The sequence below is a fragment of the Vicia villosa genome, linkage group LG3, assembly GCF_029867415.1.
Source record: "Vicia villosa cultivar HV-30 ecotype Madison, WI linkage group LG3, Vvil1.0, whole genome shotgun sequence".
NCBI lineage: Eukaryota > Viridiplantae > Streptophyta > Magnoliopsida > Fabales > Fabaceae > Vicia > Vicia villosa.
The window spans coordinates 33,007,742-33,134,265 of record NC_081182.1 but is presented as its reverse complement, the minus strand read 5'-3'; the positions used below and the strand labels follow the sequence as shown (position 1 = coordinate 33,134,265).

Below are 126,524 nucleotides of genomic sequence, written 5' to 3'. Positions count from 1 at the left end.
TTCATTAAACTTAAGCGCTAAATGCTTGAAACATAAAAACATAAAAACTAAAATTCATAAAAAAAGGAAACATGACTAAAATTAGCTAGTTGTCTAAATTTATGACATGAGTTATCGTATCCCCAAACATAGAGTAAGGACATGATCCACTCTGTCATCTGGCGAGTTATGGCATGCCATGACTTAGACACTACATGAAATAATAGAAGATGATGAGTAGGAAATACAAGTTAGGCCTTAAGTCTATTATTCTTCCTAGTAGCATTTTTTTTCTACTATTTTTCTTTTCTTTGCATCCTTTTCTCCTCGATGATCTTTTCTGGAACGTTAAGAGGACTTGATTCTTTGAACTTCATTGTGATCTTTTTATTTTCTGTACTCTTCACTTTTGTAGGAATTTTCATTTGAATTGGGATGTGAGGTTTTTCTAGGGTCTTGGCGTTTTTTGTTTTGTTGACTTTGGCAAGGTTGATAGCCATTTCTAGCTCGACATATTCTTCTTGGGGTTCTTTGTTGGGGTTGTTGTATTCTGGCGTGTCGAAGTCTTTCACAACTTCCTTTGGATCCTTGCCTTTAGTAGGCTCATCCTTTTTAGACTATGTTTCTGATTCTTCTCCTGAATCCTCTAGATCAACTTCTTCTTTTCCATTCTCCTCATACTTCTCAATTTCCTCTTCTTCCTCTTCCTGTTCTTTGTCTTCCACATGTTTTTCTTCTTCATGCTCTCTTTCAACTTGCGTTATATTAGTTTCTATATATTCATCTTCCTTAGCCCTTTCTTCCTCAACAGATTAAATCTTACTCCTATCTTCTCAATCCTTAGTCACCTTTTTGATCAATTCATTAATGGTCCTGCCACCGTCATGTTGCTCTTCCTCAACGGGTTCATTTATGTTGAATTCCTTCATTGGACTCACTTCCTCAATAGCTTTATTAACATGACTCTATACCTTCTTGAACTTCTTAAAATTCTTCTTCTTTGTATGGGTGTCATATTTAATCACGCCATAAATCTTCTCTGTCTATATCTTAAAGGACACATTTTTCTTGCTTTTCATATTGTTCTTTTTCACCCAATTTTCTTTTGATCTTTCGTTCCTTTCGGAATGGTTCTCTTGGTTGTCTTCATCTCCTTTGATCAATAATTCCCATAATATATGCTCAAGGAACACTAGTGGCCTATTTATCACACGATCCTTATGAAGGGAGTACATTATATTATACCATGTATGTTGGTCTCTCACAAAACGGAAGACTCTCGTCGGTCCTTTTGTATTTGTAACAAAATTCCCCACAAGAGTTCTTCGTTGTTAAATAAAGAACTAACTTGCGACATCCTCTGGCGTGCCTCCTGCCGTTTCTTCTCACCCTTTGGCCTCAACAAAGTCATGATTGCTTCCTTGTCTAACCCAGCTTGTGGATGACTGATCTCATTTGTGAAATTCTTAGAAACTCCTTGTCTCTTGCACAAGTAATGAGACAAGGGAAGTAGATCATGTCATCTTTTCTCTTGGAACAAAATTGAATTTCTTGGACAATGATTTTGGATATGTTTCCCAGATTAAAAGTTGAAATGCAGTGCAGTATGACCACGGTTCCCTTGGGTGAAATCGTCTCTTTCAAGAAGGGAGAAAACCTACCTAATATGCACACTTTTAATGTTGAGCCTTTCACCTTTAAGCTTTGAACACGACTCATAACATAAATTGATGAATATGAATGCAAGAAATTTTTAGAGGCTTAAGGAAAAGTGTTATTCCCTGATCCCTCTGTCCCAAAATAAATGCCGCATTTGTAAAAATTATTTGTCCGAATTCCAATCTTAAGACTTTTCTAAATGGACATCCGAATATTAATATCTGTATATGTATTTGAATAATCGATATTTAAACATGCCTATTTACATATTATATGGCGAGTATGCATTTTAAATTTGATAAAGAGAGGAGGATATGGGGAAAGTGGGGGGAACTTTCAAAATGATGGTATTGAATGTATCGTGATTTACTAATTATTAATAAAATATAATTTTTTTATATAATAATAATTATTATTTTCGTAATAATATTTATTAAATAAATAACAAAATAAAATAATATGAGTATAAAATAATATTTACTAAATAAAATAATATAAAAATTACAATTTATTTATAATAAAAATTTAAACGTAAAAAAAGAATTTTTAAAATTTTTAAAAATCAATAATATATTGAAAAGAGAAGTTACATTTGACTAATTCTATTGAATTTAAAATGGAAAGTTATTTTGACAATAGTTTTTATTTAATATTTCATCAATTAAAAAAACCATTTAAAAGGTAAAACTATTCAAATACGTGGGATTACAAATTTTTTATTAAATAAATAAATAACGAATTTTAAACGTGGATTAGGATTTTAAAAAATTAGATTACAATTATAAAAAGAGAATAACTATAATTTTAAATAAATTAATAAAGAAATAAATACAAAATTAATCTCAATTTTAGCTTCAAAATTATGAATATAGTTTTTTTTTAAACAAAAAAGGATTTCATTAAAAGAGAAAAATTACAGGATTCAAGGACAAAAGACAAACACAAGGGCCATTAAGTACAAAGCCTAAATCTAGGGAAGCCTTGTTTGTCAAGCAAAAAGTCCTTGGAAAGATCATGACGAAGACTATCAAACCAAGTGAATTTCTTGGTGTTGTATCCTATGTTAGCTAATAAGTCAGCACAAAAGTTTGCTTCGCGAAAGGTATGCGAAACAACAAAATCAATTTGAAGAGTGTAAGCACAGCAAAAACTCCAACGAGCCTTTAAATGCCAAGGAACCATATCCACCTTTGAAAAAGCCTTGACCACAAAGATGCAATCAGTTTCAAGCCACAATTTGTTCCAACCATTATCCCTAGCGTTCTCAATTGCCATGATTGCTGCAAGCAGCTCAGCAGAAACAACATTCCCAGCATGGAGGTAAGCGCAAAAACTCCCCAAATGCCTAGCTTTATCATCTCTAAATATGCCACCACAGGAACTTGTCATAGGGGATCCTTTAGCAAGGCCATCCACATTACACTTAATCCATCCAACCGGGGGAGGGGACCAAAACACATCCAAACATCTCCTAGGCAGCCTCGGGTTCACATCAATGCCAAAGGCTTTAATGACACAAAAGCTCCTCATATCAGAGTTTGATCTTTTCAATTTAGAGCTTCCTATGATTTTGACCTGGGACAACACACAAGGTTTAAGGCTATCCCAATAAATAGTCTTGTCCTCAAAAAGAGCAAGGTTTCTAGATTTCCAGATGTGGTAAAACAGAGAAGTGAAGCAGGCAGAGATGATGAGCATAGCTTGAGGAGACCAAGAATCCTTAAGGACTGCCAAACAATCCTCTATGCTGAGCAAAGCCCGGATGCCAATCAAAGAAGAGATCCAATTCTAGAGATGAAGAGAGAAATCGCAATCAAAGAAGACATGCTGAGAATTTTCGAAATCCTTCTTGCATAAAGAACACATGGAGGGGAGGGAGCAGCCACAAGAAATCAAGTTGTCATCAGTGGGGATTTTTTTGTGAAGATACCTCCAAACTAAAATGGAATGAGAGGGAGGAATGACATTGTCCCAAGGATTAAAAAAAGTGGATTAAAAAATGACATTGTCCCAAGATACCTCAAAATTATGAATAGATTTAACAACTTTAATAATTTTATTAAATAAATAAAGAATTTTATATATGGGTTAGGATTTTAAAAAAGTGGGTTAGGATTAAAAAAAGAAAAAAAATAGCTATAAATTAAAATTATAAAATTACAAAATTAACCTCAATTTTGATTCGAAAATTATGAAGAGAGTTAACCACTCTAATTAATAAGATATTTAACAAATTAGTAGAATTTGAAAAAGAAAATATTATTTAATGAGAGAAACACTAAAGTGCAGAATACAATATTATATTTCAAACTTAATCTGTAAGCATTGAGAGGACGCGTTTTTTTGTTCGAAAAGCCAAACACCTATAGCGACACGGTTGCACTTGCACAGTCTGAAACTACTACTATAAGTAGTGGCATCCAAGTTCAAATTAAAAATCACCTCCTTTGATTCTGAGGAATTGTGTTCGAAAACGGGACTACAGAGAATGGATCTCCGTGAATCAATTACCAACCAAACCAACGTTTCATTCACCATCGCCAACCATTTGTTTTCAAATGTATCTCACAGTGATATGAACATCGTCTTCTCGCCATTGTTGCTCCATCTTGTGCTTAGCATCATCGCTGCTGGCTCCGACGGTCCCGTACAACAACAGCTTCTCTCATTCCTCCAATCCAAATCCACCGATCATCTCATCTCCTTCGCCTCTCAGCTTGTTTCCGTCGTCCTCACCGATGCTTCTCCAGCTGGCGGACCTCTCCTCTCTTTTGTCGATGGTGTCTGGATTGAACAAACACTATCTCTTCAACCTTCATTTAAACATATCGTGTCTACCGATTTCAAAGCCAATTTGTCTTCCGTTGATTTCCAGAACAAGGTACGTATCATGTATATCTAATATCCGGTTTTTATTTTCAAATAATTTAGTGTTAGGGTTTCATAGTTCAGGACTCTTTACTAAATTTTTAATTGATTAAAGCAATTCAAATGATCTGTTTATAGTTATACGATTGAGTTTTAAATTTGATATGGTTTTGAAGGCTGTTGAAGTGAGCAATGAAGTGAATTTATGGGCTGAAAAAGAGACTAATGGACTCATTAAAGAACTTGTTCCTCAAGGATCAATCGACAGCAACACCAGGCTCGTCTTTGCTAATGCATTATACTTTAAAGGAATATGGAATGACAAGTTTGATGTTAGGTTAACAAAAGATAAAGATTTTCACCTTTTGAATGGTAACTCTACCAAGGTTCCCTTCATGAGGAGCTATGAGAAGCAATTTATTCAAGCTTATGATAGTTTTAAAATTCTCCGTCTTCCTTATGCACAAGGCGAAGATAAGCGCGAATTCTCCATGTATATTTTTCTTCCAAATGAAAAAGATGGATTGTCAGCTTTGGTTGAGAAAGTGGCTTCCGAATCTGAGTTACTTGATCACATACTTCCTTATAAAAAAGTAGAAGTAGGTGACTTTAAGATTCCAAGATTCAAAATTTCATTTGGGCTTGAAACTTCTGATGTACTGAAAGAATTAGGAGTGGTTCTACCTTTCTCTACCGGAGGTTTGACGAAAATGGTAGATTCTCTTGAGGGTCAAAACCTTTGTGTGTCTAATATATTTCATAAGTCTTTCGTTGAAGTGAACGAAGAAGGCACAGAAGCTGCTGCGGCCACAGCAGCAATTGCAGTAAATAGCGCGAGGATGAATGATCCAACTCCAGTAGACTTTGTAGCTGACCATCCTTTCTTATTTGTGATTAGAGAAGACTTCAATGGAACAATCCTCTTTGTCGGTCAGGTGCTTAATCCTCTTGCTGAACGATCTTAGCCATTCACCCTCTATTAGATTTCCGACAGATGAATAAAGAACTTGTTTTCTCATTTTATTCAGTTCAAGTGGTGTTGTCTCTTTCATTTTATTTGAGCTCTAACTGTTTTGTAACTTATGCTGTAAATTCTGGTTTCTAACTTATGCTATAGTTTTGGTAGCACATTATTAACATACTTGTATGCAAAGTTTTGCTGTTAAGAGGATTTTTGTTTAAAATCAAATATGAACTCAGGTTTCATAAAATATACCAAATATCTTGGGTTTTAATTCTAACATCTATGACTAAATATTTATCACTCATCTTTTCTGCTACACAAATTATCAAATGGTTTCTCTAACATCAATTGTTAATATAGTGAAGTGGTCACACAGTATCAATTTGAAGGATTTATTTGAATAGGCTATTCAGACTTATTGGATGAAAGGACTTTGGTCTCACTTCTTTTATCTGCATCTTTTCAATTTGTGTTGCTTCTTAGTTTCATAGAAAGCTTGGACTAATTTTTGATGAAGCAATAACCAATTGTTTTGTAGGCACCTATTACCTTACAATCTTATAGTTGACAACAAATCAACATGTAACTTTGCAGTAAGTAATAGATGGATTTGATCAGCCAAACACTGATTTAAATAGAGAGAATAAAAGAAATTTAAATAGAATTAGGGAGGAGATTAATGCTGTTCATGCAAATGATGACATAATCGCTACTGTGAGCGAAATTATGGCAATCAAGGGCAAAGTACAAGGTTGGTGGTACGATACATGTGCTACGGTGCATGTCTCCTATGACAGGGCTGCATTCAAAACCTATTCTGAGACAAATGATGGACAAGATGTACAAATGGGAAATGAAGTACGATCTAAAGTTGTTGGAACTGGATCGGTCGAACTCAACTTTACTTCCGGAAAGAAAATTACTCTTGTCAATGTGCTTCATGTCCCCGACATGAATAGGAATCTTGTTAGTGGGGATTTATTGGGAAAACCTGGTATTAAATCTGTTTATGAATCAGGCAAATTTATATTGACCCGTAATGGTGTATTTGTTGGAAAAGGATATTCCGCTGAGAGAATGATCAAACTATGTATTACCGACAATATGATTAATGAAATTTCTAATTCTGCTTACATGCTTGATTCAGTTTCTTTATGGCACAATAGATTAGTACATACTGGTATTAGTTCAATGAAGAGACTAACTTGCTATGATCCGACATTATGTTGTTTGGCCGATTGTGATATCCCGGAATAGTTTACTCTTGTATGGTTAATAAACAAGTGCGAAAGATGTTAGAGAAAATAATTTTTTTCTCGCTTGAAAATGTTTGGTAGAAAAACCCTATCACCTGGTGTCTGAACCAATATTGGTCTGAGTGTTTTCTATTTTTGAACTAATTCCTGTGGTAGTGTTCTTGGTCCATATTCTAGTGGTCTATGGTTCTGCTGCTAGTGGTTCATATGGGTTGAGCTCTAATCTTCTATATGTGATAGGGGAATTTTTTTAAACACTTTGTACGTGGTGAAAAAAATCTCTGAAAACTACAAAATATTTTTTGAAGATGCATCTCTAAGCGCACTCTAAATAAAATTTTAAGGTGTTTAACACCCTATTTACACATGAACATTAAATTTAAACATTTATTGATATTTTCAAAGATGCATCTCCGAAAAATATTTTTTTTATACCACCTTGCTGCATGAACTATTTTATTCACCTCATTTCAACTTTTTTCCAAAATCCTTCAAAAAACTTCATCCATTCTCATTCGATTTTCTGTCTTCAAACCAAGTTTCAAGTGTTTTCTCATGTCAAAAAGAGCATAAAAAACTACAGTTTAAGATAAACTTTCCTCATTTCATCTCTCATTCCATAGCATTGAAGCTGATATTTGGAAGAAACACTGCGTTTGTTTGAAAATGCATTTCTGAAACCCACCTAAATTATTTCATAAGTTTATTTCCGAGTTGTCTGTTACAGAAACATAATTCTTAGCAGATTTTTTTTCCGTTTTAGATATGCTATACCCCGACATGTTTCCCAAAGCGGTTTCGGTCAAGATGAATGATGATGCTAAGCCGAATGAGGTGAATGACGATGTTAAAACACATGTTGTCAAGATAGATGTTCGACAATAATTTATAAATGATCAAGTTTTCAATGATCAAGATTTCATTGCTAAGTAACTTCATGGTGAATTCTAAGCAGTGACATTTTGTTCGGTATATTATAGAATGTAATCAAACCATTTTTTGGATGTATTGTCGTCCACAATGTAAATTCTATACGATTCAATACATATATAATATATCTATTCAACATTTTACCGATGTTTACTTTTACCGATTTAATAGTTTTTGTGTTTCTATGGTAATGATTCTGTCTAAATAAATTTTGTTTTCTATATATTTCGAAAATACACTTCCGAAATGTAAAAAAAACCATCAAGGCATATTTCAAATATCCATATCTGAAAAACTCATGTTTTCGTTTAAAAAAAGGGGTGTATTCGCAAATGTATATCCGAAACATGCTCTGACACATGATAAAAATTCATGGGATCAAATTGCTCCAAATCTTCTATAAATAGGGTCTCTAAACCATTTCTTCAACACACCACAATCAGAGATGATACAGACATACCACACCTTGCTTTTGTTTACTTCAACGATGCGAAGCCACCACTTCATTTTAGGTTCTCCGAGGACACGCCTCTCGCCGAGATGATTACCATACTTAATTCTCTCCTGCAATATCCAAAAAATCGGAAGGTAGTCAAGCTTGAGTATCATTCACCATCACCCAAAACTGAAGAAAAGGTACATATCACCCAGATTGCACTGAAAACAGATGACGATTTAATGGTTATGTGGAGTACTTTTCGTCGACACTTTAAAAAGGGTCTGATTGAAATGGATGCAAAGATTCAGGGTTCGAGAGAAGATGTTATCAAAATGTTGCAACGTCCTTAATTACCCGTTTATAACAGCATGTAATGTTAAATTTTTGTTTCAATATGTATGTTAAATTTCTGTTTCAATATGTATGTTAAATTTCGCACAAGTAATTTCGACTAGCTATGTTAAATTTATGTTAAATCTCTGATTCAATATCTCTGGTTTTTAGGTTCTGTTAAAATCTGATTCAGTGTTTATTTCGACCATTAATGGGTGACTTCGAAAATACATTTCTTAAAGTACTCCTAAAAAAATAAAATATGGTGCGTTTGGAGATGTATCTCCGAATTGAGAGGGTAAGACTAGAATTTCATCAGAGGTCCATACGAAGGTTAAATTGTGTACAAAGAATTTCTCATGTGATAGTTTTTAGAGTGAAGACCCATTTTGGTCCTCACAAATATTACACAAGCCAAATTAGTCGCTTACAAAAAAATAGACCCGACTTAATTCCTTACAAAATTTAATCGGATCATATTAGTCCTTCTGCTAATATTTTTTTCAAACTGATATTTTTTTTTTTACTTTTAAACCAATTTTTTTATACTTCTAAACCACGACTGGACTGCCACGTTGGATTTTATTTTTTATTTTTCATTTTTTAAAATACTAAATTGATTTTTCTTTTTAATTTCATTTTTAAACAATTATGAATTAATAATATCAAAACAGTCAAAATTATTTCTTATAAGAAATCAAACTCAAGGTATTTAAAAGACATTTCTGTGTCTTTATCACTAAGCCAATGTACATTCATGACAAGTAATTCTCATGATTTCTACTAATATTAACAAATTCTGTACATAAATTTGTATGAATGAGGTTTCAAACCCAACTCCCTCCCGGTTAAATGATATTCACTTTAAAACTAGACAAATCAATTTAAATAAAGTGACTATCATTTACAACTAGAAAAATCAATTTCTATTGTTAGTAAAGTAACTACTATTTACAACAAGACAAATCAATTTCTATTGTTAATAAAGTGATTATCATTTACAACTAGACAAATCAATTTCCATTGTTAGTAAATTGACAATCATTTACAAATGGACAAATCAATTTCTATGATTAGTAAAGTGACTATCAATAACAGCTATACAAGTCAATTTCTATTGTTAGTAAAGTGACTATCATTTACAAATAGACAAATCAATTTCTATTGTAGTAAATTGACTGTCATTTAATCTGAAGGGACTTGGGTTCGAGACCCTATTGATACAAATTTTGTATTTTTTGTCTAGTGATAAAGATGTAAGATGTGATTTAAAGGCCTGAGTTTAACTCATAAAAAAACAATTTTGACTTTTTTATATTATTAATTCATAATTGTTTAAAAATGAAATTAAAAAGAAAAACGAATTTATTATTTTAAAAATAAAAAATAAATAAAATCCAACGGGAGTCCAATCACTAGAACTAGGAAAAAACCTGTTTGAAAAAATATTAACAGAAGGAATAATATGATCCGGTTAAATTTATTGCAAATGACTAATTTGTGTTGTGTTATTTGTGTGAGAGACCAAAATAAGAGTAGTTTTCGCCGATACTCTAAAAAGGTTCCAATTGAAATGGATGTGAAGATTCAAAGGTTGAGAGAAGATGTTATCAAAATGTTGCAACATCCTCAGTTAACCATTTATAACAACATATAATGTTAAATTTCTGTTTCAATATGTATGTTAAATTTTTGTTTCAATATGTATGCTAAATTTCGAACAAGTAATTTCGACTAGTTGTTAAATTTATGTTAAATCTCTGGTTCAATATCTCCAGTTTTTAGCTTCGGTTAAAATCGATTTAGTGTTTATTTCAATCATTAATGAGTGACTTTAGAAATATATCTCCAAAAACACTCCTAAGATAATGAAATGTGGTGCATTTAGATATGTATCTCCGAATTAAGAGGGTAAAACTAAATTTCATCAGAGGTCTCTAAAAAGAAAGAAATTCTCATGTGATAGTTATGACTGGTTTTGGGTTGTTATCATTTCATCCATTTCTTATTAATGTTATCAATCCACTCCTTGTGATATGTGATAAGACAACATTTTATAGTTAGGTGGGCGGATTCTTCCTTATAAAAACAACATAAAGTAGTAAGACAAAATAATGTACTGCCTTCAAAAGTTACAAAACAGCTTATCATAAAACAATCTCATTTTGCCTCAAGTGAAACAAATCCAGGTTAACATGAAATGGGCATATCATAGAAGTTTAGAACAAACAAAAAAAAAACTAGTTTTGTAACAAAAGCATTTAATCTGTATACATAAAACATAATAATATATGATTTCAGCTTGTTTTGAAAATAAGCATAAAATATAGTTATCTCATTCATAAATTTGAGAACTCAAACTCGAAAACAGTACCGAAACTCAGTGATCTCATATATTCATATGATCTTTTAACCGCATGTGAATCCAAATTCATTTGTTCTATCTTTTCACTTGAGAACGAATTTGAATTACCTGCATTTGAACCAGAAAGAAAATCAAAGAAATACATAAGCTTTTCAAATGCATATCTATTAGAAATCAGGTTTCTTATTTAGCTATCGTCAAGATCACTCAGCAAGAGGATTGAGTACTTGTCCAACAAAGATGACTGTTCCGGTTAAATCTTCTCTAATCAGATATAAGAAAGGGTGGTTAGCTACAAAGTTTATTGGAGGTGAAATACCCATTGCCATTCGTGCAAAAGTGGCAGCAGCAGCTTCAGTGCCTTCTTCATTCACTTCAATGAAAGACTTGTGAAATATGTTTGTAACAGAAAGGTTTTCACAAGAGTCTACCATTTTGTTAAAACCTCCAGGACAGAAAGGTAGAACCAATCCCAATTCCTTCAAAATTTTACCAGCTTCAAGCTCAAATGAAATTTTGAATCTTGGAATCCTGAAGTAACCTACCTTCACCACTACCCCATATTTTAAATCTCGGAGCTTGTCATCAAGTAACTCAGATTCGGAAGCCAACTTCTCAACCAAAGCTGACAATCCATCTTTTGCATCTGGAAGAAAAATATACATGGAGAATTCGCGCTTATCTTCGCCTTGTGCATAAGGAAGACGGAGAATTTTAAAACTGTCATAAGCTTGAATAAATTGCTTCTTATAGCTCCTCATGAAGGGAACCTTGACTGTGCTATCATTCAAAAGGTGAAAATCGTCATCTTTCGTTAACGAAGCATCAAACTTGTCACTCCATGCTCCTTTAAAGTATAATGCATTAGCAAAGACGAGCCTGGTTGAGCTGTTGACTGATCCTGTAGGAAGAAGCTCTTTGATGAGGCCATTAGTCTCTTTTTCAGCCCATAAATTCAATTCATTGGTCACTTCAGCATCCTTCAAAACAAGTCATACAAATACATCATCAGATAAATTCTTGGATAAATTTTTTCATCAAATAATGAAGGTTTATTGATAAACATACCTTTGAGAAATCAACTGAGGCAATATTGGCTTTAAAACAAGTGGCCGCTACTTTTTTGAAGGAACGTCGAAAAGAAAGTGATTGTTGAACCCACACACCATTGACGAAAGACACTCGAGGTCCACCGGCGGGAGAAGCATCGGAGAGCACAGAGTTAACGAGTTGAGAGGATAAGGATTTGAGTTGTTTTCTGGACTCGGATTGGAGGAATTCGAGAAGCTGATGCTTAGTGGAACCCTTGGAACCAGCAGCGATCATGCTGAGCACCGCGTGGATCATTAGAAATAAGGTGCAGCCCAAATGGATGCAGGATTTTGTACCCAAGTGAATATTTCTCTCTATTATTCTATTATGTTATTTTATCAATTTTCCTTCAAGTTGGGTTAGGCCCATTAGTGACCCAACATCATATGTATTTAAACCTCTTTTGTTTTGTGAAGAGGGCAGAAAATTAATGAAAAGTTTCTATCATTTTGTTCTTCTTAGTTTTGTGTTTATCCTTTAGAAAAAAACCCTAGATCTAGAAAATTCATAGTTGCAAATCTCTCTTTATCAATTTGGTGCTTTCATTTTGATCTCAATGGCTCCTCCTAAACCACCTACCCTAAAGAGATTGTGGATGAAGCTGTCCAAACAGCCCACCTCCATCTCAACAATGCTATGCAAGAAACTCAAAACCAAATGGATGAGAGATTCCTCAAAACCCAATCTGATATGGATCAGCTTCATACTAGAATGGACAATGAAAAGCTAGTTTCAGATTCTAGATATGACAATATCATGAGTTTGCTCACAAAATTAGCTACACAAGCTGAAAAACAACCTTCTAGTGCTGTTTCCGCTGTTACTGTTCACGGAAACACTATTCACGGCAGCGGTACTGTTCACGGCAGCGGAACTGTTCACGGCAGCGGAACTGTTCACGGCAGAACTGTTCATTCACCTACTATTTCTTCCGCTGGTACTGTTCATAGCGGAGCTGTTCACTCCGCCAGCTCATCAGGTACTACCCTTACCCCTCATTCATCCCCTAATTTCACAAGAACAGCTACAGCCCCCTCTTTCCATACTACCAACATTACAACTAGTTTACCACCTAATTACTCTACCCCTTTCCATTCAAGTTTTTCCCCATATAATAGGCTGTTTCCCACCCAACCATTTTTAGATCCACCTTATTATACTGCCCCACCTGTTTTCACAACCAGCCCACCCTTCTCCATGCCACTATTCACCCAAATACCATATTCCCAACAACCACAAAACCCTCACACTTCTATTCCCTCCTTTCGAACACCTAAACTAGAACTTGCAATGTTTGATGGATCAGATCCCTTGGAATGGTTATTCCAGGCTGATCAATTTTTTACATTCTATAATGTACCGGCTGAAAATCGTTTAGCAATGATGTCTTTCTATATGAAAGGGGAAGCATTGGGTTGGTTCAAATGGATGCACCATAATCGTGAGTTAGTGGATTGGGCATCTTTTACAAAAGCTTTGGAGCTCAGGTTTGGACCATCTACCTATGAGAATCACCAAGCTGAGTTGTTTAAACTCAAACAAACCCATTATGTTGTGGAATACCAAGCCCAATTTGAGAAATTGGGAAATCAAGTCATAGGATTGTCGAGAGATGCTATCCTAAATTGTTTCATTTCTGGTTTGATTCCTGAAATCCAAAATGAACTAGCCATTCATAAACCAACCTCCATTTCTCAAGCAATTGGTCTTGCTAAGCTGATTGAGTCCAAGTTACGTGAGTCAAAACCTAAATTTCAAAGAACTTTTCCATCTCAACCCAACAAACCCATCCTAACCACACCCCCCACAAGTAATTCCACCCCTGCCACAAAACCATTGCCAGCCCTACCACCCAAATTGCCCATACGACGCTTATCCAATGTTCAAATTCAAGAGCGTCGCGCCCAAGGATTGTGCTTCAATTGCGACGAAAAGTTTATTCCGGGCCATAAATGTACTACAGGAAAATTCCTCTTATTGGTTGAGGATGATGATGTTCAAACTGAAAAAGTGGAAATTCAAGAAGACCCTATCCTACAAAGAGAACAAGAGGATACCTACTTCCAACTTTCACCCCAAGCAGCCAATGGCCAATTCTGCCCCAAAACATTAAAATTTAATGGTTACATAAATGGACTTCCAGTCACAGTTTTAATTGACACCGGCAGCACCCATAATATTCTGCAGCCAAGGATTGCCACACATCTTAAGTTACCAACTCAACCAATTCCAAATTTTTCTGTTATGGTGGGAAATGGTTCTAAACTATCCTGTTCGGGTATTTGCCAACAAGTTCCAATCACAATTCAGAATCATTCCTTTTCAATCCCTTTTCACTTGCTGCCGATTGAAGGAGCAGACGTTGTGCTCGGAATGGAATGGTTACGCACTCTTGGTACATTAATGGCTGATTTTTCAATTCCAAAGATTTCTTTCTCTCATAACAACACTGAAATTACTATAACAGGAGAGACAAAGACCCACATTTCCTCATCTTCCTACAACCAATTCTGCCACTTGATCCATACCAACTCCATTGCATCAATTCACCTTCTTCTTTACCAGCCCACCTCTGAACCAGAAAACACAACCTATAATTCCCAAACAGACTCCCTCACTTCCTTACCTACAACAATTCCCAGCCAAATCACTACTCTTATTCACTCATTCGCCAAAGTCTTTGAAAAACCACATGGACTGCCACACCCAAGACCCCATGACCATAAAATACCCATTACCCTAAACACACCCCCCATCAACGTTAAACCTTACCGATACCCCCACTCCCAAAAGGATGCCATGACTACCATTATACAAGATATGTTACAAGAAGGAACTATCAAACCCAGCAACAGCCCATACTCATCCCCCGTGCTATTAGTTCGAAAAAAAGATGGCACTTGGCGTTTTTGCGTAGACTACCGAGCACTTAATGCTGTTACTATCCGTGACCGATTTCCTATCCCTACAATTGATGAGCTCTTTGATGAATTGGGATCTGCAACTATATTTTCTAAGATCGATTTAAGATCTGGTTATCACCAAATCAGGGTTATTCCTGAGGACACTCACAAAACTGCTTTTAGAACATTTGATGGACACTATGAATTTTTAGTGATGCCTTTCGGCTTAACTAACGCTCCTAGCTCTTTTCAATCTGCAATGAACGACTTACTTCGACCCTATCTTAGACGGTTTGTTTTAGTTTTCTTTGATGACATTCTTATTTATAGTTCTAACCTTTCAGATCATGTCAAGCATTTAAAGTTGATTTTAGAGTTGCTTGTTTCAAATCAGTTTTATGCCAAATTATCAAAGTGTGTGTTTGCTGTTCCTAGTGTTTCTTATTTAGGTCATATTATATCAAGTGATGGTGTAACCCCAGATCCAGAAAAGATTAAAGCTATACTAGATTGGCCAAGGCCACGATCACTCTCGACACTCAGGGGTTTTTTAGGACTTACCGGCTTTTACAGACGTTTTGTACGTCACTACGCCTCTCTCGCCGCTCCACTCACCGATTTATTACAGTCCACAAAGTTACATTGGAGTCCCATAGCAGAGACAGCTTTTACCACTTTACAAAAGAAAATGACAGAAACGCCGGTCTTGTGCCTTCCAGATTTCTCCCAAACCTTCGTGCTGGAAACTGATGCGTCTGCAGTGGCAATTGGTGCAGTTCTCTCTCAACAAGGGCATCCTATCGCATTTTTCAGCAAGAAAATGTGCAACCGTCTTCAGGCCTCTTCTGTGTATGTGCGCGAGATGTATGCTATTACAGAATCTGTCAAAAAGTGGAGACAATACTTAATAGGCAGACACTTTCATATATACACGGATCAGAAGAGTTTAAAGAATCTCCTAGTTCAAACTATTCAAACGCCCGAACAGCAAAAGTGGGCAGCTAAGCTACAAGGATTCCAGTTTGACATTCATTACAAACCTGGCAAAGTGAATCAAGTTGCAGATGCTTTGAGCAGACGACACACAGAAGACGAGGCCATTCTCTTATCCATCTCATCTCCCATACCACAGCTTCTTTTAGACTTGAAACAATACTACAAAACAGACACAGCAGGACAGTCCCTTATCAGTAAGGTGAAAACGGATGTTTCGCTACAGAATGTTTTTCAGGTAAAAGATGAGATACTGTATTTTAAAGATCGAGTGTACATACCTCAGATCCAGGAACTACGAACAGCCATCCTCACAGAATACCATGCAACACCGGTAGCAGGTCATTCTAGTCTTCAGCCTACCTTAGCTCGGATTTCATCATCATTCCTTTGGCCAGGTATATACAAAGATACAAAAGCATTCGTTAAAGCTTGCACAGTTTGTCAAAAAAATAAGTACATGACAACCAAGAAGCAAGGGCTCCTTCAACCATTAACTGTACCAGCACTAGTATGGGATGAACTAAGTATGGACTTTATAACTCACTTACCAGTTTCTCAAGGGCACACTGCTATTTGGGTCATCTGCGACAGACTGACTAAGTTCTCTCATTTCATTGCTTTGCCCACCAAATACTCTGCTAAGGATCTGGCGAATCGTTTCTCTGCAGAAATCTGTCGTCTACACGGTGTTCCAAAGTCCATTGTTTCAGATCGGGATCCCATTTTTCTCAGTACTTTTTGGAAGGAACTTTTTCGTGCGCAAGGAACAACTTTGAAGTACAGCTCGGCATATCACCCTGAAACTGATGGACAGACAGAAGTTACAAATCGTTGTTTAGAAGCTTACCTCAGATGTTTTACAAGTGATAATCCAAAACAATGGTTCAAATACTTGTACCTTGCTGAATACTGGCACAACACAGCATATCACTCGTCCATAAAGATGTCACCGTTTGAAGCACTCTACGGCCGACCACCTCCCTCTTTTCCCAACCACAAACATGGCATCACTTCTGTTCCCGAGTTAGAAGTTACCTTGCAACAACAACAAGAAATCCTTAATACTCTGAAACAAAACTTGGAAAGAAACAGACTCAAAATGATGAACCAAAGTAACAAAAAACGTACCGAACGTCACTTTCAGGTTGGAGATTTCGTACTTCTCAGACTACAGCCGTACCGGCAACTTTCGGTCAACCACCGCGTGTCTCAGAAGCTGTCACCCAGATATTTTGGCCCTTTCAAGATCCGCCGCCGCATCGGAGCTGTCGCATATGATCTGGAGCTTCCATCATCTTCACGGATCCATTCGGTGATCCATGTCTCCCAATTGAAACCCTACCACGGCGACAACCCCACCGGCCATTTTCGTCCCCTTCCTTCGGACGTACCTGATGCAAATGACAACACAAACAACAAATCAACAACTATTGAATCATTAAACCCTTCAGTTTCAGAACTTGTTAATACTCAGGATCCACCACTCACCCACATCGCAAGGCTACCGGACTTGAACAATCGTGACTCTGTTTCACAACAACAAGATTCTGATAATGTTGATGGAGATTTGGGAGAGGAAAGGGTAGCTGAATCGAAGTTGGAATTTCACAAAGAGGAGAGAAGAGTTTCTTTGCAAGAGAAAGAGAAAAGAAATTCTGAAAGGGAGAGAAGTAGTGATCCGCAAAAGAGAGTTCACACTTGTGACTCTTCTATGTCTCTGCCCAATGACTTTCAACGTACTTGCCATCCCCACTTCCCTAGGCTTATCTCCAACGGATCTCTCGTTGCACAATCCGCACCGTCGGTTAGCATACCTAACCTTCTTACTCAATCTACACCATTGGCTGTGTCTGACAACCCACGTGAATTGAAGGAGTCAAACAAGCTACCGCCCACGCTTCCATGCCAGCCTGTTTCCCACTCACACACTTCCCCAGGCACGTGCGCTACAGCTGTTCCCCAACACAACACTTCTCAGCTTCTGGATGCTTCACCGATGACGCAATGGGCCAAGGGATTTACCCACAACAAACTTGTCAAGCCCAACCTTGAGGACAAGGATGTTTTTGGGCCCCATAGTAGTGTTAGCAGGCCCATTAGAAATAAGGTGCAGCCCAAATGGATGCAGGATTTTGTACCCAAGTGAATATTTCTCTCTATTATTCTATTATGTTATTTTATCAATTTTCCTTCAAGTTGGGTTAGGCCCATTAGTGACCCAACATCATATGTATTTAAACCTCTTTTGTTTTGTGAAGAGGGCAGAAAATTAATGAAAAGTTTCTATCATTTTGTTCTTCTTAGTTTTGTGTTTATCCTTTAGAAAAAAACCCTAGATCTAGAAAATTCATAGTTGCAAATCCCTCTTTATCAATCGACAATGGCGAAAACACGATGTTAGTTTCTTTGTATTCTTGTTTGGAGAACAAATGGTTGGCCATGGTCATGGAAACTTTGGTGATTGATTCGCCGATGCAATCCACTCTTCTTCTTTTTGAGGATTTGGAAGAAGGTTTGCGCTTGGTTCCTCGAGGAGCCATCGCAGTGTTCTTTTGATTTTTCGGCATCGTGTAAAGTTTGTAAGCAAGAACTGAACCCTAGAGAGAAAACAAATTATAGTCTAACAGTGAGTTAAAATTGTTGCAATATATAAGTATATAGTTTTCTTGGTAATCAAGTTATTATTAATTATTTTTGTAACCGTAATTAATTAAAACAAAAGGATTTACAACAATTTAAATCATTAACTCATTTTAATCAGTTATGAGACATCAAACTAAAAAATATTTACATAAAAAAATATTTTTTTTCAAATTTTATCTTTCACGTTTTTACTATTTTATCATTCAATCATAGTTTTATAAATTTAATATGATGGCTATTAAAATATTAAATCGAGTCTGGTAAATTTCTTTTTTATTTGTAATTTTGGTATCCGGCCTTCCGACCGATTAATTCAAGAGGACCAATGTCGTCGTCCACTAGCAATAGTCCGTTTACAACTAGAGTGAATCTTTGTATGAATTGGCCCAACAAATGTGGTAAAATCGTATAATCGAATTTACATAACTCTTAATTCAAACTAGTAACAAACCCGTGCGTTCGCACGGGTTCTGGTATGCGACGCGCATTTTTTTTAAATGTATAGTTTTTTAATAGAAAATGTCTGATACCCGTAAAAAAATAATAATTGAATTTATAGAAAAAAATCTGACACCCGTGAAAAAATAATAATTGAATGTATAGAAAAACCTCTCATACCTGTGAAAAATAATAATTAAATGTTTAGAAAAAAGTCTGATACCCGTAAAAATATTTAGATCAATAAGACTATGGTAATATATCTAAAAATAAATACTAAAAAATTTAGTAATATAAATAATTATAAAAACAACAAAATTTATTCCGTGTTTGGATTGATACATTAATTTTAAATATATTTAGTTTAGGATATTACAATTTTATATTCTTATTATTTATTACAAATCTGAAACATATTTTTATTTATTAATTATGTACAATTATATATGATTTTTCTCATAGGATTGATTTGTTAAGTTAAGAGTCTTTGTTAAGAAAATTTGTATTAATTATTTTAATTTTGAAAAAATTATCAATAAATATATATACAATCATATCCAGAACAAAAATTTGTATTAATTATTTTAATTTTGTATTAATTATTTTAATTTTAAAAAAATTATAAATATTTAACATTTTTACTTTCATATATATACAATCATATCTAGAACAAAAATTCTTAACATTATGAAGATTATTCTATTTATTAAAAAATTATCAATAATTGTATTAATTTAGATTTAGAAATACTCTAACCGAATAGTCTTTCTTGTCAAGGTAAACAGCTTATCTTTCTCTATTACTCTAACCGAATAGTGTTATGCGATGGAAGAGCACGCGACCAAAAGATTGAGAGACGACGATGTATCGGAGTTCTGCAACACCTCACAGTATTTGAATTCCGACGGAGTGGAGATCGGAGAAGAAGCGGAAATCGAGGCAAATTCAAACTCAGAAAAAAGTAAGAGCATCCACATCCATCATACTCATTTGAGTTCTTTAAATGGGACCCACTCTATTTTTTAATATTATTTTAAGTTTTTTAATTATTTGAACAACTCATCTACATTTCTAAATATTCATACAACCCATTAAATATTTTAAATGGGTCCCACTAAACCCCCACAATACACCATACAATTAGAGCTGTCAAAATGGGCTCGGTCTATTGGGCCGGCCCATAAGCCCTACAATTTAGCGCGGGTCGGGCCGCAAAATAGCTTAAAAAAACACGACCCTGTCTTTTTGGGCCAACCCATCGGGCCTATGTTTTTTATGGGCTGGGCCGGGCCGGGCCAAGCGGGCTTCGGGCTGGCCCATTAAAAAAAGATTTTGGTAAATTTTGGAGAAAAAAGATTGAGATAAGATATGATTTCATAAATGTGTTCTCAAGTCATAAAGAAAAGTTAAAGAGGATCAAGATATATTTTCAAAATGATGTGATCAAGGAAATGATTGTGAGATGTAGAGAAAATTTGATAAGTATTGGTGATAATATTTAGTTACTTTATACTTTTACATGGATGATTTTGTGGTATTCATATATGTTTATGGATAAATATTTTAAACATCACTTATATACGTTTATGATGACTCTCTACTTATGTTGTATTGCATTTATCCATTACATCCTTTTTATAAAATTAAAATTATAATATTGAAATACGGGCCGGGCTGGCCCATCGGGCCGCACGGGCCTTTGAAAAATGGGCCGGGCTCATTTTATGTGGTCCATTTAGCAATTGGGCTGGGCCGGGCCAGCCCATTAAAACACGTTGGCCCACCGGGCCGAAGCGGGCTGGGCCGGGCCGACCCATTTGACAGCTCTACATACAATACATCTATTGTTGCAGTTTTTGAAAAATAAATAAATAAATAAGGCCAAATAAATGTGTAGGAGCGCCCTTTAGTTTGTGAACGTCATTTAGTTGAGGAATGAAAAAAGAAGTGAATTATCCATCATATTCTGACACAGTTTCTTTAAAAATTGTGTAGAAACCCCAAACATGAACCGATAATCATGCTCTAACAGCTTAGAAAATTGACAACTGAGACAGTCAAAGATAACAAAAAAGTAGCTTTCGAGGGTACAGCAGAGTTGTCTAAGGTTGTTTCACCAATTAACACCCTATGTGAGTCTTTCACCAAAAAGAGCCTTTCGGTCTCTTCTAGCATAGCCAAAAAGAAAAAAGTGTTTTCAGCTGAAGAGGCGGCGGAGTGTACAAACGCCTTGTGCACGTGTCCCGAGAGGAGTTTCGTGGGGAACTCATATGAGGAAGCGTGTGAAGGAAAAAATAACATTAATGAGGAAGGGACAGATCAATCTGCAAATGAAACAGGGTCTCATATTGGGCCTATCCTTTCAGATGAGGCTCATCCAAGTAACGGCCCATTATCCTTTGATGGGGCTTGAAGGAAGTACGGGGTTGTATCATCCAAGAGACAAAGCTCAATGTGGTCACTAACTCTCTAGTTCAGTCCCTTTGGGGAAATTCATTTTATGAATGGAGCTTTTAACACGTATGTAATAGGGGTGGCCTTCTTTTGATATAATGTTTTTCGAAATGAATGTTCCTCTTTTTCTTCTCGAGGTGGAGTTTTCTTAGAGTCTGTTTAGAGTGGCGGAGCCTCGAAGTTGATTTGTTTTGAAGTTAATGTTTATTCCAATTCATTATTGGGTAAGAAAAGAACTGTGTGAGATCATCTTTGTTGAAGTCTAATTTCAGAGGTGATATTTGGTGTGTCTTAGGTGATATCAATTCTACTTTCTCATGCCTTCTATTATTTTATCTGGACTTACCAAATAGAGTCTTGAGAAGTTGTTGTTAGAAATATGAACTTGCTAACTGGGAAAATTGTTCTATCTAATGAGGAAGTTGGAACCAAGTTTAGTGCACTCTTGATCTTTGGAATTTGCTTATGGAAGAGGACTCTCATTTGTCCCAAACATAGAGTTAAGGCACCCCACAGTCTCCAATGTAAAGAAGGTAGAGCTGGATGGGGAAAAGATTTTGATGCAGAGCCCGATGTTGTTTTTGTTTATGATGTAGAAACAATAACTTATAAGGGTACATAGACTGAGGCTAAGGCTCATGCTGACAAACATGTGGAGGCTCATACTGAAATATAAGTGGTTGTTGAGTCTAACACAAAGATGGAGGCCCAGACTTAAACGAAGGTGACGATTCAGGGTGATATTGAGCCATCTATGCACACAGATGAGGACTTCCCTGGAGGCCTAGTGATAGTATCTTTTTCACCGCATATGTCGATCATGTGGCATTCAGACTATGGCATAGAGAGGTATAAATATTATATTATAACTTTTTTTATTCATTAATGATTAATTGAGAGTAACTGATGATTTATTCTTTAATATTTATTGGACCACGTAACATTGAAGGTGCCCGCCTATGTGGCGAAGTTGGAGAAATTTTTAGATATTCAAATTCCTAATGAATCCAGACATATTGTTATTGATGTCACTATATAACTACGACAACTCAATCAAACCGTAGTAATAACTAACTTTTACGCTCCTGAATTTTTTATTATTTTATTACAAGACATGTTATTACCAAGGTTATTAAAATTAAAATACTTATCACCACGGTTATTACCAGAAACCGTTGTGAAAAGTACTTACATTTCATCACAATTTTTAGTATCAACCGTAGTGAAAGTTGTTACTTATATATAACCAAAGTTATCTCGCTTAAGCAAAGAACAACCGTCTCTCTCAAAGCAAAACCCCAATATTTATGTTACACCTTTCTTTTCTTCCACAAAACCATTTCTTCTCTTCATAATAAAAGGTAATCAATTTCAAAAGTATCTCATCTTTATAGTTCTTCTTCTTCATACGCTTTGTTCTATGTTATTCATATGCTTTTTCCATCTTTCTTTGTATAGGTTCTTATATTCATCACCATCGAAGAACTTTCAAGGCACGTTATTCTTTAGACCTATTCATTCCATTTGGTGTTACAAAATAGGTGTTATTCATCATGTGTCAAATGTGCTTGGTGGGTTTCTTGTCTCCTGGGTTTGTTTGTAGGTTTGATATTACCTCTTTAAGCTCTCTAAGCTTTCAGAACTCCATCATCTCTTCTCCAAATTGAACGAGGCATGGAAAGAATGAATTCAACTTAGCAACGTTAGTTGTTGTGTTTGTGTCAGGTAAAATATTATTGTTGTTTTTGTTGTTGATTTTGTTGTTGTTGTTGTTTTATTCAATGACAGATGAGGAGATTATTGGTTGATAGAGAAAGCATTAAAAACGTGATTTTATTTAACACCCTATTGTAAGGTTATCTTTCATCTCTTTTATTCAGTTTGATGACTATTTATATATAATATATAATGAATTTGCAGAATCTAAATTTTTGCCTAGACTTTATAATTTTTCTGGCATCGCCACTAATTATGTATACATGTAATATTTTTCAAAATTTTTTATTAACCATTGTTTTTAATACCCGCTTAATAATTTTTTTTAATTGGCAATGGAATTAAAAAAGGAGTATAAAGGATACTCCGACCGAAATACAACGCGGAAAGCTTCTACTTCTCAAAACAAGAGAGATGTAGAATATATCAAACATGAAAGTTACAAGAGTCCATTAGTTTGTGAAAAGAACATAGCCACTTGCAAGAGTTAAACATGATCTCCGATATACATTCGGTAAAACTAAACGAAGCATTCTTAAAAATGATCGCATTGCGCCTATTCCAAATGCACCAAGCCGTTGCTAACCATATGACCGCAACCGTAAACCTTTTGGCTAAATTCTTCATCTTCTCAATGGGAAAAAAGAACCCCTCAAACTCCTCCAATGTTATATCCTCAATGAGACCAAACACCTTCTTCCAAACATTTGTCACAACCACACAAGAGTGTGGAGGAACTATATTCGGTTCTGTTTTGGGAAATTTATGGCAAAAATGAAGTGGTGGGCAACAAAGGGGTGTGGAGTTCAGCAGGATGGCAGTGGAAGATTAAGATAGGGCAAGAGGTTCTGGGAAGGGAGGCTACGGCTGAACTGGAAGCATTGAGCGTGCTGCTGACGGGAATTTCACCTATCGTGAATACAGAGGACAAGGTAATCTAGCCTTTTGATACTTCTAAATGTTATACCGTGAAATCTATGTATGCAATCTTCAAACGTGTCTCAATCGAAGCTGAGGTCCAGTCAAGGAGGAAAGCCGATTTTAAAACTATTTGGGAAGTGTCTGTTCCATCGAAACTAAAAGTTTTTGGTTGGAGGCTCCTATTGAATAGGTTACTTACTAGGGAACAACATAACTGCTTAAGCGAGGTATTATTCTGTTACAACAAGAGGCCACCTGCGTTTTTTGCCATCTTGATCAAGAAGATTTTAATCATTTTATGCTGGTATGTCCTGTTCTGAAACCTTTAAGGCTGAAGTTACAAGGCTGGTTGGATATTCATGTGGCTGAAGTTACAACTTTTTTACTCATCACAAAAATATGGGTAGTGAACTTTCAACCAATCGCATGACACTATAATTTTTATATATTTAATTATTTATTAAATAGAATAATACCTTACCCAACTTTTTTTTTAGCTTTGGTAAATAAGAATTCCATTTTATTTTTTATGTTCGACAATATGTAGTACCTTATTCATAAAATATATCTTTTTCTTTCTATAAACAATTTTTTTATGTTTGACAAAACGTAATAGAATATCTCTTTATTTTATATGTACACATTTAATACTGATTTTGATAATTCAGTTACTATTTTAATTCATGTTGTTGATTGATTGCATTATCATCCCTTGATTCTCTCTCAGATAACTTTTTGCTCTTCATCTTTTCCATGCCTCTTACTGTTGAAGATTTGGCAGCGTGATTATTGCATATATATTTAATTAGAAAATAAATAAATTGCAAGATTTGGCCCCTAATATTTTTGCATGTCTTAATTAGCAAGACATCTTTTGTATATATATTTCATTAGAAATAGCATGTAAACGGTTTAGGGTTTAGCAAGCTACTCTCTTTTCAACCTCTCTAGTGTTTTACAATCGGAATAAGAATGAAACTTCTCGCCGAATCAATCACCAACCTAACAGAGGTTTCAATGGCCATCGCCAAACATTTGTTCTCCAAAGAAGAATACAAAGAAAAGAACATTGTGTTTTCGCCATTGTCGATCCAAATCATACTCAGTATCATCGGTGCTGGCTCTGAGGGTACCACACAACACCAGCTTCTTGAATTCCTCCATTCTAGCTCCACCGACCATCTCAAATCTTTATCCTCTCAACTTGTTTCCTATGTGCTCGCCGATAACACACCCGCCGGCGGACCTCTGGTGTCTTTCGTCAATGGTGTGTGGGTTCAAGAATCATTTTCTCTCCAACCTTCCTTCAAAGAAACTGTGTCTACTGATTTCAAAGCTACTCTTGCCTCAGTTGATTTCCTAACCAAGGTATAATAATCTTGAATATGTCAATGCTTTTATAATACTTTTTATAGTATTAAAATAATGGATTAAACTGTTTCTTAATTTAGTTTTATTTTCATTAAATTAATTTTTTGCTTGATTATGAAAGACTATGAAGTGGCCTAAATATAACAAAACTATGGTTTTTTTGGTCATTGCAATGTGATTTTATATTGAGAGGTGTTTGAAATAAATAGTTGTGAGACACTTAAATTATAATTTTTGGTGTAGAAATTGTCTGATCTGATTTCAGATGAAGTTGTATAAGTGATTTTAAATCACATTTCAGTTGTAAAAACACGGGACACTAAAAGAATTCATTTGATCTTTTTGCATTATTAATTTTATATTTGATATTGTTTTGAAGGCACATGAAGTGAGAAAAGAAGTGAATTTATGGGCTGAAAAAGAGACAAAAGGTCTTATAAAAAATCTACTTCCACCTGAGTCTGTTGACAGTTTAACCAACCTTATCTTTGCAAATGCATTATACTTCAAAGGAGCATGGTCGTCAGAGTTTGATATATCAAAAACAAAAGACTATGATTTTTACCTTCTCAATGGCAGCTCAGTCCAAGTTCCCTTCATGACGAGTAAGCAGAAACAATTTATTAGTGTTTTTGATGGTTTTAAAGTCCTTCGCCTTTTTTATAAGAGTGGTAGGTCATATAAGCATGAAGATAGGCGTAGTTTCTCTATTTACTTTTATCTTCCTGATGCAAAAGATGGATTGTTAGCTTTGATTGAAAAGGTTGCTTCTGATTCTGAATTTTTGGAGGGTACACGTCCTAGAGAATCAGTGCCCGTAGGTGACTTTAGAATTCCAAAATTCAATATTTCATTTGGAATTGAAACTTCTAATATTCTAAAGGAATTAGGAGTGATTTTACCTTTCACTGAAGGAGGTTTGACAAAAATGGTGGACTCTCCTATGAGCCAAAACCTTCATATTTCCGGCATATACCACAAGTCTTTTATTGAAGTGAATGAAAAAGGAACTGAAGTTGCTGCAGCGACCAGTACTGATGTTAAGGTTACTTGTGGTAGGCGTACCAAACCACCACCGCCTCCGATAGACTTTGTAGCTGACCACCCTTTCATGTTTTTGATAAGAGAAGATCTGTCTGGAACAATACTCTTTACTGGACAAGTGCTCAATCCTCTTGTCATGTGATGTGTTCTTCTCATTCTAGAATCAATTGGATCTCCCCTAGATTAAGAGGAAATCATGTTTTTTTTATAGAATTTTTCTCTTGCTCATTGAATTGGCTGCTGTTGTTTATTTCAAATTGCTTCCACTAATTTGTTTTCTTTCAATTGTGCCAGACTTGTGCTTTGAATCCTCGTTCCAAACAATTACCCTTCATAGGCATTTCAAATTAGCTTTGAATGATATTATAAAAATCCTTACACAAAGATTTATCAGTAGCATTAAAGATGATATCATCCGCATATATTAAAAAAGTTGTATCAACCTTCCCTTTTCAAAATAGTTTTTAAGTAGAAATTTGCTCAGGAAATAAGGACAAGCACGAGGGGCTTTGTTTAAATCATATATATTTATAGCCTTTTTAACATGAAAACATGATTAGAAAGTTCAACGTTTTTAAAACAATATAACATGTAGATGTTAAAGGATGCTTTCCAAACTCTACTTCTCAAAACAAAGAAGAGGTAGGTATAAAAGTTACAACCAACTTTTGAAGAACAGCAAAGCCATATCCACGATCTAAACACGATAGCTCATACAATCATCAAACGAAGGGGTAACCTGGTTGAAAATAAAATTGTTTCTCAATAACCACAGGCTCCATATTGAAACTAACCATATAACACCTAGAACTTTCCTCTTCAAAGCATAGTTGATTTTGTCAAAATGAAAGAAGAGAGACTTATACTCCTCCAAGGTTAATTCGTTAGCAGTCCCCAACCACTTACCAATTCTTCTCCAAACGTAGTCCGCAAAAGGGCATGTCTCGAAAAGATGAGAAGCAGATTCTTCGTGTGCCACACATAAAACACAAAGAATGTCATTTGGTTCAGATATAATATTACGTTTGAAGAGATGATCTTAAGTGGCTATCCTATTAAGAATAACTTTCCACCCAAAGAATAATAACTTCGTCGGTGCTTCGATCTTCCACATATTATTCAAGGCTTTCACGACTTCTTCTTGAAGGACAGCCCCTACGATATTCACTTCAGCCATCAGTGCATAGCAAGATTTAACAGAAAAAATACCTCCAGCTGTCAGGTTCCAATGGTGGCTGTCTTCACCTTCACGTTGCAAAGAAAAATCGGAAAGCAATTCCATCAGCTCTTCCCCATGCGCTTGCTGCATCGAAACAGAGTTGTCGAATATGAAATCCGAGTTCAAACACCAGCCTGTATCTGTCCACGTGCCAGTCTGTGCCACGCTGCAATTTTTGTTCGTAACCGCGGCAAAGACTTCAGGGAAAGCCTCCTTTAGAGTTTGATTTCCCAGCCATTTCGAGTGCCATAACGCTGTCCCCCGGCCGTTATTCACCTTGTTCATAATTTTGGATAAAATCTTGTATAACCTTCCCACGAGGCAAATAGGAAGAAAATTAAAAATGAAAGGAAGAAGCAATATTTTTGAAGAGATAAAATGTAACTAATGTAATAGGATCAAATGTTAATGTAATAGAATCAAATAGGAAAACAATAAAAATATCAATAAAAATTTGTAAAATAATATAACATTGTAATATAAAAATTTATAATGGATAATTTACTAGTTGCAAAGGTAAGGTAGAAAAATCTTACCTTTAACTATATACATATACTTTTTCGAATTATAGAAAAACAATTTCTATTAATGAGATCAGGTAAGATTATTTTAATAATTGAATGGTGCATTGGGAATAAAATATCTCTTTATTATATTTAATATTGATTTTGAAAATTCCGTATTGATTACATTATCAGTTAGATTTGTCATTCTCTCATGCACCTTTTTCGCTCAATAATATATTTCGTAGCCTCTTATATTATTGGTCCTCTAATATTATGAAAATAAATCGTAAAATTTTGGCCCTTAATATTTTTGCGTAACTTGATTAGCAAGGCACCTTTTATATAAATAAATAAGGGTTTAGGGTTTAGCAAGCTATTCTCTTTTCAACCTCTTAGGCTATGTTTGAGAGTTTAGAGGGGAGAGGAGGGGAAGGCTTCCAAAAATGAAATTTTAAAAAAATATAGGAAAATATTTGACATTTTTTGAAAAAATGATTTTGTTTAGAATGATAAAAGAGTCGTTATCATTAGTAAATTTTTAATTTTCAGAATACCATAACAACCTAAAAGATATTTGGAAAATTTATGTAAGCCTTCAAAACCCTCCAAAACCCTCCTTCAATACAATTTTTGAGTTCCCCATTTTATGGGGTTTTTGGTTTTATGAATAAACTCAAACCCTCCAAAACCCTCCTACCCAAAATCTTTTTATCCTTTTCATCCAATTCTTCCTATTTTTCAAAGCCCTCCCCTCCCTTCCCCTCCAAACTCTCAAACATAGCCTTAGGGTTTAGGGTTTTGCAAGCTACTCTCTGTTCAACCTCTCTAGTGTTTTACAATCAGAATAAGAATGAAACTCCTCACTGAATCAATCACCAACCTAACAGAGGTTTCAATCGCCATTGCCAAACATTTGTTCTCCAAAGAAGAATATAAAGAAGAGAACATCGTGTTTTCGCCATTGTCGCTCCAAATCATACTCAGTATGATTGCTGTTGGCTCTGAGGGTTCCACACAACACCAGCTTCTTGAATTCCTCCATGCTAATTCCACCAACCAACTCAAAACGTTATGCTCTCAACTCGTTTCCTATGTGCTTGCCGATAACAGTCCCACTGGCGGACCTCTGGTGTCTTTAGTTAATACTGTGGAGGTTCCACCATCAATTTCTCTTCAACCTTCGTTCAAAAAAAGTGTAGTTAATAATTTCAAAGCTACTATTGCCTCCGTTGATGTCGTAACCAAGGTATATTAATCTATCATCATACTTAAACAATCAATGTTTTGCTAATTAGCCGAATGACCTTTTTGTATTAGTATTAATATTATTTTTGATATTATTTTAAAGGCACTTACCTTTACCAATGAAGTATACTTCAAAGGAGCATGGTCAACGAGGTTTGATGAATCCAAAACAAAAGACTATGATTTTTACCTTTTGAATGGCAGTTCAGTCAAGGTTCCCTTCATGACGAGTAGGGATAAACAATTTATTAGAGTTTTTGATGGTTTCAAAGTTCTCCGCCTTTCCTATGAGGGAGGCAAGTCATATAAGTCTAAGGATAAGCGTAATTTCTCTATTTACATTTATCTTCCTGATGCAAAAGATGGATTGTTAACTTTAATTGAAAAGGTAGCTTCTGATTCTGAGTTTTTGAAGCGTACACGTCCTGGAGAAAGAAAGGACGTAGGTCACTTTAGAATTCCAAGCTTCGATATTTCATTTGAACTTGAAACTTGTCCTATTCTTAAGGAATTAGGAGTGATTTTACCTTTCAGTGAAGGAGGTTTGACAAACATGGTGGATTCTCCTTTAGGTGAAGAACTTTATGTTTCCAGCATATACCACAAGTCATTTATTGAATTAAATGAAAAGGGAACTAAAGCTTACGCAGTGACCACGTGTAAATTAAGATGTACGAGATCGTGTAGGCCTCTCAAACCACCACCGCCTCGTATAGACTTTGTAGCTGACCACCCTTTCATGTTTTTAATTAGAGAAGATTGCTCTGGAACAGTACTCTTTATTGGACAAGTGCTCAATCCCAAACTTGTAAAAAAGGGACCATTAATGCAAAAACGGCAGCACCAAAACAATAACAAAAGGCAGCAACAAAACGATAACAAAAGGCGCCGCAGTCATTAACGGTTTCTATGAAGAAAAAGAAATTGCAGCTAATTTTGTATTAGGAATATATTTTTACAGAATTAGTCTCTTTCACTCGTTGAATTAGTTAATGTTTTTTATTTCAAATAGTTTCGCTCTAATTTTTTTCTTCCATTGTACCTTTTTTTTTTGCTTTGAATTCACATTAAAAACAATTACATTTTAAGTTGACACATCTCAAATTCTAAGACCATCTCCAATGGTGCAACCCATTTTAGAGTTCTTTATGGGTCCCACCAGCCATATCATCTTAAAATGATTTATTTAACTTTTATTTTATTGATGTAATTCTAATGGGTCCCACAACTTTACCTCATAAAATAATTTGATTGGGTACCACAATATTTTACTAGTTGCATTGCAATGCAACACTACTATGACATGGAAAATTGTTTTAATATTTAATTATTATATTAATGTATAGGTGGAGAACTCAAAGGAAAATACTACCATTGGAGATGCTCTAAGAGAAATAAAGAGAACTCATATTTTGCATTGGTTGAAGAGAAATGAGTAATAATCGTTACTCTTACATTGGTAAGAGTGGCATTGGCTAATATGCATAAGGATTTTCCTTATGCATCATGCATAAGTCAATCTAAGCCATTGGATCATGTTTTTAATCCAGTATTGAGTATTGAGTGGTGAGTATTGAGTTTTGAATAGTGAGTATTGAGTAATAACAATTGATCTTTAGAATTTGATCTAATGATCCAATAGTCCATAATAATCTATGCACGGTGCATAAATTTTTATCTATGCACGGTAACTGCACCCGGTAAGAGTAGCTTATATACACAGTTGATTTACCAAAATAAATAACTTATTACCATTGTATGGAGTAATTTACAAAACCAAGCAACTATAGTAAAATTGATATTTACAATATTGTTCTTCATTTATTATATAGGGAAGAAAAATTTAAAGTAGAAATATTAATAAATGATAAATGATATATTGGGAAAAATATCATTAACGTCCTTTATAAGTCGTGATAAATTTTTTTTTTTACAAAGTAACTTATAATTTGGATTATGAGATGTTATAAAAATTATCATATTGGACTTTTCACAATTTACACATTCTAAGTCAAAACCTCATTATATTAAGCTTATTATATATGTCCTCTCACTTATAAATGGTTCAATTAAATTGAACATCATTTTTTTCACCTAATGTTTAAAAGTGTCCTTTTTTGTCTACTAACAGGACATTGAGGCAAAACTGTCTCAATGGAACTATTCCAGAATGAGTTGCCAGTATTTCAAGCTTGACCAAAATGTATGTGAAATAATGGTTTCTGAAAGCTTACAGGCATCTTTCTAAGTATATTCCATCAATTAAGTATATGACTGATCGTCCAAACTTATCTTTTGCAGTCAGCTAGACTCAAATAATCTCAGTGGCTGAATTCCGCAGTGGTTGTTTAAAGTTTCTAAATACAAGTATGAATGGTAGATTAGTAGTTAAATGATCATTTAAAATACCATTTAAACAAATCTTTCTCTAGACAAAAAAAAAACATATCTTTTTCTATACCAACAACAACAAGAACAACAAGAACAAGAATTATCATCACCAGAGTCTACTCCAAGACGGGTAAGATCTTTGGTGGACATATATGAAACCTATCACATGGCCAAGGATGAGACTATTTTTAAAAGCATTGACGAGCCTGTCAAAGTGAAAGTCCAACCGATATATATTATTTACTTGACTCTTATTTTTGTATATTCTAATCCTTTACAACGTGCTTATCTAGAAAAGAATAATATTGGATCTTCATTAGACTATGACTTTTTAATTTAAAATATTTTTAATTACTCAATTTTTTTTTAGAGAATAAACTATATTAATCAATCAAAAAAACGAATGAACCAAGGCGATAAACTCCAGCCACCCAAAATTCCAAACCTAAGGCATCATGAGGCCACTAATGTATCTCCTACATTTTGGTTTTATCCAACATCTATTCACTATAATTTCTGTGATATTATCCTCTACCACCCAAAATTCCAAACCTAAGGCATCATGAGGCCACTAATGTATCTCCTACATTTTGGTTTTATCCAACATCTATTCACTATAATTTCTGTGATATTATCCTCTATAGTCTGGAACAGAATATTACTACCAAAGCAATTGTCATTTCTAAAGTGTCAGATTTCATGAATTGTCTAAGCCAAAGCACACTTCAATATTGCAACTCTGACTCCTTTATCATTGCAGTTGTCAACTTTCCGCGGTACATGCTTAATATTAAGCCACTTCAAGACCGCTTCCCAGATTTTCTTGATTGTGCTACAGTTAAAAAACAAGTGTTGAATTGTTTCGGTTCCCTGCAAAACACACATATATCATCATCAATAATCCAAATCTCTTTAATCTCTCCTTTGTTGCAAGTCTATCTTGACAAGTCATCCAAAGAGTAAAGATGGCACGGGGTCGCACAAGGTTGCTGAACATCAACTTTTTCCATCTCACAGTTGGAATCCTACCAACCATCTCCCTCTACTGCCTCTTAGTAACAAATTTATCTTACTGCATCATGTTACCCCATTCCGTACCCTGGCTAGCATAATCTCTTAGGTTTAGAATCTTTTTCAATTCTTTTTATTTCTACCAAATACTGATTCTTTCCATTTTGTTGATGAAATGTCATAAAAAAGTCATTTGAAATACACAACGTGAAGTTTTCAAAGAAAAAAATATAATTCAAGTATCAAAATGAAAAGAATTATCAATCTACTACCTATCCTTTATTTTAAGATTGAGCATAGTACCGAAAATGCCCTTTCTTCCAAAATCAATTGCACTAACAATTGTCCATTTTTGTAATTAACAAAATGAACCCTTCCTTCTACTTACTTTTCAGAACAAATTCACCAAGTGTTGCAATATCATTGGTCCAATTTATTTTTCCCTTTTCCCCTCCTTTCAAAATGATACCCTTCTCTCTTCTTCCTCCTCATTATGTATTACGTTCTCTCTCTCTCTCTCTCTCTCTCTCTCTCTCTCTCTTCTTCTTCACTCTCTTTTTTGTTTAAACCCTAAAACCGCCCCGAGTCACCTCTCACCTCACCCCATGCAATGCTCACCCAAACAATTGGTGTTAGAACATGGAAAGCTCCTCCCGGTGTTGTTGTTTCTGCAGTCCAGGTAGTCTCTCAGCATTTTTGTGCCCTAATAATGTTTTGATACCAGTAATATTTGAAAATAATGCTTGGGATACTAGATGATATTAACATGTTTTGGATACTAGATGACACCCTTTCGATTTGAATTGTTGGTGATTCTTCGAGGTAATTTTTGCTTTGAATGAATTTTCTTAATGACTTTTTTGTTTTAGTTTTTTCAGGTTTTGATTTCTTTGCAAACCTGCCTTTGGGTCATTCCCTTTTGATAACTCTGCTGCTAAATCGATTGAGTTTAATGACTTTCTGGTTTTGATTTTTTGTTTTTATAGTTGATTTAAGTTGTACACTGCTTAGGTTAATGTAATTTTTAGTTGATTTGAGTTGTAATACTGATTAGATACTTTTTCAGCCTAGCTCCTTTGTAGGACATATTCGCTGCTGGTACTGAAACTTCCTTTGGTGTTAGCTAGCAGGTTAGCGCAACTGTTAAAGTGAGTTTGAAACAGTTAGGTATTAGTTGTTAAGACCAAGTCAGTTAAATATCTGATGTCTGCAGAGCATCTGCTGAAGAAGCCATTCAGAAGATGCAGGGAAAGATAATAGGTCAATAAGTGATATGAGTTTCTTGGGGTAGGCCCCTAACAGCCAGACAGGTAATTTTCCTTTAGATATGGTTACTTTCTTGACAAAATACTTATGCTATATAACCTTGGGCATTTGTGTATATCATTCGTTTGAATTTCATAAACTCTTTCGATGTACAGTCAGAGATTGCATGTGCCCTTCCCTTAAAAATACACTTAAGTTGTACAAGCAAGGTGAACTTGAAACTCTACTATCTGTACATTTTGTAATGATGTGTAGTACAATTACCAATGAAGTACACTTGCTTTAAGTTTGATGTAGTTTGTATGCCTTGCAGGATCAATTAAATAGTAATGTAACAATAATGATTCACAAAAAGGCCAAATGGGAATTTCCTTTGGAAGCAGAGGCATCCAATCAGCCACGGAGTTGCCTGGTGTTTTTCCTTGGCTGGTATGTTTCAGAGAATATAACTTGTCAATATATAAGATGGTACCAAGTACCAACCTGGCAGGTTTATTCCTCAAAATCTGTTTGCTCATTTGCCGTGTTTTTTAATCTAACAGCTGGTTTTTCTTTAATTTTATTGGATTGAATGCAGGTATTTGTTATGGTTGATGGTGTGGTTGTTGGATAATTGGTACGGTGCAGGTTTGTGTTAAAGTTGTATTGGGCTGAAAAACTATAATTGAACATGTATTTAACTAGAGTAGATAGAGGGTATTCTGCTATTGTTATTTGAGAATCTTTGGTAGATATAACCTATCAATACTCACATTTTCTTCATCCCTGCCAAATTTAGAATGAAAGAAAGAAAATGGTGATAGTTGATGAGATCCACCAAGAACATAAGGTTGAAGCCCCTACACTATGTTTGCAATAGGCACTTTTAAACAAATGTCATTTGTTTCAAAGTTCCTCCACCGTTATTCATTGGTTTCAATTCTATTGCGAATTATCGAAAATGTTAAACGATATGATGGATCCTGATTTGATCAGAATCACTCAGGAACAAATGAGTCGCATGTCTCTTGCTGATATGGCTCGGATCCAACAACAGGTTTGTGATTTTTCATATCGATTCGTTAAATTATGTTAATAAAAACGCAATTTAATTACAAATTCAATATATTTTGTTATTTTGATTTGGAATTTAAATTTGAAGCTGAATGGCTCGGATCTCAAGTATTGGTTTTCAATTTCAATATATAATTTATAGATTCTTCCAACAATAATTGAACTCTCTGCCTCCAATGATTGAGCTGTTTGTGTTAGCCTTCTCCAAAATTTAAGTCTATTGTGATGTATTAGTGTGTATGTTGGCTAATACATTGCTTTCACTTTTGAGTTTTCAAACTTTTAATAGATGCTAATCACTATTCTAAAACTTCAAATTGTTAGCTGATATTTTGCACTGGATTTAAATAGAGCTCCTGGTGGAAGCCACACTCATTACACATGATTCTTATACTTAAGTCTCAGGCATCATTGTCTTTTACTGAATGAATGAAATGATTAGATAACTCGAAATGGAGGTAAAAGTTTGTTGAAACTTGAAATAGGTGGATTATTTAATGAGCATGCTTAATTTTCTGTTAATTTTAGTTGCATGTTTAAGTTGTAACCATTTAAAGATCTTTTTGTACTGATCTGTTTGTATTGGCAATTGTTTTAGAGGTACTTCGTCGCTTCAATTGAAAAGGGCGGGCAGGCTGCGAAAATGTAAGTTGAAAATTAATACAGTTGTGTTTAATACTAAATCGAACAACAATTGTCTTCCTTTTCATTACTATTTATGCTATGGACAATATATTCTTATTACTTTAGTTGCATCTTTTGTTTCCTTTAAATAATATATTTTTTCTTGATAAAACATGTTTCTTGCTATCTTATAACTACTTTGAATTTTTGTTACATGGGTCAGTTTGTAAATTTTTACTATCAACTGCTGAAGGTTAAGTAAGATTGGAGTAAATCTTACATGAAACTTCTCTTACTACACATAACTTATATGTAGACAATTATTAGAATGGTAGATAACATTAAGCCTTCAAGCTCTTCTGCTGTTCCTTGCAACCGTTCGTGACTCAACTTGCATGTGTGTTTTGCAAAATACTTAGATGTATGGTTGTTTGGCCTTAGGCTTATGATCTATTATGTACTATCAACATCATTCTATATTTTATGTAAGCACTAGCAATTATTTGAGTAAACCATGTTTTAAAGTGTCTACAAACAACTGCATCATGTATTTTAAAATTTAAATAAAATTGTTGTTTTGTAACTATACCAATTTTCCTTTTCGATAGACCACTTGACTTGGTATCTAACCTTCAATTTGCCTTCTCTTACCTAAGTTGATCTGGTATACTAGACAAATGTTATCATATCAATGCATAAGTTGTGATAAGCCATCAAGATGACTACATCATCACTACATCATAATAAACTGTAATTTTTTATGAGTCTTTGATAGTGTAAGATACTTAGACATTTTATATGCTTTTGTCATGATTTATTCAGCTCATTAATTTGAGCCGATGTTTTCATTTGTGAAAAAGTATTAAATACTGTCCTATAGTATATTCCAAGTAATAGCTATAAAAACGTTTATAATTTTATAAACAAATTGAATGTTTAACTAATTTTAAATATTAATTTTTTTCTCAATTTTTTTTGTTATTTTTGTTGGCACTTATATAATTTTCTATTAAAGTTTAATATATCATGTTGAAAACAATATTTAATGATCTCATCCGTAGTACATGAGGGTTTTATATCTATTGATGAGAATAAGGTTCAACTTCTGGGAATTTTATCATTGAAATTTAGTATTTTTACGGGTCAATATCACCACAATATCGGGTCACTATCACCACAATACTGTTTTCAATAAAATCAACAAAATATTTATAAATTTTTTTAATTATTAGACATATTGAATTTATCATATTAATGATTTATATCATATTTATTTTTTAAATATTTTCAGTTAAAGTTATTTAATAATAACAATTATATTAACAACAATAAAACCTTATCGAAATAATCTAAGATATAAATAAACTTATCTGTGTCGACTTATTTTAAATTTTTTTTGTGGATCATTATTTTAACTTGAAGCCTAATTTTTATACTACTAATATCTTATTATAATATCTTATTAATACATTTTTTTAAATGGTTAATTTCCATTTTATATATGCAATTTGGTTAAGCTTCTCTACTTCACATTTTTCGTATCGTTCATAAAATACTACACCATAAATAGTGCACCCGTGCGACAGCACGGGTCTCTGACTAGTTGACAAATATAAGAAGAATTGAATATGACAATAATAAAAACAAATTTAAGTTTTTTATAGAAATTTTAATCTAGTAGTAGGAATTACATGTATATTGTATATATAAATTAAAATATGTTTTCTTTTTAAAATAATAATTTTTTGTGATAAAATAATATTTGTAAAATAATATTGTTTTTCTTTTAAAAATAATTAACTTTTTTGGTAAAACAATTTTGTTTTTCTTATTTAAATTTTTTATCGCATTTCAAAAACAAAATCGTGTGTACCACTCAAGTATCCGTGCGAATAAACGTGGAGTGATATAGTACGCGATATAATATTGATATTAAATTATTAATTTAAATATTGAATAATAACGGGAACATGAAGTTACTGATCAAAATATTTAATAATAACATAAACATGAAATTACTGATCAAAATATTAAATAATAATGGGAACACGAAGTTACTAATCAAAATATTGAATAATAACAGAAACACGAAGTTACTGATCAAAATATTAAATAGGTACCCGTGCAAACGCACGGGTATCCTACTAGTTAAGGTTTAAAGATAAACACCTAAACCTAATTAATTTTAATTGTTAAATACCAATTTCTTTAAGAGAAATGGTCTAAGGGTACATAAAGAAGTCAAAGACATCCTACTCTAACCCTAAACAAATATTTACAAAGGTACACAAGATTCTTTCAAAGAAATAATTAAAACAAAGAGATTTTTTAGTTGATTTTTCAATGTAAAAGACATGTTTCTAAATTAATTTTTAAATAATAAAATATCAATCTTTTTTGGGATTTTTTAACATGACATAAAAATATATAACATAAATAAACTAATCAAAAAAAGGAGTGAAAAAGATCAATTTTACTATTTTAAATAATTTTTCAAAGTTGTGAGGAAATCAAAATAAATTAGTGGTAAAAAAAGATGAGATTGTAGTCACTAGGGCTTGCCTCTTACACACTCCATAAAATATGGACCATCAGGCCATCGCGCGCTTGGTGAAAATATAATTCATTTAGTTCAACAAGTATCAAAACAAGTGATAGAGAAAGTAAAAAAAATAAAATGCAAAAGGTCTGGGGCGAGGGGGGTTCGAACCCTAGACCCTATGGACGCGCTAAGTTCAAGTATGGTTACTAATTGTGCTGAAACGATGTAGTCATAAGTAACATGATCCATTTCCTTGTATTTTTAAAACAAGTCATGAATGGGATTTTTTTCAACTTCATCTTCCTCATTCAGCAACAACAATGGCGCCAAGAACAACAACACATAAATTCAAACTTTTTAAAAACTTAATTATTTTTAACAAATTAAGACTCTAAACTGATAAGCATTTAATCACGAATCCAATCACATGATTAACTAACATTAACACTCAAATATGAACAAGAATTTCCGAAAATAATTAAGAACCCTAAAAACTTAAAATCAAAATAAATGATCAATTGTAACAATCAGGCCCTAAAAGTTTAGGGTTTTTGTTCCCTATATTATTCTGAACACAATGGTATCAAGAAATGCAACAAACAATGCACAAATGAGTATGCTCAAGTTTAAGCAAAATACCTCTGAAAGTGAGAATCAAACTCTTGCTTGGAGGTGTTTCTAAGATACCAATTCAATCTGAAATCCATTAGTGATGTCCAAGGAAGCTTTCTGGGCGCTTAGAACTTCTTGAGGACCCCTGCAACATCAAACACGGTTTCACCTACAAAGCAAAAAAGTTATGGCTGGAAGTGTGTGTTCCAGGTGTTACAAATCTAAAACAGGTGTTTGGATAGCTTATATGTGATATAGAAGGTATCAAACACAAAAAATCCAAGAACGCACGAGCCAAATCAAGAATCACAGCTTTGGTTCAAAGAGGTCTTTTAATGAAAATTTGAGAAGTGATTTCTGGTTCAAGGCTTTTAGTAATTGTTTAGAGGTTATGGATAACTTATATATGACTAATATTAGAAGCTATTTGAAGTGTTTGTTTGGTTGGTAAGTGTTTGATTTGGATTTTGGTAGGTTAAGACCTTGAATGAACCTTTAATGGAGGTTGAAATGTGACTTTTGGTTAGGGGACCTTTAAGAGGTTGAGGAAGGTATGGACAACTTCTAAATGATGTTTAGAAGTTGTCTAAACCTTTGGTTGACACCCAGAACTTTTAGAACTCGAATTCACTAGAAAAGTGCAAAGATAAGAAAAATGAGAATTTCAAGTGAGGTGGGACTTGGAGAATTCTTGCGTGTTTGATTAAGGGAGTGAGACCCTATATTTATAGGCATAATTTAGGATATGTGGAGGGAAAAAACTCGGAAGTTTGAGTTCACATGTGATACTTGTACCACATTGCTTGTTTATGAAGAAACGAGAAAGTCATGGTTTCAATGGTGAAGTAAAATCCTTTAAGCTTGCTTGTGAGGCTTTGATATGATCTTAGAGACCTTGCTTGTTGGTTTTAACTTGCTTTTGTTGCAGAAGAGACATGGGGGAGGCTCAAGAAGAGTGGACTTTGCAAAAGCAATGCTTTTCTAAAATGGAATTGGTGACTTTTGTACACAAATGATATAAAACTTGGATAATGCTTAAAACACAAGGATCATAGCTCAAAAGAGTGCGTAATCTTCTGTTTTTGCCTCTTAAACAGGTTAGAGGGGCTGTACTTTGAAGATTCTTGCAGATATGAACAAAATTCAAACTTGTTCTTCATGTTCATCTTCATTCTTCAAGTGTTCATGGAGCCTTGTTTGCAAAATCACATCTCCTAGCTCAAGCCATGGATTTTCATGCTATTGATCTATTGGGAAAGACCTTGCTACATACTTCAAGTCCCTTGTTAAAAGTTTCCTCAAACTCCTTTGGGAACATGGAGAAAAATGGCCATAGGAAAAATCAAAGTGAAAACACTTACAAATTTTCTAAGTTTTTTGAACATAATCTTCAAAATTCCATATCTCTCAAAATAATCATTTTTTGAAGAAATGTTCAAAGTGATGAGTTGTTTTTTTGATCAAGATCTACAACTTTCATGTCTGGAGATTTGAGTTTGTAGGCAAAATTTGGAGTTCCCAAAATTAGGTCAAATTCACTTAAAACCCTAATTTAGACTTTTGTTGACTTTTTGATTCTTGATGAATTTTCTTGATTTTCTTTGGTCAAATATCTTCAATAATCATATGATGATGATTTGAATCCTTAAAAGTTCATAGTTGGCCATTTTTCTCAAAAGTCAATGGTTGACTCACACAATTGACTTTTTTCCAAAAGAACTGCAGTTTTGTGATTTCCAAATGAATCAAGCTCTCCACTTCAAATAAATGTAATGGATGGATTATTAGGTTGATTTGGATGCCCTTGAATCATGGTTTGAGCCTTGGAGCCATGTCCTGATTAAAATTCAACCCTTTGGTAGAATTAGGTCAAAAACCCTAATTGGGGCCTCTAGTGAAGTTGAAGGTGATTGACCTTGCATTGAACCATCCTTGGGACTTGATATTGATTAGAGAATCCTTTGAATCATAGGAGAATGTGGGATTTTTTTGTGTGTCTCAAAACCCTAATTTGCCCAGTCTCTTCCTGATTAGTCTCCTATCTTGAGACACAAGCAACAAACAACAAATTTTTGTATTTTTGGATTAACAAATGATATATGCATGATGACAACGATAATAATGATGATCCTACTATTTGGAATATGGTGGGATCTCAGTGATTAAAAACTGGGGTACAACAACAACCAAGAAAAACGTGAACGTGGGTTAAAGAAAAGATATATTGATTGACTTGAAAAAATATTTAGAAAAAAATCATAAATCACATTTATTAAAAAGAAAAAGAGTATAAGTTGTTGTGATAAAAAAGAGAATATAGAATGACTTTTTGAGAATGGTTCACAATTTATTATAATTTGTAATTATAATTAATAATGAAATCACATTTATTGGAAAGAGAATAAAAAAGGGGAATATAAGAATCACAAGGGTTAGGCGGGATCGGAAAAGAAATTAGACGTTAATGTAAGTGCTTAGTATTGTGTTTTAATGTATTAAGGAGTTCCTAGTCTCTCATTTTATTTGGCTTTCGCACCGGTTTCCGATCTACACAGTAGATTGACTAATTCAGCTCGTGCTACGGCGTGCACTGGTCAAGCGTTGTTTCTACCAGGAATCGAACTCGGTATTCCTCGAATATCGTTCTTTACAAAGACTCGTTTGCCACTCGATTTCAAACGCTTGGTTAGCCTCTCATTATTGAAGATTGCACAGAGTGACTATTGCATTTAATTTTATTAGAACATAAATCGTAAAATTGGCCCCTAATATTTTGGCATAACTTGATTGGCAAGTTATCTTTTGTATATATGTGTTATATGCCATGAAAATAGCATGTAACTATTGATTAGGGATGGAAATGGGCAGAGTTTGGGCAGGGTACTATAGTACTCATCCCCATACCCGCAGTTTAAAAAAAACCCCGTACCCGAGCCCAAACCCGTGTGGGTATCAATATTCATGCCCGTACCTGTACCCTGTGGGTACCTCAATGCCCATACCCGTATCCGTCTACGCGCATTTATAGTAAAATTAAATCGTTTAATTACAAAGTATCATATAATTTAAGTCTTTTTAACAATATTAAAAAAATTATGTATGTTATTGTTGAGTTAAGAAACAAATAACCACTTTTATTAAAATGTGTAATGATTTAATAGCGATATATTTTTTAAAAAAATTTAGAATCATGCATTTTTATATAATAATATAAATGAAATTATAGAAATATGTAGTGTGGGTATGGGGCGTGTTGGGTAGTAAGGTGCCCGTGCCCGCACTCATACCCGCATATTTTAATGGGTAATTACCCGTGCCCGTGCCCATACCCATTTTTATGGGTATTTACCCTACCCGATATGGGGTTTTTTGTGGGTACCCATTGCGTCTGTATTTGGGTAGAGCAACCCTTTTGCCCTAGTTGAATTCAATTACCTATTAAAAAAAAAGAATCTCTCGGGTGGAGCACCCCTTATGCTCTTTAGTAATTCCATTGCCTATTAAAAAAAAAGGGCTAAAAAAGAGACAAAAGGTATTATAAAGAATCTACTTCCACCTGGGTCTGTTGATAGCTTAAGCAGACTCATATTTGCAAATGCACTATACTTCAAAGGAATATGGTGGGAGGAGTTTGATATATCAAAAACAAAAGACTATGATTTTTACCTTCTCAATGGCCGCTCATTCAAAGTTCCCTTCATGACTAGCATGGATAAACAATTCATTAAGGCTTTTGATGGTTTTAAAGTTCTTTGCCTTTTTTATAAGGGACGTGACTCATATAAGCACGAGGATAAGCGCAATTTCTCTATGTACATTTATCTTCCTGATGCAAAAGATGAATTGTTAGCTTTGATTGAAAAGGTAGCCTCTGATTCTGAGTTTTTGGAGCGTACATGTCCTATGGTTACAGTACCAGTAGGTGACTTTAGAATTCCAAGATTCAGAATTTCTTTTGACCTTGAAACTTCTAGCATGTTGAAGGAGCTAGGAGTGGTTTTACCTTTTTCTGAAGCAGGTGGAGGTTTGACAAACATGGTGGCGTCTCCTATGGGTGAAGAACTTTATGTTTCAACCATATACCACAAGTCATTTATTGAAGTAAATGAAAAAGGAACTGAAGCTGCTGCAGCGACCAGTAGTGTAGGTGTATTGTTATGTGAGCCTGAAAGATGTCCGCCTCCAATTGACTTTGTAGCTGACCACCCTTTCATGTTTTTTATTAGAGAAGATTGCTCTGGATGTTGGACAAGTGCTCAATCCCGAGGTTTTAGAAAACAGTTCGCAAAAACGACCACAACAAAATAGAAAACTTATATTTACTTCCATTTTATAATCAATTGGAATACCTCTAAGAGGAAAACTTAATATTCTTAATAAGAATACTTTTTATAGAATTAATCTCGTTGTTTATTGAATTGGCGGATGTATTTATTTTAAGTTGTTTCGCTTTAATTTTTATGTCTCAATTGTGTCGGACAGACTTGTGCTTTCTTTTTAATAAGAAAATTGATTGATAAAAATTGAGAGCACAAAATGTACCCACAATAGAGAGATACAACAGCCACCTACATCATGAAATTATCAACATAGTTAATGACATCCTACTTCTATTGTCAGTTAGGCTTTGGTTAACATGCATAAGAATTTTACTTATGCATCATGCATAAGTCTACATAAGCCATTGGATCATGTTTTTAATCCAGTATTGAGTATGGAGTATTGAGTGGTGAGTATCGAGGAATAACAATTGATGTCTAGAATTTGATCTAATAATCCAAGGGTTCATAATAATCTATGCATGGTGCAAATCTATGCACGGTAACTGCACCCTGTCAGCTAATAACCAGTTCCAAAAAAATGATTTTGGTATACTTAACAATATCCTCACACTTCTAAATTGATCATTGAACGAAATGCCATAACAATATCCCCACACATCTAAATTGATCATTGAACAATATACCATTTCTTTTTATAAACTTCCACGCATGAGAATAGTATTGTCTTGTATGCACTACAACCAATCCTTTGCTCGACCCGTAAGAAAAAAACCAAACAAGTGTCATAAAATTTAGTTAGATGTTCTTTTAAATAATTTATTGTAACAAGTTGATCTTTTATGTTTTTTTCCTACAAATTAGTTCTTTATCTTAATTAACGTCTGCATTGTTAATTTTTTCCCAAACTCCTTTAAAAAAACCTGAAGTGGCAAACATGAATAAAAATAAAATTATTGCACATATTTTAAAATTTTAATTGCAATTTTGCTATGAAATTAAATGAGAATTAAATTATTATAAAGTCAAATAACTCAGTTTCAATATGTGCAATAATCCCTAACATACTGCTTAGTGTTCTATGGGATCCTAAAATCAATTTAACAATCTAAAGTCAAATAACTCTTAATTAAAATAAGAATTAAATTATTATAAATATTAATACTTTTCAATTTTTATTACAAATCTAAATATTTTTCAATCTTTTTATTATATGTTGTTTTCAAATTCAGGTTAATTAATAACTCAAAATTTGATATTTTGTTACTAAAAATATTTCTTATGTTTTCATAAGTATTTTTTAATTAATATATCTTTATTATGTTTAAATATTTAAATTGATTTTGAAATTTCCGTCATTACTTGAATCCATGGTGTTGATTACATTATCATATAGCTTTGTCATCCCTTGATTCACTCTTAGATACGAACTTTTCGCACAATATCTTTCCCTTCAATATATTTAGTACCCTCTCATTAATGAAGATTTCAAAGCATGATTAAATTCTATGAGAAAATTAATCGTAAAATTTGGCCCTAATATTTTTGCATTGCGTGATAGGCAAGTTACCATTTGTATTATATATATCCCATTAAAATAGCCTTTTGGGTAACTTGATTAGCAAGGTAACTTTGGTATAAATATATAAGAGTTTAGGGTTTAGCAAGCTACTCTCTTTTCTACCTCTCTAGGGTTTTAGGAGAGACTAGAAATTTTTTTTACCTGCAAATTGTTATCGATTCAATCAGAATAAGAATGGATCTCGGCAAATCAAGCACCAACCAAACCGAGGTTTCATTGACCATGGCCAAACATTTGTTCTCCAAAGAAGAATACAAAGAAAAGAACATTGTGTTTTCGCCATTGTCCCTCCAAATCATACTCAGTATCGTAGCTGTTGGCTCTCAGGGTTCCACGAAACACCAGCTTCTTGAATTCCTCCATTCTGACTCTACCGGCAAACTGAAAACCTTATGCTCTCAACTCGTTTCCTATGTGCTCGCCGATAACAGCTCCGCCGGCGGACCTCTGGTCTCTTTCGTCAATGGTGTTTGGGTTCAACAATCATCTTCTCTTAAACCTTCCTTCAAAAAAAGCGTGTCTACTGATTTCAAAGCCGCTATTGCCTCAGTTGATTTTATAACCAAGGTATATTAATCTATCAACTATCATCATAATATTTTTACCATGATTTTTTTGCCCTTTAGTTTAGACTTTAGAGTATTAACAAACATCAACATCTACTTAAACAATCAATGTAGCTAATCTTATATTGTTTTTTTTTTACAAAAAATCTTATATTGTTTTGAAAGGCGCATGAAGTGGCAAAAGAAGTGAATTTATGGGCTGAAAAAGAGACAAAAGGTCTTATAAAGAATCTACTTCCACCTGAGTCAGTTGATAGCTTAACCAGACTCATACTTGCAAATGCACTATATTTCAAAGGTGCATGGCGGACAGAGTTTGATATATCAAAAACAAAAGACTATGATTTTTACCTTCTCAATGGAAGCTCAGTCAAAGTTCCTTTCATGACGAGTAAGGATAAACAGTATATCAGTGTTTTTGATGGTTTTAAAGTCCTTCAACTTTCTTATAAGGGAGGTCAGTCATATAAGCATAAGGATAGGCGTAGTTTCTCTATGTACATTTATCTTCCTGATGCAAAAGATGGATTGTTAGCTTTGATCGAAAAGGTTGCTTCTGATTCTGAATTTTTGGAGCATACACGTCCTAGAAAATCAGTGCCAGTAGGTGACTTTAGAATTCCAAGATTCAATATTTCTTTTGACCTTGAAACTTCTAGAATGTTGAAGGAGCTGGGAGTGGTTTTACCTTTCTCTGAAACAGGTGGAGGTTTGACAAAAATGGTAGAGGACTCTCCTACAAGTGAACAACTTTATGTTTCGGCAATATATCACAAATCTTATATTGAATTAAATGAAAGAGGAACTGAAGCGGCTGCAGTGAACTTTTTTACAATGAGGGCAGGATGCGCTATGATTAGAAAACCACCACAACCTCCCATAGACTTTGTAGCCGACCACCCTTTCATGTTTTTGATTAGGGAAAATTGCTCTGGAACAATACTCTTTATTGGACAAGTGCTCAATCCCGGAGTTTTAAAGAAGGGTCCTATACCGCAAAAACAGTCGCAACAAAACAAAAATAAAAGGCGCCGACATCTATCACAAGAAACCGGTAATAAAAGGCGTCAATATTGATATCTTTATTAAACCATTTTTATGATGAAAATTAATTTATAGTTGATTTATACTGTGAACCATGACAGTTAATTTAGATCACCATAGATTACGGGAAACTCTTGGTTTTGTATTTTGAATCTATTTTTAAGTGGCATTTCTTGAGCCTTCTTTTTTTTATAATGTTTTGTTTGCCTTTTTTTTTTAAATAATCTCTTGCTCATTGAATTGGTAGATGTTTATTTCAAATAGTTTCCTTTTAATTTTTTTTCTTCAAATGTTCCTTATTTGTGCTTTGAATTCCCATTATAAACAATTGCATTCAAAGTTGGCACGTCTACCCTCGCCCAATTACAAGATTACATCAAACTCTGAGAGTGTTCCCACACACTCGTTTTCATATGTAAATTCAAAATGTTTTGGATCATGAGGGGTCTGAATTATTATTGGGATTTGAACAATCACATAAAATAGTTTAAGTTAAAACCTCAATATTTTCCATCTAGTGTGACTCTTACTCACTTAATATAGTCTTCTTATCAAATGTGAATTCACTCTTTCAAATAGATATGCTTCCCCTCAAAAGAGTTTTTTTTCCTTCATCTATATTTGCATGACCGTTGTTTGCTCTAGTTCCAGTATTTTTGGGTTATCAGAAGGTTCAAGGGTCATCACATTTAGTTTTAAATAATTACTTAAAATAAGCTGGACACTATATTTGAACAAAATATCTTAAGACATTAGATTATGATTCTCTCACTTATCACTAGTGCAAAAAGAACAATATAATTTTAAAATTTACACCTGATATCATAAAAACGAGTATAAATAAGAAGTTTGATGACATTTTTATAAATAACATATCATTTTAAATAATTTCACGTGACAATATACATCCTATATTTTAAAAACGGGTATAAATTAAAAATATTATTATAATCAAATTTTTATTACTCCCATTAAATTTTAAACGGGTGTTAATTTAGATAGACTAAAAAATTTATTCAAGAACAAGAAGAACTTGTAAAAAAAAAAAGAATGAAATAGAAGCTAAGTTTCAGAATCCGTGTGGTTCTCTTTCAATTCCTTCTTCCGCTTCTCTCTGGTCTATCTTCAAAGACAAAATCAAACCCTAACATGAATTTAAATCTGAATCCAAACCCTACCCAACTTCTTCCGGTCACGAACCTGAGCTGGACAACGACTTCGATGACCTCGACGAATATGAACACGTTACGATGATGAATAGTGGAAGGTAAAATCTGGTACCGATCTCGATTCCACCCTCAATTTTGAGTTACCAATTCGTAATTCCTCTTTATCATCAGAAATTTGTTTCTTTTTTTCTATTTTGCGATAAAGTGAGGTGTCCGAACAAGAGGACCATTGTTGGGGTGATATGGTTAGCATGTTTGGTGTTTTTGGATGAAGCGGAATGCGATTATCTTCAAGGAGGAGTTATTAATTTTTCGGAATGTATGACGAATATAATTCTCTTCTCTTGGAATTTCCTATTAGCTTTTTATAAACTAGGAGAGCTTTTTAATTTTCATACTTGGAATATCTTGCCGCTCGTTTGTTTCGAGTAGTTAGAGCTTTTGACTTTGTCTTTGGGTGGCGTATCCATTATACTCCCATGTTTAATATCATTGCTTATTTGAAAAAAATTAATATTTAATAAATTTTAATATAATACTTATTTTAATTTTAAATCAAATATAGTACAATCGTAAAATCAATTTAAATCAAAAGTCAAATAGCTCTTTGTTAAAATATGAATTAAATTATAAAAATTATTACAGATAATAATACTTTAAAGAGGTTAAAGTAGTACATTGACATTAATGTAAAATAATTTTACACTATGATTCAATTGAGATTCATCAATCAGCCATGTCACATAACTTTTAATTTTTTCTCAAATGATATAATATCCTCAAAAACTACTTTTAATTTTTAGTATAAATCTAAATACTTCTCAACTTTTTATGTTTTTATAAATATTTTTTTTTTATGTGTGATAAATGTATACCTTACACATAAAATATGTATTTGTCTAAATTTTATTTGGAATATTTCTTTATTATGGTTAAATATTTAAATTGATTTTGAAAATTACGTCATTACTCGAATTCATGGTATTTTTTTTAATAAGCAATTGATTGAAAAGCTCGCACTAGGGGTGCAACCCTTACAAAAAAACACAAAGCACTATAGATTGCATGTGTCGGATAAAGGAAGTTTAAACCATTCATAATAGGTTGGTCTAAACTTACTATATCCACTATACATCCATCTCCAAGAAAGAAATACAATGTTACAACAAATTACATCGAAACAAAACACCTCCCCCTTAAAAATCATGGCATTCCTCATATGCCAAAGGCTCCAAATAGTAGCTACCCAAACAAAATTAATTAAAATTCTTCGCTTGCAACATTTCACCTTTTCTTGAATAACGTCGAAACAAAGCAACTCCTCTTCATTAATCTCCTCTGAAATACCGAGCCAAATAAAAACGTGTTTCCAAATTGTTTTCGCCTCTTGACAATTGAAAAAAAAGATGGGAAGATGATTCAAGGAGAGAACCACACATCACACAATCCGGGCACGAAACATTAGCAACACCTCTTTTCAATAATTAATCTCTAGTAGGAAGCCGATCAATAAAGAATCTCCAAGCAAAGACCTTGATCTTGGGCGGAAGTTTTAGCTCCCACATCACTTTCAAAGAATTAATCAAATGATAATCTCATGTGAAAGATTTGGCACAATCAATTGCGTATGTAATGCTCGCAACGGTGAAATCCTTATCCTCGTCTAAAGACCACGAGAAAGTGTCACAACCATTCGCACTAGGAGAGAATCCCCGGATTCGGTCACAAAACCGAGGCCAACTTGGACTGGCTGTTGCCGCGGCTCGAATTCATGGTATTGATTGCATTATCGCATAGCTTTGTCATCCCTTGATTCACTCTTAGATACAAACTTTTCGGGCAGTATCTTCCCCTTCAGTATATTTCGTACTATCTCATTACTGAAGATCTCACAGCGTGATTAACTTTTAAGAGAAAATTAATCGTAAAATTTGGCCCCTAATATTTCGGCGTTGATATTTTTACATAACTTGATTAACAAGATATCTTTTGTATAAATATATAAATAAGAATTTAGGGTTTAGCAAGTTACTCTCTTTTCAACCTCTCTAGGGTTTTAGTAGAAACTCAGTTTTTCTTTACTTGCATCAATTCAATCGGAATAAGAATGAATCTCCCCGCAGAATCAACAACCAACCTAATAGAGGTTTCAATGGCCATTGCCAAACATTTGTTCTCCAAAGAAGAATATAAAGAAAAGAACATTGTGTTTTCGCCATTGTCGATCCAAATCATACTTCCACCTGGGTCTGTTGATAGCTTAAGCAGACTCATATTTGCAAATGCACTATACTTCAAAGGAATATGGTGGGAGGAGTTTGATATATCAAAAAGCTAAGACTATGATTTTTACCTTCTCAATGGCAGCTCAATCAAAGTTCCCTTCATGACTGGTATGGATAAAAAATTCATTAGGGCTTTTGATGGTTTTAAAGTTCTTCGCCTTACACTATGCCAAATTTAAGCTGTAGCAGCGCAGCTACTAAAGCGCTTTTAGCAAAAGCGCTCTCGTAGGGTTCGCTAAAAACAAAATTAATAAACAAGGGAAAATGATGCAAAAAAAGCGCTCTAGTAGGGGGGTATGAGAGCGCTTTTAAAAAGCGCTCTGGTAAGGGGGGGGGTATGAGAGCGCTTTTTGAAAGCGCTCTGGTAGGTGGCTTATGAAAGCGCTTTCAGAAGCGCTCTTAAAGGGGGGGGTACGAAAGCGCTTTTACCCTAAAATGCGCTGGTAAAGGCAGGGCTACCAGAGCGCTTTCTAAAAGCGCTTTCATAGCTGGTTCGTCAATTAAAATTTTTAAAATCCAAATAATAGTTGTTTCATAATCCCTAATTTTCTTTCACTGCCATTGCTGCCCAGAACGAAGAAACACAACCATCTACGAAGAACTCCATAGAAACTCCATAGAAACTCCATAGAAACGCTGCCATCTATTAAGAGAAGACGAAGACGAAGCTAGAACGAATACGAATTCGAGAAGACCGTATCTCATCCTCAAAACCACCCAGAAAAACAAATACGAAGAGAAGACAAAGCTAGAACGAAGAACAACACTTGCCCAGAAAACGAAGACGAAGGTACACGATTTATTGGTTATTCGCGATATCGCCAATATGTTTTCTTGTGATTTTGTAGTTTTCTCTAGGAATGTGTAACTGTAAAGAATTTGGTTGTGTATTATATATATTAGGTGTTCTCTTCTGCTTCTATGTTGTAACTGGGCATTGGATAATGGCACTGTTTTTGACATTTGAAAGATGAATGCATATATTGTATTAGATTGTTTTCTATGCTAATACTCACATTTGATAATCCATATATTGGGTTTGATAATCATATACTGGGCATTGGATAATACTCACATGAACCAAAACCATATACTGGGCATTGGATAATGGCAATCGTTTTCTATGCTAATACTCACATTTGATAATCCATATATTGTATTAGATTGGGTTTGAATGATATTGTGCTTCTCTTTGAGTTTTGGTTTTGGTTCCTGTTCATGGCTGCCCGAGTTCGTTGTGTAAGACATGTTTGAAGTGAACTTAAGTATGCGTTAATAGGTTGGTGTAGTGGCTTCCCGGTTTCTAAGTTAATTGATTCAAAGGTGGTTGGAATTGATCTCATGTTTTGAAGTGGAATTAAGTCATATTTTGTATTGATATTATTTGATTTTGATTCTAAAGACATCGTTGAGCTTTGATATTTGAATATGCATGATTTTGGTTGATCGATAGATCTTTTGGCTATGGTTGAGTTTACTTTCTTTCATCTTGAACTTGTTTGAAGTGAATTTTGAGAGCCAATTTATACGTATATCATGGCTGTCCGGGATGTTGGTTTAGGGATTTAGAACTTGTTTTGAACCCAATTTCTCATGGTACAATGAATGTGCTTTAGTTTGTTTGATACAGGTTCAATGGCTCTGGATAGAGATGCTCCACCTGAAAACTCACAAGAAAACTCACAAGAAAGAGATGCTCAAGAAAGAGATGCTCCGGATACAAATGCTCCACCTGATACTGAAGCAAAAGAAGTTGCACGAGGCATCACCATTATGAAGGGAATCATTCGACATAGAGACCAAGGATTAGTATACCATTTGGAATGGAATTCTGAAAACCAAGCAATTGGTCCTAATTCTGCAAAGTTGACAAGCTATATTGGTACACTTGTTCGTATGCATATTCCGGTCTCCGTAGCTAAATGGAATCTGAAAAGCAAAGAGTTGGATGCGGAAAAAAAAGCGATTTGGGACGAGCTTCAGGTATATATCATATATGGTTGTTGTTATTATCTTGACGATAAATTGTTTAGATGAGCGTAGACGCTACATACTTAGTTTGGCCGGAAAAATATATAGAGGGTGGAAAGCTTTTTTGACAAACACCTATCTTAAGGATAAAGATGGAAACTTTCTTGAAGAGGCACCGGGACGGCCAAAAAAGTATGAGATCTTCATTGATGAAGAAAATTGGGCTGAGTTTGTAAAGCAAAAAGATGAAGCTTTTCGGAAAAGGAGTGTCACAAATAGTGCGAGAGCATCAAAACCCGCGTATCCATACAAAAAAGGGCGTTTGGGATATGCACGCTTAGAGGATAAAATTGTAAGTAAATAGAAATGCGTTTTAATTAATTGTCTAAATGTGCATGTTTTATTTGACGATTTTATCATTTGTGTCAATGCATAGTTAGAGGAGACTAAAAGTGAGGAAACTTCACTTCCTGTACATGTGTTGTGGAAGGAAGCTCGTGTGGGCAAGAATCAAGCTGTCGATCCCGATGTTCAGAGAGTTTATACTGAATGTGTAAGTATAATACAGTGTCTTTAATTAAATCAAATGTTTTTTAATATATAAATGATTTTTTATCTCCACTAATAATTATTGAAATGTAAATGAATTACAAGAGACCTTGTCGCAATCGGTATCCACCGGTGAGGGGAGCGTACTTAGTAGAGCACTAGATGCTCCTGAGTATCCCAGTCGGGTGAGGGGTAAGGGTCATGGTGTGACTCCAACCTCTTTTTACAAGAGTCCTAGGAGAAGATCAAATCTTACCAATGAAGAAGTGTTGCAAAAGTTGCAGGAATTGCAAGCACAAGTCTCTGAATTGCAAAGAGATAAAGATATGTATATGAGAGAAAAGTGCAACACTTCATCGGTGAAAGAAACTAGTGATAAGGCTAGTATCAACTGTCAAAGGAAATTTCCCGAGGTAATTATAAATTTTTTTCCTTACAAATTGTTCTATTTTATTAATGATAATGACTTTATATTTACTATTGGTTTAGGGCATTTCATCTTGCCAACTATACTTATCGTCACCGAATTATCGATTAGTTGGCAAGGGAAAAGTGCACAACACTTTGGGAGATTTACTTCACCATAGACCGCTCCCGAATGGACACCTGAAAGTATCGGTGGATGTTGTATTAGATCATGATGCGATGCTACCGGTACCTGACATGGTCTCAGAGACGACATTGCTGCGAGATGCAATAGGATCATTTGTTGCATGGCCCTCGGAGCTCATTACCATTAGTGATGAGGTATATTGAAAACGATTATGAATCATTTAGTTTTCGAATGTCAATGCTAAACCGTTTATTAATTATTTTTTACATTTTAATTTTAGACTGCTCCTATAAAACCCGCAATTAAGGGTAAAGGGATTTTACAGGAGGAGGAGTCTGTTGCATCACTAAAAGAGGTACATTTAAAGTGTTAATATATAATCTGAATCTAAATCTGCATGATTTTATATTTTACCTAACTTATATGATTTTTAGGCATCCGCTCGGGAGTCACAACAAGTGACGCAGCAAGTTCGTAGCGTACCACCCACTGGTCCTCTGAAGCTAGCGGCAAAAAAAGGCGGTGCTTTTGTGCCTCGATACCGGACGACGCTCGCAACAATTGTTGATATGTCCGATTTGAAGGATGGTGCTTTACGTGAAATCAATATGGATGAAAGTGTCTTCGGTATTGAATTCAAGTCACATATTGCAATTGATGACTTGGAAGAGATTTTTACGCATGAACAACTAGGCGTCGGTAATATGCACTCATACATCCGGTAATATTCACTCATCCGATATATTATTTAATTAGTCCCACAATATAATTTATTTACACATTTCAATGAAAATAATCTAATGTTTATTATGTTTTTATTTAAGGTTGTTGTATGACAGAGTGTTGCGCGGGACTGCATTGTCTAACAGATTCCGTTTCGTGTCTTCCGCCCATTGCAGCGGAATGGCAATTGCTTCGGAACCGGAATCAGTTAGACAGCGCTTAGTCGATAGATTCATGTCCACCGGCAATACAGAAAGTCTGCATCTTTGGGCGTATAATACCCGATCAGTAGGGTTAGTTTCTCATTCTTGGTTCATCTAATCTCTGTTTCTTTTGTGTATAGCAAAATTTTCATATAACCTATTGTTTTAATTTATAGAGCACACTGGTTGTTGCTTGCTATCAACCCTATAAAAGAAGTCGTGTATTATCTGAATTCGGTAAATGGTGACTGAACCAATTATTCGGCTATGAAGGAAATCGTTGATTTGTAAGTGGGATCGTTCTAAATATTCGTGTATATTTATATATTTACTTATTTGTGGGATTGATCTAAACATATGCTTTTATATATTTGTTAATTAGATCAATACAAGTGTTCCGAAGTCAACAGGACGCACAGGTATCCCGGACTAAATCAAACATTACTTGGATCAAAGTGCAGGTACATTATTTTTCACAATTTTGCTTATAATATTTATGCTACTTGATAAAACAAGATAACTATAAAATCTTATTTGTTTTTCTATGTAGTGTCCGCAACAGCGAAACAGTTCAGATTGCGGATACTTTGTTTTGAGGTTTATGAAAGAAATCCTTCAGGCGAATCAATTAGAGATTCCTCTCACGGTATGAATTTATAACTTAAGATTATTTCATATAATTTATTACATTTAACTAAATATATCATTCATATTATGTTTTTGTTTTGTAGTACCTTGACGAATTCCGTGTTGCTGCGTACCCGAGACTTAAGTTGGAAGAAATCAAAGAGGATTTGTGTCAATTTTATATTCAGCAACTTTTCATGTAGGATTTGTGTCGATTTGAACTATAATATTATTGATGTTGTAATATATATAATTTTGGATATTATAATGGTATTATATTAGTATATATATTGTCTTACTGATGGCTGAAATTATATCGTCGGAAATATATTACAGGTTGAAAACATATTACAGGTCGACTGGGAGGATTAAATTACAGGCTGCACATTAAAATACCTCATTTAGCAACGACAGCGGTTTTAAAAAGCGCTCTTAAAGGTCCACCTACGAAAGCGCTTCTTACTAAAAGCGCTGCCAAAGATTAATAAAAAAGAATAAAAAATTAAAAAAACGCAACATACGAAAGCGCTTTTGAAAAAGCGCTCTTATAGGGGGGCTATCAGAGCGCTTTTTCCAGAAAAAGCGCTCTCATAGGGGGGCCTACCAGAGCGCTTTTTCCAGAAAAGCGCTCTTATAGGGGGGGTCTACCAGAGCGCTTTCTGAAGCGCTTTTGTTACCTACGCCAGCGCTGGCTTTCACAGCGCTTTTAAGTGCTTTTAAAGCCCATAAAAAGCGCTTTTAAAGCCCACGCGTGTTGTAGTGTTATTTATAAGGGATGTGACTCATATAAGCACGAGGATAAGCGCAGTTTCTCTATGTACATTTATCTTCCTGATGTAAAATATGGATTGTTAGCTTTGATTGAAAAGGTAGCCTCTGATTCTGAGATTTTGGAGCGTACACATCCTATGGTTACAGTGCCAGTAGGTGACTTTAGAATTCCAAGATTCAGAATTTCTTTTGACCTTGAAACTTCTAGCATGTTGAAGGTGCTAGGAGTGGTTTTACCTTTCTCTGAAGCAGGTGGAGGTTTGACAAACATGGTGGAGTCTCCTATGGGTGAAGAACTTTATGTTTCAGCCATATACCACAAGTCATTTATTGAAGTAAATGAAAAAGGAACTGAAGCTACTGCAGCGACCAGTGTAGGTGTATTATTATGTAAGCCTGAAAGACATCCGCCTCCCATAGACTTTGTAGCCGACCACCCTTTCATGTTTTTGATTAGAGAAGATTGCTCTGGAACAGTACTCTTTATTGGAGAAGTGCTCAATCCCGAATGTTTAGAAAATAGCTCGTTGCAGCAAAAACGGCCACAACAAAACAATACCGAAAATTTTATGATTTTTTATGATGAAAAAGAAATTATGATTAATCCTCTAGTGAATTGATGTATATTTACTTCCATTCTATAATCAATTGGATCTCCTCTAGATTAAGAGGAAAACTTGACATTCTTAATAAAGAATACTTTTTTATAGAATTAATCTCGTTGTTCATTGAATTGGCAGATGTATCTATTTAAAATTGTTTCGCTTTAATTTTTATGTCTCAATTGTGTGTGCTTTTTTTTCAATAAGCAAATTGATTGATAAAAAGTGAGAGCATAAAATGTACTCACATAGAGAGATACGACAACCACCTACATCATAAAAGTTAATGACCTCCTACTTCTACTGTCAGCTACCAAAAAATGATTTTGATATACTTAACAATATCCTTACACTTCTAAATTAATCATTGAACAAAATGCCATAACAACAATATCCCCAACTTAACATTATCCTCACACTTCTAGATTGATCATTGAACAAAATGCCATAACAATAATATCCCCACACATCTAAATTGATCATTGAACAAAATGCCATAACAATAATATCCCCACACATCTAAATTAATCATTGAACAAAATGCCATAACAATAATATCCCCACATATCTAAATTGATCATTGAACAATATAACATTTCTTTTTATAAACTTCCATGCATGAGCTAAGAGGTTGTCTTCATTGATATTCTCTGTATTTAACCAAGTGTATATTCTATCCCAAACAGCTACAAAAACCGGGCAGAATAAAAACAAATGAATAAAGCATAGTTTCTTCCTCTTTGAAGGAAATTTGGATTTCTATATTTTGTGCAGCAGGTTTCACTAGTGCAAAAAGAGGAATTTACACCGTTATTTATAGAATTCACCAGTGGCTTACCCATCTCTTCTTTGTCTAGGTAATATGAAGTGAATAGTATGTCTCCAATTCATTCTCAGGCAATATTTCTGGAGATAATTTTGATTCAAGCCAGGAAGCAGACTCGATTACAGATTCGGGGGTGATGCAAGGCAAGAGAAGAGTCTTGAGGTTGGAGGAAAAGGTCCCGTCCTTAGTATGGAAATCAATTAAGGATTTGGGAATAGAAGGAGAAGAAGATGATGAAGTGTTCGAAGGCATCATTCGAGATTTGGAAGATAAGGAACAGAGGAAGAAGGGGAGGAGCAAGGCGTTATCAGAATTGGTTCCATGAATATTGGAACCTACAACATTAGAGGGGGTGGTAACTCCATTATTCAGGAAACTAAGCTAACAAAGATGGAGGATTCGGTAGCTAGGGGCTTTTGGGGATCCGGTGATTGTGACTGGTCGGTATCAGATTCTGGAGGAAGATCTGGGGGATTGCTGACAATTTGGAGGAAGGATGTGATAATCCCGGTATTCAGCTTTAGAGAGAAAGGGTTTCTGGGCCTTAATGCGGAGTGGCAAGGTAAGAACATGTATTTTATCAATGTATATTCATCATGCTGTCTAGAAGAAAAAAGGGTGTTGTGAAAGTGCCTTTTGGACTGGAAACATAAACTGCCGGCAGGGGAATGGATAATTGGGGGAGATTTCAACTCTGTGAAGAATAAGGAGGAAAGTTTAGGGAAGTCTGAGAGGAGTCCTAGTGAAATGGAGGACTTTGGGAAGTTTATCGACCTAATAGAGGTGGTGGACATTCCATTGATTAGGAATAAGTTCACTTGGATTAGTGCTAATGGGAAAATTAGAAGCAGGCTAGATAGAATTCTGTTATGAGCGGGTAATATCGATCTATGGGATGTTGTGGCTCAAGAGTGTGGAAAGAGGGATATTTCAGACCACAGGCCTGTGTGGCTGAAGTCTAGCAAGCTTGACTGGGGGCCTAAACCCTTTAAGGTTCTGAATTGTTGGTTTGAGCACAAGGAATTTCTAGGTTTCATGAAGGAGCAGTTGGAGAGTTTTGAAGTTCAGGGCAGCAGGGCCTTTGTTCTCAAGGAGAAGTTAAAAAGGCTTAGAGAGAAATTGAGGTGGTGGAATAAGAATATATTTGGTTGGGTGGATCTGAAGATTGAAGAGGAAGTGGATGAATTAGACAAGATAGAAAATGATGACTTCCTTGCAAACAATCAACTAAACCAAGAGCTATTGGAAAGGAGGGACGAAGTGCATAAATTGATGTGGAATAATCTTATGTTGAAAGAGAGTATCTTAAAACAGAAAGCAAGGCAGAGGTGGGTGGCGGAAGGAGATAGTAATACCAAGTATTTTCATTCTTTGATGAAGGCTAGGACAAGGAAAAATCAGGTGGTGGCGATGCTGACAGATCAAGGGCTGGTGGAGGGTGTTGAGGAAATCAAAGGGTTGGCAAGGCATCACTTTCAAGCACGACTCAAGAGGCATAACCAGGCAAGACCTTCCATTGATGGCTTTGAGTTTGAGAAACTATCTGAAAGGGATAAGGAAATGTTGGAGGAAAGATTTTCTAGAGAGGAAATTAAGGAAGTGGTTTGGAATTGTGATGGGGATCGAAGTCCTGGACCGGATGGATTTAATCTGGACTTCTTTAAGCGGTGCTGGGACATCATTGGTGAGGATGTTATTAAATATGTATTAGATTTCTACTCTAAAGTGTCTCTCCCTCATGCTATGACGGCCTCCTTCATTGCGTTGATTCCCAAAGTTGAATGTCCACTGAACATGGAGGACTACAGACCCATATGTCTTGTTGGAGCAGTGTATAAAATTATCTCCAAGATATTGGCTTCAAGGCTGGCGAAAGTGATCCATAAGTTAATTTCTAAGACACAAACTGCTTTCATTCCTGGGCGTCAAATCTTAGATTGAATCCTTGTAACGAATGAGATCATTGACCTTGCTAAAAGAGAGAGGAAGGAATGTATGTTGTTGAAGGTGGATTTTGCTAAGGTATATGACTGTGTGGACTGGAGTTTTTTGAGAGCTATGCTGGTCAAGATGGGGTTTGGTGATAATTGGCTTAAATGGATGGATGCAGGGGTTTTTGATAGCAATATGTCAATCCTAATTAATGGAAGCCCTACAACAAAATTCAAAGCATCAAGAGGATTAAGACAAGGGGACCCCTTGTCTCCTTTTCTGTTTACTATTGTGGCAGAGGCTTTTGCGACTTTGGTGAGAAAATCTGTCAGCATTGGAGGTTTTGCAGGCTTGAGGATTAATGAGGATGTGGATTATACCTTGCTACAATTTGCGGACGATACGATTCTCGTGCGAGAATGCTCTTGGAGGAATTTGTGGGCAATTAAGTCAATGTTGCGAGGCTTTGAAATGATTTATGGCCTTAAGGTTAATATGAGCAAAAGCAATCTGTATGGGATAGGTTTAGAGGAGTCATTCTTACTGGCAGCCAGTCAGTTTCTAAGGTGTAAAATTGATATATTCCCTTTTAAGTTCCTTGGGATTATGGTTGGAGGCAACCATAGACGAGTTTCATTCTGGAATCCTATTCTGGCTGCTATGAAAGCTAAACTGTCTCCTTGGCTAGGTCGACTGCTATCCATTGGCGGGAGGATTACATTCATTAAATTTGCTCTGTCTAATGTCCCGTTATATTACCTATCTTTTTTTAGAGTCCCGACGCATGTAGTGCAAGAGCTAAACAGAATTAAGAGGAGGTTTTTGTGGAATCATAAAGTGGATAGGCAAGGGATGTGTTGGGTCAGCTGGAGCAAGACGTGTAAGAATCAATTTGATGGTGGCTTGGGAATCAAGGACTTGGCAAAATTTAATGAAGCTCTGCTTGCAAAGTGGATTTGGAGGTTTCTAACTGAAACTGATGCAATTTGGGTAGGAGTCATGCAAGCTAGATATGGAGCTTTGTGGGAGAGACTAGTTCTGAATCGCAACTCTGGCAGAACAAGTAACGAATCACTCTGGTGGAAGGACCTGTTGAATATAGCTGACTCTGCATAGGTAAATTGTTTTTTCAAGTTTGTATCTTTCAAGGTAGGTGAAGGAACCTTAATTCCGTTCTGGATCAGTCGTTGGTTAGGTCATAGACCTCTATGTGAGTTATATCCGAATCTGGTCTTGGCTATGTCTAATGCTGAAGATTGTGTTAGTGAGATGGGGTATTGGGTTGAGGCTACGATGGAAAAGAGAGAGCTTCTGCATATTTTGGAAGGATGCACAACCTTTAGAGGGGTGCGAGACTCGGTTGTTTGGTTGTTGGGGGATTCAGGAGTTTTTTCGGTAAATTTGTTGTATATGGAGCTGATAAAGGTTGAGGTGGAAGACTCGGAGGATGCCGATGACTTGGAGGCGTTAAAAAAGATTTGGAAGGCAAAGGTTCCCTCAAAAATTTGCATTTTTGGCTGGCGGTTGTTGCTGGACAGACTACCAACTCGGGAATTATTGATTGATATAGGAATCCTGCAAGAGGATGTTGACTGTGTGTGTGTTTTCTGCTTTCTGCATATGGAGGATAGGAACCACTTATTCCTATCTTGCCCTATGATCATAAAGGTGTGGGAGATGGTATATCACTGGTTGGGTTTAAGTAGACCTCAAGGTATTGATTGTGCTCTACACTTTGCTGAATTGTTGTCCTAGGTTCAGGGTCATTGCGCTGAAAATAGAGCTGCAGCATTTTGGCTCGCAACTTGCTGGTATCTATGGAATCAGAGGAATGAGATAATATTTAAGAATGGTTCGTTGGACGTAAGTGAAGTTGTTCATAAGATAAAAATGTATACCTGGTGGTGGTTGGGGATTGGTTCGAAGAAGAAAGTCTTGTATAATTGGTATGAATGGAATCACGCACCATTAGACCATTGCATTTAATATCTAGGCTAGGGTTTTAGTGTTGGATATATTGGCAGATTGTTTTTGCTTCTTGGTTGGACTATGTGTATTCTGTATCAGTTATATATATATATATATATATATATATATATATATATATATATATATATATATAAATATATATTCCATTGCTTATTAAAAAAAATAAAAAATTGTCTTGTATGCACTACAACCAATCTTTTGCTCGACCCGTAAGACAAAAACCAAACAAGTGTCATAAAAGCACGAAAATTTTGACCCACTATAGTATAATCATAAAAGTATAGTATAATCATAAAATCAAGGTAAAAATATGCTAAGGTTCCTTTAAATAATTAATTGTAAAAAGTTGTTGTTTTATGTTTTATTCGCTACAAATTAGTTATTTATCTTAACTAACGTTTGTTAATCTTTTTCTCAAACTCCTTTAAAAAAAACATGAAGTGGCAAAAATGAATAAAAATAAAATTATTGCATGTATTTTAAGATTTTAATTGCAATTTTGCTTTCTCTATTTTCATATTCCAATATTTTAATTAAAATCTACATTTTTTGTCCATCTATTTTATATTTTTCAGAATTTTAGTCTCACATCCCATTTTGGTGTAGTTTTTATGACGTGGCTAGTGAAAGTGATTATATATAATGATTTTGGTGGTAGAATTCTAATTCCACATTTGTATAATTATTTTGTATTATAATAATAATTATAATAATATAATTTTATATTTAAAATAAAAAAAATTAAGTGGCCTAAATCAAGTAAGCATTAATTTTTAAGTTATTTACTTATTTGAATGAATTAGTTTTTTTTAATTATTTGTAAAGTTTTTAATTTTTAAGTTATTTATTTATTTGAAAGAATTAGTTTTTTTTTTAATTATTGGTAAACTTTTGAATGAAACTACTAATGGACTCGTGCGTTCGTACGGGTCACGTAGAGTCGAAATAAATAATAAATATATATATATATATATATATATATATATATATATATATATATATATATATATATATATATATATAAAACATACACAAATTAAAAATAAAAAATATTTTAAATTATAATTGTCATATAAATATTAATTTAATCTAATTAAAAATATATACTTTAGTAGAAAAAAAATGAAATAATTAAATAGTCATCTATCTGCGTTCGCACGCATCATACAATATCGTTATAACTCTACCGTGAGTAGTCATCTACCTGTGCGTTCGCACGGATTGCACAATGTTATAATAATAAATAAATATAATATATGTGATTATACTTATTTGATTTGGTAACAGGTACCAAACTTTTTTGCCCAAATTTTATTTATTGTCATTCATACCCCTATCTTATAATAAGTATTTGAAATTTTTTTTCACTTATTTTAAATAAAAATTTATATAGTTAGAGATTAAAATGTACATATAAAAAAAGAAATAGTTAAGTAGTTATCTATCAGTAGTAAATAAATATAATATAGTATAAATGTAAGCCTTTTATCATTAGTAAATAAATATAATATAGTATAAATATAATATTTGTATCTTTTTTACTATAAATGTAAGCTTTTTATCATTAAAATAGTTAATATTTTTTTCAAATAAATTTAATTTTTTTCTTATAAAATATTTGTATGAAATTAAATTTAAAATTAAATATTTGTTATTTGATTTTATTATTTTATTCTTTTCAATTGTTATTTTAAAAAATATATTTATCTTGTTTCAATGTTCTTGCAAATACACCTGGTATTGCTCAGCTAACCTCCATGATGCTAATTACTTAAAGAATAAGCAATATTAATCATAATAATAATAATTAGTATTCAATTAATTTTGATAACTTCTTGTTACATAAAAAATCATTTAACGTACGATCACGTTTTCAAATATTTATTTTTAATTAATTAATTATAAATACTAAATATTAATTATTTAATGACTTTTCATTTATAAAAAAATTTAATAACCACATTTCCAATTAATCTATTTTTTTCAATTAATTCCGTTACTAAAATTTAAACGAATATATTTGATATAATTTGGTAATTGCTATTAAACCAAATATATATATTATAGAAAAACAGGTTTGGCCCGTCGGACATGCTATAATTTTTATAATTGCTTATAATTTTAATTTTACAATTTCTATTAACAAAAATTATAAAATAAAAATAATACAAAAAAAACATATTGATTTAGTAACAAATTAAAATTGATAATATTTTACTATAAATTAAAATTTGATATATTTTTTTTGAATTTGCTTTTATATTTTTCTTTCTCCCGTGTTGATTGGTATTTTGATCAATTATTCACTCATTTTCTCCCATTTCTTCAATATTGGTTGGAATTTGATCAATTATAACCATTATTATAATAATGAGTTTATAATATAAATTTTAAAAAGTAGTATTACAATTTTCTCATAAATTAAAAATATTAATATTTTTTGGTACAAATTAAAATATTGATACAAATGTCATTATACTGAAACTTAAAATTTAATACCATTTAAATAGGTTAACAGTTAAAATGAGAAAAAATAATAATTATTTTCCTCACTGTTTACTCACCTGTAATAAATATTGAAGATTTCCAAATTATTTTATTATTATAATATGTTATCATGATTATAGAGGTTTGAATCTTGTAAGACACGATTCTTATTATTATAATATGTTATCATGATTATAGAGATTTGAATCTGACACTATTTTTATTTCCCAAGTCAAATTAATTCATTTTTGAAACAAATAAGAGAACAATTACAAATTACAATGAAATGGTGCAGGATATTGGAAAAGACCATTATTTATAAAGCTGGAACATTAATTTTTTTTGAAAATAAAAGAGCCACTCATCCACCAAAGAACTCAATCCTTTTAAAAATAAAATATTAAAGCCATTTTTTTAACTCCTTTCGTAGCTGCAATCTATATAGAAGTAAATTTTATGTTATTTTTTAAAATAAAAACTAAATTATAATTAATTAGTCACATTTTTTACTAATTTATTTAATTATTTTTCAAAGTAATATTTTATTTTCAAAATAAAATTTAGAAGATAAATTACTATTTTTAGACCAAGCTTTCCATTTTTAAAGGTAAAAATTATATATTAAGATCAATTTACAATAAAATAGATACTAAATAGGAAATAAAATTGTAATTAAGAGAAAATCAAAATGATAATGTTTAATAAATGTATATAAAAAATAAAAAAATAAAAAGAGAAAATATTTAAAATTATGATTGTCATATTAAATATTAATTTAATCTACATGTGTATGTTCGTACGGATCACACATTGGGAGATAAATTGTAAATAAATTCAATAGTTATAATAATGAAAAATATGTTGCAATAAAAAAATGATTGTTTTGTTTTAAAATATACACTTAACATAATAATAAGATATTATTGTTAAATGGAAAAAATAATAATGGCAGATATTAATACAATAATAATAATGAAAATGATCATAGAGGCACAAAATACTCTTTTAAATTAATTTTAGTTAGGGTAATTAAGTATTTTTGGCAATATAAATTTAATGTGATGAGTAGTATAATAAATTGAGTTATTATAGAGACCTTACACTTTCTTAGGCAAATGATAATGAGAAGGCAGCATTGGAACTAATGAGGTGACAAAATATTTTGATTCATGCGTGAATCATTGTAGGAAAAAAAACCAATGGTCCAATTATAATTAAATGAAATCTGAAAAAATTGTGAGTATTATTCCAACAGCCATGACTTTAGGAAAATCTAAAAAATTGTGTTTTTAATACATGATAATTTTCCAATTTTTTTTGTTGCTAAGTACATGTATAGATTATATCCCTTGAAATCTTCATAGAAAATAAATCATTCATACAAAATAGGAAACAAACTCTTAACAATAGAAAATAAATCATTTATACAAAATAGGAAACATACTCTTAACAAAAAAAATAGAATATTATAAATTTCATTTCATTCTCTAATTTAATATTTAATTTCATTTTCAATTATAAATTCAACTTATTAAATGACAATGATTAATATTAGTAATTTTCAAATATATATATTAGAATTCATCAATATAGTCATATAATTGATATTATATAAAAGTTTGTGAAATCTATTTTTATTTTTATAAGTTATTTTCAAATATAAAGGGTATAAAATAATATTAAAATCCTCTCATAAAGTAAAATCCTCTCATGTACAGTGAAATCAAATCCTTCCATTTTTTCAATTAAATATAATAAAGGTATTATTTAAAAGAATTATGATGAAGATGTACATTTTATTTTCGGTGGAAATTCTACGTGAAAAATTCTCACCGGACACCTACTTTACTGTAATACCCGACATTATATTTATTAGATCATTATAATCACTAATAAAATTGGTATGAAGTAAGGTGGATAAATATGATGTATATTCCACTAATTGATCTTTAGTGTTAACTAAAACTATTAGTGGTAATGAGAAGGGTATAATGGTATTTTCACCCTTAAGTAGAATAGAAGCATGTTTGGTTGATCCTTCTTTCCTTTTACAAAAAACTAGAATTTGTGTTGGAAGAAAAAAGAGAGAAAGAAGCGTGGAAAGAGAGGAAGAGGAAGAAAGTTCCAAAAAACTTGGTTTAAGCTCACTTCTTGCATGCACCAGAATTCTGTCCAAACCTTGTTCCTTTCATCATCTCCATCTTGCTACAGCTTCATCATCATCTTCTTTCTTCTCTAAGGTGAGTCCATAGTTAGTAAACTTGGGGTTTGCATGTTGGGGTTTTATTTGGGGCTTTAGGGATTGTGTGATAAATAATGAATCAATGGAGTTGAATTATGTTGTATTGCCTTAAATCCTTGTTGGTTGATGTTTCTGAATAAGATGCATGTTTTAAATTCGTGGGAATTTGGTTAGTAATGCAGGGGATGACTTTAGAAGCACTTTTGGGACTGTCATAGACCTTAGAAAACGCAGATTTTGGGGTCTGTCAGTCATGTAACCGGTTACATGGTTGATGTAACCGGTTACATGTGTGAAAAAGGGTGAAAAACGCAGTTTTACAGTGATGTAACCGGTTACATGATTCATGTAACCCGTTACATTGCTGTTTGGGGCAGATTTTCCAAAACTTCGGAAATTCATAACTTTTGCGTCGTAAGTCCGTTTCGCGCAAACTTTATACCGTTGGAAAGCTAATTAAATATACTATCTAGGAAAATTAGCCTCGGTGTTTGAATATTAATTTTCAGCATATCAGACGTACCTTTAGTAAAGAGCGACATGAATAATATTTGAATAATATGCTGTTATAATGAATTTTTTCTCTTCAAATACTATGCTATATTATTGTATGCTATGCTGGAAGTATGAAAACTCCGTCGTTTTGGTTGAACGATCGGATTGCTTGTCTTGTTTGTGACCTTGACTTTATGTCATATTTTTGTATGCTTGAATCGATGTGGCCGGCAGGCTAGATTGGGACGTTGCTCTGACCGTGTAGTCTATGAGCCCTCCCGGACCGTGTGGTCCAATGGAATAACCCGTTCATGTGTATTGTTCGATATGGTGTGCATGTGAGCTACCGTTGCAGTGTGCTCGTGAGTTTCCGTACGGGGTTTTACTACCTGGCATTAACACACGTGCGTGCTCGGTATGGTGGGGTTATGCGGCTATGTAGGCTAATGCATAATGTGATAACTCACCTCTAGTGAAGTCACGTAGACTAACACTAGGCTTTCGCCCGATGGGCTCAGGCGTCAAGGTGGCGGTTTGTACTCGGCGTAACTCACTAGCGTGAAGGAGGTTAACGGGATGATGACGCCAATTAGGCCAGGTCATCGCACGGCCATTTAGGCTTGTGTGGACTCGTTTAACCATCCTGCAGTGTGCTTGTACAAGTCCCTTGACAAATAGGCAGGAGGTTACTCATCGAGGATGCATTTATTCCATAATCCTAGCCGGGGTTATTTACACTTCTGGATTCCCCGTATGTGGATGCGGGTTTGCATACTTGTTTGTTATACAATGTGCATTTGCTTGAGACAAGTCCAATGGTGGATAAGTCGCCTTGTTTATTCCGTGTTTGTACCGGAAGCGAGAATAACCCCGAATCCATGGTGGATTCGCTTATTTTGTATGTTCCCTTTAGATCCGAGCGGACTAATAGGATAGGTGGACTCACTGAGATTTAGTAATCTCATCCCATTCCAATTATTATTTTTTCAGGTGGTTCGAGGCAAGATCGCGGTAAGGGAAAGATGGATTAGATCTCTTGGCGATGCTTGAATGTTTCTTTTAGTTGTTGTCGTGCCTATCTGTTCTTGTATTTTGGACATGTACTGTTATGATGTACTTGTATTTTGGCCATGATACATTCGGCTTTTGTATTCGTGTACTTCTATTTTCCGCTGCTAATATTATGTAACTGTTGTCTTATGAACCATATATAATACTTTATGCATATTATTCTAGACAAATATGTGTGGGGTGTTACAGTTGGTATCAGAGCAGGTCGATCCTCGACTTTGCTAAGACACATCATAATGCAGTACAATTCTGCCTCATATGTGTATAATCAGTATGATTCCTTATGTCTTATTTATGGTATTGAGCCTGATCAACTTGATTCCATGCGTAGGACAGACAGGGAGATGGCTGAGCAACGCAGAGGTCCCAGAAGGCCCAGAACTAGGCATGTGGAGCCCGAGCAGGAAGCCGGAGGTGCAGGCGTGCCTTGGCAACAGATGATGCAGCAGATGATGCAGCAAAACCAGATGATGGCTCAAATGATGCAAGGCATGCAGGGACAACAACCTCCTACTCAAGCTCTCGTTCCTCAAGCTGCAGCTGGACCAGATTTTCGTGCCTTCTTCAGGATGGATCCTCCAGAGTTTGTTGGCGGACTTGATTCACTTTTGGCTCATGATTGGTTAGCTGGTATGGAGAGGGTGTTTCAAGCTATTCAGTGTACTGAATAAGAGAAGGTGATTTTTGCTACTCAGAAGATGAAGGGACCAGCTCTTAGGTGGTGGAACACTGCATCCACTTATTTCACCACACAGGAGATTCCTAAGGATTGGCAACACTTCAAGGTGGCATTCTTGGAGAAGTATTTTCCTAATAGTGTGAGAACTCAGAAGGAGCGAGAATTCCAGAACTTCAAGCAAGGTGACATGTCTGTTTCAGAATATGCAGAGAAGTTCGAGGACTTGGCAGACTACTCCAAACAGGCTGTTTATGCTCCAGATGAACTATGGAATATCGATCAGTTTATGATGGGTTTGAGGGCCGACATTGCCCATAGTGTTTCCCAAAGAGAGTTCACCACTTATGCTGAATGTCTAAGATAATGCTATGTTACTGAAAACAGTTTGAAGAGGGTTCAGGAAGAGAGGAACCAGAACAGGGCTAATTTCATATAGCAAGGAAGGTCTACTCAACACTTGAGGCCCCGTAATCCTCCACCAAAGAAGAAGCAGGTTTATGGTGATCAGTCGACTCAACCGCCACAGTGTCGCAAGTGTGGAAGAAAGCATGCGGGGGAGTGCAAGTATGTGTCTGTGACTTGTTATAGATGTGGCGAGCAAGGCCATATAGCTCCACAGTGTCCACAAAGGAGGATTCCTGAGAAGACTGCAGGTCGTGTTTACACTTTGGATTCAAGGAAGGCCAAGGGAAACAGCAATCTCATTGCGGGTACGTGTTATGTTAACAATCAACCATTATGTGTTTTAGTTGATTGTGGAGCCACTCATTCTTTTGTCTCTACCGAGTGTGTTTATCGACTTGGGTTGGGAGCTACTCCATTACCCAATCCTATGATTATTTCTTCGGCAACGGACGATACCGTGGAAGCTCGACTAATTTGTAAAGATTGTTCAGTCTCTTTTAACGGTCGTGACTTCCCGATTGATCTAATTTGCTTACCCCTCAAGAAGCTAGATGTTATTCTAGGGATGGATTGGTTGTCTCTTAACTCGGTGTACATTGGTTGCAAGGAGAAGGCCATATTCATTCCTGCTGAAGAGACTTCTTCCGATGATGCAATTACCAAGTTGATAGAAGGTACAATCAGCACGGTTAATTATCTCTTTTCTCAAGAAAGATCCTTTCTTTTAGTTCTTTCCAAGGAGCCTTCTGTGAGAGTTGAATTGTCGGAGATTCTTGTGGTGTGCGAATTTTCTGATGTATTTCCTGAGGATATCACTTCTCTTCCTCCGAAAAGGGAAGCGGAATTCTCCATCGATCTTGTTCCTGGGACAGCCCCAGTTTCCATCACTCCTTATAGGATGTCTCCTATCGAACTCAGAGAATTGAAACGTCAGTTGGAAGAGCTTCTTGCTAAGCATTTCATCCAACCCAGTGTTTCTCCATGGGGAGCTCCTGTTCTTTTGGTGAAGAAGAAAGACGGAAGTATGCGCTTGTGCATCGATTATCGTCAGCTGAACAAAGTCACCATAAAGAACAAATATCCTTTACCACGGATTGATGACCTCCTAGATCAGCTGAAAGGAGCCAGTGTGTTCTCGAAGATTGATCTTAGGTCAGGATACCATCAAATCCGAGTGAAGAGCTCAGATGTACCTAAGACTGCATTCAAGACTCGATATGGTCACTACGAGTTTTTAGTTATGCCTTTTGGTGTGACTAATGCCCCAGCAGTTTTCATGGATTACATGAATCGAATCTTTCAGCCATATCTGGACCAGTTTGTAGTGATCTTTATTGATGACATTCTTGTGTATTCTCGTACCCCTGAGGATCATGAAGAACATTTGCGGATTGTGTTATCTACTCTTCGAGAGAAACAATTGTATGCCAAGTTCAGTAAGTGTGAATTTTGGCTATCTGAAGTGAGTTTTCTTGGTCACGTCATCTCTGGAGGAGGCGTGGCAGTGGATCCTTCTAAAGTAGAAGCGGTGGTGAATTGGGAGAGGCCAAAGAGCGTGACTGAGGTCAGAAGCTTCTTAGGCTTGGCTGGTTATTACCGGAGGTTTATCATGGGGTTTGCTAAGTTAGCCTTACCATTGACAAAGCTTACGCGTAAGGAGGTTGCTTTTGAATGGGACTCCGAGTGTGAGCAGAGTTTCCAGAAACTTAAGAAGAAGTTGACTACTGCACCCGTGTTAGTGATTCCGGATCCAAACCGATCCTATGAGGTGTTCTGTGACACTTCTAAGAAAGGTTTAGGTGGAGTATTGATGCAAGATGGCCAGGTGGTAGCTTATGCCTCTCGACAGTTGAGATCTCATGAAGAGAATTATCCGACCCATGATCTTGAGCTTGCTGCAATAGTTTTTGCACTCAAGGTGTGGCGACATTACCTATATGGCGTTCACTTTGAGATGTTTAGTGACCATAAGAGCTTGAGATATCTCTTTGACCAGAAGGAGTTGAATATGCGACAAAGGAGATGGATGGAGTACCTTAAAGATTATGATTTTGAATTGAAGTATCATCCAGGAAAGGCCAACAAAGTGGCAGATGCGTTAAGTAGGAAGGAATTTCGAGTTGCTGAGTTGATGATGTTAGAGCATGACTTATTGGAAAAGTTTCGAAATCTTAACCTTCAGTTTGAATGGACACCCAATGGTGTGTTGATCAGTAATTTGAGCGTCTAGAATGAGCTACGAGAAAGAATTCGGATATCCCAAGGGTATGATGAGCAATTGCAAGCGAGCGAAGGTATGCCTGATTTTGTGAGAGCACCTGATGGGGTAATCTTGTTTCAACAACGGATGTGTGTACCGAATGATTCGGAGTTGAAGCGTTTGATTCTGGATGAAGCACACAAGAGTAGATTTTCTATTCATCCTGGATCGACCAAAATGTATCAAGACTTGAAGAAGGACTTTTGGTGGCCAGGTATGAAGAAGGAGATTGCGGAATATGTAGCACAGTGTCCCATTTGCCAACAGGTTAAGATTGAACACCAGAGGCCAGGAGGAATGTTGCAACCACTGGAGGTGCCAACGTGGAAATGGGATTCTATCTCTATGGATTTCATTGTGGGTCTACCTCGTGCCCGAGGCGGACATGACTCTATATGGGTAATAGTGGACAGGTTGACTAAGTCTGCTCACTTTTTACCTGTAAAGACCAATCACAAGGTGATTCATCTCACAAGGCTTTTCATAGCAGAGATTGTACGGTTGCATGGCGTGCCGTCCAGTATAGTGTCTGATCGTGATCCAAAATTCACTTCGAGATTTTGGAAGATGTTTCATAAGGAATTAGGGACTAGATTGGATATGAGTACGTCTAACCATCCTCAATCCGATGGGCAGACGGAGAGGACGATCCAGACAATAGAGGATATGTTGAGAGCTTGCATTCTAGAAGAAGGTGGGAGTTGGAAAGATCATTTACCATTGATAGAGTTCGCATACAATAACTGTTACCATGCTAGTTTGGGTATGGCTCCCTATGAAGCTCTATACGGGAGAAAATGTCGATCACCTTTGTGCTGGGCCGAAGTAGGGGAGAAGAGTATTCTTGGACTGGAGATTATATAAGAAACCACCGAGAAAGTTAAGATGATCCAAGATAATCTCAAGAAAGCCCAAGACCGACAAAAGAACTATGCGGACAAGCGGAGGAGACCTTTGGAATTTGAAGTTGGTGATCATGTGTATTTGAAGGTCACTCCAAGATTAAGGTTGGGAGGACCGTTCAAAACGCGTAAACTCAGTCCGAGATATGTGGGACCGTATCAGATTATGAGTCGGGTAGGTGAAGTGGCTTATCAGTTGGCATTACCACCTTCACTATCCGGGCTGCATGACGTATTCCACGTATCTCAGCTCCGAAAGTTCGTGCCCGATACCTTTCATCCTATCCTTCCGGATTCTGTGGAGGTAGAACCAGATCTTTCCTATGACCCTCAACCTTACCGTATCCTGGAGCGTGCGAGCAAGTCTCTACGGAGTAAGGAGATACCTATCGTGAAGGTGATGTGGGATGAGGCGCGTCCTGAGGAGGCTACTTGGGAGCTTGAGTCAGAGATGCGGGAATCCTACCCTCACTTGTTTTGGTAAGTTTTCTTTGAATTCGAGGACGAATTCTATTTAAGGGGGGGAGAATGTAATACCCGGCATTATATTTATTCGATCATTATAATCACTAATAAAATTGGTATGAAGTAAGGTGGATAAATATGATGTATATTCCACTAATTGATCTTTAGTGTTAACTAAAACTATTAGTGGTAATGGGAAGGGTATAATGGTATTTTCACCCTTAAGTAGAATAGAAGCATGTTTGGTTGATCCTTCTTTCCTTTTACAAAAAACCAGAATTTGTGTTGGAAGAAAAAAGAGAGAAAGAAGCGTGGAAAGAGAGGAAGAGGAAGAAAGTTCCAAAAAACTTGGTTTAAGCTCACTTCTTGCATGCACCAGAATTCTGTCCAAACCTTGTTCCTTTCATCATCTCCATCTTGCTACAGCTTCATCATCATCTTCTTTCTTCTCTAAGGTGAGTCCATAGTTAGTAAACTTGGGGTTTGCATGTTGGGGTTTTATTTGGGGCTTTAGGGATTGTGTGATAAATAATGAATCAATGGAGCTGAATTATGTTGTATTGCCTTAAATCCTTGTTGGTTGATGTTTCTGAATAAGATGCATGTTTTAAATTCGTGGGAATTAGGTTAGTAATGCAGGGGATGACTTTAGAAGCACTTTTGGGACTGTCATAGACCTTAGAAAACGCAGATTTTGGGGTCTGTCAGTCATGTAACCAGTTACATGGTTGATGTAATCGGTTACATGTGTGAAAAAGGGTGAAAAATGCAGTTTTACAGTGATGTAACCGGTTACATGATTCATGTAACCCGTTACATTGCTGTTTGGGGCAGATTTTCCAAAACTTTGGAAATTCATAACTTTTGCGTCGTAAGTCCGTTTCGCGCAAACTTTATACCGTTGGAAAGCCAATTAAATATACTATCTAGGAAAATTAGTCTCGGTGTTTGAATATTATTTTTCGGCATATCAGACGTACCTTTAGTAAAGAGCGACATGAATAATATTTGGATAATATGCTGTTATAATGAATTTTTTCTCTTCAAATACTATGCTATATTATTGTATGCTATGCTGGAAGTATGAAAACTCCGTCGTTTTGGTTGAACGATCGGATTGCTTGTCTTGTTTGTGACCTTGACTTTATGTCATATTTTTGTATGCTTGAATCGAAGTGGCCGGCAGGCTAGATTGGGACGTTGCTCTGACCATGTAGTCTATGAGCCCTCCCGGACCGTGTCGTCCAATGGAATAACCCGTTCATGTGTATTGTTCGATATGGTGTGCATCTGAGCTACCGTTGCAGTGTGCTCGTGAGTTTCCGTACGGGGTTTTACTCACCTGGCATTAACACACGTGCGTGCTCGGTATGGTGGGGTTATGCGGCTATGTAGGCTAATGCATAATGTGATAACTCACCTCTAGTGAAGTCACGTAGACTAACACTAGGCATTCGCCCGATGGGCTCAGGCGTCAAGGTGGCGGTTTGTACTCGGCGTAACTCACTAGCGTGAAGGAGGTTAACGGGATGATGACGCCAATTAGGCCAGGTCATCGCACGGCCATTTAGGCTTGTGTGGACTCGTTTAACCATCCTGCAGTGTGCTTGTACAAGTCCCTTGACAAATAGGCAGGAGGTTACTCATCGAGGATGCATTTATTCCATAATCCTAGCCGGGGTTATTTACACTTCTGAATTCCCCGTATGTGGATGCAGGTTTGCATACTTTTTTGTTATACAATGTGCATTTGCTTGAGACAAGTCCAATGGTGGATAAGTCGCCTTGTTTATTCCGTGTTTGTACCGGAAGCGAGAATAACCCCGAATCCATGGTGGATTCGCTTATTTTGTATGTTCCCTTTAGATCCGAGCGGACTAATAGGATAGGTGGACTCACTGAGATTTAGTAATCTCATCCCATTCCAATTATTATTTTTTCAGGTGGTTCGAGGCAAGATCGCGGTAAGGGAAAGATGGATTAGATCTCTTGGCGATGCTTGGATGTTTCTTTTAGTTGTTGTCGTGCCTATCTGTTCTTGTATTTTGGACATGTACTGTTATGATGTACTTGTATTTTGGCCATGATACATTCGGCTTTTGTATTCGTGTACTTCTATTTTCCGCTGCTAATATTATGTAACTGTTGTCTTATGAACCATATATAATACTTTATGCATATTATTCTAGACAAATATGTGTGGGGTGTTACATTTACACTATATTGTTGATATTTTATTAAGGATTCAAATTATCAGCTAATGACTGAATTAATTGTCATTTATTTTAAAATCTTAGAATGCAGATACGTTTATATGTAGAGATGATATATATTCTCTATATCTCAAGTTTCTATGCTAAATGAGAAGTAATAAAAAACTTAATTATATTATTTGCATTGAGGAAGTCAACAACCATGACTTTAAGAAAGTGAATGGATATGGCTGTAGGAAAATGTTGAATTTCAAATACAATAATGGACAATTAATTAATAATAGTTATCATATAAAAATATTATACTATATGATTTTTTTTTATTGAATAGAATATATGATTTTCCATCAACTATTATACTTTAGTGATTAAATTATTTTTATAGAAGCATAATTATTTTTAGTAGAAAGGGTTAAAATAAACTATTTCAACATTAATACATTTATCACACAAAAATGATAATGATTATTAAAAAAAATCATAATAATTAACAGTTTATAAAAAAATTCAATGCTATTTACATCACTTAAAATATTAGATAGTGAGAATATGTCAATTATGCTAGTTACGAAAACATATACAATGACTACTCTATTTAAATGATTTATTATTATCAATTTTCATTTTATAAGTTATTTGTTTATTATTTTTGTGTTTTATTAATATTTAAAAAAATAAAAAATGGTAATGATTATTAAAAAAATCATAATAATTAATAGTTGATAAAAAAATTCAATGGTATTTACAACCTTTAAAATATTAGATAGTGAGAACATGCCAATTATGCTACTTAGGAGGACACGGCACTACTATCATCCCTTAAATATATGTATCAATTTTAAAAACTCCAAAATTAAATATTATTAATAATAATTCAAACACATTAAAAAATGCAAAGAATCTTGATATCAATAATTACAATTTATTTTGAATTCTGGGGTAAGGAATCGCTTACCAATGTAAAATTTACATCCCATTTTAAAATTTTAGTCTCACATCCCATTTTGGTGTATTTTTTATGACGTGGCTAGTGAAAGTGATTATATATAATGATTTAGGTGGTATAATTCTAATTCCACATTTGTATAATTATTTTGTATTATAATAATAATTATAATAATATAATTTTATATTTATTTATTTGAAAGAATTAGTTTTTTTTTTTAATTATTGGTAAACTTTTGAATGAAATACGTTCATTATAATTTACAAAATTCAAAATAAATCTATATTTGCATAACTTGATTAGCAAGACATCTTTTACATAACTTGTATAAATATATAAAAGGGTTTAGGGTTTAACAAGCTTCTCTCTTCTACCTCTCTAGGGTTTTGGGAGACTTCTAAAGTTATTTTGTTGATCGATTCAATCAGAATAAGAATGAATCTCCTCGCGGAATCAACCACCAACCAAACGGAGGTTTCATTGACCATCGCCAAACATTTGTTCTCTAAAGAAGCATACAAAGAAAAGAACATTGTGTTTTCGCCATTGTCGCTCCAAATCATACTCAGTATCATCGCTGTTGGCTCTCAGGGTTCCACGAAACACCAGCTTCTTGAATTCCTCCATTCTGACTCTACCGGCAAACTGAAAACCTTATGCTCTCAACTCGTTTCCTATGTGCTCGCCGATAACAGCTCCGCCGGCGGACCTCTGGTCTCTTTCGTCAATGGTGTTTGGGTTCAACAATCATCTTCTCTTCAATCTTCCTTTAAAAAAAGCGTGGCTACTGATTTCAAAGCCGCTATTGCGTCAGTTGATTTCCTAACCAAGGTATATATATTAATCTATCATCGTACTATTTTAGAGTAATAACAAATATCAACATCTACTTAAACAATCAATGTCTAGCTAATTTTATATTGTTTTTAAAGGCACATGAAGTGAGAAAAGAAGTGAATTTATGGGCTGAAAAAGAGACCAAAGGTCTTATAAAGAATCTACTTCCACCTGGTGCAGTTGATAGCTTAACCAAACTTATCTTTGCAAATGCACTATACTTCAAAGGAGCATGGCGGACAGAGTTTGATATATCAAAAACAAAAGACTATGATTTTTACCTTCTCAATGGCAGCACTGTTAAAGTTCCCTTCATGACGAGTAAGAAGAGACAATTTATTAGAACTTTTGATGGTTTTAAAGTCCTTCGTCTTTTTTATAAGGGAGGTGAGTCATATAAGCATGAGGATAGGCGTAGTTTCTCTATGTACATTTATCTTCCTGATGCAAAAGATGGATTGTTAGCTTTGATCAGAAAGGTTGCTTCTGATTCTGAGTTTTTGAAGCATCTACGTCCTAGAGATTCAGTGCCAGTAGGTGACTTTAGAATTCCAAGATTCAATATTTCTTTTGACCTTGAAACTTCTAGAATGTTGAAGGAGTTAGGAGTGGTTTTACCTTTCTCTGAAACAGGTGGAGGTTTGACAAAAATGGTAGAGGACTCTCCTATAGGTGAAGAACTTTATGTTTCGGCAATATATCACAAATCTTATATTGAATTAAATGAAAGAGGAACTGAAGCTGCTGCAGTGACCTGGTTGGAAATGAGGGCAGGATGTTCTAGGTTTAGAAAACCACCACCACCTCCCATAGACTTTGTAGCCGACCACCCTTTCATGTTTTTGATTAGGGAAAATTGCTCTGGAACAATACTCTTTATTGGACAAGTGCTCAATCCCGGAGTTTTAAAAAACGGTCAAATACCGCAAAAACAATCTCATCAAAACAGTAATAAAAGGCGCCGACATTGATATCATTATTATACCATTTTTATGATGAAGCATAATTTAGATTACCGGAAACTCTTGGTTGTATTTTGAATCTATTTTTAAGTGGCATTTCTTGTGCTTTCTTTTAAAAAAAAAATTACTCTTGCTCATTGAATTGGTAGATGTTTTTTATTTCAAATAGTTTCCGTTTAATTATTTTTTCTTCAAATGTTCCCTACTTGTTCTTTGAATTCCCATTATAATCAATTGCATTTAAAGTTCACACATCTCAAATTCTATCTTACTATTTTTTGGCGATTACAACTATTACATCAAACTCAGAAAGTGTTCCCAACATTAACTCATAATTGCATGTGCGGTTGGTTATGTAAACACTCGTTTTCACATGTAAATTCAAAATGTTTTGGATCATGAGGGGTCTGAATTATTATTGGGATTTGAACAATCACATAAAATAGTTTAAGTTAAAACCTCAACATTTTCCATCTAGTGTGTAACTCTTACTCACTTAATATACAGTCTTCCTATCAAATGTGAATTCACTCATTCTAGTAGGTATTGCTTCCTCTCAAAAGAGATTTTTTTTTCATTCATCTATATTTGCATGACCGTTGTTTGCTCTAGTTCCATTATTTTTGGGTCATCACATTGAGATTTAAATAATTACTTAAAATAAGTTGGACACTATATTTGAACAAAATGTCATAAGACATTAGATTATAGTTCTCTCACTTATAAAATATTTAATATTTTTATTTTTATCAAATGTGAGACTTTTATCACTACTATAAAAAATATATTTTTCCAAACATTTTATTACAGCAATTTTTTATTTTTTACTTATAAAAAAGGGCGTCTCTCGTTAATTTGTATATTTATATTAAAATTTAAACACTTTTCACTAGGGCCGATCCAATCAAATTGGAGGCCCCATTCTAATTTAAAAAATGGATTCAATTTTAAAAAAAAAATACAATTATAATAATTAAAATAAAATATAAAAAATAAAATTATATATTAATAAAAAATATTTAATTATGATTATTTCTACTTTGATCAATTTTATGTAATTTATTTAAGAATCTATTTTTACAAAATTTGTTAGTAGTTAAGGTAATAGTTTAGAATGTAGTTGGATAGTGAAAAGGAACGTTTAATAGTGTATATGTATTATGGTGACAACAAGGATTTGAACTAAGGACATCTCAATTATAATACATATTAATTTACCATTGGGCCATGTTCATGTTCGTTTTTTTTTTAATAAGCAACTTCTTGTATTAAAAAGATAGGAGCACTAGGGGTACTCAAACCCTTACAAGAAAAGAAAAGAAACACTAATCTCACCTACAGGTTCACAAACATAGATAAGAATTGTGAAACCATTCATAAAAACTACATAAAATTCTATCACTAGCTTCTATTGCCAACCATCATCAAGAAGACCACAAGATCAAGCGATATAGTTCCTCAATATCCACCGCAACATTATTGAATACTATGTCATTTCTGTGTCTCCAAATACCCCAACAGACTGCTATCCAAATGGCACTGATCCCGCTTCTCGCCATATTACCGCCCGTTGTCTCAATGCAATTATTTAGATGAATACAACAATCTATATCTAAAGGAATGTCTACCTCTAACCATCTATATATCTTCCTCCACAGTGGCTTTACTGTTGTACAAGACAGCATGACATGGTTTAAGTCTTCCTAATGCAACTGACAGAAAGCACACAACGCCTCTTGTTGTTGTGTAATAACGCTCCTAGAACGAAGTTGCGCTCTCGTTGCCAGCCTATCCAACAAAAGCCTCCAGCCAAAGAATTTCAATTTGGAGGGAACCAATGCCCCCCATATGTTACGCAGCCCCATTTGCCTTTGATTTTCCACTTCATCTCCCCTAAATGCAGCACTCAACAAATAATAAAAAGATTTAACAGAGTACCTTTTGGAATTGTCAAATGGCCACACAATAGCGTCTGGAACTTGTAAGACCTGATTAAGGCCCTGCAGAATCACTTCCAATTCTGCTAACTCGTTTGTTGCCTCTCTCCCATATGCGTCTTCTCCATTCCTAATCCTCCACTGTCACCCTCCGCTATTCCAGCTCCCCATACTGCTTACACTACAAGAATTGCTGCCAGCTTCTATGAACATATTAGGATAACAGTCCGCCAGACAACCAATCCCCAACCACGCAGATTTCCAGAAAAGCGCAACGTTACCATTACCCAATTTGACAGAGATTTTGCTCAGGATACCATGAGGTTCTTTGCACACGGCCATAACTTTCCTCCACCATAGTGAATCTGAATTCTTTGAAACATACTCAGCCCCATTCCAAATTCTCTCCCTAAGATCTCCATATCTCCCTTGCAACATATCTTTCCATAAAGCATATTCTTCAGTCAACATTCTCCAAATCCTTTTGGATATCAAAGTCGTATTGAAACAACGGATGTCCTTGATACCCAACCCACCTAATTCTCTTGACTTGCAAATGGAATCTCAACTCACCCAAGCCACCCCCTTCTAATCTGTTGAACCTCGCCACAAAAATTTCCTTTGGATTGTGATAATTTGGTTAGCCACTTTGACTGGTAGCTTGTAGAATGACAAATGGTATACTGGAAGGTTAGTCAAAATTGTATTCAGCAACGTGATCCTTCCCCCAAACGATAGAGTCCTGCTCTTCCAAGTAGACAATTTTGTCCTCATTGAATTAATCACCGAATTCCAAAAATTTACTTTCTGATGACAACCACCGATCGTAATACCTAAGAACTTACAAGGGAATTGGTCAATTTTGCAACCCAGAAATTGAGAAGAGGCCTTCAAATCATACTCCGCCTTGCCAATACCATAAAGCTTGCTTCTACACAAGTTTATTTTTAGCCCAAAGACCATATCGAAGCCTCGAAAGATAGCCTTCAGAGTCCATATATTATCAAGAGAACCATCCATAATCATTATCGTATCGTCTGCGAATTGTAGCAAAGAATACACAAGTTCCTATGAAATTCTAAATCCCTTATAAGTACCATTGGTGACTGCCTGCCTTGTCGTCCCAGCCAAGCCCTCAGCAACAAGAGTAAACAGAAAAGGAGACAGTGGGTCACCTTGTCGGAGACCCCTATAAACAGAAAATTCTGACGTCGGGCTGCCGTTAACTAAGATAGACGTTGAGCTAGTAAAGACAACCGCTTCCATCCAAACCCTCCATCTTTCGCCAAAACCCATTGTCATACCCCAAAATCTGCCCTCTCATTTTTAAAGACAAAAATCTTCAAATGCGAAAATAAATAGGACATCCTAAGCTTCCCAACAAATTTAAAATTATTCTCAAATAATGAAAATTGAGAAAATTATGGCAAGTAAAAGTTGGGAAATTTTGAGTCAGTGCATAAAATTCAAATTGAGCAAATTCATTATTGGCCCATAGTTTTAATTCAATCATCCCTTAAATTGTTTTATTTTAGTTGTTTTGATTTATTCATTTAAATAATTCAAAATAAAGAAAATAAAATAAATTAAGCTCTTAGTAAGGTCCAAACCCATCTTCCTTTTAACTTAATGTTTTCTTATAAATAACTAACAACCCTTATTTTAAACGATTTACTAACCATTCACCTCTACCAAATTCTCCATTCCCATACACTAACAATCAACAACTCTCATGATTAAACACCCATCCACAAAAAACCCTTTACCATCGTTTCTAACCATTACGAATAATCTTCTGTCACTCTAATTCTGGTTGCAGCAGAGTGATAAATTTTCCAGCCTATCAGCTGAATTCTGAAACTACTGTTTCGATTTGCTCCGAATTTTTCCCGAGAAGTTCAGAAACAAATCGAGGAACAATACTTCTTTAGAATAAAATTCTAAAGGATTTCGACGCTCAAAATCGCAAATTCCTCGTTTTTCTATTTTATTTCATTTAATTTCTATTTTCATATTTTCAAAAAAATCTCAAAAAATTTGTAGCTTCGTTATCTTATTTTATTTGATTTTATTTTGATCACTTTTCTATTTTTCCATTTGTTTTCTTAACCGTAACATTGCATGGTTTATGAACAGGTTTCCTATGGATTGGCAAACAAGAAGGAGCTTTATCCATTGACCTCAAGGAGGTTATTCGTATTTTTCCGAAAGCCTTTTGGCTTTTGGCCAGATCAAGGTTATTCGTATTTGGCCAAAAATCTTTTGTTATTTGGCCAAATCAGATTATTTGTAATTTTGTCCATAATTTAATTTTCTAAACCCCGAATTTTTTCATGTGTTATTATTATTGTTATTATCTTCATTATTAACATTATTACTATCTTTTTTTACAAGTACTTCCTTTGGCTAAAGATGAGCGGTGCAAGAATATGAGTTTACCATTGTTAGGGCATAAAGCTTTTGCCTCTTCAAAAATCCCATTGGCATCCCATGGACCTTCAGCCACACCATATCAGATCAAATCCTGGGGCTTTGGCTAATATGCATAAGGATTTTCCTTATGCACCATGCATAAGCCTACATAAGTCATTGGATCATGTTTTTAATCCAGTATTGAGTATTGAGTATTGAATATTGAGTGGTGAGTATTGAGTAATAACAATTGATGTCTAGAATTTGATCCAATGATCCAAGGGTCCATAATAATCTATGCACGGTGCATAGATTTTTATCTATGCACGTAACTGCACCCTTTAATTCATTTTTTTAATTATCGGTTTATTGTTTTATTATTTAAATTTTCACTAAAACCTTAATCTTTTTTTCTCAAACCATAAAATTCATGTTATTTTCATAAATCACTCTAAAATCTTTTTTATAAAATTTATTTTTTGAATTTAAATTAATAATTTAGAGCAAAATTTATTTTTAGGTTTAAATAATTAATTTTTTAAATTTAGGTTAATTCAACAATAAAATTTTTAGACTTAGTTTAATTTAATCAAATTAGGATTTTTAGGCTAATTTATTTTTAGGTTTTCTAACCCTGATTTTATTTTTTGGCTAACTATTTTTCATCATGACTATTAATCACTATTTTTCTTGACCCTTTTAATTTTTGATCTGTTACCTTATAATTGTTGAGGTTTTTGTATGTGCAAATTCTCTTCTCACCCCTTACTCTGTGATTGTCGTATGTGCCTTTAATTTAATTCTGCCTTATTATTTATAATTTTAGGTTTTATTTTATTATTCGCATTGCTATTGCTTGCTATTATTTATAAAATTATGTAACTGCTCATATGGTGTATTGTTTGCATTAGGATTTTAATTTTGCCTTTTATTTCTGCCTTTTTATTATCTGTCTTCATTTCAAGTATTTAATTTTCTGTCTTTTAAATTCTAGAAAATGTGTATAGGTCAACCTCAGACAAAGGCATGGAAAATGTGTATGGGCAAATGTGTCAGTTCTGTAATACGGTGAGAGAACCGACTTTTTGAAATGTGCGGATAGCAAGAGTTGCCACCGACTTTTATTTTATCCAATTTATAGAAAGGCTAAAAGAACAGAAAAAAAACATTTTTAAAAGACTTTGAGTTCGGGGGTAGATTATACAAAGGGAAGGTGTAAGCACCCTTTGTATCCATGGTTATCCATGGGCTCTTAATTGCTTAACTCACTTTTGTTTTCAAAATGTTTGAAGTGTCATGTGTGAATAAGAAAATGTTTGAATAAGGACTTTAGCTTGTAAAATAAGCGTAGCCTTTTTGAAAGTAATTTGAAAATAGTGGGAAAAGTATTTTAGATTTCAATTTGAAAAAGAGCAAGCAATTAAAAAGTAATTACCCTTAAATTATAAAAAATTGTTCTTTTAGCTTTTTAGGGCTATCCTTACCATAGGAGGGTAGGTAGTCCTTTCATTGAATTTTAAAAGGGTCATCGAAGGTTATCATTCTCCATAAGACTGACCCTACCATATAAAGGGTAGGTAGTCTTTAAGGAAGAATATAATAGTCATTTTAGGCAACCGGCGAGGATACCTTAGCAATGGGGACGATCATCCTTTATAAGGCAACCTCGAGGGATAAAATTGATGGTGAATGAACTGAGGCAAATATTTGCTTTAGGTACCCTCGGAATCGAGGGACTTTACTATTTTAGAATCAACATTAAAGGCAACAAATAATAAGGCAACAAGGCAACCAGGCAAGAAGGGTTACCCCAAAGGTGTGTGGGTGCACAATCATGTGATTAAATTCAGATATATTATCTTGTAAATTAGTGGCTCTATGTTCAATTCAAGGTTGCACTCCCTAAATTACTCACCACGCAGTTAATAAAATAAAATGCAAAAAAGTAAACTCTAATTAAACTATTACATCCTGTGAGCAGTTACATAATAAGGCAAAAAAGACTTGCAGGAAAACCACAAGAAATAATTAAGTAAATGATAAACCTGCAAAATATCAAGTGATAGTGATAAAAAGCATTTTATAATAGGCAAAATAAAACCAGGGTTAGAAGGCAAAAGATTAACACCAAGAAAATAATGTTAATAATAGAAACCTAAACCTACAGTTAATGGGCAACACCTACCTAAGACCCCTATGACTACTAGGGTTTTAAAATAATCGAGGCTACTAGGGTTTTAAAATAATCGAGGCTCTAAAAATTAATTATTGGTTTTTAACCTAGTTAATTTTAATTCGACTAATCCTGATTAAATTAACCCTGATTATTTAACCTATTATTGATTAGTTAAATTTACCTAAAATTATCTAAATTATAAACCTAAATTCAATTAAATTTAACCTAGCCTACATTAAAAAATTAAATTGATTTACTAAAAAAACTAAATATAAAAAAAAGTAAAAGTTTTGTTGTTACATAAAAAAAAGAATTATTTTAAAAAAAGTTTTTTCAAAAAGAAGAAAGAAAAAGAAAATAAAAGAACTCATATGATTAAAAATAAAAAGGGGAAAGAAAATTTGAGGAGTTATTGCTTGTTGGGTGGGTAAAGGGGAAAGTGTTAGTGAAGAGTGTTTGTAGAATTTTATGGATTGACACTTATTCTTTAGTGTGAATATGGTGAAAGATAGAAAATTGGGGATTATTTGGCTTGCTACCTCTTGGGCCATATGGTTGGTTAGAAACGGTGTGTGTTTTCGGAATGAGTCTTGGAATGTTAACGACATCGTTTGGAACATTAAGCTTTTGGCATGGAGGTGGACGTTTTGTGAGAATATTACACGATCCAATTTTTTCTTTTACGAATTTTGTAAGGAGCCGTTGTTCTTCCTCTCGTAATTGTAATTGATTTGTAATTTTCTTTTGTCGGTTTTAGCCGTTCCTTTTGTAATCGGGTTGGAGAACCCTTAGTTCTCCCTTTTAATATATCTTGATTACTAAAAAAAATATGATTAAAAATAAAACGATTTAGAAATACCTGCGCTAAAATAATTTTACAATATGGTTTATAGAAATTTATCACTCAACTATGTTATATCAATAACCTGAAAATTACCGTTTGATTCGGTGGATTACACGGTGTTTTCGATGCATATCCTATTTTTTAATAATAATTAATAACTTCAGATTTGATCATTTGTTATAAAAAAAATTCTTATATTTTTTAAAAGTTTTTTAAATGTTTAACAAATGTATTATCTGTACATTATAATATATATTTTTCTAAACTTAATTTTAGAATAGAATATCCCTTTATTGTATTTAATATTTGATTTGAAAATTCTGTTACCGTTTGTATTCATTAGTATTGATTGCATTATAACTATTTTGTCGTCCCTTGATTCTCTCTCTTAAGTTAAGTACAAAACTTTTTCTAAACATCTTTTGCCTTCAATATTTTTCGCCGTCTCTCATTATTGCCCCTTATATTTTTGAGTAACTTGATTAGCAAGGCACCTTTTATATAAATAAATAAGGGTTTAGGGTTTAGCAAGCTACTCTCTTTTTAACGTCTCTAGGGTTTTACAATCAGAATAATAATGAATCTCCTCGCCAAATCAATCCCCAAAATATGATATTAAGATATTTATTCGTATTATGAAACCCAAAGTATGATATATATTAAGATATTTATTCACATGATGACACCACAAATATGAGATCATCAATATATATTATAGGAAGGATCTTTACGATACAATGTTGAATCCATACAATATGAAATCCAACACGGGTTTCTTAGTTATATTTAAAATTTAAATTATAATTAATTAACATAAAGTGATATTTTAAATTATGATTATAATTTAAGGAGCAAAATTAAAAGATGGAAGGAAGAAGCAATATTTTTGAAAAGATAAAGTGTAACTAATGTAATAGGATCAAATGTTAAATGTGAAAACAATAAAAATATTAATAAAAATTTGTAAAATAATATATCATTTTAATATAAAAATTTATAATGGATAATTTACCAGTTGCAAAGGTAAGGTAGAAAAAACCTTACCTGAACCTATATATATATATATACTTTTTCGAATTATAGAAAAACAATTTCTATTAATGAGATCAGGTAAGATTATTTTAATAATTGAATTGTGCATTGGGAATAAAATATCTCTTTATTATATCTAATATTGATTTTGAAAATTCCGTATTAATTGCATTATCAGTTCTCTCCTGCAAACTTTTCGCTCAGTAATATATTTCGTTCCCCTCAATAACATATTTTGTAGCCTCTTATATTATTGGTCCCCTAATATTATGAAAATAAATCGTAAAATTTTGGCCCCTAATATTTTTGCGTAACTTGATTAGCAAGGCACCTTTTATATAAATATATAAGGGTTTAGGGTTTAGCAAGCAAGCTGCTCTCTTTTCAACATCTCTAGGGTTTAGGGTTTTGCAAGCAAGCTACTCTCTGTTCAACCTCTCTAGTGTTTTACAATCAGAATAAGAATGAAACTTGTCGAGAGATCAACCGGCAACCTAACGGAGGTTTCATTGGCAATAGCCAAACATTTGTTCTCCAAAGAAGAATACAAAGAAAAGAACATTGTGTTTTCGCCATTGTCGCTGCAAATCATACTTAGTATCATCGCTGTTGGCTCTAAGGGTGCCACACAACACCAGCTTCTTGAATTCCTCCATTATGACTCTACCGGCAAACTCAAAACCTTATGCTCTCAACTCGTTTCCTATGTGCTCGCGGATAACAGTTCCGCCGGTGGACCTCTGGTCTCTTTCGTCAATGGTGTCTGGGTTGAACAATCATCATCTCTTAAACCTTCCTTCAAAAAAAGCGTGTCTACTGATTTCAAAGCCGCTATTGCCTCAGTTGATTTTATAACCAAGGTATATTAATATATCGATTCAATTTTTAACAGTTTTTATTGAATTTGTTGAGGAAATTCATAGCACAAATGATCTTTTTGTATAATATTAATATTTATATTTGATATTGTTTTAAAGGCACGTGAAGTAGCAAAAGAAGTGAATTCATGGGCTGAAAAGGAGACAAAGGGTCTTATAAAGAATCTACTTCCACCTGATGCAGTTGATAGCTTAACCAGACTTATCTTTGCAAATGCACTATACTTCAAAGGAGCATGGTGCGAGGAGTTTGATAAATCAAAAACAAAAGACTATGATTTTTACCTTCTCAATGGCAGCTCAGTCAAAGTTCCTTTCATGACGAGTAAGGATAAACAATTTATTAGTGTTTTTGATGGTTTTAAAGTCCTTCAACTTTTTTATAAGGAAGGTGAGTCCTATAAGCATAAGGATAGGCGTAGTTTCTCTATTTACTTTTATCTTCCTGATGCAAAAGACGGATTGTTAGCTCTGATTGAAAAGGTGGCTTCTGAATCTGAATTTATAGAACATACTAGTCCTACTGATTCAGTGCCAGTAGGTGACTTTAAAATTCCAAGATTCAGAATTTCTTTTGACCTTGAAACTTCTAGTATTTTGAAGGAGCTAGGAGTGGTTTTACCTTTCTCTGAAGCAGGTGGAGGTTTGACAAAAATGGTAGAGGAGTCTCCCATGGGTAAAGAACTTTATGTTTCAAGCATATACCACAAGTCTTTTATTGAAGTAAATGAAAGAGGAACTGAAGCTGCTGCAGCGTCCTGTGATGCAATATGTGGATGCTCTATGTTTAGAAAACCACCACCACCTCCCATAGACTTTGTAGCAGACCACCCTTTCATGTTTTTGATTAGAGAAGATTGCTCTGGAACAATACTCTTTGTTGGACAAGTCCTCAATCCCGAAGTTTTAAAAAACGATCCTATACCGCCAAAACAGTCGCAACAAAACAGTAATAAAAGGCGCCGACATCCATCACAACAAACTGGTTATAAAAGGCGTCAATATTGATATCCTTATTAAACCATTTTTATGAATGAAAATAATTTGTAATTGATTTATTTTGTAATTGATTTATATAGATTACGCGAAACTCTTGGTTTTGTATTTTGAATCTATTTTTAAGTGGCATTTCTTGTGCCTTCTTTTTTTAAAAAAAATTACTCTTGCTCATTGAATTGGTAGATGTTTTTTATTTCAAATAGTTTCCGTTTAATTCTTTTTTCTTCAAATGTTCCTTATTTGTGCTTTGAATTCCCATTATAAACAATTGCATTCAAAGTTCACACATCTCATATTCTATCTTACTAATTTTTGGCGATTACAACTATTACATTAAACTCAGATTACATCAAACTCAGAATGTGTTCCCAACATTAATTCATAATTGCATGTGCGGTTGGTTATGTAAACACTCGTTTTCACATGTAAATTCAAAATGTTTTGGATCATGAGGGGTCTGAATTATTATTGGGATTTGAACAATCACATAAAATAGTTTAAGTTAAAACCTCAACATTTTCCATCTAGTGTGGAACTCTTACTCACTTAATATACAGTCTTCCTATCAAATGTGAATTCCTATCAAATGTGAATTCACTCATTCTAATAGGTATGCTTCCCCACAAAAGAGAGTTTTTTTTCATTCATCAAAGATTCTTTCGTTTTAGACCTTCGCAACAAATGGCACAATCCAAGTGTCTATGTGGCGCGTTAACTTGACATTTTTTTTATTTTTTAATTCAATATGCTGACATGGAATTATGTATTTTTATTTGTAATTAATTTTAATTCCACGTAGATATTTTATGTATTTTATTTATTATTATTTCAAGTTTTCAAAATTTAAAAGATGAAAGCCACTAGACCACATTTTTTTTATGAAAACTTTTATCTCTCAGTTGTATATGTTATATTAATTAATTGTTATTTTATTTGATATATTAATAATAAATATATGTTAAAATGTTAATAAAATAATATTGTTTTATTGTTTATTTCATTTTACTGTATAAATATAGTAAAATGGATAGTAGAATCTAAATAATTTTAGATTGCTTTTATTTTCACTATGTTATATTATTCAATGATTTAATTTTAATATTGTTTTATTTTTTCAATATAGTAAAATAAATAGTAGAATCTAAATAATTTCAGTTTATTATTGTATATTAAAAATTAATTCCAGTTTATTCAAATATTTTTATTTCAGTTTATTCAAATATATACTATATGTTACAAATTAATTTCCATTTATTATAATATATTAGAAATTAATTTCAATTTATTCAAATATTTTTATTTCAGTTTATTCAAATATATACTATATATTACAAATTAATTTTAGTTTATTATTATTTATAAAAATTAATTTCAGTTTATTTTTAAATATATACTATAGTTGATTGATTCAAATATAAAATATGGATTATATTTAAATTAATTTCAGTTTATTTCTATATATTATTTTAAAAACACATTTTATTTTTATTTCAGTTTATTATTATTTAAAATCTATGTATTATTTATTATATTTTTAATCATTTTAACATATAACGATTAAAAAATTATACTCTTTAATTATTTTGAAATAAACTAAAATGACTTTTTAACATATAATAATAAATAGAAAAGAATTTTTATTGAATAATAAGATATTATTATTTATTATTAAATATTATGATACATTATTCAATATAAAATAGTTTAAACATAATGAAAATATCAAATATGACAAACAATTATTTAACATATACTATTGAGAAGCAAAAGTTTTCATGAAGAATAAGGTAGCCTAGTGGTAGCGCCTATTGCATACAAAATTTTATAATTTTCCATCTTTTAAATTTTGAAAACTTAAAATAAAATGCATAAAATGTCTAAGTGGAATTAAAAATAATTACAAATAAAAATACATAATTCCATGTCAGCATATTGAATTAAAAAAAAGTCCAGTCAGCGCGCCACATAGGCATTTGGAGTGTGCCATTTGCTGCGAAGGTCTAAAACGAAAGAATCTTTATTTACAAGGGAATAAACCAAAAGTCGCCTATATGGCAGGGGACAAAAATGGTAATAATCCATTATTTTTTTTAGATGTTCTTAACTTTTAGTTTTATGGTTTTACCGACTGTTGGAATATTATGAATATATTCCAATATAGGGAGATGAATTGAAAAAAGTTAAAGTCCCACATTGATGAATTGAAAAAGTTAAAGTCCCACATTGTATGTTAGTTGAAAAAACTCCTTAGTCCCACATTGCTTAGATTAGAAATCTTGGCTAGTTTACTTCATTATATAAGGAAGTCACTTGTTTCATTTCAAAACATACCAAAAACTTATTTTGAGTTTTTCCTTCCTCACTCTCATAAGTCCGCGTCTTTCGAATTGTCGAAGCGCCAACTTCTCCCTCTTTCTTTCTACTCGTTGAATTTTCCGAGTACTTTCTTGAATTCTCCTTAGAGAATAATGTTATTTTCTCCTCGTTTGAGTTGAGAAATTATAAGTATAATTTTTTCTTGGATTCTCTTTAGAGAATTATTGAAATTTCTCTTGGTTTGAGAAATTACTACGACTGGTCGTTATACCAGATACTAAGATGGTATGTGTACCATATTTGAATGGTCTTAGTACCATTTGAGGGTGTATTTCTAGACCGATTATCTACCGTGCAAGTAGTAATCGTATAGTATAGAACTGGGCTGTTTTATTCTGGAGGCGTCGTGGTTATTAAGAGCTGCTTTGCATAATTTGGGCAGTACCGCGAAACGTCTTAAAGAAAGCGTACTGATCTGCGACTCGACCCGGTAATTTCTTCGATGGCAAACTTGTTAAAATCGTGATCCAACAATTTTAAGACGTTTCGAATTGCCATGTCTATTGAAGAAATTATTGGTACTTCTGCGGATACTTTCTTTGACAAACTGTTCATGTTTGAGAGTTGTCACTTCAAATGTTGGCAACAAATAATTTTCTTCTTAATGTTGAAAAAGATAGCTAACATTTTGACAGAGGACATTTTGTTGCCCCCTTTGGGTCAACCGAACAAACTAACGGTAAGAAATCTGAGGATTAAAAAAAAAGGAACACGTAATAGTGTTGAAATTGAATCTGTTGCACAGATTAAAGCGAATAATTTACAGCTTAGAAAAGAAATCACCTTATAGAAAGAATGATTATAACATTCTGAATGAAATCTCAAAGGATCTGTATGACTATTATAGTAATTGTGATACTTCAAAATATGTTTAAGAGAATCTGAAAAACAAGTATGACATTGAAGAAGCTAGAGAACAGAAGAATGATTTTAGCAGCTACGTGAAGTATTAGATGGTAGATGAAAGGTCAGTGGAAACCCAAAGTCACGAACTTCAAAAATTGCTCATGAGATAATCACTAAAGGTATGTATTTATAAGAACAATTTGAATTTCTTTTATTATTGACAAACTGCCCCTAGTTTGAAAGTTTTTATGAATTATGCTTTGTTAGAAAACAAAATAATTTTTTATTTAGAGACTGATTATTCTCATTAAAGAAGAATATCAGAGACATGATTAAATAGAAAAGTCTTGGTTGCTTTAAACAAAAAAATAAATTCGGTCTGGTTCTAAAGCCATATGGCAAATTATTATAGAATTAGAACTGCAATATTGTGAACCGAATTAAGAATGGGAACCATTCTATGGCCCCAATTGCTCCAACTAGACAACAACCACCTCAAAGAAATGACATTGTTTTCCTTTTGTTTCAACTGTGGAAAACTAAGTCATATGGCTAAGAGATGTAGCATGTAATGCTTGAACTTGGTGTAGCCTGTAATGCACGAGTTAACCTGGCTAATGGAAAATTTATTCATATGGTCATTGAAATCAACACGGTTGATGGATCTGATGGTTGGTGGATAAACACACGCGTCTCTCGTCGTGTTTCCTATGATCGTGTTACGTTTAAAACATACACGAATACTAAAGATAAGAAAGTGTTGTTGGAAGATGTCCACACCACTAATGTTGTCGATATTGGAGAAGTGGAACAAGGTCCACCTATGAAAAGACTTCAATCTTGAAGGATGTCATGTATGCTCCCGAGATTATAAAGAATCATGTTTATGTTTTTTCTTCTTCTTATAAATGAGGAAAGATTTAGTCAATTTATTGGGGTAGATTTGTACACCATCATCACAAAGAATGATATTTTTTTTGAATGAAATTGATAAGTTTAAAAACTTTGTAAAGAATTTGAAAATGATTTAGTAAGAACTTGTAGTGATAGGTAATATGTATGATTCTAGTTTATTTAATAATTTTTATAAACTACATGAAATTGTACGTGAAACGACTGCTCCATATTCCCCTGAAATGAATGGTAAAGTAGACACAAAGAATAGAACTCTTACTGAACTTTTTGTTGCAATTATGCTAAATTCTGGTGTTGCACCTCACTAGTGGGGGAAATTTTATTGACTGTTTGTTATGTCCTGAATAGAGTTCCCAAGTCAAAGAGTAATATCTATCCTTATGAGATATTAATGAAAAGACAACCAAACTTGTCTTATTTGAGAACTTGGGAATGTCTGGCTTATGGCAGAATTCTGGATCCAAAACGAGTTAAACTCTCTAGTAGAGCATATGAATGAGTACTCATTTGATATGCAGCAAACAGTAAGGCATGTAGGTTTTATGACCTAAATGCAAAAGTGAGCATAGAATCAAATGATGATGATTTCTAAGAATACAAATTTCCCTTCAAATCGAGAAATAGTGGGGGCACTCAATCGAGTCACATTCTTGTGATAAGAAGCACAGAAAGCAGCAACAATGTAGAAACCGAACTTCGACGAAGTAAAAGAGTAATAGTTTCTAAAGACTATGGGCCTGATTATGCGGCTTATAATGTAGAAGAAGATCTATTAAATCTTCAAGAAGCCTTGTCATCTATGGATGCATATTTATGGCAAGAAGCTATAAACAATGAGGTAGAATCTCTGGGTTCTAACAAGACCTGGAACTTAGTAGACTTGCCTCCTGGATGCTAACCAATCGGTTGTAAATGAGTTTTGAAAAAGAAACTAAAACCTGATGGAACTATTGATAAATACAAGGCTCGCCTTGTAGCCAAAGGTTTTAGACAAAGAGAAAATGTAGATTTCTTCGATACCTTCTCTCCTGTCACTAGAATTACATCCATTAGGGTACTTGTTTCAATTGCTGCTATTTATAATTTAATAGTACACCAAATGGATGTTAAAAATGCCTTTTTAAATGGTGACTTAGAAGAAGAAATCTATATGGAACAACCATAAGGGTTTGTGATCCATGGACAAGAAAACAAGGTCTGTAAGTTAGATAAGTCTCTGTATGGACTAAAACAAGATCCTAAGCAATGGCATGAAAAGTTTTATAACTTAATGATATCGAATGGATACAAAGTGAATGAAAGTGACAACTGTTTAAGAACACTTTGATTGTAATACCTGTGTGCACACCATATGATCCAAGTGTGAAACTGTTTAAGAACACTTGTGAAAATGTAAGACAAACAGAGTATGCGAGCATCACTGGCAGCCTTAGAAATTCCACTGATTGTATTAGATCCGACATTGTGTATGTCGTAAGATTGTTATGCATATTTACGAGTAGACCGAGTAACGAGCATTGACAAGCTATTGAGCGAATCATGAGGTACCTTAAAAGGACCATAGATCTCGGCCTACATTATCAGAAATTTCCTGTTGTACTTGAAGGATACAGTGATGCAGATTGGAATACCTTGTCAGGTGATTCCATAGCTACTAGTGGCTATGTGTTCAACATAGTTGGAGGAGCTGTATCTTGGAAATTAAAGAAACAGACTATCCTGGCTCAGTCCACGATGGAGTCTGAAATGATAGCATTAGCAAATGCTAGTGAAGAAGCAAGTTGGTTAAGATGCTTGCTAGCTGAGATTCCTTTATGGGAAAAACCAATGCCAGTTGTGTTGATCCACTGTGATAGTACCGCGGCTATTGCAAAAATTGAGAACCGTTATTATAATGCTAAAAGACGTCAAATAAGAAGAAAGAAGAACGCCTTTAGAGATTGTATCTCTAAAGGAGCTGTAAGAGTGGATCATGTACGCACTAATGAAAACTTAGCAGATCCTTTGACGAAAGGATTAGCTAGAGAGAAAGTCCATAATACATCCAAAAAGATGGGACTAATTCCTATACAGAAATGAGTTGCTCATGATGGTAACCCGACCTAAATGACTGGAGATCCCAAGAAATAGGTTCAATGGGTAATAACAAGTTGTGAGTAATATGAGGCGATCATGCTAGTGTAAATAAAATAAGCATGAATCCTGAAGTAATAAGAGGATGAGATAATAGAAACTCTTAATGAGATCTATACTCTATATGAGGGAGTACCTAGGCTACATGAGTACTTTTGATAGACTCACCTATGTGATTGTGGAGCTGAGGTCGGTTCCTATGGAGTTTCGAGGCAGAATTCCTAGAGCCTTCACTAAACCGGGATACACGTGCAGGGCCATTAAAAGCACGGGCTATTAAGAATACACCTTAAGAAAAGGTTGTGTGCGGGTCTGATGTCTGAGATAGAGTTCAAGACAATAGTGTCACTCTTGTTGAATCGAAATCCTACTTGCTACGCAAAGGTTCAAGTTGTAGACACCTTTGCTTATGCACAATCTTAGAAACGTTTGGCGTTACTTCTGAAACACTTTTTTAAATTCAAGTGGGGGATTGTTGGAACATTATGAATATATTCCAATATAGGGAGATGAATTGAAAAAAGTTAAAGTCCCACATTGATGAATTGAAAAAGTTAAAGTCCCACATTGTATGTTAGTTGAAAAAACTCCTTAGTCTCACATTGCTTAGATTAGAAATCATGGCTAGTTTACTTCATTATATAAGGAAGTCACTTGTTTCATTTCAAAACATACCAAAAACTTATTTTGAGTTTTTCCTTCCTCACTCTCATAACTCCGCGTCTTTCGAATTGTCGAAGCGCCAACTTCTCCCTCTTTCTTTCTACTCGTTGAATTTTCCGAGTACTTTCTTGAATTCTCCTTAGAGAATAATGTTAATTTCTCCTCGTTTGAGTTGAGAAATTATAAGTATAATTTTTTCTTGGATTCTCTTTAGAGAATTATTGAAATTTCTCTTGGTTTGAGAAATTACTACGACTGGTTGTTATACCAGATACTAAGATGGTATGTGTACCATATTTGAATGGTCTTAGTACCATTTGAGGGTGTATTTCTATACCGATTATCTACCGTGCAAGTAGTAATCGTATAGTATAGAATTGGGCTGTTTTATCATGGAGGCGTCGTGGTTATTAAGAGCTGCTTTGCATAATTTGGGCAGTACCGCGAAACGTCTTAAAGAAAGCGTACTGATCCGCGACTTGACCCGGTAATTTCTTCGGTGGCAAACTTGTTAAAATCGTGATCCAACACCGACTGCATGTTTCGGAAAAATGCCAAACTACGAGCCCGTATTTACGTATTTTCTACTAAACCTAGTGCAAAACAAGTGTAAGAATAGATACCTAGTAGATTAATTTGGCAAAATATTTTGGCAGCGACCATCTGGAATTTATCTATTAAGGATTTGTTCTGAAGGAAGGATTTTATATTAACAAACTTAGTCAACTTAGTAGTTTGTCGTGCAATTGTTTGTTTGAAGAATAAAAGATAGTGGAAAGCTAGTGAGTTTGATTTTTCTTTTGAAGTGTATGTATATATCATGTAAGCAGGGCCGGCCCTGGGCCAGGGCAAGTAGGCCCACAGCCCAGGGCCTCAAAAAAATGGCACTACAAGAAATCTGACATATACCAACGGAAAAAATCCTATGGTAAAGGTCCGAAAACCGTTGGTAAGGATTAAAAAACCTATACCAACGGACATTTGCTTCCGTCAAGTATAATTCGCTATACCAACGGCAATTTTCCGTCCCAAAATTGAGAGCCTTTTATTTCAGATCTTATACCAATGGTTGGCATGTAATTTTGGTCTCTAAAGGCCATCTATACCAACGCTTTTTTAAGAGTCGCTAAAGGTGTCCGATGGTATATGGCAAAAATTTTGTAGTGTGGGGCCTCATTTTGGGGGTGTAGTTAAGAAATTATGATACTGCAATAATGACCGAAAATATTAATCAATTAATTGTTTATGGTTCAATGGTTAAGGCTTTGTTTGGAATGTATACTATCATCAGTTCGATACTCATGCTTTGCAAAATTTTAATTATCATTCTTTTTCAGAAGCACTAGTTCTGTTCAATGTTAATTTTCATTCTTTTTCAGAAGCATTAGTTCAATGTTCACTGTTCATTTTATTCCAGGTAATGTCACCTAATTACATATGTGACGGTTAACTTTTCTCAAATTTTAAATATAAACTTTTTTTTATACAATCAATAAAAATTAAGATTTTTAATTAAATTTTATTTTCAATAGTTACTTATAATAGCTTTTATAATTTTAATTTATTTTAATATAAAATTAGATATTATTTATATATTATAATTTAATATTTAAAAATTTATGATATAATTAACTTATTTATCATCAAATTTTTATGACGAAAACAAATTCATTATCATTTGTGTTTTGATTTATTATTTTTTTGTCATAGAAATAAATTTCTTACCAAGAAGTTGTTTAAGCTTACTCCTACATTTTTTAGTCATATGACTTGGTTTTCCGCAACTGAAGTAAGAGAAGCGCCACTTTCATTTTTTTGAGACGGTGTTTGTTGTATAGAAATTTTGATTTTATCTTCGTAATTCTTTTTCATGTTAAAGGCGAATAAAAAATTAATTTTTTGTTAGGGGTCCATTTTTTTATTTGCCCAGGACCTCTAAAAAGCCGGGACCGGCCCTGCATGTAAGCTATTTGCTTTAGGATCACTTGGGTGGCTTAGCCTTGAACTTATTATGTGGGCCTAATGAGTGGATTCAATATTTGATAATTTGGTTCTTAAAGATTTACGGGTTTTAATTTTGGCCTCATGCTTTTCTTGGTTTGCAACGTGTTTCTTTATAAGTTTTTTCCATTTTAATTTAAAAATTAAGGCTTAAATACACTGGTGGTCCTTGTAAGTTTGAGAGTTTTTTATTTTTGTCCCTGTAAGTTTTTTTTGGTATGAGTCCCTATATTTTACTTCTGCGTTCGTTTTAGTCCCTAAAATGAAAATCCGCAGGAAAATATGTAGGAAAATTTGCAGGAAACCTGCAGATTTTCCTACGAATTTTGGCTTTACGGACTTAATCTCAAGCGAAAAGTAAGATATATGGACTCAAACTAAAAAAAAAAACTTACAGGGATGAAAATGAAAAACTCGCTAACTTACCAGGACCAAAAGTGCATTTAAGTCAAAACTTTATTATTAATGTCTCTCTCTAAATTAAATGAAATGTAATTTTTTTGGATTACATAATTTAGTGTCATAACTAAAACAGGATGTAATGTAGCATATGAAATGTAAATAGAATTAAATATTAAAATGTATTTACACCTGATTATATTTAAAAAAGGTGTAACTAAGAATGTATTTACACCAGATTTTTAACGTATTTACATATGGGGGACGACTCAAGTGAGAACACTTGGTTATTATGAGAAATAAGAACAATGAATCACGACCATTAAATTTTGATTTTGTTGATTTTGATGGACTGGATTGGTTTCTATTTCTATTTTGATTTAAAATAAATATTAAGGATCATAGAAAAAGAAACCAATACAGTCCATTAAAATCAACAAAATCAAAATTTAATGGTCGTGATTCATTGTTCTCATTTCTCATAATAACCAAGTGTTCCCACTTGAGTCGTCCCCTTTACATATGATTTTTATTAAATAGTTCCTAACAAATAATTCATAAAACTAGTTAGATACTACATATTTGAAATTTGTTTGAACACGTGCACACATGCAAACCAAGGGTGGCCCTAAACACGGGCTCGCGGGGAGGGAGCTCAGGGCCCCAAAAAATAAATTTTGTTACCCTATATATATATTAAAAGAAAAATTTTCATTATAAAAATACTTGTTAGAATTTTTTTTAAAACAAAATACTGGCTAAAAAAATTATAGGGGCACTACAAAGTCAAAATTAATAAAAGAATGTAATTTTCCATAAATAAAATATAGATTAAAATCAAATCAATTAATTCCCCTAAAATAAAATCAATTAATATATTTATAATTTTAGCTACTAAAGAATTTAATTGAAACACTAATATTAATATAATGATATAGAAAATATTTTATATTATTGATAATGTTATTTGATAGGTTAGAAATCTAACCGTATCAATTATGGATTAAGATGTATTAATAAATTTTGAAAATCTTTTATTAAAATTTTTTAGGGCAATTAAGTGAGATAAGATTAGAATATATATATATATATATATATATATATATATATATATGAAAGCAACGTATTAATTCAATTTTTTATATGTGAATTTGATTCATTCAAATTTTATGACTATCAAAGTTATTAGATATATTTTCAACCGTATTAATTTTATATCAATTGAATTTTGTAACTATCAATTGAATTATCCAACGATATTAATTTTAATATTAATTGAATTTTATAAAGGTGAATTTTGTAAAGGTTTTATGAATTTTGTGACTATCAATTGAATTATCCAACAATATTAATTTTAATACCACCAAATTTTATAAAGGTTTTATGAGAGAATTGAAGAATACGAAGAAAAAAATATTAGATTACAATATCACATCAGAGATAATTTTTCTTGCGACTTTTGTATCCTCGTTCTTTCGAGAAGAGTCTATTAAATTTTAGAGGATTAGCATAATACGCGAAAAATCCTCGTTCTTTCAGACTATTTCATAGGAAAAAATATCGGATCATGAAGAATAATAATAAGAAGAATAATAACTATCTTTATAGTGGTTTATGTTTTGATGTAGTATAAACATTGATTCAAAGATCCACACTTGTATTTTTTTTGCACAATGTCAAATGAAAATGTGTTTTTTATCCAATTATTTCTTTTATCCTTATGTATTTATTGTTAAAAAAACTTATAGGGGCACCACTCTTTTGATTCGCTCAAGGCACCCAAATTCAAAGGACCGACCCTGATGCATACAATAAACATGATATATGAACGATTGTAAGAAACATAAAGCAGAGAAGCAATCATGAGAACCGATCATATCTCTCTATTAATTTTCCTCTAGTGACCTACCCATCTCTTCTTTGTCTAGGCAACATGAAGTGCTCATGGAAGTTGATATATTTTTATTTAGAAATTTGTCTTCTATTTCCTTTAAAGTTTGAATAGTATTATTTTGTATGCACTACAACCAATCCTTTACTCGACTTGTAAGAGAAAAATCAAACAAACGTAATATTACCGGATCTATGGTTATATCATTCGATTTGCACATTGAACAAGTCTCATAAAATTTAGTTAGATGTTCCCAATGATCTTTGATCGTCTGCTTATCAAACAAGTAGTCTCTTACACCTAAAAGCACAAATATTTTGATATCAAATGTTACAGGGTTAGCTCGTTCAAAACATAAGGATATTTGTCCAACATCAGTCCTCCTGTAGTAAACCTTCATCGTTTTTCGTAGTGGAACAACCATGTCTTCTATTTCTTCTTGTAGTTTTTCTTTAGCTTGTAGTTCTTATCTTTTTACTATCCTAATTGCTCGAGTTGTTCTTTTTGATTTTTCACAATATTCCATAAAAGACCTACGACAGCGTTTTTTTTGGGCTTTAAAAGCGCTGCTGTAGGTGGCGCTGCTATAGGTTTTAGCAGCGCTTTTGGTTTAGGCAAAAGCCCTGGCGTAGGTAGGCCTTAGGAAGCGCTTTTTCTTAAAAAGCGCTTTCATATATTGGCATAAGGCAGCGCTTTTTCTTAAAAAGCGCTTTCATATATAAGCCTAAGGCAGTGCTTTTTCTTAAAAAGCGCTTTCGTTGGTGTTTTTAATAAAACTATTATTTTTATAATTTCTAATATTTTGACATATCTCAAATTCTCACTAACATTTTGAGAAATATATTTATTATATTAAACAAATAAAAATTTTAAAAAATACATTTAATGTGAAACGTTTTATGAATTAGTATTGCATATATTTATTATTAAAATACAAATAAAACATCACTAATTTTATAAGTGCTCTAGAAGCCAAGTTTACAATCAAATTTTCAAAACACAAAATACATTATATATATATATATATATATATATATATATATATATATATATATATATATATATATATATATATATGTGCTCCCTAAGAAAACTAGTTCTCTCCAGCCGAACGTGACTCCTCGATGGCCATTATTGACTTTTCAATTTCCAACAATGCACAAATCACCTAACCTTTTTAGCAACGAGGGAAGGAGAATTTCCTCTGTATTTTCTTTAGTTGATGGAGAAAGAACTTCCACATTTTTTGTCTCGAGAGTTGGTTATGACTTTCTCTGATCTTCATTAGATGATATTCCAGGAAGTTTGTTGGTCATGCGGCAAGAAAATTGACGGAAAAGAGAAAATACCATCAAGAAAAAGGTAGTCAGTGCTACCCAAATTCGAGCTTTAACTCCTTTTGGAGTATTATGTATGTCAGGAAGAGGACGCGTTCCTGTAAGTCTTTCTAACTCAGATAGACTTAGCTCTGAAGGGTTACACCCTATCCCTCCTTTCGCGCCACCATAAGGTATATTAGCTACAACTGTTTTCCATGTCATTAGTTGTGCTAAAGCATTCACCTCATCTGGATCAACCTAACCAGTCCAATAAACCATTCAGAATCATAACTTTTTATTTCTAGTTGTGTTTCTATAAAATTTTGTAATGTTAGAATATAAATAACCTCAGGATGGTATTTGATCCCTCCTTTCACAGGGCCTCTATCATTATTATGTTGAACTCGAAACCCAATGTAAGACTGCAACGTTCTGTCGTCTTTTGGAATGGTACATTCAACCTGAATTTTCATTGCATAACACTTTTATTTTAACAACATACACATAAAATAGAACATACAAAACAAAACAAGAGCTGTAAACAAATTTGCAAGAACATAAACCATTTTGCTTTTTTAATTACCTTGATCTCTCTGAATGGAATGAGTAAACTTTTCTCGAGCTTGGAATCCAATCCCAAAAGCCTAGAAGCCAACTTAAATTTCCTGTTGGTAGCTGGGGAATCACAAACAGAGAATGCACGGAGAGAAGTAATGAATGAACAAGAGAATGCACAGAGAGAATTCCAATAGATCTGTTAGTAGTGTACAAATAGACCGTCTCGTATTTACCTGCCATAGTTCCTCTGTTACAAATGGCATGAAAGGATGTAGCACTTTAAGTATGTTCTCAAAAGTATACAATAAAATAGCTTGTGCCATAAAAGCAATAGAGTTTCCATCATTTCCAGAGTTGTAAAGCCGCCCTTTACTAGCCTCAATGTACCTTAAGAGCAAGGAAATGAAAAGATTCAGAGTATTATTCATTATGAAGGCAAAGAAAACCCTACATGAGTCAAAGATCATATGGAAATGTTTGCGGATGTGTTAAAAAACAACTATCAAATTGGGACATAGAATTAAATACCACCAGCAAAATCAGCCCAAAAGAAATCATATGTTTCTCTTCCCACTTCTCCAAAGAAAAATTTGTTATAGCTTGCACTAACAGATTCAATAAGCAAATGATGTTTTGAAATCTGAAAAGTGGAAGTAAGATTATTACACAGATGTCCAAATAGTGACGTAAAAAAATGTTAAAACAAAATTTCCTTACCACCCAACGCTCTGGTAAAGGAAGATTAAGTACAGAGTCTCCAGTGTCAAACTGAGAAAGTAAATAAAAAATATTAACTTAGAGAAAAAGTTAGACTAGTATTAGCTAAACATATGTTGAACTAAAATGAACAGAAGGAGCAGTATTAACTAAACTTGTGTTTTAGTCAAGAAAGGTATTCCTTATCTTCCGTTGTAACACCCCAAATCTACCCGATAAATTATACTGAAAAATCAGAGTATAAATTCCAAACAAGTTCATTTGAGGTATCACATATTCGTCATCTCAAAAACATTTATTGCTTACTTGCCTTCATATAGATACATAGCACAGGAATTTAAAACGATAATCAAATCATTACTAAAAATCACTTTATTCAAATTCAATAATTAACTCGCAGCGGAATCAACAAACTTCATAACTATTCAAATCTAGCCGTAGCATCTTTGCACGGTAACTTTAAGTTACAATTTAAATCAAAACTAAATAAAATTCAGCAATTAAAACAATAATAAAAACAATCGTTTTATCCCCCCGAGTGCTACGTATCAGAGCGACAACCGACTCAACTCACAGCAGTTAAAGACTTCATAAAATCACTTCAATCTTTCACTGCTATCTTGAGTACCTGTCCATTTCCCATGGTAGGGAAACATCATTCAGAAAGGGTGAGATATCTACCAATATAAACAAACGCATGATAAACAATATATTAGAATTTAATCATACGAAATTATCACGTTACAGCTTTCAGACTACATTTATAATAACAATTAACCTGAACAGTTATAATTAACAAAAATAAATAACAACAACATATTAATAGTTATAACAACTATTTCTCATCTTCCAGACAATACCTGTCACAACACGTCATTAGTATAACAATTTATAATTACAACTCCATATTATCACAATTAAACAACAACTCAAGTCACATCACATCACAATTAAATCACACTCATGCCACATACAATGAGACTCTACAACTGCACATGCATGTGGTACCCAGGGCTTCAGCCCCCATCGCCAATTGCCAGTTAAACAGAGGCATCAAGGCATAAGCCTTCGTCACTAATTTGCCAATCCAGGCCGTCGCCAAAAATGCATATGTATATGAATGCAACAAACACACACAACAAACAACATCATCGTCACAAGGCATAAGCCTATATCGTCGCTATACTAATAAATAGAGGTATACATCGTCACTGAAACATCCTTCAACTTCGCATAAAACAACAACAATTATCACCACAACAACAACTAATTTCATCGAATCAACACGACAGAATCACAACAAATAATCAGGAATAATTTTCTACGAATTTAACCCCCACATATCATTCATCATGAGTCCGGTTATAGAGTTAGAACCCCACCCCTTACCTTGTATTCGGAGTCCGTTCTACAATTCTACCGATCGAAGCCATTTAGCCTTAGCTCCCAACCATTGCCTCTTTTAATCAGAATCAAAAGCTGAAAATTTCCCAAATATGCAGCTACAGTGCGATGATCATATCTCACAACTCAGACCTTATTTTAAAGATCCCAACGGTCAAAAGTTAGATATAGGTGTTGCGAACCTACCCACAAAATTTGGTGACGATCCAACGGTTAACGAATCGGGGATCTTCGATTTAGTGAGACTGCTGCAAGAAAAACGGGAATGAATTTCTCTCCTATTTTCTCTCTTCTCTACAACTTCCCATAACAAATTCCCCAAGACTTTTTCTCTTCTAATTACCCTAATCCTTATCTTAACCTAATTTCATTAAATCTATTGGGCCTAACATTCACACCCCACCTTTTACTACCACCATCACTTAATTAAGTCCATATAATAAATCTAGTATTTCTTCAATACTATTTCTACAACTTAATCAATTAATTAATCGACTAATTAATCATAAAAACCCATGTCAACAATTCTCAACACTCCACAAATTCAATAATTAAATTCGAAATAATTTGAAAGTATTTAATTAAATAATTAATTAAATACCGGGTGTTACAACTCTCCCCCACTTAGAATATTTTCGTCCTCGAAAATTTATCCGATACACCCATCTTCAACTTCACTTCCACGTCCAACCATCAAACATAACAACCCATTGACACATCTCAAATCGACTACACATATGTCGACCATTCTGGTACTTCTTCAACATAACCGTTACTGACTTGTAAACTATTCCAACGCTATTTGAAAGTGCGAACATCGACGCCATGCAGCGACACTCTTTACGGTATCTCCAAAACTTCTCAAATGGTACACTAATTCTTAAAATTTATTTTCAATAAACCTATTAATTACTCCTTAAATTCACTCAACTTTGACGCTGACGTCCTGTGCGGCACCAACAAACAAGTCCAGTTCCAAGAACAAGCATAACCGCAAATCCCATCTCTTTTCAACATCATCCTGTTATAAATAAGTCTATTACAGCTTCTGAAACCATTTTTAAAATAAATTTCATCTCGTTAGCTTTCCAACGCTTCAAACGGGACTAAAATCGGATGTCCAGAACTCAAGTTATGAATTTTTGAAGTTTCACAAAACATTCAACAATTTCCTGCGTTTTGCTTACGGAATTTCCACTCCAAAACTCATTTTTCTTCAACTTAAACATATTCCAAACAACTCTTAACATATCTCCTCACTTCCAAACTTTTTATAACTCGAAAGACACCTTCTTTCGTCGAAATTCAGTTTTCGAAACACCAAGACAACAATCCTCTTTGCAAACTTACAACTGAACCATATCTGAGAAGCAAAGCTTCTCCCCCACTTCGCTGAAACTAATTCCTGCAACAACCAGAAAGCAACAAGTACCGACAGTGTTTCACACACTTGTCGCGTACAGAGGAATAAACAACATTAGACAACTTGGCCGAACGGACCGACCTGCTCTGATACCACTAATGTAACACCCCAAATCTACCCGATAAATTATACTGAAAAATCAGAGTATAAATTCCAAACAAGTTCATTTGAGGTATCACATATTCGTCATCTCAAAAACATTTATTGCTTACTTGCCTTCATATAGATACATAGCACAGGAATTTAAAACGATAATCAAATCATTACTAAAAATCACTTTATTCAAATTCAATAATTAACTCGCAGCGGAATCAACAAACTTCATAACTATTCAAATCTAGCCGTAGCATCTTTGCACGGTAACTTTAAGTTACAATTTAAATCAAAACTAAATAAAATTCAGCAATTAAAACAATAATAAAAACAATCGTTTTATCCCCCCGAGTGCTACGTATCAGAGCGACAACCGACTCAACTCACAGCAGTTAAAGACTTCATAAAATCACTTCAATCTTTCACTGCTATCTTGAGTACCTGTCCATTTCCCATGGTAGGGAAACATCATTCAGAAAGGGTGAGATATCTACCAATATAAACAAACGCATGATAAACAATATATTAGAATTTAATCATACGAAATTATCACGTTACAGCTTTCAGACTACATTTATAATAACAATTAACCTGAACAGTTATAATTAACAAAAATAAATAACAACAACATATTAATAGTTATAACAACTATTTCTCATCTTCCAGACAATACCTGTCACAACACGTCATTAGTATAACAATTTATAATTACAACTCCATATTATCACAATTAAACAACAACTCAAGTCACATCACATCACAATTAAATCACACTCATGCCACATACAATGAGACTCTACAACTGCACATGCATGTGGTACCCAGGGCTTCAGCCCCCATCGCCAATTGCCAGTTAAACAGAGGCATCAAGGCATAAGCCTTCGTCACTAATTTGCCAATCCAGGCCGTCGCCAAAAATGCATATGTATATGAATGCAACAAACACACACAACAAACAACATCATCGTCACAAGGCATAAGCCTATATCGTCGCTATACTAATAAATAGAGGTATACATCGTCACTGAAACATCCTTCAACTTCGCATAAAACAACAACAATTATCACCACAACAACAACTAATTTCATCGAATCAACACGACAGAATCACAACAAATAATCAGGAATAATTTCCTACGAATTTAACCCCCACATATCATTCATCATGAGTCCGGTTATAGAGTTAGAACCCCACCCCTTACCTTGTATTCGGAGTCCGTTCTACAATTCTACCGATCGAAGCCATTTAGCCTTAGCTCCCAACCATTGCCTCTTTTAATCAGAATCAAAAGCTGAAAATTTCCCAAATATGCAGCTACAGTGCGATGATCATATCTCACAACTCAGACCTTATTTTAAAGATCCCAACGGTCAAAAGTTAGATATAGGTGTTGCGAACCTACCCACAAAATTTGGTGACGATCCAACGGTTAACGAATCGGGGATCTTCGATTTAGTGAGACTGCTGCAAGAAAAACGGGAATGAATTTCTCTCCTATTTTCTCTCTTCTCTACAACTTCCCATAACAAATTCCCCAAGACTTTTTCTCTTCTAATTACCCTAATCCTTATCTTAACCTAATTTCATTAAATCTATTGGGCCTAACATTCACACCCCACCTTTTACTACCACCATCACTTAATTAAGTCCATATAATAAATCTAGTATTTCTTCAATACTATTTCTACAACTTAATCAATTAATTAATCGACTAATTAATCATAAAAACCCATGTCAACAATTCTCAACACTCCACAAATTCAATAATTAAATTCGAAATAATTTGAAAGTATTTAATTAAATAATTAATTAAATACCGGGTGTTATCAGCCCGAGCCTTCGGCGTTCCCGGCACTGTCACCTCATGATCTTCTCTACCCCCCTCACTAGTAGAGTTTTTGCCTTTCGTGGGAATCGAACCCTGTACCCTGGGGTTCAAGTACATGTTCATTCCATTCCCACTACCACTTGAGCTAACTAGCTCAAGTGGTAGTGGGAATGGAATGAACATGTACTTGAACCCCAGGGTACAGGGTTCGATTCCCATGAAAGGCAAAAACTCTACTAGTGAGGGGGGTAGAGAAGATCATGAGGTGACAGTGCCGGGAACGCCGAAGGCTCGGGCTGTTACATCCGTTCTCTGTAACTTTGTTTTCCTTTCATCTTAATGAATTTTGTCTTTTATCAAAAGAAAAGAATAAATAATTTTTTGATGGAACACAAGACTCTTCAAAAAATTAACAAGAGATTTACAAAGAGTTAACCTTTCATCATTTCTAACATGTGTTATTTAAAAAAATTACCATTTTTTCTCTTGGAAGCTAAACTTCATTATCCAGTAACGGATGAAACGAAGTCAGATACGGTATCGAGTAATCATTCTTCCAAGAACTACCCTCAACTGCTAACATAGACATATATAGATTCAGGTAAAAACCTAAACTTACTACCCCAATAAGCCAAATCATCAGCCTGTCTTCTAAAATCCCAAGAAATTCTACCAGAAACAACAAAATGATTTCTCCCCCACATTCTATTCCAAAATTATAGGGATTCAGTTTCACATTGAAAACCCTAACTAAGCAAGTGCTTATAAAGATTAGTTTCGTGACTCACTTACCCTAATTTCAAAGCAACGAGAGTGACAAGGAGGGGTGCAAGCAAGCAACACTTTCACCTGGTTGCAATTGAGACACACTTCAACATGATTCACAAAGCAAAACCACAAGATGAAGAGAAGCTCTAACATACTAAGGAAAATGAATATTCATTATGATTACAGAATCGAGAAGAAAGAAAACAAAATCAATAGAGTCAGCAACAACAATTTCTCAAAGATAGGAATCAACAAATCGTCTTTAGGGATTCAGTTGTGTTATTCTTCAAAGAGAGGATATAGGAGAAATTGAACAAATTGAAGAATCGATTTAGGGATTGAATCTCGTCATTCTTCATAGGAATCAGCTTTAGGGTTTATTTTTGGGAACAGGGTAAAAAGTGGAGAAGAGTGTGGTGGAACGATGGATACTCGATGGCTGGCGAGGGAGAAATGATGGCTGACGATGGTGAATCGATGGCTGGCGGTGGTGAATTGATGATGACTTAGGGTTACCGAAAAAAGATGACGAAGATGATTTGTGAATCAATGGCTTGTTTTGATTTTCGACAGTGGAAAAAACGTGTTTTGGTTTTTATTTTATTTTATTTTATTAATTATATATTATAAAACAATAGGTAATTCTTTATAATATATTTAAGTGCTTTGAAATGGGGGCTTTACCAGTACTTTTTCAAAAGCGCTTTGAAATGGGGAGCTTTACCAGCGCTTTTTCAAAAGCGCTTTCGCAAGGGTACCCTTTACCAGCGCTTTTTTTAAGCGCTTTCTAATGTTCCCCTATAACAACGTTTTTTTCCTTGTTTTTTTGATTTGTTTTTAGCGAAACCTATAGCAGCGCTTTTGCCTAAAAGCGCTTTTGTAGCTATGCTGGCAAAACTCAAATTTGGCGTAGTGTCAATCTAATTGTATTAGTGTCGAACACGAAGCTCGCATAAACAAACAAACAAACAATACCTCAATAGAAATTTGGTACAATGCATAATAATGAAGTTTCTATGGCTCCAAGGACTTTTCGTAGTTTATATTTTGTTGTTTGTCAGTTTAGTCTTTTGGATTATTTATCATAATCGAGTCTCTCCACATAGGTGCACATTCGAGGGTTGCGTGCTAAATTGTTTTGATGCATGCATAAATTGAACTATTTGCTTAAGATCAACACAATATGGTTCTAGTATATAAGTTGAAGTTTTGGATCAAGAAACACATAAAAACATGATTCAAATCATGTCAAGTCTCGATTAAAAAAACACTTCATTTTTGTCAAAATTTGATTTTTTTTTAAGTATGATTCTAATCAAGGAATTAGATGACTCGAATCAAAATTGAATGTGAAAATCACAAAATGATTATGAGTGTTTTAGCATAATCATGAAAAAGGTTTACTAGAGTTAAATATAGAATCTAAAAAACATGATTTCTCCTTTGTATTTCTAATTCAAATCACATAAAAGTCTAACTTAAATCATAGAGGTCTTTATTCGAATTACAAAGTTGGCTTGACTTTAATCGAAAAGTGGATGCACATTCAATCCCAATTTCAAAGCAAACACATGTAGGAATCTATTTGCTTAATATCAACACAATATGATTTTAGTATATAAGTTGAAGTTTTGGATCAAGAAACACATGAAAGCATGATTCAAATCATGTCAAGTCTCGATTAAAATAAGCACTTCATTTGTATCAAAATTTGAATTTTATTAGGTATGATTCTAATCAAGGAATTAGATGACTCGAATCAAAATTGAATGTGAAAATCATATACTAATTATGTGTGTTTTAGTCTAATCATGAAAAAGGTTGACTAGAGTTAAATATAGAATCTGAAAAACATGATTTCTCCTTTGTATTTCTAATTCAAATCACCGAAAAGTCTAACTCAAATCATAGAGGTCTTGATTCAAATTACAAAGTTGGCTTGACTTGAATTGAAAAGCAGATGCAAATTCAAGCCAAATTTCAAAGCAAACACATGTAGGAATCTAGATATTGCTTTGTTGTGCAACCAGAACACTAAAACAGCCAAATCTTCAAGATCTATCTTTGATCTTGAACTATATATCTTCCTAGACACAAAGATATACTCCAAGTTTCTGTATGTAGTAGTCATCACTCAACTCTAAGTACCTTATCCTAACCTTTGTTAATATTTAATAATTTTTAATATAATACTTATTTTAATTTTAAATCAAATATAGTACAATCCTAGAATCAATTTAAAAATCTAAAGTCAAATAACTCTTAATTAAAATAAGAATTAAATTATTATAAATAATAATACTTAAATGATATAATTTGCTCAAAAACTATTTTCAATTTTTATTACAAATCTAAATATTTTTCAATCTTTTTATTATATGTTGTTTACAAATTCAGGTTAATTAATAACTCAAAATTTGATATTTTGTTACTAAAAATATTTCTTATGTTTTCATAAGTATTTTTTAATTAATATATCTTTATTATGTTTAAATATTTAAGTTGATTTTGAAATTTCCGTCATTACTTGAATCCATGGTGTTGATTACATTATCATATAGCTTTGTCATCCCTTGATTCACTCTTAGATACGAACTTTTCGCACAATATCTTTCCCTTCAATATATTTAGTACCCTCTCATTAATGAAGATTTCAAAGCATGATTAAATTCTATGAGAAAATTAATCGTAAAATTTGGCCCTAATATTTTTGCATTGCGTGATAGGCAAGTTACCATTTGTATTATATATATCCCATTAAAATAGCCTTTTGGGTAACTTGATTAGCAAGGTAACTTTGGTATAAATATATAAGAGTTTAGGGTTTAGCAAGCTACTCTCTTTTCTACCTCTCTAGGGTTTTAGGAGAGACTAGAAATTTATTTTACCTGCAAAATTGTTATCGATTCAATCAGAATAAGAATGAATCTCGTCGGCAAATCAAGCACCAACCAAACGGAGGTTTCATTAACCATCGCCAAACATTTGTTCTCTAAAGAAGAATACAAAGAAAAGAACATTGTGTTTTCGCCATTGTCGCTCCAAATCATACTCAGTATCATCGCTGTTGGCTCTCAGGGTTCCACGAAACACCAGCTTCTTGAATTCCTCCATTCTGACTCTACCGGCAAACTGAAAACCTTATGCTTTCAACTCGTTTCCTATGTGCTCGCCGATAACAGCTCCGCCGGCGGACCTCTGGTCTCTTTCGTCAATGGTGTTTGGGTTCAACAATCCTCTTCTCTTAAACCTTCCTTCAAAAAAAGCGTGTCTACTGATTTCAAAGCCGCTATTGCCTCAGTTGATTTTATAACCAAGGTATATTAATCTATCAACTATCATCATAATATTTTTACCATGATTTTTTTGCACTTTAGTTTAGACTTTAGAGTATTAACAATCAATGTTTAGCTTATCTTATATTGTTTTTCTTTTTTACCAAAAATCTTATATTGTTTTGAAAGGCGCATGAAGTGGCAAAAGAAGTGAATTTATGGGCTGAAAAAGAGACAAAAGGTCTTATAAAGAATCTACTTCCACCTGAGTCTGTTGATAGCTTAACCAGACTCATATTTGCAAATGCACTATATTTCAAAGGTACATGGCGGACAGAGTTTGATATATCAAAAACAAAAGACTATGATTTTTACCTTCTCAATGGAAGCTCAGTCAAAGTTCCTTTCATGACGAGTAAGGATGAACAGTATATCAGTGCTTTTGATGGTTTTAAAGTTCTTCGCCTTTCTTATAAAAAGGGACGTGACTCATATAAGCATGAGGATAAGCGTAGTTTCTCTATGTACATTTATCTTCCTGATGCAAAAGATGGATTGTTAGCTTTGATCGGAAAGGTTGCTTCTGATTCTGAATTTTTGGAGCATACACGTCCTAGAAAGTCAGTGCCAGTAGGTGACTTTAGAATTCCAAGATTCAATATTTCTTTTGACCTTGAAACTTCTAGAATGTTGAAGGAGCTAGGAGTGGTTTTACCTTTCTCTGAAACAGGTGGAGGTTTGACAAAAATGGTAGAGGACGCTTCTATAGGTGAAGAACTTTATGTTTCGGCAATATATCACAAATCTTATATTGAAGTAAATGAAAGAGGAACTGAAGCTGCTGCAGTGACCTGGTTGGAAATGAGGGCAGGATGTTCTAGGTTTAGAAAACCACCACCACCTCCCATAGACTTTGTAGCCGACCACCCTTTCATGTTTTTGATTAGGGAAAATTGCTCTGGAACAATACTCTTTATTGGACAAGTGCTCAATCCCGGAGTTTTAAAAAGCAGTTCTATACCGCAAAAACAGTCACAACAAACCGGTTATAAAAGGCGTCAATATTGATATCATTATTAAACCATTTTTATGATGAAAAATAATTTATAGTTGATTTATACTGTGAACCACGACCATTAATTTGGATCACCCTAGATTAAGAGAAACTCTTGTTTTTTTATTAAGAATCTATTTTTAAGTGGCATTTCTTGTGCTTTTTTTTTATAATGTTTTGTTTGCCTTTTTTAAAAAAAAATAATCTCTTGCTCATTGAATTGGTAGACGTTGTTTATTTCAAATAGTTTCCTTTTAATTTTTTTTCTTCAAATGTTCCTTATTTGTTCTTTGAATTCCCATTATAAACAATTGCATTCAAAGTTGACACATCTACCCTCGCCCAATTACAAGATTACATCAAACAAGATTACATCAAACTCAAAGAGTGTTCCCACATGTGCGGATGGTTATGTAAACACTCGTTTTCATATATAAATTCAAAATGTTTTGGATCATGAGGGGTCTGAATTATTATTGGGATTTGAACAATCGTTAAAACCTCAACATTTTCCATCTAGTGTGTAACTCTTACTCACTTAATATAGTCTTCTTATCAAATGTGAATTCACTCATTCAAATAGATATGCTTCCCCTCAAGAGAGTTTTTTTTTCCTTCATCTATATTTGCATGACCGTTGTTTGCTCTAGTTCCACTATTTTTGGGTTATCAGAAGGTTCAAGGGTCATCACATTTAGTTTTAAATAATTACTTAAAATAAGTTGGACACTATATTTGAACAAAATATCACAAGACATTAGATTATGATTCTCTCACTTATAAAATATTTGGACACTATATTTGAACAAAATATCATAGGACATTAGATTATGTTTCTCTCACTATATTTGAACAAAATATCATAGGACACTATTTAATATTTTTATTTTTATCTAATGTGAGACTTTTATCACTACTATAAAATATATATATTTTTCCAAACATCTTATTAGGTCGGTCTATAAATCAACCAAAATAATAAGTTAATAACTCTTATATTTTTTTTTTATTTAATCCAATGACTTCCCAGCTGATAATTTGATAAAAACAGGTAGAATAGCCATCTAGGCTAAGTGCTTTCCACTATCCCGTGTCATAAACCTCCTACCTAATCGCCATATCTTTCACATCTAGACTTAAAAGATTGAAAGAATCTTGGAAAGTTTCAAAGATATGAAACCAATGTCTGGAACCACGTATCCTTTTTAGAAGACTTAATAAAAATATTTTTGTAAAAAGAGGTGCTCATAGCTTGAAGTTGGTAAAATATCTTATCATTAGTGTCACTGAGTGTCGCTACCGCGAAAATCAACAGAGTCGCTACTAACATATTTATCCTGAAGAGGAAGGGAATGCCAGCAAACCATAAAACAAAACAACGGTCTCACGACCGGAGAAGAGGGTTAGGGAGTCGGTTACGCGAGGGGAAGGTGTTAGCACCCCTCGCGCCCATCGTACTCGATGGTATCCACGCCCGTGTCTAAAACTATGGGTGTGTAACAAATCTACGCCTAAACTGAAGTAGTATGCATGCAAAACGTATGGAATGGAAAGAGTTATACTCGCACGGGCCCTACCCCGCTGCCAACGTATCCTTTTTGAGGAATCACTACAACACGGAAGGCCTACGAAAGCGCTTATTTTGGGCTTTAAAAGCGCTTTAAAGCGCTGTGAAAGCCAGCGCTGGCGTAGGTAACAAAAGCGCTTCTAAAAGCGCTCTGGTAGACCCCCCCCTATAAGAGCGTTTTTCTGGAAAAAGCGCTCTGGTATCCCCCCCTATTAGAGCGCTTTTCTGGAAAAAGCGCTCTGATAGCCCCCCCTATAAGAGCGCTTTTCCAAAAGCGCTTTCGTAGGTTGCGTTTTTTATTTTATTTTTTATGCTTTTTTTTTATAAACCTATTATTTTTATAATTTCTAAACCTGCATTTATGGCAGCATTATTTCATGAACCTGTAATTTACCATTGTTATCCCATAAACCTATAATTTACAATCGTAATCCCATTATTTCAGTAATCTCATTATTTCAACAAAGAAGCGATTTCGATTATATACTAAACATGCATTATAATTATACCATTGTAATTAATCCAAAATATATATACACCGATTCACATATTTCTAACATGAAAACAACTAAACCAATTCACATGACATTATAACAATAAGAAAATCATCCCTAAACAACTAAATCAACTAAATCGGTCCTAGTCCTGCAAAGTCTGAACATCTTCAAATGACTGAAAATCTTCACAATCTGCAAAATAAAAATAATATAATCAAAATAAGATTATTATTATATAAAGGCTCTAAAATAAGAAGGTAAAGAGTAGAACGAGTATATATATATATATATATATATATATATATATATATATATATATATATATATATATATATATATATATGTCGTGTAAAAAGAATAATCAAATTAAATATATCAATAAATACAAATTAATTTATTAATATTTAGGACTTTATATATCTAACTTGAATACATGGAATGAAATATCATTTATTGTAAATTAGTTCAACAAATTTTGTACATAAAGTTTACCTTAAATTTAACACAACCACGTCATATAGCCCAGAGGGATAAAGCAATATAGATCACTAACAATAATCCTGTCACAGACACCCTCAAGAACAACATTAGCTACATGTTATTGATAGGAACACTATTAGAAACTCAACCAACAGCATGTCAAACAATTACAGAATTTGAGAAGTTGTTACCAAATTGATCAAAAGAGCACAGTATCCTTGTGAGCTTTCTACTATCTCTTAGCAATATAAGAAGTTTCTCTGCAACAACAATTAATGTAAAGTTCACAACCAATTGACAGGAAAAATTAGACACAAATAAAAGTTGAATATTAATTTCTATGACAAATAATACATGACAACTAGTTACTACTACTTACCCTTCAGCGTTTTCCTTCATCTTTGAGCTATGCTATATCTACACTTATTTTCCTACACTTGTATATTACACCGTATATTTTAACACAGATAGATACTTGTGCACAGAAATTAAGATAGACTAAATTAATAAAAAATGAATTGTATACCTTGTATGTAGAAAATTACGGTGTTGGTGTAAGCTAGGGGTGTATGTTTACTCAATCAATAAATGTTGCAATAATGAGAAGGGGTTGTTGGACTAGAAATTTGAAGGTTTTGTTGGACTTAACCTGCATCGCCTCATTTCTATCCAAGTTGTATTGTGTCACAGAATATGAATCAAATAACTGTACCCCGAAGGATCCTGCCACAGAAGACTTCGGGGTACATTACTTGATTCATATTCTGTGGAACATAATCGGCAGGGGCACATTGTGTTCTATCCTTTACCAGTCCATCCACTGTTTGAAGCTCAACCTACAATAGAAAAACGTGATTATTACTAACTACATATAGAAAATCTTGAATCATGTAAAAGTTGATGAAACAGATATCCCTTGTAGGTCTCATTATCAATAACATCTTCTACTTACTTGATACATGTCTTCAATACTCTAAATCACTGATAAAAACCTAACAAAAGCGCTTTATAAAAGTTTAATAGCTCATATTGTCATTTAAAATGATTAGTTTGTCATTTATAAAAGTTTAATAGCTCAGTTTATTTTATGATTGTCATCTATGGCTAGTTAAAAGTAGAATGTTAATTTCCAGATACATTATATTGAAAAAAAAATTAGAATGTGTAAGCTAAAAGAGTTCAAAAGTTCCCTAGAAATGAATGTTCTCAACACGTTCCACATTGGAACTCGTAATAGTGGCTAATAAAACAAAAAGTCCTATGCTTTATGTCCAGAAAAAGATCATGTAAAAAGCGATCAATCCTGGAGGCCCTTTAAATCAATTCATACTAAATTAAAAAGTGTATAAAACTATAGATAATACATCTATAGATGTAAATACTAACTTCACGGATCTAATGAAACTTTTATTCCAAAAACAAATTACTTGAGTTTTTTTTTTCTGCATAAAAACCTAACAAACTTTGTCTTCAATACTCTAAATCACGCTAATAAATATAATCCCTTGTAGGTCTCATTATCAATAACATCTTCTACTTACTTGATACATGTCTTCAATACTCTAAATCACTGATAAAAACCTAACAAACTTTGTCTTCAATACTCTAAATCACACTGATAAAACCTAAATCACTGATAAATTAAAAAAGCCCCAATAATATTAACTATAACCCTAAATAAAATTTTGTATTTTTGAAAGCAAACAATGAAAAAAAGGAAAATTTCCGGCACAAAACCCTAACCTGAACAGAGAAGAGACGGTTGAAGGGTGGCGATGGAGTGAGGAAGGCGGCGGCGGAGTCGGTTGAAGGCTGGAGAGGGAGTGAGGACGGCGGAGCAACGAAAGGAAGAAGAAGGTTAGCGTGTTTTGGATCTGAAACAAAACGCGTGTGTTTGTAAAATATATAATTTTTTAAATGGGCTACCAGAGCGCTTTTCAAAAGCGCTTTAATAACACCCCCTACCAGAGCGCTTTTATCCCAAAAGCGCTTTCGTAGCACCCACCCTATAAGAGCGCTTTTAAAAGCGCTTTCATAACCCCCCTACCAGAGCGCTTTTTAAAAGCGCTCTCATACCCCCCTACCAGAGCGCTTTTTGAAAGCGCTCTCATAACCCCCCCTACCAGAGCGCTTTTTTTGCATCATTTTCCCTTGTTTATTAATTTTGTTTTTAGCGAGCCCTACGAGAGCGCTTTTGCTAAAAGCGCTTTAGTAGCTGCGCTGCTACAGCTTAAATTTGGCGTAGTGAATCAGAGGTACCGTAGCTTGGCTAACTAGTTTTTGTTTGTTTTGTTTTTTTAGGTGAACGAGTTACATTCACACTCCGCTGCTCGACCTTTGGAGTCTTATGCTTGAGAATGGAGTGGAAATAACAAGCTCTTAAGAAAAGAAAATCAAAGAGTTTGGTTTGTGTTTTAAAGAATGCATGAGAAAAACCTAAGCTAAGGGGGAAAGCTTCCTACCTACGTTATCATACAAAGGTTACAAGTCTAAACTAGGCTAGCAACCTACAGGGAAAAAGTGAATGCAAACAAAAGTATCACACAAATGAGTCTTACTCGTAAAGCAAACACCTACTGCACAGGCCAAGTAGTAGAAAAGCGGTTTCGCCACAACCAAGGGGAGCGGATCACCCGAGTCAACCAAGCATTAGACCTCGCGCAAAAAGAGATCAGGCCATAGACAAGAGGAGCGAATCCCTCTCAGCAACCAAGTCGTCACAGATCTAAAAGGAAAACGGTGCGTGCGTACACCGAGCATCAACGTCGGTCAACGTGAGCTAAGAAACGTGGGGGTTCGATTGCATGAACCCGCTTCACATTACCCATTGGGCCTTCGACTCGATGATCTTGGGGACTTGTCCAGAGCTCTGAACTTGCAAAAAGTGAGCATAGGGACAACCTGGGTACTAAAAGTTGCGGGGGTTGATTGCTAACCCTCTCAGCTTGCCTTCTTGAGGACATACATTGGTCTTTGTTAGGAATTCCTGCCAGCACAAACGTAAGCACACCAACGAAAATATAGTCTCTTTCGAGGGCTTGGCCAGACGAATGCCTAAGTCCTACTTCTTAGGTTAAAGGATGAATGAAAGCAATAAAATGCGGGAAGAAGATAAAATGAAACGAGATCAATACCAAACAGATTATGATCCGTGAATTGCTGCAAACAATAATAAAGAAAACCAGAGATCCCGCGAGCGAGCTAGAAAAAGCAACATGCAAATAATCAGCACACCGATTAGACTCGTAGTCAACAAGAATCGGCGCCGTGAAAAAAAATCACCCGTCGATATGTGCGTCAAGCACAAACGTACTATACACCTGCAAGGGAACATGAAATCCAGACAATACAAATATAAAAGTGACGTGCACGTCTCATGATCGAAATGCAAATCAGGAAGAGATAATGCCGTGTCCCGCAAGTAAAGCGGAACACGAGAGAATTAGCGTCGATCGAGAGTTGCCTTCGGAATGCCTTGCATACTAGCACACAAGTTAGAGATAACAAAATCCGCAATCGGAATTGCGTTATTGAATTATAAGCTAAATCGGAAATGGATAACGAAATAGAAAGTGAACACATAGCGAAAGTAAACAAGACAACAACATGGAATTGCATTCACAAGCATATCGAAATTGTACACCAAAACAAGTATTTACATGCACAACGGTACACTGAAACAGCGAAACCGAGTAAAAACCGTAAAAACTAAACATGTTGGAATCAAACCAAAATTTCATGGTAAGCTAGAAACGTGCCAAAGAACTCAAATATGCGGTGGGAATTTATTAAATCGGCCCGGAGGCCCGACTTCGGAAACGGGAAAGTAGCAAAATCGACAAAAAAAGTCGGTCGAAACCGAAGATAAAACTCACAATCAGCTCTGAAAATATTATTCCACTCAAGAAGCATTATTCACATGATAAAAAACGCTAAGCGGTTCAAAAGATATGGTATTTTCACTTAAACCTAACGCGTCGCGTCTACTTTTGCAAAACGGAAGAAAAAGAGAAAAAAATTATGACAGAAAATTACAGCATCTAGTAGCATCAATTAGCACTCAAACAAGTCTTACTATCATCTTGTATCAACAATCAAACAACACACTAAAAGCTAGACAAAAATTTCTTTAATTTCTATGTTCTTTTTATGAGTTAAAAGTGGTGAAATGCAACGACAACTACACAACCAAAAAAACCTACACGATCAATGTTCAATACAGTCCCAATTATTCACAAAAAAAATGGTATAATCCTAGAAAAAGAGAAAAAAAACATGACATAAAATTACAGCACCTAGTAGCATCAATTAGCACTCAAACAAGTCTTACTATCACCTTGTATCAACCATCAAACAACATACTAAAAGCTAGACCAAAATCTCTTTAATTTATATGTTCTTTTTATGAGTTAAAAGTGGTGAAATGCAACAACATCTATTCAAGTTTATACGTCACTCATCCCATCAACAATTATTATTAAATCAACTTCAGCATGCTAACACAAGAATTGAGGAAGAACTAACCGAACGAAGTGCGACAAAGCCACCTGATCGGATTTGTTTTCGGAGAGGTAGTGTGTTCGAAGTCGTGAACCTGAGGAACAGATGCCAGCTATAGCTGCGTAGAGGTCGCGACGAATTAGAGATACAATCGCACAGAGAAGCTAGCGAATTGATCGCGCGGCCGCGGATTGAAGATGGGAGAGTAAGGTTCTTGCTTGAATTTGTGAATTTTGCTATTTTTTCTTCATGTTCTTGATGAATGCGTATGACGGCTTTGGCTAATATGCATAAGGATTTTCCTTATGCACCATGCATTAGTCTACATAAGTCATTGGATCATGTTGTTAATCCAGTATTGAGTATTGAGTATTGAGTATTGAGTGGTGAGTATTGAGTATTGAGTAATAACAAATGATATCTAGAATTTGATTCAATGATCTAAGGGTCCATAATAATCTATGCACGGTGCATAGATTTTTATCTATGCATGGTAACTGAGATTTTGAGTATTTTTTATTTTGAGAGAATTGAGAGAGAATGAGAGAAAGTGTTTTTGAGAATTTTGGGTGAATGGAAGTTATGAGAGAAAAGGAGGGAAAATGGTTTATATAGTGTAAGTGGTGAAATGTCCAAAACGCCCTTAATTATCTCCTTTTGGCCCGTTTTTGAGGAAACGCGACTCGGTGCAAAATTTGGAAACGGGACCAATGTCAACTTGATGATGACCAAATTTGGGACTCGTAGCCTCGATAATCGTCTCAATCTGATAAGAGATGAAGAAATTTCGTGCGTTTGAATGACGAGAAACGTCGATTCATCTGACGTCACAGTGCAGAATTTTGTGGGTATCGCTCAAAGAACATGATAAAACTCCATCTTCGGCTCGAAATATGAATGTGCACGTGTGACAAAGAATCGAAGCTAACGAAATTTACGAGAGAATGCCACCAGAATGGACCTCCTGCGATAAAAATCGAAGAATTTATGAATTTTCAAATTTGTCTCGACATACGCGAAAACACACTTTTCATTTAAAAATCACGACGCTCTTCCAAATGCTGGGCATTTTCAGCGCATATTTGGTCGATGGGCCGAACATATGAAATCTCGAGAATAATGACACGAAGCTGCAGTTAAAATCTTGAGCGAATCTGAAAAGCGAGTTATGAGATATGAATTTTTAATGCCCGAAAACTTACAATTCAGCATCCTTTTTCACTGCGAACGCTCCAATAATTAGCAAATTCGACAACTTTCCTCAAAGAACTCGTTTCTGAGCCAAACATGAAAGTTGTAGAGGACGTCGAAATAGTACCGTGTAAACCAAATTTCGTGTCATATTTCCTTAAAACCATGAGAACTCTTTATTTTTTTTCTTCCATTTTCAAACGACGAAATAACATCTTTTATAACTTATAGCTCAACTAAATAGGGCAAATTTTGGGGTGCAACAACTGCCACTATTCAAACTTGAACCTAAGGAGCGAAATAAAGTTTTGAACCGTCGAGGTGTGTGGTGGTCGTTTTCTTTACCTCCCTGTTTCACTTGGGAGGACGGCACGCTAAACCCTTCACGCGAAATTTGGAAGGAGAATGCGCCCGTGGTGGGATGAATTTTATTTCAGTTCTTCCTACGATATCACACGAACTTTCTTATTTGTCCTACGAGTAGGAAAGGGAAAAAAAGATCTCAACTAAACCCTAGGAGTTTGCTAAGTGTGGGGATTTACACCTAGACTAGAAATTCTGGAGTCCGGGAGGTCGGTTATACATAGGGAAGTGTTTAAACACCCTACATATCTGTAGTACTCTACAGGAACCTTCTCTGTGTCATTTGTGTTTGTGTTTATTGCTAATGATTGGGAAAGTTTCTCCTTTGTATTAGGAGAGAGAATTGAATTGATTTTAAAAGACAGACAGACAGACAAACTGACTATTTTTGGTATTTTATTAGCTCGCTGAGATTCCTTGTGAACCTCATGCCTACATATCCCTAGTGGAAGTCAGAGCTTAATGTAGTTCGGGGAACTAACTAGGGAAATTAATTATTTTTGGTGCCTTGCTTGAAGCTCAAGGTTGAAGCTTGGAATTAAATCTCTGTTTACAGTAAAGAGACATGAAATTATCTCTACAGAGAGGTATTTGTACTATTCTACCACAAACATTTAAAGGAGTGACAGAATAACTGAATTCATTTCATTCAAGAGGGGGACCTTACTTGTGTATGTGCAAGTATACCAGTCAAATGCCTCTTAAATGAAAGAAAGATGCTCATCCAAATTAGGGAAAGTTACCACATGTCTGGGTTTTACTGCCAGCTCATGCCTTTCAAAATCCTAAATGGGAGACTTGATTAAAATTGAAATGAAATGTTTGTTTGTTTGAATGTGGTAGAGTAGTAAAAATATCTCTCTATGGAGATAAGCTATGTCTATCTACTGTATAAAAGATTTGACTTTTAGCTGGCTTGTATGAGGCCCAAGCTTGAGGCTTTTTGATTGATTAATTAATATTATTGACTCTGGGAGATGACTCCACTGGGAATTAATTACAGGGTATTTCTGTGTTCTGTACAAAGCCCAGAATTGAGGCTGACTCTACTTAGGGAGACTCTATTTGTGTGCCTTGTACAAAGCCCAAGGTTGTGGCTAACTGTTGAGGATAATTAAATGACTCTATTTTATGTGCCTTGTACAAAGCCCAAGGTTGTGGCTAACTCTAGCTAGGGGAAAACATTATTTTCTGCCTTGTACAAAGCCCAAGGTTGTGGCGGACTCTTAAATGAATTAAGTATGGATGACTATATGGGGAAAGATCCTAAGTGTTAGGAATCTTTGACACATGAAAGATATGGTTTATCTGCCTTGTACAAAGCCCAAGGTTGTGGCTACTGAGTGATGAAGGACTCACTGGGGAGACTCTATTATCTGCCTTGTACAATGCCCAAGGTTGAGGCTGACTCTTGACAGGGGAGTTTTATTGTTTGGGTGCCTTGTATGAAGCCCAAGGTTGAGGCTAACTGTTTTTGTTGGTTTTGACTCTACTGAGGAGGTTTTATTTATTAAAAGACTGTTTTTCTTTGGAAGCTAACCCTTTCCAGGGATTTGACTCAGCTGGTGAATTTGTCTGTTAAAAGACTGACTTTATCATGTTTTTTGGAGGCTGACCCTTTCCAGGGGTTTTGACTCTTTTGGGGAAATTATCTCCTAAGAGAATGAAATTATTTAATAGTTAATTTTGGAGGCTAACCCTTTCCAGGGGTTTTATTGAAATGAAGGAATGTCTGGAAGCTAACCCTTTCCAGGGATTTTGACATTTTAGACAGATGTTGGAGGCTAACCCTTTCCAGGGGTTTTATTAAAATGAATGGCAGAAAGATTATCTAATGGAGACTTCTTGTTTAAAGCCCAAGATGAAGGCTGACTCAATGCTGAGGATGACCAAACATGGATCCTAGACTCTGCTAAGGAAGATTGATGAAGATGAGGGTGACAGAGACTGTCCATGTCTCTCATTCCAAAAATGTACTCAATGTGAAATTGAGACAAACTTAGCTTGTTTAAAGTCTGGTTTTAAATTGGAAGAAACTCACCAGGGTAGGCTAAAAGGTGACTAAAGACCTGTTCTTATGTTTATAAGAAACCTGATGGGTCCTTGTATACAAGCTCAAGAGGAAGCTGGAAATGCTTTTAAGAAGCCTGTGGGTCCTTGTACAAAGCCCAAGAGGAGGCTAATCGAGGGTCCTTGTTATAGCACAAGAGAAAGCTATGTAGTTTTGAACTTATTTTGGCTCTAAGCAAATGGGTAAGAGGTTTCACCGGGAATAATTCCTCTTTGGGTGGATGTGTCCTATTATTTGGATTCTAAGGTTTTTGCCAAGATGTTTCACCGGGAATAATTCATCTTGGGGGTTTGAACTACAGATCTCTAATTAGGAAAGAGCCTTCACCGGGAAGACATTCTCAATCCTAGGTCATATTCCTATAATATATATATATAGTTTAACTGTCCTAAGGTTTATACTCAAACGCAGTTCTAAACTAATATATGCACAGTTTATATTTGACAGTAATCTAAATAAAGATTGTAAATTGAAAGCTTGTAAAGCCTAACCTGGATGGAGTGGAGGCCATTGAAGAAGTATGTACAGAGCCTCAACAGTATTTTTGTTGTTTTGTTGATAACAGTTGAATATATATGATAAACAGTTAATGGTTTTGAAAAACAGAAGAAGTGAAGATGGACAAAGGTCACATAGGTATCTGAAGAGTTTCACCGGGAATAATGCCCTTCAAATACCAGAGGAATGTTTTGAAAACAGAAAGAAGATTTTGAAAATACAGTTTTTAAAAACAAGCTAAGAAGAGAAGGTTTTTTGGGACTTACACTCTATTAGAGGCCAAGTACTTTGCAGTACCGGTGATAAAAGCAGTTGAAAATGATTTGAAATGATATAAGGTTTTGTTGTTTGAAAACCTTAATCATCCGTTTAATCGGAGATTGATAACAGCTTTGAAAATTGACAAAAGTCAACTTAATTAAAGTAAAAATAAAGATTTTTACTTAATTAAGACCTAAATAATTAGGGTTTTATCATAAACTTATTTACAAAGTGATTAGGTTAAAATAAAGTGATAATATATATTTAAAGTATTTAAGAAAACACTTAAAACATACTATTTTAAACCTAATTAAAAACTCAAGAAATAAATAATATTTTTATGATTTTTTTGACTATTCACAAAATAGATATATTAAATAATAGGTGTATGAAAAATGAAGTGAAAATGATTTATTTTGATAGGTTAAATAAATATGTGAAGTTGTGAAGAGAAATGAAAGAAATTAGTGTTAAAAAATTAAGTTTTGGCCCTTGGAGGGTTTGAACCCACGCCCTTGAGGTTACCAGCCCAAAACAACACCACTGAGCCAACGCGCGCTCAGTGTTAGTGACTTGCCTTCATTTGGTTATGTTTCAAAACAAGTTGTAAATCTTTGAAAAATAAAAGAACCAAAAAGTCTGGGGCGAGGGGGATTCGAACCCCAGACCTTTGGCATGAGGAGACTAAGAGCGCATGTGTGGCCACTAGGGCAAGTTATTCAGTCGTTAATAAAACGCACACCATTCAAAATAAAATAAACTCTCCCCTGAGAATTCAAATTTGCGCGCCACCACCATCTTCATCTTCAACCTCAAGCTCTCCATTTTTGAAATTCTGAACTTACTCGTTTCTCAACCATTTGCAACGATGTAAACATGAAACTTGCTCTAAATTCACTCACGATTCTAAATATGTAACTAACATGAACTATTATTAACTACATCTAATTAATTTACCAGAAATCGTGAAGAACCCTAAAATTTCAAAATTAAATTAAATGACTATACTGAAAGATAAATGGATGATGATAGAGGGTTTTCAATCCTCTGATGATGCTGAACAAGATAGAATCGAGCTATTTCACAAAGAGTACTTAAATTAAAGAGAGAGAGTTCAGAAACTTACCTCTGAAAATGGAGATCGTGAGGATGATAGAGAGCAACTGGGCTTGTATGAACGATCCCAAAAGCTTCCTTGTGGCTCAGTGATGCTAACTGAATGCTTGTAATGACCTCAAACCTCCTGAATTGTTCTATGGACCTCCCTCGATTTCAGCTTCAAGTGAACATGGAGGGTATTGATTCTCGAGTTACAGATGAGCTGCAGCCATCTGGTTAGCTTCACTATGACCTGAGGAGTGTGTCTGGATGATTGGCTTGCCTTGAAACCTTCTGAATCACTCCATGGACCTCCAACTGCAGATGCTCCAAAGTGAGAGCAACAATGGTGTTCCTCCACCTACAGAAGTGATCCAGGTGCTTGGATCACCTCAAATGACCTCCCTTGAGATGTTAGAATGCTCACTTCCCAAAGATAAGCTCTGGTTTGAAGAAATCGATTCTTCTTGCCAAAGAACTTTGAAAAACAATGAACAAGAGAAGAGAAAGAGAAAGCAAGTAATATGGTTGCTTTGGTGTGTTTTTCTACTGAATTGTGCTCTCCTATTTATAGGCAAATGTCTCAGTACTGAGTGAGAGAGTGAGCTTGCTTAGTGAAGCAAGTTTGGTTTCTTAGCCATGAAGAAATTTCAAAGAATATCCAAGTGTGATCATTGCATTTTCGAGCCACCTCCCCTATCCATTGATTCTATCTGATCTTAGGGGACAATTCAGATGCAAAGTGAGCTCTAATTGGTTGATGAGAAGATTCCTTGGGTGATTCATCAATTTGCCATAAATTCTCAAATGTAATCATTACATAATCACATGTTCTTGTTTTAGGAATCTTCTTCAATTATCATGGCATGGTGAAAATGAATGCATGGCATGTTTGCAGATGTATTATGGGTCATGTAGCATCTGTATTTGAGGTCATGTGCACAAAACTTCAAAGTTCCAAAATGATGCATGACCTATAATTTCACTTCATGAGGCCAACTTTGAACAAGCATAACTCTTAGCTCAAATTGAATTTTGAGAAGGTTGAACACAATTTGGAAAGCCCTAAACATCTACTTTAAATCATTAGTTTATGTCTTCTTCAGAATCCTTTGGGAAATTTGTGAAAAATGAGGCCAAAGTTGGAAGAAAACTAGGTTAAAACACTTAGAAAAATTTCTAAGTGTTTATGACCTAAACTTCAAAATTTCCAAAACTTCATAAATGGTTGATCTTTTGAAAAAAGTTCCCTTGTAAGATGTTGTTTTATTTGGCAAGATCTACAACTTTCATGTTGGAAGTTTTTTGAGTTGTGTAGGTGAAATTTTGAGATCTCACCATGCCCTCAAAAATCCTAATTCCCGACTTTTCGCTCCTTGATGAATTTCTTTGAATTTCTTTGGCCAAATGACTTTGACATCCATATATTGATGATATTGATCTTTGAAAGTCATTTTTTGACCAAAAACCTTAAAAGTCAATGATGATCCTTCACAGTTGACTTTTTCCTGACAAAGTGAATTTTTTGGGCTTTTGTGTAGAAATAAGATCTTCTCCCCAAATGGATGATATAAATGGATTATATGGAGGTAGTAGAGATCCTTGAATCATGTCTTGAGTTTTGGATTCATGCCCTGATCAGAAGTCAACTATCTTGGTGAATTAGGTCAAAACCCTAATTTGTCGACCATGTGAAAATAATGACTGTAGACTTTGAATTGAAGTGTGATGTCCAGTAGATCTTGTAATATGAGTTATTTGAAGATGATTGATGTCTTTGAATGATCCTCTGAGGTTTTTTAGGGTTTCCCAAATGTGATCCCTGATTTCAGTCCTTGAGAGGCTCAAAACCCTAGTCTGGTGACCTGAGTAAACCTGTACTCATATGACTAGATGTCTAATCAATCATAGATGAGAAAAGTGAAGTTTTTGAGCCCCATGATTGTATTAGAGACTAGTCTTTTTATTGATTGATCCTTTGCCTGAGCTTTCTTGTCTTTGAGCATCCTCGATTAGGTACCAGATGGAGAAATGACTGCTCTGGGTACTTGTCTTGACCTGATGAAAAATCCTGAAGATATGTCATCTCAGGGGGGTCAAAAATTAGGGTATGACAGATGCCCCTATTTAAGTTTCTTTTATCTGGAGGGAGAGAGATTGAGATCTCGATCTCTCCTGCGTAAAAGAGACTTAAATATCAAAGAATGCCCGAATTTTGGGCGCTCCTGAGATGTTGTAATTGATAAAATCTTTGCATGATTTGATCCTGTTGTCGCACTTGGCGGGGGATGAGGAGACAAACTCCTGCAGAAATACTTGATGTGGATTCTGGTGAATGGATGGCAATATAGGATGCGCAATCCATCTTCTTTAACTAAGTGTTGATACTTAGAAAAAGGTAAACAACCTCCTCTTGTTCCGGATGTCCAAATCTCGGAACTGGTCTTAGTTGCGTTTGGACAATATCTCAGATAAAGAGAAAATTTCCAAAGGTTTGTTTCCTCGTCAAACTTCTTACCAGCACTTGGAGGTAAGATACCATTTGACGGTAAATAAAGAAACTTTGAGGGTTTGTTTCCTCATCAAACTTCTCATCAGCACTTGGAGATGAGATACCATTTGATGGTAAATAAAGAAACTTCAAAGATTTGTTTCCTCATCAAACTTCTCATCAGCACTTAGAGATGAGATACCATTTGACGGTAATAAAGAAACTTTGAGGGTTTGTTTCCTCATCAAACTTCTCATCAGCACTTGGAGATGAGATACCATTTGATGGTAAATAAAGAAACTTTGAAGATCTTCCCTTTTGACCTGGCATCTTTGAAAGATTGTCATATGGGCCCATGCTTTTTGAGGGGCTAATGACTTTGTTTGAAGGCGGACGAACTGTTTTCGGGGTGAAAACTGCCATTCGTCGATTGGTGCCTGGGGAATCAACAAACTGTTTTCTTAAGGGGAAAACTACCATTTATTGACTCTGTGGGGAACTAAACATCTCTGAAACAGACAAACTGTTTGAAGAAACTACCATTTGTCGATCTCTTGAGTATTTAACAGACAAACTGTCTTTCCTTGGGGAAAGACTACCATTTGTTGACTCCGCTGGGGATCATGAACTATCTTCTGGATGAAGACTACCATTCACTGATTCTGTTGGGGAATCATTTGTCGATCTGCTGGGAGATTCTGGATTATTCTTTGACAAGAAGTGGCACCTCTCGACCTTGTTGGGGAAATGCCAAACTTTTGGGGAAGTCCAAAATGCGAAGCAGACTATCTTATCTGATGAAGATTGTCGAGCGTTGCTCTGCAGGAGATTCTCAGTTGAGGGATTCCAAAAGTGAACAAACTATCTCCTTGAGGGAGACTACCATCTATTGACTTGCTTGGGGAAATCTCTCTACATGGATCGTTGTCTTGAAGGAAAAAGTTTCTCCAGGACTTGCAGGGGAAACTTGAGTTCATGCCCTCATGACTCGGGCATTCTCATGATTAAAAGCCTAATTTGACTATGCAGTTGTGATGTAATGTATGCATGAATATTATGACAATTATAAAATGTAAAGTGAATGTGAAT

General features: G+C 34.3%; 7 protein-coding genes and 2 pseudogenes across 7 annotated transcripts in view; 7 read left to right on the top strand and 2 right to left on the bottom strand.

Moving 5' to 3' along the window:
• The first annotated feature begins 4,096 nt into the window (after positions 1-4,096).
• Positions 4,097-5,524, top strand: LOC131655351 (serpin-ZX-like). Its single transcript, XM_058925232.1, has 2 exons — positions 4,097-4,519; positions 4,683-5,524. Exons 1-2 carry the CDS (start codon positions 4,127-4,129, stop codon positions 5,469-5,471), a joined length of 1,182 nt encoding a protein of 393 aa, XP_058781215.1. The 5' UTR covers positions 4,097-4,126; the 3' UTR covers positions 5,472-5,524.
• Positions 5,525-10,807: 5,283 nt separating this feature from the next.
• LOC131655352 (serpin-ZX-like) lies at positions 10,808-18,346 on the bottom strand. The gene is made up of 3 exons (XM_058925233.1): positions 18,161-18,346; positions 11,862-12,138; positions 10,808-11,773 (listed from the first exon to the last, which is right to left on the bottom strand). Exons 1-3 carry the CDS (start codon positions 18,322-18,324, stop codon positions 10,997-10,999), a joined length of 1,218 nt encoding a protein of 405 aa, XP_058781216.1. The 5' UTR covers positions 18,325-18,346; the 3' UTR covers positions 10,808-10,996.
• A 6,582-nt stretch (positions 18,347-24,928) lies between these two features.
• On the top strand, positions 24,929-26,513 carry LOC131657843 (serpin-ZX-like). Its single transcript, XM_058927198.1, has 2 exons — positions 24,929-25,324; positions 25,707-26,513. Exons 1-2 carry the CDS (start codon positions 24,929-24,931, stop codon positions 26,511-26,513), a joined length of 1,203 nt encoding a protein of 400 aa, XP_058783181.1.
• A 2,433-nt stretch (positions 26,514-28,946) lies between these two features.
• On the top strand, positions 28,947-30,242 carry LOC131657841 (serpin-Z2B-like; annotated as a pseudogene).
• A 4,707-nt stretch (positions 30,243-34,949) lies between these two features.
• Positions 34,950-43,176, top strand: LOC131657840 (serpin-ZX-like; annotated as a pseudogene).
• Positions 43,177-44,876: 1,700 nt separating this feature from the next.
• Positions 44,877-56,916, top strand: LOC131657839 (serpin-ZX-like). Its single transcript, XM_058927197.1, has 4 exons — positions 44,877-45,269; positions 45,434-46,253; positions 55,512-55,673; positions 56,663-56,916. The coding sequence occupies exons 1-4, from the start codon at positions 44,877-44,879 to the stop codon at positions 56,914-56,916; spliced, it is 1,629 nt and encodes a 542-aa protein (XP_058783180.1).
• An 18,196-nt stretch (positions 56,917-75,112) lies between these two features.
• On the top strand, positions 75,113-86,763 carry LOC131657838 (serpin-ZX-like). The gene is made up of 3 exons (XM_058927196.1): positions 75,113-75,508; positions 75,610-76,416; positions 85,855-86,763. The coding sequence occupies exons 1-3, from the start codon at positions 75,113-75,115 to the stop codon at positions 86,761-86,763; spliced, it is 2,112 nt and encodes a 703-aa protein (XP_058783179.1).
• A 12,300-nt stretch (positions 86,764-99,063) lies between these two features.
• LOC131655350 (probable glutamate dehydrogenase 3) lies at positions 99,064-100,630 on the bottom strand. The gene is made up of 6 exons (XM_058925231.1): positions 100,573-100,630; positions 100,384-100,495; positions 100,089-100,242; positions 99,881-99,972; positions 99,645-99,758; positions 99,064-99,555 (listed from the first exon to the last, which is right to left on the bottom strand). Exons 3-6 carry the CDS (start codon positions 100,093-100,095, stop codon positions 99,241-99,243), a joined length of 528 nt encoding a protein of 175 aa, XP_058781214.1. The 5' UTR covers positions 100,096-100,242; positions 100,384-100,495; positions 100,573-100,630; the 3' UTR covers positions 99,064-99,240.
• An 8,381-nt stretch (positions 100,631-109,011) lies between these two features.
• LOC131657837 (serpin-ZX-like) overlaps positions 109,012-126,524 on the top strand; it is a 43,006-nt gene continuing 25,493 nt past the window's right edge. Inside the window, exons 1-2 of the mRNA XM_058927195.1 lie at positions 109,012-109,407; positions 109,554-110,363. Of these exons, the coding sequence (XP_058783178.1) occupies positions 109,012-109,407; positions 109,554-110,363 (1,206 nt within the window). The remainder of the gene's footprint in view (positions 109,408-109,553; positions 110,364-126,524) is intronic.

Bases quoted from the DNA above. Each gene is read 5' to 3' on its own strand.
- LOC131657838 (XM_058927196.1), top strand. From the start codon at position 75,113: ATGAATCTCCTCGCGGAATCAACCACCAACCAAACGGAGGTTTCATTG. The intron at 75,509-75,609 runs GTATATATATTA...TTGTTTTTAAAG, and splicing joins CAGTTGATTTCCTAACCAAG to GCACATGAAGTGAGAAAAGA. The intron at 76,417-85,854 runs GTTTTAAAAAAC...ATTGTTTTAAAG, and splicing joins GACAAGTGCTCAATCCCGGA to GCACGTGAAGTAGCAAAAGA.
- LOC131655350 (XM_058925231.1), bottom strand. The intron at 99,759-99,880 runs GTAATTAAAAAA...ATGAAAATTCAG, and splicing joins TTCCATTCAGAGAGATCAAG to GTTGAATGTACCATTCCAAA. The intron at 99,556-99,644 runs GTTATTTATATT...TGGACTGGTTAG, and splicing joins GGATCAAATACCATCCTGAG to GTTGATCCAGATGAGGTGAA.
- LOC131657843 (XM_058927198.1), top strand. From the start codon at position 24,929: ATGAAACTTCTCGCCGAATCAATCACCAACCTAACAGAGGTTTCAATG. The intron at 25,325-25,706 runs GTATAATAATCT...ATTGTTTTGAAG, and splicing joins CAGTTGATTTCCTAACCAAG to GCACATGAAGTGAGAAAAGA.
- LOC131657839 (XM_058927197.1), top strand. From the start codon at position 44,877: ATGGATCTCGGCAAATCAAGCACCAACCAAACCGAGGTTTCATTGACC. The intron at 45,270-45,433 runs GTATATTAATCT...TTGTTTTGAAAG, and splicing joins CAGTTGATTTTATAACCAAG to GCGCATGAAGTGGCAAAAGA. The intron at 46,254-55,511 runs GTCCTATACCGC...TAAATGAAAAAG, and splicing joins TCCCGGAGTTTTAAAGAAGG to GAACTGAAGCTACTGCAGCG.
- LOC131655351 (XM_058925232.1), top strand. From the start codon at position 4,127: ATGGATCTCCGTGAATCAATTACCAACCAAACCAACGTTTCATTCACC. The intron at 4,520-4,682 runs GTACGTATCATG...ATGGTTTTGAAG, and splicing joins CCGTTGATTTCCAGAACAAG to GCTGTTGAAGTGAGCAATGA.
- LOC131655352 (XM_058925233.1), bottom strand. From the start codon at position 18,324: ATGGCTCCTCGAGGAACCAAGCGCAAACCTTCTTCCAAATCCTCAAAA. The intron at 12,139-18,160 runs GATTGATAAAGA...CTTATTTCTAAT, and splicing joins ATCGTGTTTTCGCCATTGTC to GATCCACGCGGTGCTCAGCA. The intron at 11,774-11,861 runs GTATGTTTATCA...CTTGTTTTGAAG, and splicing joins CCTCAGTTGATTTCTCAAAG to GATGCTGAAGTGACCAATGA.